Source organism: Cenococcum geophilum (genome assembly GCF_001692895.1).
Source record: "Cenococcum geophilum 1.58 unplaced genomic scaffold K441scaffold_38, whole genome shotgun sequence".
NCBI lineage: Eukaryota > Fungi > Ascomycota > Dothideomycetes > Gloniales > Gloniaceae > Cenococcum > Cenococcum geophilum.
Window position 1 is genome coordinate 789430 of NW_027137596.1, and position 144179 is coordinate 933608.

Here is a 144179-nt window from a genome sequence, read left to right on the forward strand (position 1 = left end):
CCTCTAATTACTCCTAGTCGCTAGATACTCTCTAAATAGTAAGTAATAGTATATAGCTTAGGAATATTAAAGTATGGTAGTCCTACCTTACTTAGTTAAAACGGAAGAAATATATCCTTTATTTTATCCATTCTATAAATAGCTACTACTAGGTACTAAATAGTTAATTCATTGTATAATATATATTAAGATAGTATAGTAAAGTTTATAAACGCCCGGATAAATAGCATAGCACCTTTATTCTATTTTAGTAAGGGTGCTATAGTAGGGACTAATTATCGTAATAGAGATTTATACATCTTTTTTATCTATTAGCCAACATTTACCTAGCTATCCTATACTATTATATCGGTAAATTGTTCCACCTATGCGAAGCGGGTAGTAATAAGTATATTAATATTTAATATCTTTTAGCCGTAACTATCTGTACGCGGGATATCAAGGCCCTAATATTTTCCGGCCTATATTTCACTTTATATAAGCCCCTTAATCTAGTATATAAGATATTTACTAGTAAGGCCTTTAAGCACCTAGTATAGAAAATTAGGCGCTATTATCTTATAGATATTAGATAGATTATAGCCCTATATAAAGTTATAGAACGGCCAAATATAATCTAAGTTATCCTTCTTATTAGTATCGTAACCTTCCTACTATATTTATATTTGGTCTTTTATTAATTAGTATATATAGAACGGCTATAGTTGCTAAATAGCAGTTATTAAATCATGCCGTTCATTCGTATATATATAATAAGTTAAATATTTATAGCCACTTTTAATATCTATAAGCGTAACCTATTCTTTATAATTAGCCATAAATATAGCTAAAAGTAAAAAGCAGTATTAATCCTAGCTATCCGCGCATAGGAGATATACTCCTTCTTTACTAGCTTTCTCTAACGCTATAGGCATTATTAGCATAACTATACTAGTAGTAGGGTTATCGCTAAAATATACGTTTAAGGATAGCCGCGAGGGTCTTATATTGCACCGCTAGTTATATTATTTAGTTACTAGGTATATAAACCGGGAGGTATATAAGCAGTAATAGGGCTAGTTAATTTACGGATTATTAAACGCGCAGTTTAATATTTCTAATTAAAATATAAAGTGGCCATGCTTTCTTGCCGCCGGTATATTATATTAATTAGGTTTTATTACTAGCTAATATAATTAGCACTACAGTTACGCCGAGCGGTAGCTACTCTTACATCTCCTACCACTAGTCTACTATATTAAGCTTATTATATATTCTTATTCCTACTAATAAGTACTACCTTACTAGTAAGAAAGTTATATCTCCTTAAAAAGGGCCATAACTAATAAGGAAGGACATAATTTCTAGAGCATTTCAGTAACGTACTAGTAGCTACTAGTCCCCTATGGTTATAATTATTTTAATCTACTATGGTTAATTACTCTTAGATTACATCTATTTTAAAAGTAGTTTTACTTTAATATTATTAGCACTCTAGTAAGAAAAATAGTTAGTAAATACTCCCTAAAGCCTAATATCGTTAAACTACTCGTTAATAGCGCGGTTAAAAGTCCTATAGCTTACCCACTATAAGACCTATACGTATTCTGCCTTACTACCAAACGGATAAAATAGGGAAGGTATCTTATCTAGTACACTACTAATACGCTTAATACGCGGCATAATATCATATACTACTGCAGTATTATCTATAGTTTATAAATTTCCTTAATTCCGTCCCAAAGGCTTTCCCACAGCACGGCTAGTGGCCTCTTTAAATATTTTAATCCAAAAGACGTCTATAGATATTCCAGTTAAAGTTTACCAATTAGTTTTAACTATCGCCAGGTTATATACCCTATTAAATATTACGGAATTATTATTATAGTGCATATCCGCAGCCCCATTATTTAGCTTATTAATAATATTATCGCCTAAAGCTTATACAGGTGGCCACTTATTACCTTACTCTAATTCAGCCTTATAATTAGTTATATAATACCCTTTTAAGGTTTAATAGCATAATAGTGCATCGTCGTCTATATATTATATAAGTAGCTACTTATTATATTACTTTAGCTTAGCCCTATAATAGGCTATCTAATACTCCTCTAAGCTTTAATAGCATAAGAGTGCATTATTATTTATCTCTTTAATATTAACGCCCTTATATCTACCCTTCTTCTATTTCTATTATCTTAGATAATATTATTTATAATAGGTTAGACCGCCTATACTTTTTACTTTAGTCCTATACTTTTTATATTACCGCTAGATAGAGCTTATTTATAAATTGCCGCATTAAGCTATAATTTACTATAGTTTAGTTAGAAGGGAGCCGAAAATAATATCTATATAAAACCGTATATTTAAAGTAGTATTTATAGCTTATACTATATTATAAGCCAGTTAAGATAGGAGGAGTATAGTAAGAGCATGGTAATATCTGTAGACACTAACGCGCTAAATAGCGCAACCCGTTACATTTTATGCTAATTTATATTAAATCGCGTTACGTTAAGCTAGGAGACTCTACTTATTACTAATATCGCGCCGCCTTTCTATTATACTAAGTATAGAATTCTAAACACTACTATTTCCTACTTAGGATACTAGACTATTTTTTATAATAGGACGCGATATATAATAGCGGTATACTATAAATACGGCGTAGTACAACTCTATAAGCGCTATAGACCCGCAAAAAGATATACAGCTTATTACCGGCTTAGGCATTACTATAGAGAGACTTAATACTATTAAGCGGACTTTTAAGTAGGTTATTATTAAGGACGGCATTTTATATATTTTATTTTATAAATAACTAAACAATTTGCTACGCAAGTAGGCAATCTAGAAAGTTATTTGTTAGGTAGTAGAATATAAGAAGGCACTAGCGCTATAGGTATATAAGGCTATATAGAATATACTAGCCTATATATAGTTAAATATACACAAGAAGATAAAGGTGCTAGGGCGGCCTAGTATTAACTATATAGTAGATATGGAAAGGGGGCATATAGCTGCCGCAAACTTATAGAGTTTATCCCAGCTTAACTATACGTAGAACTACGGCTATAATCTTAAATAACTTATTATACTACTTTATAAGCGGAAACTAGATAATATAAACTTAGTCCTAAGTATAAACATAGCCTTAAGTCTAGTGTCGCTATTTAATACGGCTTAAGACCTACGTATAGTTGAATATTAGCTACTAGTTAAGATGTTTTTAGAGGCCGGAGTAGATTATAACAAGGAGTAGATATAGGCCGCCTATATAAAAACTATACCTATCTAAAACAATAGGGCCTTAAGGGCTGCTCTATTAAGGGCAGTTTATTATAGGGTAGGCTAAATTATATTTACAGCTATCTATAGAGATAGTATACCGGTATCCGTTGTAATTATAATATATTACTAACGTTTATCTAGCCCTATCTCTAGTATAATATGTTTCACTAGGCGGGCTAAAAGGCATTAATTAATTACAGCTAATCTAATCTACGTAAAGATAGTAACTTTAGTTAAGTTTACCTTATAGTAAGACCTCCTATTGTACTAAAAAGCCTTAAGATTATTACCTATATATATAATCTTAGGTTATCTAAATATAGTATAGCAAATTACCTTTACTATAGGCTTTTCTATTAGGGGCAACTATATAAATATTATATTTGTCCTATGTTTTACTAGCTAGTAGCTAGTATAGTAGGATAAGTATTATTCTAAGGGCCTATAGTATTAGCGACAAGTTTCTTAAGATATAGTAACGGTATACTAATACTAGAAATAGTATACCTAATATAAGCAGGAGAGGGCGTTAGGTTACATTGCCTTAGCGGCAGCTATAATAAGAAAAGGATTAGATCCTATTTAAGGTTATTATAGTTTAGTAAAAATAGAGGCGGCCTATACTATATAGAGAGTTATTAATAATAGTTGCGGTTATTAGTGAGATATCTAGACTATAATCTAACTAGTTAAGTATTTAGGGAATGTTTGGTTATAAGTTTAAATTAGAATAAGGGCTTTAGAATAGAGTTAATCTAAAGCTCTAATCTAATTCTAAGGTAACCATTTGGTTAAATTCTAGTTTAATTTAACTTTAGCTACAAATTTTTAATATTTTAAAAAACACGCTAAAAGTTACTAAAAAGTTGGTAACTTTACTATATACAGAATCTAAACTAAGGTCTTAGCATTAGTTTAAATTAGGAGCTTAAAGCTCTTTATTTAAACTCTAGATTAAATCTAAAGGCTTTAAATTATATATATTTATATAACCCGTAGAGCTATAGATACATATTAAATTGGGAAAGAACGCGTTCTTTCTACTAGACTTTTAGTTTAGATTTAAAAGTAATAAATTATAACTAAATAACCCCTTAAAATCTGGATTACAGATTAGTATTAATTAACTACTAGCCTAAAAGGGATAAAAACTAGGATTACTAGGCTTTATAAATCGGGCTATCTTTACTATAATACGCTTATCTGTTTTAGAGATCTTATTTAGCTATAATATATAATATTATAATATGCCATATTTTACCTAATACTATAGCAAAATTGTAAATATTAAAGGCCTATAGCTATTGCCGCTCTTAACTTCTATCTAGTATCCCTATTTAAGGGTCTTGCTACTAATAAAGTCTATAACATCTATCCTTACCACCCTCCTTATGTTCTAACACCACTAACATCCTCTCTATTATTGTTATCCTTGTTATTATCACTAGCACCGCCCCAGCCGTTATTATTAGCGCCCTCTCTATTAGCCTCATTCCACGCTTTAGTATAATTACCAGTATTACTAATATTTATTACACCCGCGAAGTTAGGAATAGTAATATTAAAGTTAATATCCATACTATATAAAATAGGCGTATAATTAGCTATACGCTAGCGGTAAATATACTATATAGTTTCATTAACGTTAAACAGGGTAATAAGTTACTAGAAGTGCTTTTTCCGCTTAAAATTCTTAAGGTTAATAAATACCTTATTATCCTTATACTACTTCTTAATTTTATAATACGCAGTATTTATAAAGGTCTTATTGCTAGTATAATAATTATAAACTACCTAGAGACTACTAATAATAATAAGGCCCGCTTATAGTCTAGTAATTATAAAAAGGTTTCTTACTGTATCCTAAATAAATTTTAGCGGACTAGCAACTATTATATTATATACTAATAACTCCACCTAGCTGCCTTAGATGCCGTTAATGGTAAAGACCTTAATCTTACTAACTACTAGCGCAAATTCCCGCTACTTACTACCATCTTACTAGGCGTAGCACTATTCTTTAAGCGCATATAGCGCTGTGGAGTAGACAATAAGTTAGGCTATATATAGAACGGTAAGGCTAACCTCTAATAGCTTAAATTTAAAGTCTATTAGCGCTATAGCCACCTAAAATGCGCGTTAAGCGTGGACCAGGTTATACATTAATTAGCTAAGCTTATTTACCTATATAGTACCATTAACGGCAAGAAAGGTAACAGGGTGGTCATAGCGCAGCATATCCTTAAAAAAGCTCGCCGCTAGCTTTAACTACTCTTAGTCCTTAATTATTAGGCTTATCTAAAGCTGGCTATACGGCAGGATGGCATTTATAAGACATATAATATCTTTAATAAATTAATATTATAGCGAAAACTATACTATATCCGCACTAGCTGTAAGGAGACGCGTATAGAGGGAGATAGATTTCTAATAGTAGAACGGATTATTAAAATTAGGACTAAGGATTGGTTTTAGTTAGTATATATTACTAAGAAAAACCTAAGGCATGGGGTCGCTAGCCTAGATTTATAGACCTCCTTAGATTAAATATGGTCTGCTCTAGGTGAACCTAATAAGATTACCTAGCTTAGATACCTTCCTGGCCTTATTATAGAAAACTATATATATAGCGCTAATAGAATATATATAAGTCTATAAGACCATATTAGGTATTATAAGAATAACATTAGCCTTCTTAGCTAGGTCTATAATAACTATATTAGCTATAAGTATTAATCCCATCTTATTATCTTACGTTATATTATTACTAAGCGCAAATCAGTATAAGTATTGGCAGAATTTAGCGTATTTAGTTATATTAGGGTCTATAATAAAATATAGGTTTCTATTACTATTTAAAACACCTATAAGGTATAATAACTACTAACCTTTAGACAAATCTATAACCTATAACTACTTATTAAAGCCAGTAGCATTACTAGCCTTAAATATACGGTAGAGTAGGAATACTATATTTAGTATAGATATATCCTTATTAATTATAGCATAGTTATCCTATTCTTTAAAATGCTTAGGATAAGTATTAATACCTGCCGCTATTTACTATATAACGGCATCCTGCTTATAGGCCTTAGTTTCCGTTAAGTATATATAGCGGCGAAGGATAATAGGAAATTTAGCGGGATGGCCTTATACAATTAGTGCCTTATAGTCCTCTATAAGCGTATTATTAATTATCTTAGCTAGTATATCTAGTTAGTAATTAAGCGGTAATAGGACCTAGATTTTAGTAGGATCCTATTAGGGTAACCTAAGTTAATACTAGTATTATACTAAAACAGTTAGAAAGATTAATTTCCTAATACTACCGGGGCCTTATATTAGCAAAATACCGCCTATTATATATTTAAGCGCAGTATAGGCACCTATTTACTCTTTATTAAGTAGCGGTAAAACAGCCTTAAGGGCATTATTAACCAAGTTCTTCCTATACTTAGTAATATTATAGTTAAAGTAATTAATACGCGGGAGATCTATAAAGTTATTAGATAGCACAATTTGGCGCTTAATATAGAAACTATTACCTCCTTACTATAGGTAGTATAGAGTATTAATCTCTTAAGAGATTCCAACCTTAGGGATACGCTCAGTTATAAGACATTTAATACCCTATGCCGTAATTAGGGCCTTACTTAGGTTACTAACTATTATAAAGTTGTTGCTGCTTAGGATATACTCCAGAGCAAATACGGGGTTTAGTATAAACTTATAACCTACCTATAGTTAAAAGACAAAAGTATAGTAGTTATAGCCGGAGCTAAAGGGAGTGGTATTAATAATAACTCCTTTTTAACTAGCCTAGCTATCTATATTTTTACCTAAAAATAAGATATTAATGATAAAGTTAGTATAAAGGATAAGACCATTAACTATCTAGATAGTAGTATAGTAGACTTAGTCTGCGCTACCTAAAAAGGTAATAAAATAAATAATAGTAGGTACCTAGGGGTTCTAATTAACGGCCTTAAGGCTCGCAACTACGGCATAGAACTAGACCGTAAAATACTTAAGAACACTATTAAACTAATACCTTACGGGGATTTTATATAATAGTCGGTCCTCTACTAAAAGCTATATACTAAGCTAAATATTTATATTATAGTTCTTCTACTAGCAACCTAAAGGATTATTAACGCTCTGCTATTATAGGCTTATGTTTAGGCTTGCGATATAACTATTAAGCCATTTAGTACCTAGTGTAAAGAAATAGACAACAACTATAGGACTATTTAATAGTATATCCTAAGCTTTATAGATTTACGGCGTAAATGGGCTAAAGTCCCTATTAATAAAGAAGTACTTACTAAGCAACATACGCGTACCTAGTGTAGGTTTATTAGAGGCGACAACGAACCTAATATAGTAAAGTTATAGGGTTATAGTATCTTGTAGGAGAATGCAAGTAAGATACTTAAGTATAGTTAGATATAATAGTTATTAAGTAACTAAAGAAGTAGCATTAGTAGTGTTAACCTTAACATTGCTAGTAATATTAGCATCTATAAATTAGATAGACGCCATCTTATATAAACAATAAGTAGGCATTCCACTAGTCTTATAAGACACCTAGAATATAATACTATATACTATAATATACTCTTTAATAATTTATATAACAAACTAAACTATAAAATAGTTATTATTTAGAAGCTAGAGTACATTTAAAGGTTCGGCTATTACGGAATCACTATCCTCTATATAGGTATCTAGATTATCTACTAGGCTATCCGCTACCGGATAGAAGCCGGCTATATTAAGAGGTTTAGGCAATGAAGAGGTAGCAGCTATACTTAAAGCGGCAGCACTTAGTGCATCTATCTTACCTAGAGCGGTTATAGCATCTATCACCCAAATTAAAGTAGGTCTACTTATATAATTATTAATATTATACCCTATAACTCTATAGTTCTTATATACCTAACTATAAAAGACAGTTTAATGGTTCAGAAAGCTATAGTTTAGGCAAGTCTACTTCTTCTTACCTAATAGCTAGGAACAGTCTCGCTTTCTATAGCCTATAGCACTATATTAGTTATATATTACACTAAGATAATTACTTTTAAGATAACCGGCTTCCTTATAATTATTATATATAAGGTTAAGGCAGTTAGCTTTAAGATAACCAGCCTTATTATAGCCGTAATAAAGTTAAGAGGCTTTCTTAAGAGGATAATTGGCGCGTATATAGCCGGTAAACAGACAGAAATAGCATTTTAAAGCGTTATTAGCCAAAAGGTATAGACTACTAAGCTCTAAAAGAAGAGGCTTATTAAGCGTAGGGCCCTTACTATTACCTTACAAGACACCAAAGCCCATAGTCGCCATAGTTAAGGCAATCTTAAAAACTATAACACCCTTAGCAAACTTTTTATAGTCACAGACGTAGTTAATATCGCGAGTTATAAAATAATTAGTAGGTAGGTCTATTTTAGTAGCAGGCTATATTAAGCAGTAGTTTATATAAACGCATTAGTAAACATAGACCCTCTATTATATAGCTAAGGCCAAAAATAAGGTAGCTGACTTACTATATTATAAGGCTCTATAGCTTAAATAGATCTACAAAGGCACTAGTTATAAAGGTAAATGCTAGTAGGGTAGGAGTAAGGGTAGGTAATTAGTAGAGTTAGGTTAACTAGTAAAGGTAAGGAAATAAGGCGCGCCCTAATAAAATTATATAAGTAAGGCCTTAGCGGCAAAGTATACGGTTATATACTCTATAGGTCAAACGCGTATAAGGGTAAATCTATAGTAACAAAACCAACCTATAAAGGAAGACGCGGTATAGTATAAGTTATAGGGACTACCCTACCTAGCCTATCTCTTAATATAGGCCAGGTAATAGTCCAGTACTATTAAGCTCTTATAGTTTATAATATAAGCATATAAATATATAGAAGGGTAAGGAAAAAAAGAAGCGAGTAGTAAAGTAAAAGCACTTTACTATAGGCAGGCTAATTACGTTATAGGTAAACGGAAACTTAAACACTGTAATCTATTAAAAATATTACTAATAAGCACAGCCTATCACTGCTAGAAAGTATAAGTCTTTTCCTCCCTTAATTAGTAAGAGAAAAGGCATTATTAACTAAATAATCTCTTACTAGAGTACTAAGTGGGAAACAGGATATTATAAAACTATATATAGTTCTAAACAGATCTTAAATAAAGATATTAAATTTAAAAGACTCTAACGTAATAAATACTATAGTAGAATACTAACCTCTTATATAACACTAAATAGATAAATAGCGAGATAAGTTAACGTTGCTAAGCGGCTGGATGCTAGTATATATAACATATCTACTATCCTAAAATGCCCTAAAATGCCGCAAAATACTGCAAAATACTATTAATTATATAAACTTATAATATAAGATACAAAACCTTCTACTACCTTTTACGGTAGATATATGTTTAAATAAGCACTAGATATTTATATACAGACATAAATCCTATATACTAGATAATTATTATTCCGGATAGACTTATCTAGTAGGCCCTTAAGTACTATATAGTATAATAATAATACTAGCAATTATAAAGTAAGTATAATATATCGCTATCTACTAGAAGTACTACCTATTATATACTAAGCACTTCGCAGCAATAAAGTCCGCAGGTATAGATATAGGCTAGCCCTCTAACTCTAGTAGCGTGCATATCCACCAACTTTATATAACAATAAGAAATATAGTAACGCCTATAATAAGTGCAATACGTTACTATCTACTAGAAATACTACCTATTGTATAGCAAATACTTCGCAGTAATAAAGCCCGCATATATAGACGCAGGCTAGCCCTTTAACTCTAGCGGCGCGCATATATACCAACTCCATATAATAATAAGAAATATAGTAACGCCCACAACCTCCTATAGTCTACTATACTATAATAACTAATTACCCCTTCGCAGGCACTTAATAAATCGCTTGTATTAAAAACTATAAGAGTTTAGCGGTATTAAACCACCACCTAGCCCTAAATAGGCTAGGTAGAGTAGTCCCTATAAGTTATATAATTATACCCTTATTTAACTGCACAGTACTAAGTCTAACCATATTTACCCTAACTAGTAGCAGCAAACTATAGCTAATTTTACCTCTATGCGGGCACATACGGGCAATTACAAGATCTACCTCTTTACCTCTTCTTAATTAACTTTACTTACCCTACCTTCTATCTCTCCTATAACTAACCTCCAACTATATTTAACACTAAAGTTATACTAGTATAGCGCTAGCCAGCTACCATATAAAGCCCTCCTACTTTAATAGTTACCTTCTACTTAATATATGCCGCAATATTACATATACCTAACTAAATAAGTAACTTAATAATAACGCAACTATAGGTAAAGCCGGATGCGTGGTATAAGGCGAACCTAAAGCCGACTAAAGATATAGATATTGCCTAAGGCTTTAAAATAAGCATTAAAAACTATAATAGACTAAAAGAGAAGGTTAAAAATATTGCGATTAAAGTTAAGCCTAAGCATATAACATATCACGGCAACTCTACAATAATAAAAAAAGGGCATATTAAGGAGTTTTATAAGTAACTCCTGTAATTTACTAATACTTTACTGGATTAGAAACTACAGGTAATCCTAAAAATTATAGAAAGTACTTATTTTAATCGCGTAAAAAGGGTACTAAGTACCTCTAAAAGTGGGTATGCTCTATATAAATATATATTACCCCTAAAGACCAAAGCATAAGACGAGATAACGCCACCTTAGCTGCTGCATATAATATAGCCTATAGACGTTACTATAACCTCACTATATAGTATCCCTTCGCCTCAGCCAGTAACCCTAGTGGCGAGCAACGTAATTAATATAAGAGATATTAAGATTAAAATTTAATCTATAGGCTTAATAGGTAGGTTAATAGTTAGGGTAGTCTAAGTCTTATATCTAATAAGCGAAAACCTATATATAGCTTTAGGTAAGCTATAGGAGGAACTATAAGCCTATATAGAGCTTAACATTAACAGTCCGCCTAAAAAGAACATCTATATATCGCTGTGGAGATACAAAAACCTTACAATACGGTTAAAGGGCACACTTATTATAGCTCTTAGCGAAATAGCGCAAAATAGTACAAAGGAGGCCGTGCTTATAGCATTACTCTTACCTCCTAGCTTAAACTTCTAAGTCGCTACCACTAATAATATACCGCTAGCTATTAAATCTAAGGCGCCTAGACGCGATGGATATAGCGTAAAAGATAGCCAGCAAGTCCCAATACCGCGTAAGGCCAGCGGTAAGAGTAAACTAAGAGAAGGCAAGAAGCAGAGTTATTTAGGATTAGCAGTATATAGCTCTAATAAAGATAGTAAGGGCGAGCCTATTAGATATAAGAAATTGGATAATAGTAAAATTAAATTAGGCAAATATAATAAGTAGCCTTAACTAAAATCGGTAATAAGTGCCCTAGCGGAGAATAATAAAAGCGAGCCGGCCGCGCCTAGGAAGTTAAATAGTTATAAGGCCAACCTAAATAAAAGTAGAAAACGCCCTTAAGCAGAATTAGTAGCAGGCACTCTTATAAAAAACAGCAATAACGAGCTGGTTATACGCAGAAGGTAATTAGTAAAGGGAAAACGTAACCTATCTACCTATAAGCCCATATTAGCGAGTAACAGCGGTACTAAAGAAATTACCATAGATAACGGTAAATTGCCGCAATTTATTACTAAACCTAAAGGTATACACTAGCCTAACGATATAATAGACGACCCTACTACTATATCACTAACCGTTAATATCCCTTAAAATATTACCGTAGAGGACAGTAAATTACCACAACATGCCAGTAGATATAATAATTAGTTCCTATATTACACTAACTCTAAAGATATAAAAAGTGGAGACAAAGATAAGGATTTAGTTAATAATAGCAACCAAAACAAGGATTTAGTTAATAATAATAACTAAGACGTAGACGTAAAGGAAGAACTTAACTAGCAAACTTTCTTAGCCCAGCTCTATAAGGCTAGGAAGGATAACCTAAATAGCGCACTAGCGTATATAATAGAGGCGGATCTTCTACTTACTCTAAAGTATTTCCCACTCGTCTTATTAAAAGTACTTTCTAAAACCGCCCTAATCGAACTCCCTAATTAGGGCCTCGTATTAGGCTTTAAATTCAGCCTATACCAAGTAGTATATATTACTTAGGCATTTAAGTAAAAGAGGATAATTAAAAAAAGCAGCATCTATATAAACAAACCCGGCGCGGGCAAGACTATATAAATAATTACTTAATAGCTAATAAACTACTTTTATTATTAGAACGTAATAAAGGTTTAAGAGGCCTAAGCTACTAGGGATATAACCCGCCACCTACCTAAGATATATCCGCTAGATTTAAAATGCCTATAGATAGCAAAGCAGCCGATTATATGCTACTGCGAAGATAACTCTAAAAAGCTATACCCTATAGACCTACAGCGAGGCTACCTAGTCATTTTTACGCCGACCCTAGGCCTGCCAGGATTCCTAAAGGACGCGAGTATAATATTATAAGACGGCGCAATTATAAAGCGCCCTAACCTGCCCTAGATTACAATTCTCGCCCCTAGCTATAATAAAGTTAAGATATTTAATAAACTAAAAAAGGACAAATAGCCGCAAATCCGTAAGGCTCTTAAGTAGACTAATAAAAAATAATAAAAGAACAACAATAACATATATCTAGTTAGCAAGGCTCTCCTATTATACCCATAGGGTAAAGCCAAGTTTAAGAATAATTATAGCCCTACCCCTAATGCGACGGAACTATTAGCGCTAAAATACTTAACCTAATTCCTTCTAATTACTACGCGAAATTGTATTACCACACGACTAATATATAGGTTTATCGCTATATAAACCAATATATAGAAACACCTAAATGGCTAATCCCCTAGAACGTATCAGAAATCAAAGAGTGTAATATAGGTTAGGCGTATTCTCTAAGATAAATGCTACCTAGACGCAACCAGTAAAGTTTTAATATCGTTTATTAAGGATATAGTTAAGGAGTACCGCATTATATATAATCGCAGCCCTACTATATAGGGTACGTCTAGCACACCTAATAACGGAAACCTAATATAACCAATATGGTTTATTATAGCAGGATTAAAAAGGCTAGAGTGGGAAGAAGCTAATAAGCTAAAGGGAACAGAGTTTAAAGTACTACTTAAGCTTAAAGAAAAAAACATCTAGCTAAAGAAGAAGGAATTTAACCGTCTCTATAAGGATATAAAGACTAACCTAGCCAGAGTAATAGCAGATAGGAAATTCGGCAAACTAGCTGCATTTTTCCGTATAGTTATTCCAACGTTTTAGATATATAGAGGGGAGTTAACACTCTAGTTTAACCAGTAAAAGCTTATCCTAAAGAACAGCTATCTTAAATTAGTTATATTATAGGCCGACCCTAATAATACTAAGGCGGCTATAATTATAGCTATAAAGGACCAAGTAAGGATAGAGCAAAGGCACTAATATAAGGAACTTCTGGCTATATAGGAGGAAGATAGTAGCGATCTAAATACTAAACCTAAGATACCGAAACTCACCTAAGCCAAGTTATACACTAACGCGAAAATAGCAGTAAGCATAGCCTAGGTTGTCCAATACTAGGACTAGTATACCCCTATTATAATTAAGTCTAATAAATCCAATAAGTCCGATAATAAACGCCTAAAAACTTAAAGTTACACACTTAAGGACCTAATTATCGCTAAGTAAACTACTAACCCGCTTAGTAAGGAGTTCACCAATATACTTAACCGCTATTTTTAACAGAATGCAAAGTTCTTTTAAGCTAAAAAAATCTGTAATTACGTTTATATCAAAAAATAAACGGATAGTTCAGCGTGTAAGATTATTATTACCACTCGCTTACCTCTTATACTAGCTTATTAGTTTAATAGGCTATATAAAGAATATAGTAAAGATAAGGTGCTCTACTATGTAGCCGGCATATCTAATATTAAAAAGGCCAAGGCTAGGCAAACCTTTAACACTAATAACTCTAAGTAGATCCTACTTTACACCTTCGCATTAATTAGGCTGTCCATTAACCTATAGCGCGTAAATTACACTATTATAGTTAAGCTAAGCCATAAGCTCTTAGAGGTAAAGTAACTATTCGCTTAGATAGATTAACGAGGATAAACTAAACCTATTTACTATAGTACTATTATAGCTAATTAGAAGTCGAGTATCGAGTAGAGAATATTAAAGTTAACTAAATTTACGTCGTTACTGCATAAGTCGGTATATAAGGAGAAGGCTAATTTAAGCTTAAAAGCAGGCTAAGGTAAGAAGGAAGACACTAAGACTATTTAATGCTAGTAATAATTATAAGAGTATAATATAACTATAAATAGTTTTAAACACTATATATAGCCGCTATATGGCGAAACCTATTATAATTATATAGTGGCGTATATATAGGCCAAGGGACGTGTCTTCTAGTAACTTATAGGTAGTAGCGTAGCGTATATTATAAGGTGAGGATATGGATAGGGAGTCCAATGATAGAACAATGGGTATATTGTATAGACAGAGACGAATCCTTAAGGGAGAAGGAGGAGTCTGAGGTGCGAGGTAAGGGGTTTCCATAGGTACGTGTAGCGCACGTGCCTTACAGGCAAGTCGCCTGCGGGTCGCCTGTACCTCGCAGCTATATAACTATATGCTCAGGTTTTACCTAACAATACCCCCCCCTTTAAAAAGGGTCGTCCCCGATCCTTTACATACTTAGGCCTTAATAAAACCCCATAAAAAACCTTAATAAGGAAAAATTAAAAAGGGAAAGAGTGTCCTAATTTTGCGCACGAAAAGATAGGTATATACTTTACCGGTAAGTTATAGGTTATTTGTATATAGCTAGGCGTATAGTAGTAAGGCAGTATGCCCGTTAAATCCACCGCTAACCCTATACTTTGGCCTTATACTATACCTACGTAGTATATAGAGATTCCGCCAAGTTCTGCCAAATTCTGCTAAATTCTGCCAAATTCTAGATGCGTACTTGTATAAGCAGGTTACTAATACCTTATAGGTAAGTCGTAGGTTATTCGCATGCAGCCAGATTTATAGACGGTAAGGCTATATACCTATTAAATCCGCCGCTAACCCTACTTTAGCCTTACGCTATACCGGCATAGCGCCGTGTATACTTTGTGGGTAGGTTATAGGTTATTTGCATACAGCCAGACGTATAGTAGTAGGGCAGTATACCCATTAAATCCACCGCCGACTTTATACTTTAGCCTTACGTTATCTGCGTAGCACATGCGTAGTATATACGTAGTTACATCGGGTCGCGATGCGCCTGCGCAAGGTATACGTTTAGGGGTATGCGGTATCCAAGTCTTCTGCCTATCTAACGTCGGGTCGCGATACACCTGCGCACGATATGCGTTTAGGGGTATACGGTATCTAAGTCTGATATATAAATCGTCGGTATAGGTTACTACCAGCAGGTTATTAGCAGGTCGTAGACCCTAGTTAAAGGACCCCAGTCACGGACGGATCTGTCCTTAGAGATATAAGTTATTAGTATAGGTTACTACTAGTAGGTTACTAGCGGGTCAAAGGACCCTAGTTAAAGGACCCCAGTTATAGGCGGTATCTGTTACCAGTAGGGACTTACCCCTAAGTTAGCTAATTACGCGTAAAGCGTAAGGCGTCCCTTTTACTCTACGGATAAAATCAACTAGTAACTTATAGGGTCGTCGGGTCGCGATGCGCCTGCGTAAGGTATGCGCTTAAGGGTATACGGTATCCAAGCTTTCTTTTCTCTAACGTTGGGTCGCGATATACCTGCGCACGATGTGCGTTTAGGGTATACGGTATCCAAGTCTTCTTCCTATTTAACGTTGGGTTGCGATGCGCCTATATAAGGTATACATTTAGGGTATACGTTATCCAAGTCTTTGTAGAGTAATGTATACATTATTAGCATAGGTTACTACTAGTAGGTTACTAGCAGGTTATAGACCCCGGTTAAAGGACTCCGGTTATAGACGGGCCTATTATATAATATATACATATAGTTATTGGTGTAGGTTATTACTAGTAGGTCACTAGCGGGTTAAAGGACCCTAGTTAAAGGACCCCGGTTATAGACGGACCTACTACCTGTCGCCTAATAGCTAAGACTTATCTGCAATGGCTTACCGCTAGTATTCTTTATAGTTACTACCTACGTTCCTCTAGTAAGTCGTAGGCGTAGCGCCGGCGTCTAAGGGGTCCTTAGGGCTATCTAGCTGTTAAGTAGTCTCCCTAGAAGTTTACTTAGGAAAGCCTCGCCTTTCTTAGGTTCTGTCTTCTAAACCTAACCCTATAGAGCTTACGCTATAACCGCGCTTTAAGCGCGAGGATCTGCTACTAACCATATAATTTTTCGCAAGCTTTATGGTGTTAAGTAATTGTTCTATATAGCGGACTTTAGTAAAGAGGTCCTTAGTAGTTCTCACCCGTGCAGTAAAGTTCTGGCGGAAGAGCTCTACTTATAGGTAGGTTAGGAGATATAAGAACTAAAAGTCTACCTGCTAATTAGGATTAATAAAGGGGGTATATAATAAGAGGTCCTCTAAGCTACGTATACGGGCTAAGAAGGTGTTAAACTTCTAGTTCTTCTTTATCACAGTTATATAGTACGCAATAGCATTATTAAAGCGTCTTACTATAGGGTCCTTAATCTGGTCTTAGACCATAGTCTTAAATTTGTCCCATAGTAAAGGACCTTTATTTTTGGCGCCTAGCCGGTAATACACCAGTTAAGTAATTGTCTTTACTTTTATAAGACCTTCGATGGCCTAACGCGTACGTTACTTATAGTTATAGTTAGCGTCGTTAACCTTAAATTAGTTCTTAACTGCGGCGATCTACCGGTTAAACTTCTGTTAAGTAGTGCCACTAATATTAGGCGGTAACTTCTTAACCAGGGCGTTAAGATTCGTTTGGCGTATACGCTCGCTATGTAACTTGTATTCTTCGCTTAAGAGACAATAACAACGGGAGGGCTTTATTAAGTCAACGATGCTCCGTAAGTTGGCTATTTTCTTAGCTAGCTTATCTAGCTCCTTTAGGTTAGTAGTATTTAGTAGGACGCTAGTAACCTTACTAAGCTCCTATTAAGCCTAGGTATATAAGTTAAACTAGTCTCCAGCGTTTATAGATGTCTAATTGTCTTAAGATTCGGAAGGTAGCCCAGATGTTACTAGTGTAGAGGTTTCGTCTGCACTAGATCCTAAGGCGTTCTGCCGTTGTATCGCGGGCGTATTACCGTTAAGTGCAGGGGTCGATCTTGTCTTTGGAGGCATTATAGATTGTAAGAAAATTAAACCGGCTATCCTCCCAAAGGGATTAGTAAGGATTTAAATGTAAGGTAAGAATATGGATAGGGAGTCTAATAATAGAACAATGGGTATATTGTATAGACAGAGACGAATCCTTAAGGGAGAAGGAGGAGTCTAAGGTGCGAGGTAAGGGGTTTCCATAGGCACGTGCAGCGCACGTGCCTCACAGGCGAGTCGCCTACGGGTCGCCTGTACCTCGCAGCTATATAACTATATGCTTAGGTTTTACCTAACATATATAGTAAACTCAGTTAACCCAGTTAACCAAAATATTTCTAGTATTATTATTTCTAAAAGAGCATTAAGCTGCAGCTTACAGCACTTTTATTATTAAGGCGGCGTTTAGCCGCAAATTACAGCATTATTATTAGCAGTATAGTATATAGCCGCAAAATGCAACTAAATGCGGCTAAATACCGAAATTACTTAATTAGCATAAACCTAATTTAAGATACTAGTAAATTTTTTTATAACGCCGCCCTGCCCCCTATACTTACTAATATTAATAAAATATATATAAAATATTAAATATTAAATTTTTATTAATAATATTAAATTTATATAAATTATACATTTTTATATGCTTAGTAATATTAATAAAGCGTATATAAAATATTAAATTTATAAAAATTATACATTTATATATACTTAGTAATATTAATAAAGTGTATATAAAATATAAAAATTATAAAAATTATACTTTTATATATGCTTAGTAATCTTATAGTTAGCACTTAGTAGCTAAATACTAACACTTAATTATAAATGCNGCATTTAGCAGCTAAATGCTAACACTTAATTCTAAATACGGCATTTAGCAGCTAAATGCTAATACTTAATTCTAAATACGGCATCTAGCAGCTAAATGCTAACACTTGATTCTAAATGCGGCATTTAGCAGCTAAATACTAACACTTAATTCTAAATGCGGCATCTAGCAGCTAAATGCTAGGAAATGCTAGAAATGCTAGAAAATGCTAAAATGGTAGAAAAGTAAAATTAAATGCTAGTAAATTTTTTCCTAACGTAATTGGCGTATTTAATAGTTAACCTACATGCAACTTAATAGATTTTTTAATTTTCTAATTTTCACTTATTTTCGCTTAGGCTCTAATAAGCCCCCTAGTAACGCTATTAAAAAAATTATTATATAATAATTTTTTTATAAAACGTATACCTAGGGAAGTTATATTATACTATAGGGAACTTAAAAGACTTTAATACTTTATAAATAAAAAGGTAAATTAATAAAACTGCTAATTACGTAGTTTGTAGGTAGGCTACGCGTAGGCTACGTATTAAAAAAACACAATATAGACTAGTCGGTCAAGTTGCCAAATACCTTTAACTGCGTGCTAATTGCGCCAACGACTGCCTATTAAGGCCATTGATAGGGGACAATATTTTGCCGATATTTAACTAGTAGTGGTTACTATAAGTAGGACTACTATAAGGACTACTGCTCTTACTAATACTATTTCTCTTTTTTAATACTAACCTAGTTTAGTACTAGCTTAATATAAATAGAGGCTTAATGGTATTTATAGATAACTATAATGTATAGGTTATAGGACTATTAATAGCAGCAAACTGTAAAGGTATTTAGGCTATTATTAATAGAGTAATAAACTAGGAGAAATAAAGCGGCGTAATATTTAAAGGTAAAAAGACTATATTAGTGTATTTTATAAGAAATATAGAGTAAATTAATACTAACGTAGGTGATAGGGTTATAACGGTCGGCATAGTTATAACGGTGCCCCACTACCTTCCTAATTAGGCTTAACGTGGGTAATAGGGTTATGACAGTTTAGAACATCAAAATTCTGCTAAATACCTAATTGTAGGTAAAATACTAGCACAAAGTATCGCAGAATATCGCAATATTACTAGGTAGCATAAAGCCTTATATTTATACAAAAGAGGCTCTATATTAATATTATGGTATTATAGATACTGATTTCTCCTTAATTGACCCCACGTCGTCTATTTTAAAATCGTCCTTATCCGACACCTTATTGCTACTTAATCCGTCTAGCCCTTCCTCCTCCTTATCCTCTCCCTGTGTAGACTATATAGCCTATTAAGAATCCTTCTTTAAGGCCTTTACGGTATCTTGTAGAGCCTTAGAGCAAGCTATAGCCTCTATAGCTGTGGTAGAGGAGTCCTCCTACTGCTTCCGTAGTGTTGCTAGGGCTCCTACGGTTGATTGTGCCTCCTTTATTGCTTTGGCAGCTGCTATATAAGCTCCTAGCGTCCTTATCTTAATAGCGGCCTTGGTTACAACTGTTAACGCCATCTACGCCTTCTTTAAGCTTCTCTCTACGTCTCCTAGCTTCCTTTTATGTTAATCTGCAACCCCTTTAGCTATCTTTATAATAGTATAAGCCTCCTTCCTTTTTTAAACTTGCGCCTACGCAACTATAGCTATATCCCTTTTATTTTTTCTAAGGCGCTCCCTAGTATCTTTGACCTACTGCTTAGTCTCTACTACTGCTACCCTAGCGGCGATAAGTGCTTTAGCTAATTTAGTAGTAAAAACTGATTAAGTAGAAAGCACTATCCGCTTCTTCTTCTTCTTAGCTCTTTTTTCTATAGCGCTGTTACAAAGCTTAGTGTTTTCTTATTATAGTATTTCTATGCCTTCCTCTAACAAATCCATGTAGCTTATAAGCTTTTTAACAACTACGTTAACTGCTTTGGGTAAGGTATTTGGGTAATAAATTATATGGCTATACTAAGCTCAATTAGAGTAACTTTTAGGAGTCTTTGGATGTAGAGGTAATAATAAAATCGTTAATTTGTTTAAAAGGGGTGTAGTTGGCTATATAGAAGAAGTTCTTTTTATAAGGCGCTGAAGGACCTAACTAGGGTTAAAAGGAAGAAGCCCTGCCGCCTTAAAGGCGCTATTAATTAATTCGGGGGTGTATATATAGAGTTAAATCTTATCTAGAATTCTTAGGAAGTAGTCCCTATTAATACCCGTAATACCGCGAGCTATATATTTATTAACTTTGGCTAAATAAAGGCGCTTAAGTACTGAAAAGATAATAAGATCTAGAGGCTGTAGGAAGTGGGTTAAATAAGGTGGAAGATAAATAGGTATAATCTTATAGTTCTAGCAGAACTTTATAAAGTCGATATTAGTATAAGAAGTACATCCGTCTATAATAAGCAATTAATATCTATAGTGTTCAATTTTAGAGGCCTCCGATACTTCTATTTATTAGGTATATTATTTAAAATATTTAAGCCACTTAAGGCCCATTTCCTTATTTAACTAGCCATTCTCTATTATTCTAATTGAATAGTCTCCTATAGCTTTCTCTGTAGTTTCTTATAGAGAATCTATATGCTGCCGTCCTTTAAAAATAATAAACGGTGGAATCGTTTGCCTATATATACTAATTACGTCTACCTAGGTAACCCATTCTCTATTACCGTTAACTGTCTTAAAATTAATAATTCTTCCTTTTAAAATAATTACTTTAGCGCTAAAAGCTAAACCTATTGCAAAGCCTATCTTGTCCATATTCTATATATCAAATTCGTTAATATTATATTTAGTGACGACGTTATAGTAGTTAGAAAAGAACCTCTTAATACGGCTAGGGTTGTTATTAGTAAAAGCTCGTTCTTAATTAATTGAATATATATAGCAGCAACGAAGCTCTTCCTACCGTTTTAGGAAATTATACACCCACTTCTTGCCTAAAGGCCCGATTTAAAGGTATTAAGGAAGGTCGGTATACTCCTGTCTAAGTACTATTGTCGCAATTATTCGAAGAGTATGCTGGCGATATGGAAACCCGGCGTTAGCAAGATATATATAGTGCTTAGTAATTGCATATTCGCCAGGAACAGTAATACGATTCTGGTTTATATGGGCGACTTTATAAGGCTGTTGTTTTCCATTAAGGCGACGTCGAAATGTCTGCGGATCTACCCCATAGGCTTTTGCGTAAGCTTCCCGGCTATTATAAAAGTGAGAACGCTAGGCAGTAATAGCAATTTGTATAGTCTTATCGCGGTTAGGGTGTAGAGGCCAGCGGGGCATTATGGTGTTAATAAGAATATTTTTAATTACGATGTAAGCATTCAAAATTTCTACTAGTTTAATTTTCCTCTGTTTTGATTTTAGATTTGGCAATATACTTAATTAGGCAGGAAGTAAGCCTAATTAGGAAGGCGGTGGGGCACCGTTATAACTATGCCGACCGTCATAACCCTATCACCTACGTTACCCTATTTATAATTAAAGGAAAAATAGTCATACTAGAGTATACAGCTAAGATTTTAGGGGTAGTTATAGATATAGAATTTTGGTATAAACAATATATTATAAAAGTAGCTACTAAGGGCCTTATTATAGTTATAGTACTAAAGAGACTTTATATAGTATCCCTTTTAACTATAAGATAGCTATTTAGGGTAACAGTAGCGCCAGTAGTAGACTATACCTTAAATATCTCGATATACGCCGGTGGGGATGCTATTATAGCAATAATAAATAGGGTATAAAGAATTGGAGCGTAGGCAATTATAGAGACTTTTTATATAGTAGCTATAGTTTTTATTTATTTTTTATATCCATTGTATTATACTACGTATACAGCCTCTAGGCTATAGCGCTATAGTTTTATATATATAAATCCTTTCTAGGCAGCTTAATATATACTAGTAGCTATATCCTAGTAGTTTATAAATCCCTAAACTAGGGGTTTATAGCCTCCTAGTAAAATACTAGGTTGCTAACAACTATTAGGTAGTAAGAAAACGGTAGAAAAATAGTAGAAAAATTGAAAAATTAAAATAAAATCATAAGTAATCCTAACGCCTATCCCTGTCCTATTTATAATTAATTTCTATCCTTTTATTTTCTATAGTCTATTTACTAGAAATCTAGTAGGAGTTACCTCCTTTTAGAGATTCTTCTACTATTAGCCACTTTCTAGTAGCTATTTTAGTCCTACTTAGAAATAGAAGAAGCGCCTCTCTTCCTTTCTTTGTGCAAAAAAGCTTCTCTAAGAAGAGAGAAGAGCCTATTTGTCTTTGCATTTCTTTTCTATCTTCCTAATATAGTCTATATTCTAGTAAAAGATACGTAGGGGTTTATACTACGCTATAGTCCCTAAAGCATCTACCTTCTTTATTATTTCCTATTGTTTTAGAAAAGGATTTAAAGAACCCTTTTTTTAGTTTTAGTTAAAAGAAAGCTGACTATCCCATGCGCTGTTGACAAAGGCGTACACACAAGCGAACCAACCAGAGCCTCTAGATTGAATCGAGTCTTGGCGAAATGAAGCCGTAGATTCACCAACGAATTAAGGCTTTAAATCATTATAATAGAGCCCGAACTTGATATATAATTGACTCTATCGTGTCCTAATTAGGCTAAGGCGTTCCTGCCAACAAAGTCCTTCTTTACAGAAGGGTATATTGCATAAAGCACAGCCGAATTGGGTCCTTGGGGGTCGCTTTGGTGTTTGATGTTCGCGCACGGGCCTCTTTTGGCGTACGCCTCAACGGCGCATGGGATAGCTTTTTAGGATATTTATCCGATGGAGCTTTAAAAGAAAAGGGGTAGTTTCCCTTACAAATTCTAGTATAGTGTTTTTCTTTACTTTTATTCTGTTGCTAATTGTTTTCCACTATTCTAGTATCTTTTCTCTTGCTTGTCTCCCTAGGTAGGCTAGAGAAGTATAAAAAGACCGCATTTTTCTTCTAAAAAGGCCCTTTTTTGTTAGTTTATCTACTATTTCATTTCTATAAATTCATAGGTGGCTAGAAACCCAATAGAAGTTAATAGAGATATTTCTTCTACAATGATGTTCTTAATGCTTCACAGCTCTTTTCTCTTGGACGCAGAGAGTGCATGGAGGAAGAGTTTGCTCAGACTGAGATACGTCTTATACTTGCTCGTGTGATCTGGGAATTCGACCTCATTCCAGCTGAAACGGAAGCGGGAAGGTTGAAGCGGGAGGATCTGTGAACATATCACTTACTTGAGAAGGCGGCTTTTGATATAGACTTGAGGTCAAGGAAATGAATCTGTACGGTTTGAGTCTCGTGGTATCAATTAATGAGACCGAGAGATATTGTTGACCGCCAATTAGGTCAACTCCACCATATTAGCCCGTCCTACCAGTCGCCCAGCCGCACACAGCGAGCAAAATATCCGGCATCGACAGATAATACCATACCATTCTCCTTCTCTTATCCAAACCAGCAAAACCAGTCCATCCACCTCTCTCCCCCATCCAAACTCCCAGAAACAACCCCCCACCCCCTTGCTCCTTCCCCCAAATGTCTCCCCAACCCGGCTCAACCACATCGTCATCCTCCTCCCCCACGCCGACCTCCTCAACCCCCTGGGGGAATACTCCCCTTCTTCTGCCACGCGACGCCACCCGGCGCGCGCTGCGGGCCCAGCCGACGGCGCGGAGCGTGCGGCGTCCGTGCCTCGCGTACGGGCTCAATGATCTGGTGGTGCGGGTCCCCGAGGCGCGCGTCGCGGCGGTTGGCGCGCGCGTACGCTGCGGTTCTGGACGCGCCGAATGAGGCCGAGGCGGGAGGCGCCGGTAGGGTGGGGCGGTTCGGCGTCGGTAGTATGCATGGCGTGCCGGGGGCGGGGGGGCCTGGTCGTGGTGGTGCGGCCGCCGGATGAGGGGTGGATGGAGGAGAGGGTGGGGGAGAGGGGCTCTTGCTGGGGGATTTGCAGGTTAGTGGGGTTAATGTGTTTGCGTCGGGGTTTGTGGTGCGGATTGGTGGGAGAGATGGGAATGATATGGGCAGGATCTTCTTGGATCTTGAGTTGCCGCCGGGTTGGGCACGGGGGGATGAGGAGTGGGTTGCGGCAGAAGTCCAGGCCGGATGCGGGATTCCCTCTTGTTACGTTCGAGAATGAGCTGTTGGTTGGTGAACCGCCCTTCTCGTTCCAGGCTCCCCCGGATGCTTCTCAGTAAGGGAAGAACGTAAGAGCTTTGGCAGTCCAAAACTCGTTTCGCTGAGATTCATTTCTGGCATCAGCACAAGGGAAGTGGGAGTCTGTGCCCGTTTATGGTGCAGCTCGTTGGTATTGCACTAATATATACCTGGTTTACGCTTCACTGCTTCTACCAGATCCTCTTCGCAACCATGGCATACCTAGTCACGCCTCCTAACCCCACCTCTCCAACCCCCTTCGCCTCCTTTTCCTTTGCTTTGGCCTCTCTTTCCCTCAGCGCCCTTAGCCCTTCCGGGTCATCTGCGTAAATCCACCGGCGTTTGTCCTCCTCGACCTCCACAATACCCCAGCCGCCGACCCGCTTCCCCCCTGTATCAGCTACGATTCTCTCCCGCTCTTTCATGCCCTTGTATCGGCTCCGCGAGAAGCTAAGAAGACACATACCAAGAACAAGCTTGAAGGCGAGCAGAAATAGGTACCCGACGAGGAAGACAACAAGCATGGTCGCGAAGGCGATGAGGTCATCGACGGACCACCAATTGAAAGACGAAGTGTCTGGTCCACCGGCGCTGGCACCAAAAGACGACCTTCCCAGCGCCCGGCGGAAAATGTGGTCGATGTGAGCAAGAGCGGCTGTAGTTGCTGGGGAAGTAGTAGCTGTGGGTTCGGTGGACAAAGAGGTAGCGGTTGAAGGGAGTGGGAGCGGCATGTGGGTGGCTAGGAACATGTGGTAGGTTTGCACGACAGCACGGATAAAGAGGCACGAGAGAGGAAGGACGGGAAGACCAAGGCGTTTTGTCAGGTTTTGGTCTGCAAAGGCCTAGTTGTCGAGTCCTTCATTAGCAGTCCGCAATCTAATCATGACCAAAGTACCCAAACTCACATGGGAATAGTAATCCTTAGCTAGGACATCTAGAAAGCGACCGTAGATGGCTGGCTTGGTGTTGTTGAATTTGGTGATGTATGCATGCTTTACCCAATCCACGATCATCTCGCTGCCCAGAACAAGAAGAAAGGGCCCTAGGACTTGCCCAGTCCACTTGGGGAAGATAGTGAAGCTTAATGGAATGATACTGGTGCTCCTGACTGGAGCACTGGTGGTATTGCTACCCAAGTTATTGGAGCTGGCGCCGATGTTGCCTAGACCAATGCTCAGACCGCCAACCTCCACGATATTTCGCATGGCAATGATCATTAGCATCAGCCAAAGCTGAAAACGCTCCACCACATCCGCACAAGTGATTTGGAAGAGGTTCTCCTTTTCAAACTTTTTGAAAACGGTCCCTTTGATCTCTACAAACTGGTTCGACATAAGAAGGGTCAAGAGTGCATTAGAGTACGAATTCACGGCCACATTGAGGGTGATGACCTGGTAGAAGAGGGCGGTCGCATGGATAACATTATAGACCAGTGCAAGTATAAACATCCAGAACGGACGCGCAATCTTGCTTCGGCCGTCAGGATTCCGGTCAAGCGTCTCTCGAGAGAAGAGACATTCAAGAACATCTTGGCCAAGAGCGGAAAACAATCGGTCACAGACCTGACAAAATGTCAGTTTCATACAGAAGAGACCATATATGATGGTGCAAACCTCAAGGACATTGTAGATCACATAAAGCTTAATTGCTGCTTGCCCGCGAATTCCATGGTACATTTTGCTAGCATCGAAACGCATCAGTATGGCACAACTCGTGATCACTAGGAGACCTTTGAGTATGTCTGCCTTGTGGCTGGGGAGCAATGTCGATGGCGTAGATTTAGTCCTACGGTGCCTGAAGGCAGAGCTCCGTACATGCTTTCGCTGCTGTTCTGAAAAGCTGTGTGCACCATTTCCATTATCTTTAACCGCGGTTGCAAGGTTGGGAGATGCCACAGCTGAGATAGAAGGCCTCCGAGATCTTGCTCCCTCCTCGGATGGGGTGCCTGTCGTAGAGGTTTCACCCTTCTGCCGTCGCCTCCTCCAGACCCTGCCCATTCCAGAGTATACGAAACTTGCCAAATCGCGGATCTCCTTGACGATATTCCTAGCCCACCATTGAATAAGAACCCAAAGAGCTTTGAAGAACCGCAATGGCAAAATGGTAAAAATGTAAAGCCAGGCATCAAGACAGGCCAATGCACCAAACGCAAGGGTCTGTTCTAATTGGGGTGGTAGAAATAGAAAATTAATCAATCGCTCGAATTTTATTTTCGAGGACTCATAAGGAAAATCGCTGGTAGAGGGACGATAGATATACAGCGGAGATGGCTTGTCGGGAGAGAGCTCTAGTTGAAGATAGGTTGGTATTGACAATGGGGGTAGTGGTATGGATGATGGCATTGGGGAGGGAACGGGATCCGGCGGTGCAGGAGGTTTAAGACTAGCAGATCCGTTGGCGTTGCTTCCTTTATCATCGAGGTTCAAAGGTGCTGGTATTGGGCGCGTGGGCTTGTGTTGCCCACCCGCTTCATGGGTAAAGCTGTGGTTCCTCGTGGATGATTGTTTCCGCCGTATTACTGGCGGCGTTGATACGGCTCTTGACGAGAGCCCTGGACGTCCGAGTTTCGAGTCTGTCATGGGCGATTTGGCGGACACCCCATCTAGACCTTGTTTCGACGCTGCAGCCCTAGAGAAACTCGCTCTGCGTCGATCACTGCTCATTTCAATCACCACGTTATGTGCCATTTCCTCCTCCAGAACGCCCAAACCTCCGCGATCCTCAGTATTTTGTCCTTTCCCTTCGACTGTGGGTGATCTGGCAAGTGGTGATACATCCTCTGAGATAGGAGATGCCGCGCGAAGGGGAAGCGACGTCGGAGAAGACGTAAGTTCGTGAATTTGGGCAGGAGAAAGTTTAAAGATCTTGTCGCGATCATGTGAATCTGATGTTGGAGAGCCAACGGTTCCAGCGCTGCTCCTTCGCCTGCCGTCTGGTCTCTGGATTCGTGGAAGAGGTCTGGCATCGTTGGAGCCATCTGTTACTGCACTGCCATCGTGGAGGCTCTGGCGCCGGCTTCGGACACCATCGGGGGGGCTCAAGTTCTCCTCCCGCGCTCGGTCTTGGTGTCGAAGGTGGCTGTCCGGTGGAAAGAACAAATTTCCTGTTATTGGTGACAGGGCGGGCGTAGGGAGCTGTTCATTCTCGGGGATGGATATGGAGGCATCACCGTTGGTATGTGGTTCTCGCACCCCGTTCATAGTGTTGTTGAAACGTGGTCACTGGGAGGAGCATATTGTAATGAGGGTATCTTCGTGGTGATGGCACAGCAGAAAGGTGGTGTTGCAAAGCTCGGACTCCAGTTAACAAACGTCAAAACGTTGAACTTCGGTCTTTGTCTCCGATCGAAACACCGAAATGCCAAGAGAAGACTTCGCAGTGTCTGCAAAAGTATGGGCGGTCTTCGTCCGCTCTTTCAAATTAGATCCATTCGACTATTTCGCTTGATAAAATAATAATTTTTGTAATATAAAAGCTAGAGTTTATTCAACGTCTAATATGTTTCAATGCCATCCTTCTAACCGCATATAAAACCCGTCATGTTCAGCATGCTAAAAGCCATGAATGGTATGCCTCATTTTTATCATTCAAGCCATCGTTCCACATACGTATTGCGAGGTATAATCTATGGGTACAATTGGAAGAAGTGGAAAGGGAAAAGGAAAAGGAAATATCCTCGTTCGCTGCTCGGTTGCCCGAGACGCTAAAGAGGAAAGGTATACATGCCAAGAAATTCTACGCCCAAAGTGGGCTAATCAGTCTGGTGAAATGTTAACATTGACCCCTTACTTCGCAAATCTAATGGTTGTGGCAGCAACACGCATGTGGACCGGCTTTGATGACTTCCGTCGTCGCTTGATCTTCGTACTTCTTGAAATTCTCCATGAAGAGCTTGCCCAATTTCCGTACCTCGCCCTTGAAGTTGGTCGTGCCAGTCCACGACCTCGCTGGGTTGAGCAGCTCATCGGGAACGTTCGGGCAGCTCTTTGGCACTGAGAGATTGAAGGTTTCGTACGTCTCGAACTCGGCCTTTGCAAGCTCACCGGAGTGAATGGCGTCGAGGATGGCACGGGTGTATTTGAGTGGGCAGCGCTTGCCACCAGTGGTAGCACCAGCGCCGACCCAGCCAGTGTTGAGAAGCCAGGCGTTGGCCTTGTGCTCGGCAATCTTGTCTGCCAACATTCTGGCGTAACGCATGGGATGCAGGGCGAGGAATGGTTGCGCGAAGCAGGAAGAGAAAGTTGCTTGCGGTTCTGTGACGCCATCCTCGGTTCCGGCCATTTTAGACGTGTATCCAGAAATGAAGTGATACATGGTCTGTTCAGTATTCAGCTTCGAGATCGGTGGCAGGACACCCCGAGCATCGCAAGTCAACAGAATGATGTTTGTGGGATGGCCAGAGCTGACGCAGGGAATTTTGGTGTTCTCAATGTACTCGATAGGATAGGCACTGATGCGAATGTTAATCTCAGCTTCAATATCAAATAATCAGAGACTTACCATCGAGTGTTCTCCGTCAGCGTGAAATCGTCGTAATCGACAACACGAGTGACGGGGTCAAAAACAACATTCTCTAGGATGGCACCGAATCGGATGGCACCGAAGATATCCGGTTCCTTCTCGGCTGAAAGGCCAATGCATTTAGCGTAGCAACCTCCCTCGATGTTGAACACACCCCTATCACTCCAGCAGTGCTCGTCATCTCCGATGAGAGCGCGCTTTGGATCCGCAGAAAGAGTCGTCTTGCCAGTACCGGATAGACCGAAGAAAACAGTGACATCTCCGTTCTTCCCCTCGTTTGCGGATGAGTGTAGAGTAAGGACGTTGTGCTTAACGGGCATCTCGTAGAAGAGGACTGTGAAAATACCCTTCTTCATCTCACCGGCGTACTCAGTACCAAGAATAACCATCTCCTTCTCGGCAAAGTTGATTGCTACTGATGTCGCAGAGGTCATGCCCTTTGTATATCTATTGGCGGGGAAAGCACCGGCATTGTAGATGGTATAGTCGGGATGGAAACCCTCAAGCTCTTCTCTCGAAGGCCTGATAAGCATGTTTCGCATGAACAGGGCATGGTAGGCGCGGGCGCAGACCACTCGGACTCCAATCCTGTAGCGCTCATCCCAGCCAGCGAAGCCATCAACGACATAGATACGGTTCCTCGTGTTTAGGTAGTCAATGGCGCGTTCACGGTTGATGCGCCAGATCTGCCAAAACTGTCAGTGGATTTTGATGGGCGCACGTGATTGAGGCGGCGAGGCGGGAAAAAAAGGACAGGGAACAGATGTTACAGCCCCCTCCTCTGTATGGATTGCTAACGGCTTGGCATAGAATATATGAACATTCTCTTTCCAGACAAATTCTGCCTTGACGCTACCAATCCGTACAGGGGAGGGGTTTGTACAAGGGGGTGCTGTGCAGTATGGACGACGTTCTATGCCAAGAGGCTAGCAAGCCGCATATGCATGTACCCCCCTTGCACGCGTCAAGTAAATGCGGGGGAACGCCACATGCACACGCACGCATGCACATATTCCCTTTCGGGGATACCCTCGGTAGTGAAAAACTGAGGATGACGTCTGCCGAAAATTTATGACACAACAGCGGGCCGAGATGAGAGCTGTACAGAGGGAACTTACATCGGGGGACATTGGCTTGTTAACTGGGCCCCACCAGACATCGCTTTCTGAGTTCTCCTCTCGCACAATGCGCTTGTCTGATGGTGATCGGCCTGTTTTTGCTCCAGAGTATGCTGATAGTGCACCCGTTGATGTGATGGCTGAGCCAGTTTCATAGACGAGAGCATCTTCGTAAAGTGCAGCAACTGATGGATTGGCGACCTTGTAGAGATATCAGTAGAGTTTAGAATGAGCATTGATGGTAGTAGTGATGGTAGTAATGGTAGTAGTGGTAGTAGTGGTAGTAGTGGTAGTAGTGGTAGTAGTGGCAGTTGTGGCGTTGTAGCGTGGTAGCGTGGTGGCGTGGTGGCGTGGTGGCGTGGTAATAGTGACAAGTGAAGATTTCAACAACTTACAATTGCAACACGGTCATAGTCAATGTGTGCTTTATCGTGGAGTTCCTCTTCAATCTCAGTGTGCTCACGCTGCGGCCTAGTGGTATTATATCAGCTCAAGCACGCAAGTAGACAAAGGAAGTCGGTGTGATGCGTCAATACTCACTGGACACCGCTGGGGTGAAGAGCGGTCTTGTTTACGCTATGAGCAACCATGACTTTCGGAATGGCTGTCTTGAGGGAGCTAGAGTGGAAATTGGTTCGTTGCTGTTTGGCTACGATCTGACGGACAAAGTCTTCAGCCAAGGGAGCTGGAGAGGCAGTACGAATCGGCGGGGTCTGGGTTCCTTTAATAGCTCCAGTCATTTCCACGATGTCCGGAAGAAGTCTCAGCGACAACAGCGCTCCTTCTCGTGTTGGTTCAGGGTGGCGTGCTCCAGATGCTAGCTGATGGTGCTGATTGGACCTGAGGCTGTGCGTAAGCTTACGCCGGGAACCGTCAAGAAGTGCCCTAAATCTTCCGAAGAGTGACGAAGAGACGAAGACAAGCCGGGCTGTAGAGAGGGTCAGCTGCAACAAGTTGGAGCGTCTACTCACTTCAACTTATGTCTTTTGCAAACAGATCTGCGACGATAATTGTGAGGAACAGAATATTGCGAAGAATTCTTCCCGGAAACAGGACTTTGAGAGGCGCTGGCTGAGAGATTTTCGGTAACGAGAACAACAGCCATTCTGACGTTCTGGTGGTTTTGCGCGCCTCAAGCTGGCTGGTGCTGGGAGAAGGGGCACACGCACTGCAGAAAGCTTGGCCATCAACCGGATCGTCCTTTTGTTAGGGCGTTCCCCGCATCCCGCACTGATGTCAGGACCATTTCGTCACTGGGAGCGCGCGCTCCAAGCGACCATGNCACGCGACTACTTCAGATCGGGAGTGATGGCCCTCCTGTAATGCCTCGAGCACCCGAAAACCCATTCAGTCCGAAGATTTCAGGTGCAGGAAAGGAAAATAATAGCGCAATCTAGATTTCTCAGGGCGAAATGACTGCCCGTGACTGTCCATGAGTACCTGTCAACGCGAACATTTATCGTCACCTGCACGCCGGGGCGGGCCACGCCAAGCTCTCCGAAGCTTTCCGAAGCTTTCCGACGTCCAGGTACGCAGCGTTGCTGGCTCTGCACGGTCACGCACCAGCGCCGCGTGCACCCGTCCAGTCCCCGAATCACAAAGTTACAGTTACACAATTACTTCAATTACACACCGCCACTTGCATGCAGCCACCAGTCATGGCCAGACCATCCTCCATGAAATAATCACATTCGTTGCACTCGCCCCACTCACTTATTGCTCTTCCGGTTTCACCCACTGCTTCGTTTCCGAGATCGTACGCCACTCCCGGAAGCAAATGCGGCTCCGATACGGAGGACTGCGCGAAAAGCGATCGCTAAGCAACAAGATTTTGGGCGGTCTCTGCCCCTAAAACCCGCCCAAGACCCCGAAACGTCAATGTCCTTACGGGCAACCTTATGGAGGAAAACCGGTAGCCCCAAAAAGGAAGGGGAAATGTCCTCCGTAAGGATGACACCATTGCTACTGCCACTACCGCGGCTGACCACATCCTTGACAACTTAGCCACCTTGTTAGGGCTTTGCCCCGCGGCCGAAAATACGGCACTACGCCTTATCACCTTCATGCCTCTTCCTCATCTCCTTCCCGTTCTTCCTTGCCGTTGGGCTGAAGAATGACCTGATCTTGCGTCCTCCCTGGAGGTAAAGCCAGGAGCAGATGAATACAACAGCGAAGTTGAAGATTACGTATACCCCTATCGCAACCTATCAATCATTTATTTATCTCAAAGCAATACCATTCCACTTACAAAATATCCCAAAGTCTCTCCATATATATTTTGGATACACGTTGAAGCTCGCCGCAAACTGAGTACCGTTCGAATACTGACAAAATCCACAACTGCCGTTCGGCTGTGTCCGCACATACCCGCCTATTCGTTCAGCGTATGGCCCGGCATACGATTGACAGCTCTGTCCCGGTGGTGGGTCAAATATCGCAAGCTCCGATCTGTCGCACTGGATGGGAACTCCATCAGTGATCAAGCCAAGCATGCCCTCGAGGAGATACTTGAATGGCGTGACCCAATACATCCAGCTCCGCCAGAAATAAGGCAATGCCGCGTACGGGACAACCACACCGCAGAAACTGACAACTGCAGAAGTCAGTAAAGAACATGACGGTGCACATCCAGGCTGCGCTTACTAAACGTGAAGAATACATGACGGTGCACATCCAGGCTGCGCTTACTAAACGTGAAGAATACATGACGGTGCACATCCAGGCTGCGCTTACTAAACGTGAAGAATATAGGAACTAGCAACGAAGCCAGCAGGTCATTGGGAGAGAAGGACGCGATGGCTTGGCCAAATCCAAGATAGAACATCTCAAAGGCAATGATGAACAGCCAGACACTAGCCGACGTGTATGTATCTCTAGGAAACCACGTGGCCCAATACCAACAGCACCCTACTCGCGGTTAGCGACTACCACTCATCTCGATGCCCAAAAGTTGAAGAGATGACACATACAGTATATTGTACCGGCGACAATCCGATACGGTATTTCGCTCAGGATAGCACCACAGACAAACGCTACCCACGAGTAGATCTTGGAGTTGCCTTCTCTCGACTCGTATATTGACCGCATATTGAGATATCGCGGTTGCAGCTGTTGGATTAGAGGCGGAGCGATTGTTAAAGTCATGAAAGCCGAGAAGAGGCGGGATTGCATGTCAATCTGACTATTCCCCAAATGCCAGAAGGTGAATGTGTTGAATAGGCCCGTAAAGATGTGGAGCATGAACATTCCTCTATCCACAGTCAATATTGTGTTGCGCAAACTTTTCAAGGTCCCCTTACATGATATAGGGTGGATCCCTCCACATTGCTGTGAAACTGCGGTATATAACAGCGTATAGCTGCGTACTCAATGGCATAGCATACTCTCGTTCATCCCGTGCTTTGTCTCCTGTCGCGGCGCTACGGCGATTGGTGGTAATATCCTGTATCTCTCTGGTCAATCTCTCATTTTCAGGTGAGCTCGCCCACACGTCACCCCAATCTTTCCCATTATAATCGGGATTTCCGGCGCCGATGGCTTCTAGCATATACTCCGCGGGATTAGTCTTAGGAGGACACCTTTTTGCGCCATTCTTCTCGAGGTAGTCCAGCAAGGTTCGGCTGTCATGCCCAAGTTCTCCGAAGTACACAGTCCTGCCGCCACTCTTCAGTAATAAAAGCTGGTCAAAGTGTTCGAAGAGAACCGAAGAAGGTTGATGAATCGTGCAGAGGATTGCTTGCCCCGCATCTGCCAACTTGCGCAGAAATCTGACGACATTGAAAGCAGCCCCAGAGTCCAATCCTGACGTGGGTTCATCAAGAAACATGAGGAGCTCTGGTTTGCTTGCCAGCTCGACACCAATCGTGACCCGTTTCCTCTGTTCTTGATTTAAGCCGGACCCTACTTTCCCAATGGCAGCGCCTGCGATTTCTCGCATCTCGAGAAGGTCAATGATCTTTTCAACATAGTTGTATTTCTCCTCAAGTGGTACTTCTCTCGGCTGTCGCAGCTTGGCAGAAAATCGCAATGCTTCTCTTACAGTGGCAGTCGACTCATGTACATCCTATTGGGCACAGCAGATTAATGACCGAAGATGAATCTTTGGCATTTGATGTACTTACCATTTGTTCGGCAAAACCAGTTGACCTTTGGAAGGACCTAGAAATTAGGTCAGCGAATGCTTCTTCATATTTCTAAGTGGAAAGGCTCTTACGATGGCAACGGCCTCCCGTCAACAAGGAAATCGCCGCTGACTACACCGAACCGTATGCGCTGGGCTAGGGTATTGAGTAGCGTGGTTTTACCAGCACCAGATGCACCCATTAATGCGGTCAGCTTTCCTGGCTTCACGTAGCCTTGAACATCTTGTAGTAGCTTCCTTTCGCCCTTCTCATATGGAATTGCGTAGTTGACGTTTTGCCATGTGAAGATCGTGTCGCTCCTCGCCACGCCCTTCGATGCCTCATTGTCGCTACCACTGCTTGGCTCATCCTTAGGATCTCCCGCACCTGCAGCATGGACCTCCCCTGTTTCCTCATCCCTAGGCTGAGTGTTCTTCTCCATTGCTTTCTCGACAGCGGAAGGGACCTGACCTCTCTTATAAATGGTTACGGCACCGCCACCCTTGTTTGGCTTCTGCAGCTCCATTCCAAGTGCTGTCAGGAAGACGAAGAATATGAAAAAAGCACAGATGAAGCCGAAGTTCCGCCAAAGGTGCGATCGAGAGTAGCCGTAAGCTACCTGAATATAATTGGCGCCGCTGACAGTGAGCGAACCTGGGGTGCTTCCTTGAATAGTGCATGACTGATACCGGGGCAAAGCATTTGGGACTATTGGAACGATATACGGTGGCACACACCTGCAGTAACATCGAACATTAACGATGGGCTCTCAGAGAAGGGAAACGGGCGACAGTACTCAAGCTTGAGATTGTAAAACTCGTTTGATAGCAGAGCTTCAAAACCATACTGCACGGGGTTTATCCACCGCAGCCAAGAGAACCACGGATGCATCTTTCTCGGAGGAATGAGATAGCCTGTGTAAACAACGAGGGCCTGGATTGCCACGCCTGTGATTCTCGTGGCTGTGTCGAGCGAGCCTGCGAGAGCACCGATACTCCTGAAAAACGCATACATGGTCATGGTTAAGAGCCATAAAAACAAGACACTGATGAAGAATTGGGATGCTGTCCTTTGGAGGTTCGCCATGAAGTAAACGACCACATTGAAAATGACAACCTGGATGAATACTAAAGGGCAATCCATAACCGTCTGGGCGATTGCATAAGCGGAAGGTCGATAGAATGAGAAGCTCTTATGCTTGAGTAGGATGGGTCGACTCTCGAAAGCAGCTGTCAATTCAGCTAATGCAAGCAGAGCGTTAAATAGGAGCATGAAGAAGATGACACCACCTCTTGTAAAAACTCCAGTGGCAGTCTTCGGCAGATCGTAAAACAGACTTCCTACAATCAAAGCCTGGAATAGAATTCCGCCCCACTTCCCTACGAGTGATTGCTTGTCCCCGATCATGACTAAGTACTGTCGCTTTGTACAAGCAGTGACTTGCTTGTAGAAAGGAAGTGTATAATTTTTCTTTTTGGTGGCCTTTGTTCGTGCAGCACTGCGCTCCTCTGCCATTCTTTTGGTCTCTTCTTCGAATTCTCGAATTTCCGTTATGTTTTGTTGGTATCTCTCACTTTTGAGGAAGGCTTCTCCGAATTGGTTAGCCGAACGTGGAATGCGATCCTCCCAGCCTTCCTTGACGTGCCGTTCGTGCTCATCAGTCACTGATGTCAAAAAGTCTGCAGTAGTCCAGCGATCAGGTTGCATAAAACCAAGATCCTTAAAGTATTTGGCAGCATGATCTGTGGGTCCAAAGTAGCAACAGCGGCCTTCATCTATCAGCAGTACCTTGTCAAACAAATTAAAAAGAGATTCTCCTGCCTGATAGAGAGCAACACTAGTTGAGATGTGAGCCATGTTGGTGAGAGACCGTAAGCTTTGGACATATTCCAGAGCGGTACTAGCATCAAGACCTCTGGTACTGTTATCCCATGATTGAACGGAGGCTTTCATGATCATCGCTTCGGCAATGCTAACGCGCTTCTTTTCACCCCCTGATACACCCCTCACGAATTCATTTCCAACCTTTGTGTTCATTGTGTGTTCAATCCAGAAAAGTTTCGACACAACTCTGAGAAATTCCTGGACGTAGTCGCCTCTTGACTCCCCTTCTTTGCGTGAACTCTTGCCGGGAGTCCTGGTTTTCAGGGCGAACTTGAGCGTATCTTTTACTTTTAGTGTGGCATAGTGAAGATCCTCTTCGGGATTGTAGAGAACTTCGCTGCGGTATTTTTTAGCCATCTCTTTCGCGTCAGTCCCGCCATACGTAACATCACCCTCGATGTTTTCGTAACCAAATCTTTGGTTACCAATTACTTTCAGAAACGTCGAACAACCAGCACCAGGCCGGCCCAGTACCAGGAGCATCTCTCCGGGCTTCACACAACCCGAAAAGTCATCAATAATAGTTCGTACTGGAGGTTTGCTAGCTACCTGGCGTGGACCTTTGGTAATGAGGTTTTTTAGAAAGCGCGGCAGACCCAGGAAGGATTCCCCAACGGTTGGTTGCAGCGCGGCACCAAGACCCATGCCTTTGACTGTCAAATGTTTGAACACGACTCCAACATGCCTCGTCTTCTCTTCTTCTGAGTTCTCTTGCCGAGTGCGACCAAACATCCGGGACATCAGCTTATTAATTTCCTCTTGCTCCTCGTTATATTCAGGATCCACAGTGGAGGCAGTGCTTTGCCGGCCAAGCGCATTTGTTCTTCGCTTTGATAGTACCTGAAACAAATCGTCTTCCGTAATTGTTTTGCCCGACGCAGTCTTTGCCAGGGCAGGCTGGTTATGCGTGCTAGAGGCTGACTTGATAGGTTCAAATACTTCATTTTTCTCGCTGTACTCATCTTCGTCGGGCTCAGTGGCAATCAATCCTCTCGCGCTCGGCCTAACATAACCACCCAACCCCACTTCCTTCCTCATGCTAGAAGGTGAAACAGCAGATAATTCTCTCGCGATTGGCGCCAGCTCGGTGATCTGGTGCTCTGATCCACCATCATAGCTTAAAAGAGTGTTACTGTTTGTGATAGTCGATAGTCCTCGAGGTGTATAAGAAGGCCGTTGATTTGGGAAGGAATGTTGGCGGTTAGGCTCTGCTGGGGTCTCTATCCATCCTCCTGGTAGTTCTTCATCGTGGGGGGTAGGCTGATCGTTTGAGGTCGACATTTCAGATCAGGTGTCTCTGAATAATTAGCTGTCCTGAATAGTCCGACTCGGGAGTATTTTTTAAACCTCTGCAAAGAGGGGTACTAAAGTAAAAGACGGTTCTAAAGACAACAATAGAGTCGATATTGGCTAATGCAGGACCAAAAGTTGCCGACCCGAGACACCGATCTTAGGGACGGTAAACAAATGGTAGAATTAGCGGAGAATATGAAATCAGACGGAGGCAGTAGCGACCATGGTGGGTAGGTAGGGAAACGGTCAACCACATAGCTGCTAGGAAATGCTATCTCCATATCTTTTTTGTTCGCGCAATCTCTTGACGTTCGCTCTGTCGCATGTTTGAAAGACGCGGGTGTGGTCGGCAGTCGGTGAGTGCTTGATCCGGTCCTTATCAATCAACCCACCACTGCCCAACTAAATTACGAATATTCTCTTGCTCTAACACTGCACCACCTAATTGGGTACATGTAATTCATCTCACTAGAATTGTAGGACGAACTCGGGGTCTCGGGGCCTCGGGGATTGATATTTGCAAAAGCTCGCATAGACGAATCCTTGCCCCAGTCTGTTACTCACAGAATTTGTAACTATGGGCTTGATTTTGGAAATAGTTCGTCAATATCAAGGATGCTACTTCGCACTGAGCAGCTAGGGCGCCCTGCTACGCGCGTATATCGAGATCGCTAAGCCCTATCGGATATGAGATAGCGCTATTTTGCGGTAAGCAGGAGTTATCACACCTGTGGAGACCGAGAACATTCTACGTGGTCCACATATATCTTCAACTCTACACGCGTAGGAAGATTGGGGGAAAAAGCAACCATCATCCACGTATTCCAATTGGGAGGATCTGCTGGCACGATGCAGATCATCCAAATTTCGTCCGTATTCGACCGCTGAATAACCCGCGTTTTCGGTCGTTGCAATGCCGATGACAGGCGCCAATCAACCCCGCTCCCTTTCCATCATAAACCCTACACTGAAAAGACAGCTGTTACCTTTGTGCTTGTCTCCACACTCGGCGTACGAACTTAGGGCGTCATGCCTACACGTCGTCGCCCCGTAGGACACAAGGTCTGCGAGGCCTACCGATTCTCTTTTGACTAGCAATGTGATGGACGGAGTCTGCAGAGCTCAATGCTAAGTATACCGCAAGCAATTTTGTGGCCAGGCAGCCAACCGAACGGTACGACCATAACTTTTCGGCAGTATTCCTGCGTACAATAGGGCACCAAGAGCCATAGCTTATTCAAAGTTCTCTAGATCACCTGTACCCAATTTATTACCCTTACTTGTTTCCCGCAACCCACTAAGCATATCTCTCCCTCGAGATCTAGTTAATGATGGCCAAACTTTTCGAATCGACTGAAGCAACGCCATCGAATTTAAGGGATTCTCTTGCTGGCTCTAATTCTTGTCGAACAGAACGGTCAAGAGTGGGAACTCTGCTGCATTGAACGTGGCTCTAGAGCCTCTATACATACATTAAGAAGTCGTCGTCAGTTTCGTCAGATCTACGACGTGTTTGGTTAATCGGTTAGAACTTCAAACGTCAGTCGTTTGATCAAGGACTGATGCGACTTCTAAAGTCTCATAGGTCGACAATTCTAAAGCACGGGTGCGAATACAACCGCAACATCGCGATAAACCCCCCTCTTAGCTCGTTACCAACGGACATTCCGAAGAAATATACAAATGCAATCTGGCATAATGGACAAAAGGGTAAATAATGAAAAATGTTGAACAGGAAAACTCGTGTGTAGATTGATCTACGAAGAAAAGAGGCTACATATACATGCCAAGATACCCCTAATCTAGTAGTGATCGACACCAGGTCAACAAAAAGTCCTATCAGGGCAGTGACTAGGCTGGCATGGAATATATATGAAAGGCTCTATAAGGAAGAATGTAAGGGGCTCGATGAGAAGATATACACAAGGTGGCCCGCGCATTGTCACGTGACCTATCACGTGCACGTCGTCGAGCTCCAAGAGACTCCTACTAAAGATCCTTGGGAATTTTTGTGGAGAAGGGTGTGACGTCCTTCGAGAGATGGACCGTGCGTGGGGCACCAAACCACCAGAACCATACCAATCGTACTTCTAATAATGATATAGACCTTGTCTCACCAACTAAACATTTAATTTCACCGACTCAGGGCGCTCACCAAATAGGACTCATAAAGCTCGTAGTAGTAAGAGTTGGAAGAGGCGACGTAGAGCTCCAAGAACTCTATTTGCCACATACCGTTCTGCGGAAGAGATGAGTGTTGGCTGCTTATCTTGAGCAATTTAACTCCAAAGATTGAGTGTATATATGGAAATTAGCAGATTCTACGACGTCATATCTTTCATCACGGAGCCTTGATCTTATTGATCCTATTGATCCTATTGGTCGGATCTTATCGATAACAGCGGAAGGGGCTTGGTGTATTGGAGTACCTTTTAGCTGGGTCGTCAAAAGTATGTGCGCACCCCCTGCCAAATTACAGTGATGTGCACGACCAGCTTCCACCCCACTCCCAAATTTTAAAAATCGGTACGCGCATCTAATCCCGCCCGGTTGCCAGTTGTAGCGAAGCCGTATGCTTGGCTGCAAGAACCTTGCTTCTGCAGTGTCGTGATCTTCGTCAATGTCGTGAGGTTTCCACCCGTACGATATTGCCAAATTTCATCGGCAATTGCAGAGACAGCGTTGTATTCGCGTTTTGGCAGAGGCATAAGCAAAAGAGAGAGAAAGAGGAAGCGTCAAGCAAGTTCTGAATTTGGCAACCGAAATGGTCCTTGCGTGTAGCCACAGTCGTTCGCTACAATTGCTATGTACAAGGGGTAACATGAACGGGTCAGACGCCCCCTGTCAAAAACCGTGCGCAATAGGGTATATGCACCCGATGCAGCTCCATACGATTTCTATGTACAATTACCAGGGCTGTGTTTCTTTCTGGTTTGGTCCACACATACTTTTGACGCGTCTTCCCCAATAACAATAGTACGAAATTGGAAATTTTGGCCTTTTCTAGACGGTATTTGGGTTTCCAGCTGAAACACCAAAGGATACTGACGTTAATGTAAAGTACAATACAATGTCATAAGGTGTTGCCACCAGGGTGAGGTTTGTGAGTTTGGTTGAGGCAACAAGGCAGAAATTGCCAATCAGGCCTGTATCATTAAAACATGTCAGACGCTGAGCAGGCTGATGGAATGATACATATGATACTCTATGAGGAAGAATCTCAGGGGCACGATGACCCGAGAGGATATCTACAAGATGGCCCGCGCGCTGTCACGTGACACGTCGCCGAGCTCAAAGAGACTGCCCCCCCTACCAACAAAACACAATCAAAATTATTAAGAAAAGTCGTGAATATAATAGCAGAGACTTTACTTTAGCCCTCTATATAGATTACAATAAAAAAAGTCTTCATTGTGGATATACGGATGGAAATTTAGGTTTAATGGGTCACAAGAGTGTTGCCGCTTGCTTGATTTCAAAAAGTGGGGAATTCCACGATTTAAAGTTTCCCGAGACTGCGCCAGGCACACCAGACTGATTCATGTATAATTGGCGCTGTCGGACGTGCCAATTGGCGTCCATTTCCTAGGAAATCTTCAGATGGACAGTTCTGCTTCGTCACCTTGACCGACTTTCTCATGCGTGCATGCCGACCGCATGCATCACACTGCCTCTCACAAACCTTGCATGGCCATTGTTAACCCTTTCTGTGCCTTAAGCTGTGGGACAAACTTCGCTATACCGCCCCCCAGATCCCCGGATGCCTCTTAAGGTTTATGCGCTGTAAGAGCAAGTCGTTTTATCGCACGCCAACCAAAGCCACATTCCTCCGCCTGTAAGGCTGACCGCTCTGCGTCTCATTTACATATCCGTCGTGCCCAGGCCTCTGTTCCAGGCTGGTTTTGCCCTTCCTTGACGTTGCCTTCGTAACTAACTCGAATTTTTGAAGTGAAGTTCTCAGCGATATGGTTGCAACAGGCCAAGTACGCCCCCACCCCTGCAGGCAGAGCCTGGAGACGCACTCTGCTTCGTGCTTATTTGTTGACGTCGTGTCTCGCTGTCACAGGTATTGATCGGTCTTTGTTGCCTCATTTCTTTCGCAGTATGCGCTTTGCGCTTCTACATGCGTGTCGTCGTCTCGCGACAGTTCGCCCTGTTAGAGTTTACTCTAATATTTGCTCTGGTCAGTCTAATGTTTCTCTTGGCATCTTAATTGGGTCTCCATCCGCTCCTGTACTTGGTTGAATAATTTGCTTAGTACTCGTGCATGTCCTGGGATGCTCGAAATACTTTTAACACTTTCTAACACCCCTGAACACTTTAGATTATGCAGATAACTCTTGGGTCATTACAAATAAAAATGTTTGAAATACTTGCAGCTATCAAAACGCCGGAAGATGCTGTACGATTGAACGTAGTCCGTCTCCTACGCTGCCCTTCTCAATTACCGAGAACTAACCATTTAAATCTGGGCAGTATTTCTTTGCCGGTACTTTCTTCTACTTAACGGCTCTTTGGAGCGTCAAGATTTCTGTCAATCTGCTTCATATCCGACTTTCAACCAAGATACCTGAGACCCACGTCTGGGCTATCCGCTCCCTGTATTTCATGGTCATTTCCTTGATTGGAGCATATATAACATTTCTTCTTGGATGCGTACCAATTCATCGGAGGTGGGATGCACCGCTGGGACGCGCAAAATCATGTCCACCGATCATGAGAGAATGGGATTTTGTAAGGAAAGCACATCTGTGTTCTCCGGAGCATGCTGACTGAATCAGTGGCTGCATACCGCACTCAATATAGGCACAGATATTTGGCGTGAGTCTCTACTTTCAAACCACATCGCAGAGAGCGCAAACCCAGAAGGCCGACTTTCCGATCTATCCTATGATCTCTCTGAACCAAGAAACCCACTAATATTGAAGTCTAGTGTGTATCCTTCCATACCCAGCCCTCCTGCAACTTCGGGAACGTCGTCTCCGCATCGCTGTCTGTATGGTTTATGGCCTAGCCGTTGTTGTTATCGCTGTCAGCATCATCCGAGCCGTTCTACTTGGTAACAACGCACAAGCCAATGTTAGATACATCATGGTTCTCACAATGGTTGAGGTGGCCACTTCAGTGGTTGTCGGGTCACTACCGGGCGTCTCGTCTTTCTTCATTCGTAAGTATGTATATGGTGGCACGGATGTTAAGTATTTTTCCAGTCGCGGTGTAGCCAGCTATTATAAGCGCACCACCTTTTCCCAGCTCGGAGAACCTTCAGAAGGAGGCGCTAAGAGCTCCATCGAACTCTCTACACCTCAGCACCAGGCGGTTATTACAGCGGGACATTCTGAGGAGTATCCGAGCCGAACAGGCTCAACAGAGCATATTGTCATCCCAGAGCAGATTCAGAAAGTGACGAGGATTAGTGTGAGTGTAGCATGATCTTACATTCAAATTAGTTATATATATAATGCACACTGTTCTTTATGAGTTAAATGTACATTTGTGTGTCAATCTTTCCATATCACATTTGTAGGCTTTAAATGCATACTCTGCAACATATTGATGCATTACGAGACCTAGTCAATGGACAAGACGAGCATTTGTATGCTCCAACTGCTCCATGTTAATTCCCATTGTTGCCCTTGCCTTTTCCCATGGATAGCCCTGTTAACGGATAGTCCGTGGGCTGTTGGCGTACACGAGCTATCGCTTATGGGTTCGTTCGGTTGCAAATTGCCTCAGTTACAGAGTCTATTCGATCTGTGCGTATTTTACAGCTCTGGGCACGACCAGCTTCACCCCCCCCTCTGGCAAAAATATTATTTCGCTACGGTACGCGGGCTCGCCAAATCGCCACCAACTGTACATAGTAATTGTAGCGAACGCATGTGTCTGCACGCAAGGACCTTTTTAGTTGCCCTGGAGAATCACCTTGGTTGGCCGGGAGAACCAAATTGAAGACGTACGCTTCCTCTTCTCCCCCTTAATAACGCCTCTGTTGCGGCCGCCAAAACGCGAATACAACGCTGTCTCTGCAATTGTCGATGAAATTTGGCAATATCGTACGGGTGGAAGCCTTACGATATTTGACAAAGATCACGACACTACGGAGGAAGTTCGATCACAAGTCCCCCAGAAGCAAAGTTCTTGCAGCGAAGCATACGGCTTCGCTACAATTACTATGTACAGTTGGTGGCGATTTGGCGAGCCCGCGTACCGTAGCGAAATAATATTTTTGCCAGAGGGGGGGTGAAGCTGGTCGTGCCCAGAGCTGTACAGTGATGTGCATGACCAGCTTCACCCCCCCTCCTTTGGCGAGCGCTGCGAGATCTCAAATTCGGTACGCGCATCCAATCTCGCGAGAAATTGTAGCGAACGGCTGTGGCTACAGCGATGTTCACGACCAGCTTCACCCCCCCCCTTTAGCGAGCGCTGCGAGATTTCAAATTCGCTACGCGCATCCAATCTCGCTTGATTGCCGCCAGCTGTACATAGTAATTGTAGCGAAGCCGTACGCTTGGCTGCAAGAACGTCGCGATCCCGCAGTGTCGTGACCTTCATCAGATATCATGAGGTTTCCACCCGTATGATATTGCCAAATTTCATCGACCTCTCTGCAGAGACAGCGTTGTATTCGCGTTTTNGCGGCCACAAGGGAGGCGTAGTTANGGNGGAGAAGGGGGAGAAGAGGAAGCGTACGTCTTCAATTTGATTCCCCTGGCCAACCAAGGCGTTTCTCCAGGGCAACCAAAAAGGTCCTTGCGTGTGGCCACAGCCGTTCGCTACAGGTACTACGTACAGCTAGTGGCAATCAAGCGAGGTTGGATGCGCGTACAGTAAAAACTGGTTAGTACGATACGGGTTGTACGGCCGAGCGCATCGTTATAACAATGGTATTGTTATATAAAGAGTCACGTGTTGGGTTAATAAGCAATAAAAGGGGGGGCCCCATACTTAAAAAGGCTTAAGGCGTCCACCTTACCGGCTAAATTAGGCTCCCTCCCATACAAAATCTCTACTGGTTATACCGATTTTGGTGGGGGAGACTTAACGATATCATCAAAAGTCAGAATATCGTAATATTACACCAAAAACACTTTGATTAAGGGGTGTAGATCGTAATATAGAGTATATCGTTGTAATCAGATATCGTACTAACCAGTTTTTACTGTAGCGAATTTGAAATCTCGCAGCGCTCGCTAAAGGGGGTGAAGCTGGTCGTGAACATCACTGTACACGCAAGGACCTTTTTGGTTGCCATGGAGAATCGCCTTGGTTGGCCAGGAGAACCAAATTGAAGACGTACGCTTCTTCCTCTCCCCCTTAACCACCCCTCCCGTTGTGGCCGCCAAAACGCGAGTACAACGCTGTCTCTGCAGAGAGGTCGATGGAATTTGGCAATATCGTACGGGTGGAAACCTCACGATATTTGACAAAGATAGCGACACTGCGGAGAAAGGCCGATCGCTGTCAGCATGTTCTTGCAGCCAAGCATACAGCTTCGCTACAATTACTATGTACAGTTGGTGGCGGTTTAGCGGGCCCGCGTACTGCAGCGAAATATTTTTTTTTCAAGGGGGTGAAGCTGGTCATGCACATCACTGTACACTGCATCGCACGACCAGCTTCACCCCCCCTTTGGCGAGTTGCAGATTCGGTACGGGCATCCAATTTCGCTTGATTGCCACTAATTGTACATAGTAATTGAAGCGAAGCCAAGTGCCTGGTTGCTGGGGGCAATCAAATTAAAGCTATATATTTAGAACTTGCCTAGCTTACCAAAGTCTTAATGTTAATCCAAAATCGTGTTATAAAATCGTCAATTTACCTTTAATATATTGACTCTTGTTTAACGTCTGATGCGGTCCTCCAGCTGAGCCTACGCAGACAAATACCGATAAGTTAGGTACAAAAAACCTCTAAGGGAGTAGGCTTGCAAATCATTCAACGAGGCTTCAATATTGAATTGAATTGAATGCCAAGACTCAATCAATTCAATCAACTGAGAGCTCGCGGGCTTGGCAACGCATTCAATCTGGAGGTCCTGATTGGATTGAGTTGATCGAAAAATATTGAAGCTTTTAATATTATATGGAAATAGGACAGAGGGACACCCCCTGATTGATACTCGGACACCCCCCCTGATTGAGTTTAATTCCTTCCCGATTAAATTAGAATATCACGTGGATTTGAGTTGTTTGCATTATCAGTGCGCAGCGACGGCCAAGGCATTCGTGTTTCTATTGGCCCAACGTACATTTGTCTTGGCATGCGGTAGAACCTAATTTGAAGGATACGACAAACTAGGAAAGGTCGGCTTGGCACGAGTTAGATAACACGCCCTCAACATCGAGTCCTCAGCCTCGCCCCTCACACATCCAAAATTCCCTCAAAGAACGGATAGGTCCAGGATGTCACTCTCAAATACTAAATCCTCACCATCTTCATCCGGGCTCCACCCCCGACTATGGAGCGACCCAGTCTTGAACAAACAGCCTCCAACCGGGTTGAAAGCGAAGAGTACCATCCTCGCAATTCACGTGATCACCAACTCCAGCCAAATTATCACAGCTTCCACCCTTCTCCCACCGAGTCATTGCTTGAAGGTCTCTGGCCTAATCTGAACAGGAAATGCGGCGCCATTTTTGGTCTTACTAATCCTTCTACAACAGAGCACATCACACCGGGAAAGGCTGACTTTCCTCAGTCCATTACGGGTGGACCCTGTCCGGGAACGGGCAAGATATCACCTTTGCACAATGAATTCATTTTTCGAACCCAGAGCAATGACTTCCCTAGCGACGGTCAGCATTATCAACGCCCTTTCGCTAGCCTTGTAGGCAATCATGNAACTCCAACAATATTCACCGACAGCTACGATGTTACAGTGTTGCTCTCGTCCAATAATCATACGCTACTAGAGCATGATACTTTGGAATCATGGGAGCTTTCAGGGAATGCAGACATGGATCTCGTATATCCTCGAGCAGATCAGGATTATCCGGAGGAAGATGTTACGATGACTTGCTCCGAGCTTGAAATCAACCAACGGGATCCACTTTGGACATCTTGGGTTGATAATTATCTAGGAGACACTGTTCCTGGATCACCAAGTCAGCAATTCACGCTATCCTCAGCTTTAGCTCGCGGTGAGAAGCCTTCAGCAGCTCTGTACTCCGGGTCCAAGCCATCTGTGCAGCTAAAAGTCGTTAGCTCGAATGTCATTAAGCCCAAAAAGTCAAAGTCTCAACGGAAGGCCCCTGGCTTATCTAGAATTCCTGTGGAAAGTCGGCGAATACTTGAAGAGCATTTCCAGAAGAACCCGTACCCGCCTAAAAATGAAATTGCAGAATTGGCTCAGCTTGCTGCGCTGAAACCCAACACAGTCAAAAATTGGTTCAATAATACTAGAGCTCGTAGCTGCTTTCCCGGTGCGCCTACGAACTTAGTCTTTATCATTATTAGAATTTAACTGACCTCGCTTATTAGACAATAGACAACCATCTGTTGTCGACACAGGTAAAACCCCAAGGCTGTCATCCGAGCAACCAACAGCGCGGCACATGGCTCATATAAATACTCCAGAGGCTGAAGCAACGTCTATCGCATCTCAATCTTCAAGTATATATTCTCTTAAGAGATATCTAGCAACATCTATCGAGAACGAAGCTGCCTCAGCATTGGCTATCGAGGATGCAGTTTGTTTAAGTAGATCAAGTAGCGGCGCTTGGAACCCGAAAGACAATTGGTGGGATACTGAACAGATGGCTGATACACCTCCCGAAGATTCGGTCGACAATTTCTCTGACTCTCTCGTCCCGAGAGTTTCAAGTTGGAACAGTTCTATCTCAATAGGCTCTTCCGATGCTGGTTCGGTTTCCTCTTATAACTCAGAACGAGCTCGTCGTCGCGGACGGAGGCGCTACCTACGTGATTCATACGACGCTCTGAAAGAAGCTAATAAAAGACAAAAGTATATCCAGTCCCAGAAGCCTCCTTTCTTCTGCACCTTCTGTGGGAGTTCATACCCCACCAAATATGACTGGAAACGGCATGAAGAGTCTGTGCATGCGAGTCCGATCACTTGGATCTGTCTTCCATCTGGGTGGTCCCAGTCTCTTCAAAAATGCCCTTTTTGCAGCGAAATCTCGCCTCCTTTAGGACACATGTCATCCCACGATCACTGTGATTGTTTGAATAAACAGGAGTCGGAACGAACCTTTAATCGGAAAGATCATCTTCAGCAGCATATTCGTCGCGTTCATTGGAAAAGATGTAGCGGACAGCTTGCAGACCTAGTCGATACGTTGAAGGCTTGGCAACGCCCGGCTCCACCCTTGCCACCAGGCGACCCAGCACTGCACTGCGGTTTTTGTGGCTGGTGCTTTGAATCTTGGAAAGATCGCGTCGAGCATGTCGCTGATCATTTCCGCGAACGAGTAGACCTGTCTATGTGGTGGCCAGATCGAAAGGACAACACCCGACATTCCCCTACACCATCATTAACAGTTCCTGCAGACACAGCTCCCATATGGTCTTGCAGCATCCTACCAGGGGTCAAATCCTTGTTTGACCGCGCAGAGCAAGACCCTCAGGAATGGAGATGTCGGCTCTGCTATGAGAATGTTCGTGACACCCACAACGACTGGACAAATCGATCTGAACATGCCGAGAAACATCGATACAGAGGATGTAACCAGCTGGCATTCAAGAAATCGGATGGTTTCGTAGGACACTTGAAGAGATTCCACGGGCTGGAGAGACACAATCCACAGTACATCCTGGACGCTTGCTACCATAATCCGGACGTGCCGAAGCCATCCCAGCAGTAACGCAAATGTTTCTTGCTTTCTCGTCTACATCAAACACGATGATACCCTGAGAGAGATACAACTTTCAGATCGATTAAGCTTATAGTTGCTCCGTCCAATGGCTTCATACGAGTCGGTGACAGTGGGCACTGGGCCCCGACCTAACTCAAAATTCACAGAAATGCTAAAACTCGCTACAGCGCCGTCGCATGCTCCTGAATACCGACAGGGTTCACATACACGCTTAAGAGCGGATCCGGCACCATCTGGACAGTAGAAGTCTTTAGAGATTGATTGCTTAGTGGGGATGTTAACGACATTTTGCGGCATTTCGACATAGGGTATGTACTCATTATAATCTATGAATGCAGCTGAGGAGTTAACTCGAAAATTAGTACGCCTGTTCAGGCAATAATGTAGATGACTACACAATACGGTCAATCATCAGCACATCTCCAAATATTGTAGCAGTTGGCTGCACGAATGGAACGATCCATGTTCTAGATATCAAGACTGGCGTTTGTCTTAGAAAGTTCACTGGCCGTCAAAGGGCTGTGATTTAGCTAAAAACAATGAACGACATACTACTTTCATTATCTTATGATGGCACCTATCGGGCGTGGGACATCTCCGCTGGTAGGTGCATATACGTCTTAGAAGGCCATTCTGGTCCTTTCTACGCTATCACACTCACCAACGACAAATTCCTTACAGGATGCTTAGACTAGATTGTCAGGGTATAGTCCTTGTCGGACGGGTAGGTATGACTTACTTTCTCAAAGAAATCAGGCTGACTCAAGGCCTTTCCTAGTTCCGCAGTTACCACCCTAGACGGATGCAACAGTTGCGTAAACAACATATCAATTTGCCAACACGTGATTATTGTAGGGTGTACCGGTGGAAACATCCAAGCTTGGTCACTGGATTCCTGTGAACAGATCGGTCGCTGCGACCAGAAATGAACCATAGCGTGGTCACGTTTAACGTACTCTCTGATGGTCTTCTTGTCACCGCTGGTAAGAGTGGCGTTACACCTCAATACTGCGGGCTAGAGTCTGCGATAAGAATCATACCCTGGGATGATGCAGGTAGGCCGATCAGCGATGGAAGAGTTTGGAGATAGGTGGAGAGCTAATCGAAAGGTTCTGGGCGTTGGTTCTAGAATTGCTGCCGCGGGTAGTAAGCAAGATAAGCCCACTATCGAGATTAGGAAACGTCCCTAAAATGATGAACCTCGCTATCTAGTTGGCTGTAACGTAGTTTTGACCGATTTGAACACCAAAATGCCACCAAATTGACATTTGGTGGCAAAACTCTGGTAGAACCATTAAAAATCATCGCATCATTTCTAGGGAGTCTGAAAGCCATAAATATATATAATAGAGCCTATATTAAGTTAGCCCTTGGTGTTCTAGAGCTTAATTGGCCAGTCGATCGACCCCTAAAGGTCGCTAATTGACTCGACGTCCTTATCCGAGGACCCCCCGTCGCCTATATTACTTGTATTGTCGTCCTCCTGCCTTTGCCGAGTGTCCTCCGGTAAAGCGGCTCCCTTATTGGCTGTATCTTGAAGTTGCTTGACGAGAGCCGTAGCAACGGTAGTAGCGATAGAGTCCTTCGCCCGTTTCTAGAGCTCTTCCGTAGTTAACTGTTTTAATAACGCATAATTAGCTGCCATTTAAGCCGCTAGTTAAGCTTCTTTAGAATTCTTTTTACGAACTATATTAGCGGCAGTAAGGGAGTTCTTTTACACTTTACTGTCGATTCAGGTTGGATTTAGCCTATTACCCTATCCTTGTTCCTATCCCGGTTGTACTACTACCCCCATTTTAGTTACATACCCCCCCACCCTTTCCTATTTCCGACACCTACCTCATGTATAAATAGTTTCTTTTCTTTATAGTTTGAATAGACAGAGTCCTCATTCTTTACTTACTTATCGGTGCACGGACTACCGATCGACATTTACCTACTACCTTTCCTACCTTTCCTCTAGCTAGTATTCCTTAGTTAGCTTCCTTATATTAGTAGCCTTCTTTTTAGCTACTTTTCTAATATTAATTTATTTCTTAGTAAGTACTACTACTACCTAACAATGTCTTTTAAGCTATTCCTTAGTAAACCTAGTATAACGAAGCTGTAATGGAACCTTGTAGCAGGAACTACGATAGGCTCGTTATTGGGCTAGGTGTATAGGAAATGCAAGTACAAAAGTCAACAACGTAATAATAACTGGTGGAGTAGTTGCCTAATAGATTAACTCCAATTGTATTTTAAGAATCACTATAAGAAAGGAACTATCTAGGTAGGGATTAAGGGTCCTTAAATACACGACCGTACTCCTATAAAATCCTTCTTATATATAATATGCGTATACTCTATCTACTCTATTATAGATTATATAGATCTTATAGATTATATAGATTACGTCACGTAACCTTAGTTACTATTCCTCGTTATATAGTTCTATTGGCTCTATTCTAGACCGTGCTTATATTAACCAACTAGCTTCTTTTAACTCTTCCCTAAGTAGTTATAATATTATACTTAAAGCGTCCGTAACACTATCTCCCTTCTCTTTATCTTCGTTCTTAAAGATCCCTAATATCTCTAAGTTATTTACTAGAGGTATAATGTCCGTCTAATTAATTTAGTTAATATTGTTACTTATTATACCTAAAGCAATTTCTTCTTCCTTAACTGCTTGTCGCACTCGCACTATTGCTGCAATATTATCTCTTAGTAAGATTATACCGTCCCTATATTCTCGCTGTTTAAAAAAGGGGTTAGTTTATATTATATTAGTAAACCCATCTTTATAATAACTATCCTCTTATTTAGAGTGCACTAAAGCGAATATTTATTTGTCCTATAATGTTTACTCTATCTCTAATACTAAATATACGTAACCTATTACTCTTAATAGTTATCTAGTTCCCTAATTAATTTATCTTAGGGTTTTATATTTAATCTATTACTACGCGGCTAAATAATAAACTATCTATTACTCTGGCGGAGTTACGCTATTCCTATAACGCAGAATAGAAGGCTGCTAATACTTAGTAACGGGCCCTTAAGTCTCGTCTTGCGGCGTCTACTTAGTTAATCCATCTTAAGAAGGTTTATAAAAAGGTCTATTTTAAGGAGTAGAAGCTTATAGAATAGGGTCTATAGAAACTTAATAATAAAAGAACGGATTCTCTTCTAATAAAGAAGGAAATAGATCTAAGTAGTTTAGTAACTACTCTTCTTAGGTCCCCCTTAGGTAACTTATTCTTTAGCGATTCTTCTTTATTAATACTACCTAACCTAATTTCTTTTAATACTCCTATACCTTTCCTATAGCGTTCTTTAAATTTTTTAGTGGTTCTTAGGTAGTCTTAGTATAGCCTATCCACTTAACCTTATACTATATTTTATTATTAATATCCTTATAATTAACGATCTTTAAAACTTACTATTTATCTTCTTCCTATCCTTTATACGTGTCTACTTTATAAACTAATAGCTTAACATTTCCGTACACTAGCTCTAGCATTATAATATACTATATAAGGTAGATCTTTATTTTAGCTAGTAGGTTTAACTTAAACGTAACCGGTAAAATCCTTTATATAATTTTAAAAGGTCCTAGTCTAACGTAGTTTAACTTCTTACTTAGTTATTAACTCTTAAAATTTTATATAGTAGCTATACTTTATCTCCCTCCTTAAGATCTAGTCCCTTAAATCTCTTAACATTATAGTACTTTTTTATTCTCTCTTATACTTTCTTTACTAATTTTATAAGGTTTATATAAAGATTTATTAATATCTTTATTCTCTCTTTAGCTATACTACTTATTTTCTTTACTTACTATAGTAATAATAATGTTTTTAGCTTATATCCGTAATTCGCCTTAAATAGTAATATACCTATACCTTCCTATGGCGTTACATTATATATAAACTATATAATTAGTAATAGCGATACCTAATTATTCTATACGTAATTAATATAATATCTTAGATACTGCTCTAGTATCTAATTTAGTCTTTTTATTTAACTGTCTGTCTACGGATAATATACGGTAGAAGTTGCTACTCTAACTCCTTATTCCACTAAGAATACCTCCTAAAATACTCTATAAATCTTAAATCTCTATCCAATATAATCTTGCTTAGTGCTCTATATCTTATAAATACTTCCTTAATATAGATTCTAGCGACATCTTCTGCTAATATTTCCTCTGTGCATACTATAAAGTATCCCCACTTTATAAGCTTATCTACTATTACTAAAATTATATTATAATCTTATCCGGTAATAGGGTCTCTTAACTTTAGCAACTTAATAATAAAGTCCTATAATATAACCTCCTATAGTCTCTCTAGTATTTTAATAGGTTAAAAATTTACGCGCTAGATTCTATTAATAATATACTCCTCTTAGAGTCTTAATACTAAGCCCATGGCTTTATTATGTCCTTAAGTTAATCCCTTATAGAATTCTTCTATAAATTACTCTGCTATACTTCTTAGGATATACTTTACTTCTTAATTCTCGTATATATCCGTTTATAGATCTTCTAGCTATATTTCTAGAATTCTTTATACCTAAAAGCTTCCTAGTATATTATAAACTCTATTTAACCCGTTATTTTCTTAAGTTACTATAATCTTCGGATGATTATACCTAATTAATCCGTCTATATCTTTTTATAGTAAAGCCCCTAATGGCTTCTTATTATTTTATAGTTTAGCTTTTTAACTTAGAGCGTCTGCTCGCGTGTTATTTATACCTTTAGTATACTAAATCTTAAAATGGTATTCTATAAGTATCTCTACCCATTTAACCTATCTTTAATTAAGTTCCTTTATTATTAGGAATCCTATTAGGTTCTTATAGTCCATCTTAACTATAAATAGTTTCTCTATGCCTTATAAGAATGCTCTCTATTTCTTTAATACTATAACTATACCTAACAACTCTTTGTTGTAAATGTTATAGTTTAACTCTAGTAGTGTTATCTTCCGACTATAATATACCACTAGGTGCCATCTATCTTAGTATTTCTATATAAAGTACGCCCCTAGTATATAGTCTAATACATCTATCTTTATAACCGTCTTTAGTCCTAGTTAATAGATCTTAAGAACTAGCTCTTAGGTAAACAACTCTTTAACTTTCTTAAAGAGTTCTTGCTATTTCTCTCCCTATACCCATAGTTTTTCTTTCTTCGTTAACTGCGTAAGTGGCTTAATATCCTTTAACTACTATATTATAAACCGTCTACAGTAATTATAAAACCCTAGAAATAATCTTAACTGCGTAATATTCTCTAGTTTTTGCTAATTTACTATAGCCTTAATCTTCTTTAGATTTATGCTAAGTTAGCCTAGTTTAATAATAAATTTAACGAAATCGGTCTTCCTAGTAAAGAACTCGCATTTTTTAATTACTACTAGTATCTATTCTTCCTATAGTCTCCTTAAGACCTATTTAATATATTCTCTATATTCTTCCTTAGTTATTAAGTAGATAATAATATTGTTAAGATATACTATAATAAATTCATCTAAGTATTCTCTTAATATATTATTAATACGCTTTTAGAACGTTACTAGTGCGTTTATAAGCCTAAATTATATAACTAATAGNTTATATAGTCCTTNCTTTAACCTAAAGGCTGCCTTCTATTTATTGCCTTCCTTAATCCTAATCTAATAGTACGCCCATCTTAGATCTATCTTCTTAAAGATTTACGCGTTACCTATCCTGTCTTAGATTTCGCTAATTAAGGGTAAAGGATACCTATCCTTTCTAGTAATACTGTTTAACTATCTATAGTCGATATACAGCCTTAGTTTGCCATTCTTCTTTAGTACGAATAGTACTAGATAACCTACTAATAACTGTAATAGTCTAATATATCCCTTTTGTAAGTTTTCCTAGATAAACTCTTTTAACGCTCTACCTTCTTCTTTAGTAAGCTTATAAATTAGAAAGAACTTTAAACTTATTCCTAGTTCTAACTTTATTTTATAGTCCTATGCTATATAATCTAATAGCCTTTTACTTTCCAGTAACTATAGTTTCTTACTATACTTATAGTATCTCTTTAGTACGTAACTTAAGCCTCGCTCAGTCTCTTTATATATCGCCCCGACTTAGTACTATACTAACTTAGCTTATTATCGTATTTTATAGCATTAAGTATCTCTAATATTAACCTGACCTATAATCTAATCAATCTTTAGATTATATTTCTGTAACTAAGGCATTCCTAGTACTGCCTTATTATTTCCCAACGGTAATATATTAAAAGATATCTTAATTTATCTCCCTTTAATAGTTAACTAAATAGGTCCTATTTTAAGATTAATAATACTTCCTCCGTAGGCTATTAGATCTTCTAAAATAGTAACTAATAGGTAAAGTTGTTCCTTCTATCTATAAGGTAGCCCTATTCTCTTAACTACAGTAAGATATAGTTCCGCGTTACTTTACTATTTACTAGCGCTTCAAACTGCTAATCTTACTATTTAACCTATAAATTTAGGTGTTGTCCTTAAATTCCTTTAAGGGTCTAAGGCTCTATTACTGACTCCCTCTAGTCCTATAGGCCTCTACTTTTCCTAACTATTAGCTACTTAATTCCTATACACTTAGCTCACTCTTTAGCCAATACTTAATTCGTTTTTTATCTTTAATATGCTATAGACACGTGTTCTCTAGGCATTCCCACTACTATTATCCGTCTAAGCATTCTTCCGTAAGGAATCTTTCTAGTTAAAGTATTAAGTCTTCTAACTCCTAAACTTCTACTAGATACCAGCTATGTATATACTTAGCATTCCTATATTATTACTTATCTATTATCTAATACATCCTTATAGGGTATTTTCGATTCTTTTTCTTTAGATTCTTATATATGTTATATATGTCGTCCACGCATACAATTTATAATAGCGTATAGTGTGCTAAGTGCTTTAGGTTAACTCTTAGTTTATCTTTATCCTTAAGTTTAAACCTTTTTTATATTAATCTAAACGTTATAACTTTATTCGCAGGTACTAAGATACGCCTCTTACTTCTCTAGTCCTCTAATTATTTCTCTAGATCCTTTAACATTATAATTAAGGCTCCTTTAATATAAGTTATAGCCTTCTTTATAATCGGGTGGTCCTAAATAACTTTTTCATCTAACTATATATAGAAATCTTCCTACTTATCGTTATGCCTTTATCTATACTACTTTTAGTATAGCTGCTAGAGTGTATACGGCTTATCCGTAAGGAAGTATCTTTTTATTACTATATTATAATAGCCCTTTATATATTATTCCTTAAACCTAGTTAAAATCCCTAGATCCTCTTCTTATTCCAGTTTAATAAGCCACTTAGCTCTTAATATGCCTACTCTAGGCCTATTAGTGATTCTTCGCACTAGCGCTCTATCCCTTATACGTCCTAATATGCTAGATCTCTTATCTAGTTTCTGCTCTTGCTATACAATAATTCTTTACTTAAATTCCTCTATAGTTTCTTTTAATTTACGTCTTATAGATAGATCCTTAAAGTCTTCTTACTTCTTAATCTTAATATTAACTCTTTAATCTTTAGGCTAAACACTATATTTTCCTAGTAAGTCCTCTAGGTCTATATGTCTGTCTCCTAGTCTAGTTACTATTTATACTATAAATTCTCTAATCTATAAAGAAGCTCCTTACCTCTTACCTATAGGTGCCCTAATTTATACTCCGAATTTTTAGTCCCTTAGATTCTTTAATCCTAAGCTTACTTCTAACTTAAGCTTTACTCCCGCCTTAGTTTAACTAGGCTTACTTAGTGTTCTTATCTCTTCTTAAGAATCTTAAATCTTACTTATCTTGTCTTACTTATCTTGTGCCTATAGGAAACTCTGTCCTAAGCTTATTCTTATATTATTAAACTAAGCTACTGCTCTACTCTATTAGTTATCGTCTATTATAGGTTCTTAAGCTTGCCTTATTTTATCTTAAAAATCTTAGTTATCTCTTATCTTATCTTAAGAATCTTAAGCCTTTAGCCTTTTGCCTTTATTAAGTGCTAAAGTGGTTTGCTATCCTACTTCTCTTATATCTTACGAAGTAATAGACATTATATCTAGTGGGGTCTTAATCTCTACTAATGTTCCCTATTCTATAGTAGAATTATCCTCTACCTCTAGTATAACATCTCTAAGGTCTACTCGCTCCTAGTAAGCGGCTTCCGTTGCCTTATTGTTATAAAATATTTCGCCTATATTAAAGTTATCGTCCTTAATATCCGATCTGCGAACTGGTTTATTAGTTCCTTTATATTCCGCTAAATATAGCTCTTATAGCTAATAGCTTGCGCTATACTTAGCGTCCTTATAAATTTGGTATACGTTATTATAGTAAAACACAAAACTTTTAATTAAATACTCTTTTGTTCCTCGTAGTATATTATTATCCCTCTATACGTATATATTGTCTACTATTAGTTTAGTTCTCTTTATTACATAGTATCTCTAACTATCTTTATAATCCCTTGCGAAATAACCTTATTTCCTATAATTTATATAAGCTCCTTCTTTAAACCATCTTTCTTACTATAGAGTCTGCCTGAATGTCTTCTACTACTAAAATCCCTAATTTGGCCTTTACTCCTTAGACCTTTAATTACTTAATCCTTATCCTTTGGGTTTCTATAGTCGCTTACTTTATCTTTTATAGGCTTCTTTAGTACTGCTTAGGTCTATTAGCTCTGCGCTATACTATAGTTTTTAACTTAGCTTTAGTTATTGCGTGCTCTACGCCTTATATAACTATAGAACTCTATCCTAGCCTCTCTTAGCCTGTTCCCTTTAGTAGATCCAATTATTAATCTTAATTACTTAATCTATTAGTTCCTATAGAGTGTCTGCATCTTCTATTAAAATAATCGCGTCCTAGACTTTAGCCTTAAGTCCTTACTTATACTGTACTATAAGCACCCTATTATTCCACTCTACTTATATTACTAACGTTTAGAACTATATTATATACTTAATTACTAAGGTTCGTTGCGTAATATTTTAGATTTTTTTTTTTACTGTGGTTACTGCCTCCGGGTCTCCGAATATTTGTATAAGTTATTCTATAAATCTATTCTAGCTTAAAAATATAAACCGTACCTCTTAGTTTATAGTTATCATTCCGTTTACCTAGATTTCCGTAAGGTAAGGCTTAAACTATTTAAGTGCCCTTTCTATTAGGAACAATCCTGCGTACGCTATTTAATCTATAGGTGTTGCTAGCTTAGCTCCCTCTTATATAACCTTAAAGTGCATTTACGTAAGGAATCCTTTAAGCTTTAATCTCTCTTCTAAGTATCTTTTAATTAATAGTAACTTAACCTTTACTACGCCTATCCCGTTAATCCTATTTTCCAATATTATATTATTTTCTATTAGTTAGTTAACTATCTCTTATAATTATCTAACCGTTACAGGTTGCTGTAAGTTAGTGTCTGCTATATAAGTGTCGTTACCTAACCTTAAAGTAGTTGCCGCCGTTAATAGCGTTATGGCTAGTGCTTTTGGTGGCATATTATTCGACTTTTTATATTAATACTATAACTAGGTAGTGATTATATAACGGAACCTTGTAGTAGGAACTACAATAGGCTCGTTATTAGGCTAGGTGTGTAGGAAATGCAAGTATAAAAGTCAACAATATAATAATAACTGGTGGAGTAGTTGCCTAATAGATTAACTCTAATTATATTCTAAGAATTACTATAAGGAAGGAACTATCTAGGTAGGGATTAAGGGTCCTTAAATACACAACCGTACTCCTATAAAATCCTTCTTATACATAATATACGTATACTCTATCTACTCTATTACAGATTATATAGATTTTACAGATTATACAAATTACGTCACGTGACCTTAGTTACCATTCCTTGTTATATAGTTCTATTGGCTCCATTCTAGACCGTGCTTATATTAACTAACTAGCTTCTTCTAACTCTTCCCTAAGTAGTCGTAATATTGTACTTAAAGCGTCCGTAATAGAAGCCTTGTAGGAAATACTACAGTAGACCTATTAATAGGCTAGGTATATAGGTAAATAAGAAGTTAATAATATAAACATAACTAGTAGAGTAGGTTACCTAATAAATTAACTCTAATTATATTCTAAGATTTATCCGTTTAAGTTAATTTCTTTAGGAGTAATAAGGATATTATTTAAGGCAGGTGTGCGGATAGGGAAGAATCGTTCTATATTAGTTAGTAAGGAACAATACTAAAAGGATAAGTAGTAATACTAAGGGAGGGAGGTAAAAAGGGCAACGGCAAGGACAATAGTAGCGGTAAGGGCTAAGGTATAACTAGAAGTTTTAGATTTAGTGGCTAGTACCAGTTATTAAAAACACTAGGCTATTACGCAAACCCCCAATTAGCTAATCCTACGCACTAATAATATAATGTCCTTTCCTCCCTCCTAATTAGGTATAGGGTTTGGAGCTCTAAGAGTTCCACCACCTTAGATCCACTCCATCCACCAATTAAATCACCTAGATCCACTTTATTGGCTCCAGTCCAAAAAGGTTACTAAGCGTCACGAATGAAGCTATTCTACTAACAAAAGCAATAGAGTTTAATGGGCAAACTTACATCTATTATTTGTAATAGTTCTAAACTGAACGCAAGACCAGTTATATGGACTAGAATGCAGGCCTTGTACACGTAAAAAACTATACATTAGACTCTGTTCACCTAGAAATGACATTCATGATCTTCCTGAACTGGATGCAATGGGGCCTTCCCACCATCCTCATTTGAAGGTCCTACGCCAGAAACACTCCCTTTCCTGCTTTTCCCTCCAAAACTCTCTTGTCTGCTTAGCGCACTCATAATACTCCTCCCCCCAGAGACCTCATCCGCCCCTGCTGTCCTCAGCCTCAGTGCCTCTTCACCACGCTCTTTCACACTCCCTGCAAATGCATCAACTGGCGGATTCCTCCTCAAATATCTCACCAGAGACTCGACTAAACGATCAAGTAAAAATTCACTCTCACTCTGCTGAGCCATCATAGGTGAGTCCTCTCCAATCCAATCCCACTCCACCAACCCCTCTTCTTCTTCCTCCCTCAGTGCCTCCGCTACACCACTTACAGCAGAGAAACGAATTAGCCGTGTGAATTCGACCCACTCTTCAAACTTATACTGGCGCGGTTTGTCCATGCTTAGGTCGTGCGCCGTGCGGCGAATTGCGAGAGCAAGCTGTCGTGCTAAGGTAGCCGCATCGGGTTGTCTTGCCTCGACGTCATTTTCATTCTGGGCTGTAAGGCCGGCAATATCAGGGCTGAATGAACTAGTAACATTCTGCACGTCCTTGGACCCATCCTTTGAACTATCTGGTATCGATCCACCGCCGTCAGATCCTTTTTCCTTTGCAATTACGATGCCTTCTAATGTCTCCACGCGATTTTTGGGGTCTATATGCTTAGTCTGCCAATTGGCTTTCCATTTCTCAAGGCCCAAAGATAGCCAGGGATGTTTCTGCACAAGGTTGCTCCAGACGCCGTACTGCGGGAGGATTGTAAAATCTGCAAGCCTAGTAGACCAATGATTGAAGGCTGAGACAATTGTGGCTGTGAGGTCGCTGGCCAGAATCGTGATAGTGGGCACGGCTATGAGAGACCAAATTACAAAGAAACACCGTCCAGCGCCAGACTTGGGCGCGAAGTCACCGTAGCCGATAGAAAGAAGAGCAACCCAACAGAAATAAACGGTTTGCCAGTAGGTCATGTTCGTCGTGGATTTTTCAGCTTGCCAAAAGGCCACGGCGCCGACACACCAGAAAATGGCGAATATGGTTAGAGTCAGGCTTAGCCGGCACCAGTTCTTCCAAATTTGTGACTTCTTTTGGAGTTTCCTCATTGCCTCGAAGCGTTCCTTCTCGTCACGAAGTAACTGTATCCTGGAACTTTTCTTGACCCTGTCTCTCAACGTGCTCTGCCGAGATAGGCCAGATCTTGGGAAGCTCGCTTGAGCACTACTTGCTATACTTCCACGTCGGCTGTCCATAGAGCGATCCAGGGTATATTGATATTGGAGAGCTGTGGCTGGTGATCGTGAACTTGGACGGGCGGCCTGCTTTGCCATCACCCGCTCTAGTGCCATCTCAGCTTCAACCTCGCGACGTTGGAGCTCAAGACTTGTTGCCACGGTCCGTCCCATTGCTCGCTCATGCTCATGCTCCAAGTGGCCTCTAGTTATTTTCTTCTCCCCAAGCTCCTGGGCTGACTTGTAGATACTTGAAACGACGAGACCCAGCATTATGATGCCACCTAAGGAGAATGGGATTATTAGTGCACGTCCCACATTCTCCGTAGGGTAAAGGTCTCCAAATCCCACTGTCAATATGGTCACATCACAGTAGTATAACTAAGAATATGTCAATAGACTATATGAATTTCAAAGATAAGGGAGACATACTGCATCTATAAAATGCCATCCTTCAAGGCGTGCGTAGACACCAGCGCCACCAGCAAGCCAAATGAAAAAGAGAATCGTCTGGACGATTAGTGTTCGTTGATCCTCGGTCAGGTCAAAGTGCTGCGGATAATGGCCTCGGATGTAGCCGATTAAATTAACCATTAACAGTATGGAGAGTAGCAAATAGACAGAAGCCGCCGCTATGCCATACCAAAATCCTCCCGAATAAGCCTCGTATGTAGATATTGGTGGCGTGCGTGTGTGCATTCCCACTAGATCTCCGACGAGCTAAATATGAAGTCAGCAGAGTTTGGTGCTAATCAAAGGAATTTGAGACGACTGAATTCGAGAGACAGCGGCACTAGTCATTCCGCTATTTAAGTAGGTTGGTAACTTACAAGTCCACAAGCGACGAACCATAGAAGAATTGTCATTGGCAGTGATATTATATATCGAATACGATTCGTGAAGTTTAGCAGAAGAAGGAAATTACCGATGAAGCCTAGAATGAGAGACACCATATTCATCAAGTAGCACCTACTGTGATTAGCATTAATTTGAACGGGATACTGGATATGATCGCGGGAATGTCTTTGCAGAATTAATAAAGCAGATCTGCACCAAAGGCGAAGAGGAATATTAGCCGGCTCTTACCAGCGCGGGTCAGGTATTAGCAGCCCCTGTAACAGCGGGAGAAGCGTGCTTGCGTCTGTTGGGTCTCTGAGATCGACCCTCCAATATGTGACAAGAGCTCCAATTGACAAAACATTGGCCATAGGTCCTAGTGTGGCTGCCAAGATTCTGATTGAGTAAGCTTTTGCAAGATCCAAGGAGGTTGGTTGACAAACGGTATCCCCGTCGACGCAAACCACCAATCACTATGAATATCAAAGTCAGTAGGTTACTCCACTGGGTGCCTCAATGCTCGATATTGGTGATTGGGGCTTATGCTGTGTGCATGGTCTAAGGAGAAATTTATTATCACACGCATACGTGATTGAAAGCAGCAATCTAGATTCCCTTTTTGGGGTGATCGTTTAAGGTACAGCTTGTTAGAGAAGGAAATAGAGCTCGCACTCACACAGGTTCATTATCATCTTTGTCCCTCATACGAACCTTCCATAACCTGAACTTTTTCTTTTCCTGGCCCTCTCCAGACTCTAAGTCAAGGACGGCTGGTTTTGCTTGGAAGGTGGCATTTTTTAAGGCTTTCCCAAATGGCTGACCAGCTTGCCTTTGGTCCGTAAACTCGTCAATAAGGCTCTGTGGCATAATGCTAACGAATTAACTTTGCCCGTCAAGGAGTTAAAGAGAAATTAGGAAGTCTCAAAAGTGTTCGCCGAGGGTTTCTTAGGGCATGACAGGGCAGGCAGCCGCGGTCTAGAACGTTGTCAAGGAATGCGGGCACAGAGAGTATTTCAGTGGCTGGCATGTAGGCCTGCAGCCCGTTACTTTTGATCAATGCAGATTGCAAAGATCGGTGGGTAGGGTGATGGGGTATGCCCTCACAGCGCCTGATTGGGCGAAATGTTGTGGGGAGTATGCAATGCTATCGCGGTTGGCAAGATAGGCGTAAGCCACCACGATAAGCGTCTCGGACGTTGTAATGACTGTATTTGCTTTTCGCTTCATTGGGAGTCGATTGTTGGTTTGTTGAAAGACACCGAGGATTATTGCGAGTTCGCTTCGGAGCACTACGTTATCGATAAGGAATGGCCCGTGCATATAACACCAAGGAATCGTACTCAATCTATGCCTCCTGATTGGGTACGATTCCTTGGTGTTATATGCACGGGCCATTCCTTATCGATAACGTAGTGCTCTGACGGGGATCGGATAGCCTGCATAGATTTGATCAATACATTACCATAAACCATGCCTTCTAATCGTACTTCCAATGATGCAGATCCTATTCAGCCAACTTAATATAACGTTCAACAAAATTAGGTTGCTAAAAACCCACCACCAGAGCCGTGGCCGCTGCCCGATTTTACACCCTTTCAGGGGCCTCCACGAGCGCCGGGGACGCATTTTAGGTGTAAAATATATTAGATTATATTCTGTAGAAAGGACGAGTGTTAGCAACCTCATACTCAGTAACTTAACCCTAAGAAATAGGCTATATAGATTGTTTTATATAATATTTAAAGGATATCACCGATCTTATATTCCTGAGCACGGCGATTTGATCCTATTGATATGATTGACTAAATCCTTATCGATAACAGATGGACTCAACTTGGCGAGTTAAGGGATAACCCCCTAGAGTTAAGATTATTTTCGCTAGGAAAAATCCGTTAATAAGAATTGCGGAAATAGCTGTAGTATTATAACAGGTATATATATAAAGCAAAAAAATCTAGGGCAGATGATGGACACCCCTAATTGATACACGGACACTGTAAAGCATATTGCCCAGGTGTACGGTAGGGAGCAGGCAAGCCGAGCATGAGTCACAAGGAGAGTCGATGGAAGAAGACGATATGGTAAAGAGTATGGCAATAGCCTCGTACGGAGACAAACCGATGAGGAGGGAAAGGGCTGCAAGCCCGAGGTGCTTATAAGGAGGTGCCAAGCCTAGCCTTCGGCTAGGCCTTGGCTACCCCTAAGCGGCCCTCGGGCGATGCACCCGAGTAAGGGTCAAAATAACCCTTACAGACAATTGATACGCAAACACCCCACTGATTGAGTTTAGTTCCTTCCTAATCAAGTTTAAATATCACGTGAATTTAAGTTATTTATATTTACATCACGAAAGTTAAATTATTAAATTATAACTCTTATAACTATAATACCTTACTTGCATAGTACTCTGTAAGGCGCCGCGTGAACTTATTTAGGTGCTACTACCTCTGCTTAATATCTATAAACTGCCTCTGCGAGCACGCCCGCGCACGCGGCCGACGCTTCGGCCCAAATGCTAATAGCTTGCGACGAGTCGATATATTAACGCGAATATAGCCAGCCAGGCGGTCGCGGCGACGCTTAACAGTTAGAGGCTAGGGTGGGGATCGGTAAGGCAAATGCGAGGTAATGGGCGCGCGACGGTCGCGCACTAATGCAGATACGCACAACGTAAATTCACGTGATATTCTAACTTGATTGGGAAGGAACTAAACTTAATCAGTTGGGGGGTGTCCATCTACCTAACATATATTCTTAATTCTTAACTAAATTTTGGTAAGGACTAGCTAAAGTACCTATTTACTCTTAAATCCTCTGTAGAAAATCCATAAAGTAGATAAGGAACAGTTTCTTTGGGGTGCCTGGTTTATGAGATAAAGTTGGATTGCATTCTTGGATTAGAAGTGCCTGGGTTTAATTTTAGTAATTATAATCAATGTGTTAGCACATGAATGGAATACATCACTATAAAACATAAGTTTAGTACCCGGCTTCTTACTCTATCCTATACAGTCGCACCCTTAAAGCTAAGTTCTCCACACTCACCACCATACCTTTTGAATCAAGTTGGAACACGAACCGGTCTAGCGGCAGTGACCCGTACGCAACCCCCTTGATGTCCACCCACGACCCACAGTCCGTCGAGAACACCTTTCCTTCAAGCGCCGGGAGCCCCACATCCTCGAACACGGCCTTGAACGCCTCCTGCTTACTACCATCTACCGCAAAGGTCCCAAGTCCCGTGTAATATAGCCTCGTCGTCGGATTGATTCCCCTCGTGCTCGGAAACGACTGCAGGCGTAGCGCCATGTCCACAATATCTGTGCCATTGCTCATCCAGGGCCCCACGCCGAGCTCCGGCCTGTCCAGATCGGTAGTGATTGTCAGCGAGGAGCTGAGCTTGCTCGTGTCGTTGCTCGCGTAATGGCCTCCATACACCGTCGTCGCCTCTTCCCCGTGCCGCGGCGTCGAGGGCCGGGAGCAAAGCCCCACCCAACAGGTCCGCGATAAGAACCGTGAAGCCGATGTCGATGTCCTGGAGCACTATGGAGAGTGACGTATAGCTGCCTATGCTACCGGCCTTGTTGTAGGCGGTAGGGGTTAGCGCCGGATACGCCGGACACCCCAGGGCACGCCAATGGCGGCCTCCATGATGGAGGTGTAGGCAACGGGGTTTAGCTAGCGGCGGGTTAGGGTAGGGTTGATGATGGTGGAAGTGAGGATTGCGCGGCCGAGAGTGGCCATGTCTGCGGTGGAGGAGAACATGTTTCCGGAGCTGTGGGGTTGGGTATGTGAGATGGATCTTCTTTTTTGGAGCTGGGAGGCTGGGTAAAAGCAGACTTACGGGGATGCATCGCCTGGATAGACCTTCCAAGACGTGCTGCTGGCCGTTCCAGGAACGATGCCGAGCGATTCGTTCGCCACCCAGTAGTACGTATTCGTTAAGTTCAAGGTCGTGGGAATCCTCTTGTAGAGGATCATAGGGAACGATTTGCCTGTGATGTTCTCTAACGCGTAAGCCAGAAGCTGATAGGCTATGCTGGAGGAGGCCGGGGTTTCCCAGGCTGGTTAAGAGGGATAGAGACTAGTTATACCGTTGAAGATTTCTGAAAAGACAGTCAGAGCCCTCATCCCTTTATGCCTTTTCTATACACATGAGGAAAGGGAACGCTGACCGTCGCGTCCACTAATCTTATCCCGATATATCCTATTTGGCGTTAATATAACGACCGTTTGGGGGAGGGAGGCCAATGGTGGTTCGGCTCTACTACGCATTCTGTTCAAGTTATCTAGCCAAAGAAGATGAGATTCATGGTATGCAGTGTTACATACAGCGAACTCTGCCTTTCAAGAAAAGTTGCTGGGAGGCTTGGCAGGGACACCCGAGGCGCCTCTAAAACGAGATTAGGAATCGCCTACATTTATCGATAAAGAGTAGCCAATCAGATCACCTGAATTCGGTGCCCGTACTCAGGAATATAAGGCTGGTAATATTCGTAATATTTTATATAAAATCCTTGGAAGACGCGCAAGCATTGAATTGAAAACGGTGTTCCCGCACGGACCACTTACTCTGAGGACCCTGACGTGTTAAGGGATAATATTGCAGCTTTATATAAACTAACAAGAAGCGCCCATATCTTTAAGTACCTGATTTTAACCTATATACACTAGTCTAGGGCTAAGGTTCACTTAATTAAATGCTGGAATCACTTCACGAGTTGTTCCCCACCATGGAATGCTTGCTGCTTCGAATATATTGCTCGTAGCCTACTGGAGAGAGCTGCGATGGCTCATTTATGTGAGACACGTGACTGGTTGTAAATCCGTCTATATGGCCTGATCGATTTGATATGGTAATTAAATAAAACGCATGATAAAAATCACAGGAACGCGTGTTCTTTGGTTGATAATTGATTATCTAGTCCATGGCCATTCCCTTGAAGATGCTGTTTAGAGCTGCTTTCAATGCCCGATACGCGTAGGATCCACCGGTTGAATTATCTCCGATACTGCCGACTCGGCTTGACATGACTCCAATGCGAGGCCTGTTCGATTTCAGTAGATTTGGGAGGAGGGTTTGGGTGAGAAGTGTTGAGAGTCGACCTTCTGGTGGAGGAGGCTGGTTGCCAGCCTCCCTATTATTGTATTATATATAGCCACAAACCTCCCTAGATAGGGAAATCAAGTCAAGCATTACTTTCCAACAAGTAAGGAACCGAACGTATTCACAGAGAAAGTATTCGTGAGGACCTTCTCATCAACGGTTTCGAGGCTGTCTTGCTCCTTCGGTGACATGGCTCCTGCTAGGTTGAACACGTTAGTGGCATAATGAAACTTCGCTAAATTACTAACTCACAATGTTGAGGAGAAGGCCTAGAGGATGATCCTTGAATCCGTGCTTGAAGGCTTGAATGGAAGCCTGGGAGGGAACAGCAAGCTGGGCTGTGTCACAAGCCGGTCCTTTTAATTTATCTCCGATGGTAAGGTCAGTAGCAAGGACTTTGTATCATTATGAGGAACACTGATTAGGTGAGAGCGACGAAAGACCGGAAAATTTATCGCAGACGTTAAACAAGATCACGAAGCGACCAGGTTGCCTGGAATAGTTGAGAAGGAAGTAGCTAAACTCGTTCTTAGTGATGACGATATTGAGGATTAGTAGGTATGTTTGCTATGAATTCATTCATTCTGGCGTCGAGACAGCGGAAATGACGCCTCATGAAACATGCGAAGATGGTATCGATTGCCCACCACATATGACATGTTATTATTATAAAGAGTTACGGTTGAGGGCATTGGGCTGGTGGCCAATAACAGTGATCTTATTGGACTGGACTGGAGTGGATTTGACCCCCAAATCCACTCCATACGCTAAGGAGGCGGTGGAGCTCCAGGACTCCAATATGGCTCCAGATCAAATATATACTATAAATAGTAAGTCTTGGCAGAAGGTAAGGAAAAAGGTAAGGAAGGAAGAACGTACCAGATTAACCCTAAATCACAAGGCCTCTATATAAGAAGCTTCGTAATCTTCTACCTTAATCGCCTCCTCAAGGGCGGCATGTGCGCCCTCATCGTGGCTCTTACTCTCGTCATCATCTGACTCTATAACCACAGGCTTACCGGCCCACCTGGCTCCCCCGGAGGTAACTCTACTACCGCATTTACTACTGCATTTTAAATATAATAGTACTGATATGTAATCGAGTCGTCGCCTTCCTTTAGCTATAGATCCTCACTCTAAAGTTATATAGGTAACGTGCGTTGCTTTATATGCTTCGGTTTCTTCGTTAAGGCGTTATATCGAGTTCTTGCCCTACAGCTTAAACTCAGCCACCTCCTTTATGTCGTCGGCTTTTAAATTAATCAATTTCGGGGTAAGGATAACGTTGTCAGATGGTAGAGGTAGGCGTACTAAGAGAAATCGTTCTATTGCGGAGGTAGGAAAGTCAAATATAACACAACAGCAGGTGTAGATCAGAGCCGCAACAGCATAGCGATGGCAGTAGGGGCAGGTAACCAAGTGTCCTACACTACTTATTGGACGTGAGTTAGTGGTAGGGTTTTAAGAGTTGCCGATTGGCTTCCTCTTATGCACTGACTCCCTAGCGCTCTATTCCTCCTCAGCCGCAGTTCGAATTGGGTATAGATTTGGAGCTCTAGGAGTTAAATCAACCAAGATCTACTCCAATCTACCAATTAGAAGGCCCAATCCAAATCCACGTCGACTTTGAATCCACACTGGAGCTCTAAATAGACCCCAGTCCAATAAGATCACTGGCCGGTAATTAAGGCCTGGTAAAAAAAACTGCTTCTGGATCTGTTTAATAGATTAGAACATTATAATTATATCGCGGTAGTGGCAATGTATACAAATGTAAAGACCTCTTTTCGTACAGAACTTGCATTCGAGAACACGCATGGAAGCCTTCCTGCACTTGACATAACTTCATTTTGAAATGAATGTAGTACCTCGGAACACTGTAGAGCTGTTCACAACTTAGTCTATTTTGAGAAAACTAACAAAAGTACGGGTCTCACAGAAACCCAGAGTAGGCACGGCGTATAAGGTATTGCGCCGTTACATGAGTTTGAACTATATTAAAAGTGGTACTCCTAATTGGGAGAAGCGGGAGAAGCGGTGCAGAGCGGATACCTCTTTGATTATCTGCGCAAAGGCATGGCCAATGCCAGAATTAGCGCCCGTGATGATTGCGGAAGGTATGTCAAGTTGAAGGCAGAAAGTTGAATATTAGTGTGAGTATGAGTATGAGTATCAAAGTCGTAATATGCTGCATTGAATGTCTAGGTGGGGATCAGCCATGTCGGATGGCTAAGCACGGCGTCTACGCTGACAAGAGAGTGCAGCAACGATCAAGCAGCGTGCCAGATGAGATTCGAAGCAGAAGCTGGCGACCAATTGAGACGTTTTATGCCGGATTGTGCGGGGGTAAGTTGCGAGGGGCACGGGGATTGAGATTGCGATTCCCTGTCTGCGATCCAAGCGTCATCCGGGTAACGGCACCACAATTCTTCCCTTTTCTCTCCCTTGTCTCTCCCTTGACGCTCCACCCAAACCAACCCCTATCTGGGCATTCAAATGAAGGTTTAGATGGACTCCAAATCGACATCTACATGGACATCTACGCCTGGGGTTTCAACGCATTTCGGCAGTTGGCTCAGCACACCGAGGAAGATATACTCAGTCCTCTGAGAATAGCTTCGGCTGACAACGCCCAGATTTTGTTTGTTTCCTGGTCCGAAACCCTTGTTCTCCTGAATAAAAGCTATCGACTCTTGGGCGGCGCTTCAAGCTGCCTGTCTTCCACAATCGGATTGTCGGAGACGTCTTGTCCTGATGTGATCCCGGCATCCTTCTTCGGTGCACATGAAGGCGTTCAAGGTTGCATTTCCGGAACCGGACAGCTTTTCTTCCTTGATACGCACCCTTTCAAGCGTTCAATGATTGATCACACGTCTAGCACCACATCTTCAAAAGCATTCCAGCGCTTTGGCATGAACCTTGACCCAATCAAGCTCACCCACATTTCCATCGCTGGAAATTCTCGTGTTGCGGTAACATTCTGTGAGAAGTCTGAAGGAACTCCGCCTCGAACATACATTCTCCAATTCGGCACTGTAGAAGAATTCAGAACATGGTATAAGAGCCATCCTTTCTTCGATACATCTGGTAAGGCTGATCCGCTACCACCTACCTCTTCTTCAGGAATTCGGCATAGCTTCTATGTCATTCCTGGACTTTCCTCACAGCTCGTTAGCGGCGCCACAAGCTTTGGTCTCCTCACAAGCACCGGCTGCATCTACACCTGGGGAGACTCTCGTTATGTTCGTTGTCTTGGAAGGCCAATTGCAGACCTATCCTCTGCTTCAATTCCCACGCAAATTCCTTATCTTTCTGAAACACGCGTGGAAAAAATAGCTTCCGGAAGTTGGATGAGTGGCGCATTGAGCAATGAAGGCGAATTGTTCATCTGGGGCCAGGGTAACCCTAGTTCGAATGGAGAGATTGCCGCATTGAGAACAGTTCGTGAAGAGACCGACAACGAAGATGAAGAAGATGAATTTGTGAAGGAAGTCTGTGTTACCATCGATAACTTGCGAGCATGCGTATACGATTTCGGCATTGGATCAGGCCATTTGGTCGTTGCTGCTGAAGTGAATAATTTAGAAAAGGTCTTGAAAAGGGCACTGTTCTGTGCCGGGCAAGGTGAGATTGGGCAGCTTGGGCTTGGTCAGAAACTACAATTTCTAGCAAACTTGGCCGAGGTACAGGAACTGAGCATGAAGCGAGTCAGAAGTGTGGCTTGTGGAGGCAATAACAGTTTTGTAGTTGTAGATAGCCTGTCCACAGTTGAAGCTTAGTCACATTGCCTAGTAGTAATCTTTATCAAGAAACCTAGCAGTAGTTTACGCTTTTATGTAGACTACCGAGCTCTTAACGCTATTACTATTAAGAACTAGTACTTAATCCTATTAATATAAGAGATATTAAACTAATTAAGTAAGGCTCACTTCTATATAAAGCTTAATATTATCTTTATATTTAACCGCCTCCATACTATATAAGGAGATAAATAGTTCACTATATTTCATGCCTAGTACGGATTATTTAACTACTTAGTAATGCTATTTGGCTTCGTAAACGCCCTAAGCTTATTCTAATACTATATAAATAATACCCTACGCCCCTACTTGACGTCTTCTATCCCTTAAACCGTTAATTTTTCGTCCTACGTTATCGATAAGTATTTAGCCAATTACGACGCATAGATTCTTAGCCGTGATTAGAAATATAAAGCTATTAATATTTGACTATTTCTTAGCAAAAGCTCTACCTAGGTTCAATCCTTGGTGTTAAGTCAATTAATATAAGGCTTTTAGCAACTAGACATTGTTAAAGGTACAGTTATAGATAAATAGAACTTTAAGTATGGTTCTTTTGGTATTATAGATATAGGCTATATCTTTATCAATAATATAGTACCCTAACGGTTTAAGGGATGCTGCTTATACTAATAATATCCTTTTATATAGCAATAATATATTTAAATACTAAAAATACGTTAAACTTATTTTATAAGCTCTAAGCGAAGCTAGTATATAGTAAGATATAGATAATTACAAGTTCTACTAAGTGGAAATTCTATATCTTAGACTTATTATTTCTATAAATAGCTTATAAATACATTTAATAAAAGTTAAAGTAATTACAAACTAGTAAAAACTTAAGAACGTTAAGGATATAAAGGCTTTTCTAAGATTTACCAATTTCTCCGTCTTAGTTTTATCCTTAATAGTTTTGACCTAAAAGGGTAAGGCCTTTATTTGTCTAAAGGTTATATTTACTACTATATCTATACTCTAACGCTTTAATTTAAACTAGATAAGTATTATAGAAGCTAACCTATCTAATTATATTATTAGAACCATTCTATTTTAATATAATAAAGAATAATAATTTTCCTATTAATAGTTAATTATCGTCCTATATTATCGATAAGAATTAGGCAATTAAAAGGTATAGATTAAGTAAAGTTCCTTCGTATTATATATACGGTCTATACCTTTATTAATAACGTGGTACCCTAATGGGTATAGGATAATCTAAAGTATACTTCTTAAAACAACTAAGCTTAGCTAAATATAATTATAAAATCTATAATAAAAAATTATTGGCTATTATTTTATATAAGAGTAACTAGAGCTAGAAGGTATTAGATTTTTAATTAATGTCCTTAGTAATTATAAGAATCCTATAATACTTTATAACCCTAAAATAGCTAAGCTAATATTAGGCCCACTAGTTAGAATATCTACTCCATTTCTAATCCTTAATTACGTAATACCTAGGCGCTTAACGCTAGAAGCCTAATACTCTAACCCAATATATATAAGATATACTAGCAGTTAAAAAAGCGCTCTTCTATAGCAATTAGACCCTACTTTGCCTTAAATTATTTAATCCCCTATTAAAGATCTTATGGTATATATATTTAAAATAGCCAATTAATTAATTAAATAGGCTATAATTAATAAATACCTAAATAATAGGCTTATCTAAAAGACATTTAGGCTAACATAAGATAGTATTAAACGCTTAAGAAAGATCTTTTTAAGTAAGGGTAAGGTTTATAGTAATTACTTAATTATACCTAATTATAAAAGGGATATAGCACCGTTGCGCGTAAGGACTTGGCGTCTTAACGTATATATAATATATATCTGCCTCCTATATATACCCCTTCTTCTTTATTTAAGCTTAGTGTCTTTATAATATAGTATTCGTTTAAGCTTTACCTTAGAGGCATTTATTTAAGCCATTATAGATATTGTAACGGCTTGTATAAATACTTCTAAAGTAAAGCTTATAGATTGCTATCTTATAAATATACTAAGCTAAGGAGAAGAGGAATACCGCTAAAGCGCTATTAGTAAACGAGCTAGTAGTAGGATAGTAGAATACGACAGAATACTGTAACGGCGCTACCGCACGTTACCTGCCAAATTTTGCCATATTCTGCCGACCTGCGATTGGCCCGCCCAAAGCTAGCGCCTTAGCGACTCACCCTATATATTTATTTACATCGGTCCTAGCGACCCCTTTTCCTTCTCTTTAGCTTAGTATCTTCGTAATACAGCATTCTACAAGCTTTGGTTTAGAGGCATTTGTATAAGCCGTAATATTATACTAAGCTTACTTTACCCTGCCTAGGAAGGGCTTAATAATATCCCACCCTAAAAAAAACTTCGTCTATAATAACGCATTAATGCGCTATACTTAGACACTAAAAAATAACTCTATACTACCTAGGAAGGCCTAGATAATATCCTACCTTATAAACTAGATAGGACTAAACCTATACTCCTAGAATTAAAACTAAAGCGTATAATACTAACGAACCCTAGGAAGCTAATAATGGCACCTAAAGCTAGCTTATTTAAGAGAGCTGCCTTTACCTAAGAGGAACCTAAGATCTAATTGGGATCAGAAATTAAAGATAATAATAACGTTATAGACGTATACGAGCAGATCCGCGCCCTTGCAACTAACTAGGAAGCTAATTATTTAGAGGTAAAGAATATATAAGAGACCTTATAAGAAATCCTAGAAAGCCTCGCGGCCCTATAAAATAGCTTAGCTTCCCCTTTTTAAAGCCCTAGCTAACCTGTTTACTTTACTAAATATAATAATAAAGTAATTAAAGTCTGTTAAGCTCTTTAACCCCCTATTACTATCTAATAGGATAGACCCTACCTTTAAGAATTAAAGGATTTAAGTATAAGGAAAGCTCCGCGTTAACTATAACTATTTTTTTCTAAAGAAGCTAAAATACTCTACCTCTTTAGCCAAACTACTGGGGACGCCTAGCGGCACCTTTAAGCTAAGTTTAAGGACGATTCCCCTGTTCGATTTATATCTATTAATAAGATAATACAGCACTTAGCGGCTATTTATATTAACCTAAATAAAGTACGGGATACCCGTTATAACTATAATTGCCTAATAATAAAACTAAACTAACCCTTTGCTAAATTTTAGACTTAATTCCTATACCTTACAGAAAAAGGCCAGGTTCCCCTTAAAAACTACCGATTAGACCTATATAATAAGCTAATAATCCAGCTATAAGAAAAGATTACTGTAACCTTAGATAACCTACTAACCTATAAAAAACTTACAGCTTATTGCCTATTATTAGACTTAGAACTAAAGCGGATTAACGCTTACCCTAATTAGCAAAAGCAACTCCGTAATAATTAGAACTCGCTAGCTATACCTATAAGAGCTAGAGCAGGAAGATAAGTTATAACTACTCTTATACTAAAGGCGGTTATAACTACGCACTAGTAAGCCTCGCCCGACTAGTTATATACTACGCCATTAACTAGTATTCGCCGCAATACTTTAGTCGACTCTGCCTTGGCTATATGCTATAACTATAATAAGTAGGGTTACTTTACCTCGTTCTACCTAGAGCTAAAGGATATAGGCGATATTAAGGAGATAAAGGAAGGAGAAACGTCTAATAAATCGGGAAAAGAAGAACCCTAGGGAAAGACTCCCCCCTAGGGTACCCTATTAATCTTAAAGAGATTAATCTTAGTTAGTTAATGGGTGGAAAGTATTTTATAGTTCTATATATAGTATCTTAAAATAGATATAGAGTTAATATAACCGCCCTTATTAATACTAGAGCAAATAGCTTCGCCTTTATAAATACTACCTATATAAATAATATTGCCAAGTTTTTAAATGCAGAAGCTATCTAACTAGAGAAGCCTATCTAGGTAAAAGGCTATAACGGCTAAGCTGGTTAGCCCGTTACCTATATCTTAAAGTTATATATCGCTTTTAACGGACGACGCTAATATAATATCCCCTTTTATATCCTAGACCTAGGGTCCTATAATATAATCCTTAAATAAAAATAGATATCCTATTTTAATATTTAGTTAAATGTATAATAAAGATAGTTTATCTAGCTAGAGGATAGACTAAGGTTGCCCTCCTTTATTAGGGAGATCCGAACTAACCGTAAGATACTAGCTATAAGGGCTAACCCTACCTACTAGTAGGATATCTGGGCCTATAACCTAGCCTTTACCTAAGAAGACGCCCACTATAAAGCTAGAAAGAACTCCATACTAATAAAGATACTCTCCTAAAGTGCTATATTTAAAGAGGACTCTATATATAGAAGCAGGACAAATAGTAATATAAATAACGTCTAAATCGCATAGATTTAACCAGTATAGAAAAGAACGTATTAATAGGATATAAGGGATAACCTCTAAAAGATATAATAAGAGCTAAAAGGAGTAATAATAACGCTAGTACCCTAGAAGTCCCTAAAGTCACATACGCCCCTATTATTAAGTAACCCCCCTACCGTAGATATTACCATAATTAGCGCTATAGCATTCTACTTTAATATATACTAGAAGGATAATAAGGTCTTTATAACAAGCCTATATAAGATTAACTAAATTATTAATAATAAAGAGGAAAGGCTAGCTAAGGAAACTAATAAGGAACTAGTTAAACGCCTCCTTTTTACCATTTATATAAATTATAAGGATATATTTTTAAAGGCAGCCTTAAATAAGTTACCCCCTTACCAAATATATAATTATAAAATTTAATTAAAAGCTAATAACTTGCTGGGCTATAGCCCCCTCTACTATTAATTAATAGATAAGCTAAAAGTAATAAAGTAGTACTTAATTAATAACCTAGATAAAGGGTTTATCGAGCTAAGTTAAGCCCCTTTTACTTCCCCTATCCTATTTATAAAAAAGCCTAATAGAGGCCTTTATTTTTATATTAACTATTAAAAGCTAAATACTATTACTTAAAAGGACTGGTATTCTATTTCTTTAATTAACGAAACCCTTATACGTCTAAGCTAGGTAAAGATCTTTACTAAACTTAATATCCGCTAAGCTTTCTACTAAATTAGGATAGACCCTATATCCGAAGATTTAACAACGTTCTATACCCGTTATAGTTCCTATAAATATAAAGTTTTTCCTTTTAGACTAATAAACGGACTAGCTATATACTAAAGGTATATAAATAACGTTCTTTTTAATCATTTTAATAAATTCTATACGGTATACCTAGACGATATTCTTATATACTCTGACAATAAACTTAAGCATTAGGTTTATGTTAAGAAGGTCTTAAAGAAACTATAAAACGCGGGCTTATAAGTTAATATTAAGAAATGTAAGTTTAGGGTAATAATAATAATAATAATAATAATAATAATAATAATTCATTACTTAACGTCCGATTTAGATCCCTATTAGGCCCACGCGGACTACTCCTTATATATATATAGGGAGAAAACTCTATTTAAGAAAACCCCATAATCTATCTCCCTGCCTTTAGGACTCGCCTATAAGGCGCCTGCGAGTCACCTATAGTGCTTTTACTACCTTACTTTTTAACCTCCTTAGGGACTATTGCTGCCGTAATAAGCCTACGGATGCGCTAGTATTGTATATTTTACTCTACTACTATAGAGTTATTAGGGGGCGCCCGTTATTCGCCCCCCCGCCCTCTATTACTATTTCCCTTATAACTTAGAACTAGTTTAGTATATTTTAGCTAATAAGCCACTAGGTAACCGCCTTAAGGCCTTTTTATATTAAGAGTAGTGTATTATAGTTCTCTATGCTAGCTACTAAGAGCATTACTTCTTAGTTAGTGCGTAAGGGGCATAACAGTATTACGTGTTTTGGTGTCTGTCTTAGCCAGCTATATTTATATCTTAGGCTACCTACTAGAATACCCACCCAGTAGAGCCAGTCTTTTAGTCCTATTATTCCTATTCTTAAGAGTATTACTATTATATTTTCTGCCTTTATTAGGCCTTNTTAGAGNNCTANAGTNTTTACNCCCTATAGCGTTAACTATNCTACGGCTTAGGTTCCTCTTACCTTAGTTAGCCTCTATACCTTTAACTCCTATATACCTCTCTAGCGTTGGTCTAACCAGTATTATATTATGGTAAATAGTTTCCTAGCGTTCTTTTATACTCTACTTTAGCTCCTTTTTCTCTCTTACTATTATCTTTACTGGCCTCTTATACGTCTCCCTTCCTCCTCTATATAGGCTTAGGCCCTAAAGCAGCACCATTCTTCTTCTACTTTCTTTACTTATTTCTCTAATATATCTTCCCTACTTTAGGGTTATTAGTTTATTCTCCTATAGGGCGCCCTAAGGTCTCTCTATAGTTTATTTAGGCGTATCTTAATATACTTTATAACATTAAAGTTACGTTTATTTTACGCCCTTTATATTATAGTGGCTTTAATATATAGTTATAGGGGGGGCTTCCTTCTTAAGTAGTACTATAGCCGTTCGCTTATATACGCCTATTATACTCTAGAGGCAGGCTATTTAGACCTTTTAGAGTGGTTTAAGGAGTAACTTAGGGGGGCCTTTCTTAGATTCTCTAATGGCCCAAATACTGGACCTATATATTATAGTTGGCCGGACAACTACTATATATAGTAGGCGTAACCTCTAGAAGTATGGACCCTATATAGAATTAACGATCCTAAATAATGCGATATACTATACTTAGCCCTTATAGGCCGCTTACGCCGTATATACGCTCTACCAAAGCTTACTATCTACCTATACTCCTAATACCCTTAGGCCCTAAACTAGTTAACCCCTAAAGCCTTAAATGTAAATTATATACTAGAGATCTATAGATTAGTTGCGTTTTCTTATAAAGTAAATTAGCTAGTATTTCTCTGGTAAAAATTGGACTCTATATCGTCTTGCCCATTCTATATAGGTATTATAAGCTTTCTCTAGTATTCTACAATTCTCTGCGGCTGTTGGCCTATATATAATTAGGTTTATATCGTTAATAAAGCCTATCCCCTAGGTCGCCCCTTCCTTAAAGGAGTTAAACAGGTTGCTTATAAAGAAAAGAAAGAGTATAGGTAAGAGGGGTAATCCTTATAGTATTCCTGTTGTAACTATAATAAGGGGGCTCTAGTATCCGCTAAAGACTAGTAATATTTCTTTCTAACCTATAAACCCTTAAATAAATTATATAATTCATTCTGGGAAGCCTTTTGCCCTAAAAATATATAGGAGACGCTTATGGGGTACATTATTGTAGGCGCTACTAATATTTAGACTGAGCATTAATACTATAAAGTCCCTTTATATCACCTATGCGGATTTAATAGTGGCAGCAAGCAGCGTAAGTGCTGATAGTATTAAGCGGTTCTTTCTTGCCCCTATTTAGCTCTATAGTAGTAAGGCGTGTTCCTTAGCCATATCTACTATATGGTCCGCTATTACCTTTTCTAAGATCTTACTAAGGGTGTTTTCTAAGGCAATAGGGCGGTAGCTTCCTAGGATTAAGTAATCTGCTTTACCTTCTTTTTATAAGATAACCGTCGTTATAGATCTTCTAAATCGTAGGTAGTAGCCTATAGTAAAGTATGCTCTAGCTATATCTATAAGCTAAGGTGCTATAAGTAGTCCATAAGTCTTTAGGGCCTTATTTAGAATCCTATCTAGTCCTAATATTATATTATTTAAAAGGCGGCTAATAGTTCTGGCTATTTCCTCTGTTATTATATCGCTGTTAACCCATAGGCAAGTCGCTGGTGTTTTACCTATGATATTACTAAGGTCTACTAGAGCCGGTTAGGGGAAGAACCTTTTTATAAGGATCTTTACCTTCTTATTATTATTGTTAGCGGCCTATAATTCCCCTGCTCTTTATAGGGGTAGTAAATATAAGTCTTTTGCTAGTTACCCTACCTTTTTCTTTACCTATTTTACTATAGCCTACAGGCCCTTATTATAGGGGAGGCTTAGGTTAAAAGTATACTTATTTATAAATTATCTCCAATTATTCCTTACTTCTTTTTTTAGGGTATTCTTTAACTGGTTTCTTATGTCTTTATATTGTCTCTTATCTTTAGGGTTATAGCTACTTAAGTATTTCCTTCTTACTTATTGTTAGCTAGCTATAAGAACCGCGCATTATACGGACTATACGTATCGCGTATAGGGGCCCGGTCTTAAGACCGGGTAGTACTCTTTTAACCCGTTTTTAATTGCTGCCTAAATCCTTTTTAGTCTTTAGTTAATTTCCTTAGGGGTGGCTAATAAGCCTCGCTTATTTAGTATTAGGTGGATTTCTTCTAGGTCTTAGAGTTGTTATTTAACTATATTAAGGAAGCTGTCTGCCTTAAGTATCCTTATTACATATTATTGCTATTTAGTTACGCCTTAATATCCAAATCTAGCTATATCTAGATAGGGATATAGTCTAAAGTAAGTACCTATTCTTCTTTAGGGTTATACCTTTTAAGTCTCTAGTATAGGCCTTCGTCTATAAATATAAGGTTAATTATACTTTTAGCGGATCCTTATTACTATATAATTGCTCTAGAGGGGGTAGCCAGCTTAAGGCCCTAAGTATCTATAGCTTTTAGTAGGCACTCTGCCTATTATTTAGCAGCAATATAGATACTCCCCTACCGCGGGTGGTAGAGGTTTATGTCTCCTAATAGAATAAACTCTATACCTTTAGTTTTAAGTAAGCTTATTACTAATATAATATTCTCTATTTATAGGACCCCTTTAACCCTAGGGTTATATATATTAATAATTTATACCGGTCCTCTATATATCTAGATTATTATAACTGTAATATCTAGATTAACTGCCTACTATAACTATAAGAATAGGCTAATAGTCTTGCTAATTATAAAGCACACGTATATAGCTGCTTTTAGTTTATATAGGAGCTGAAATCCTTAGGGGCAGTATATTAATTATATATAGGTATTATAGTACGGCTCTTATATAGTAAGGATATAGTATTTCTCTAAGTCTAGACTGTCTAGTAAGGGCCTTATAAGATAGTGGTTTATATTACTATAGTTATACTATATAATAGATAGGTAGCAGACCCCTAGTAAGGGTCCTTTACCTTTCTATTATTCCTTACTTCTTCTGTTTTTACTTTCTCTAGAATATTTAGAACTTCTATCTCTTATATCTATACCCTAGTTACTACTTATTTTATATAGAGCTTTCTATTTCTATATCTTATATTTCTACTAGCGCTTTTATATCTAAGTTTATTATTATCTCTAGTTCTTCCCCTACTCTTACTAGTTAGCTATACACCCTTTAAAAGATGGCTATAAATATTATATTTACCGCGTTAAGTCTAATTCTTAATTGTCCTAATTTTAAGCTTACTATAGCTGTCTATAAGGGTCTTCCTATAGGGCGTCCTCTCCCTTATATCCCCTATAACCCTTATATCCCTATATAGTCTAGTAATATTACGCGGCGTCGCTTTTAGCCCGTTAAGGCTTGGGATGGCTAGCCTAGCCCCCCAATATTAAAGGTAGGAAACGCTAGAAAGGCACCTACGCCCCCCTAGCTTATTACCTATTGTTTCCATTTATATAACCTCGCGTGTAGTTATTCCCGCAGCTATTAAGCCCTTACCTTCCGTCTCCTATATTTAATACAGTCTTCTCTCTCCCACGCCTTATATATGCTTTAGTAGCAGTTTACGCATTTTATTTAGTCTTAATTTAAGCAGTATCTTATATTATAGGGGCCTATATAGTGGCCGCAGCACACCTATACTGCGCATGTGGATTAGGTGTGTCCCTATTATATATAGTAATAGTATTATTCTAGGCGTAGTCTGTAGTTATAGAGCCTCATATTATATATAAGGCCGTTTATAATTATTCCTTTTTAGATAAGGAGTTTTGCATTTTTAGTATATATATGCTAACAATAAGGAAACTATACGTTCGTCCGGCGTCTCCCTAGCGAGTCTCTAGCAACCCTTATATCCTCTTATTATTTTTATTATTTACTTAGTTTACATTTTCCTATTAAAGCCATTAAATTTGGGTGATCTTAAGTCCTAGTATAAGGCGTTCCGTTTATCTTACTATTTTCTATATAATTACTATATTGTCCGCCTAGCGTCCCTTTTTTACCCTAAGGCTTATAGGGACCGCTAGGACTTTAACTAGGTAATCCTTATAGAGTACTTTTATATTAATACGTTCTCCTAGCCTATCCCCTACCCTTACAGCTCGTTCCTTTACCTATTAGTCCTTTAGGGTGACTCTAATATCTCTACTCCTAAGGTATTAGACCATAATAGCGTTATAAACCTCTTTATAGATTTTTATAAGGACTTCTATTTCTAATTATCCCCTAAGCCCCTTTGCTTTTTCTATATTTAGTTATATTATAATTATATACCTAGTTATTGTCTTAACGGGGGTAAGTTCCCTATACTATAGAAGCGCAGCTACGGCGGCCTAGGTGCGGTTTACTAGTAAGGGGGGATTTTATTTATTTTTAATTTTGCTTAGCTATTAGAGGATTTAATTAAGGGTTTACTAGAGGGGCGCTTAAGGTTTACTAAACTAGCGAAGCTATTCTACTAGCTACGTTAGATTGTTATAGCTAACGGTTACTCCCCTATAATTCTAGGTACTAAACACGTCTAATAGGCTTTATATTTTATTAGATGCCTTCTTAATAAAGGTATTTCCGCTTTATAGTATGGCATTTGCCCGTCTTTATTGTGGAGGGCTATTGCTAGGCGTGGTTCTGGCGGTCGCGCGCGAGTACGAACCACCGTCGTTTGACGTATGCCTCCCCTGCGATGTATGCATCTTAGGGGGATTCTCTAGGTGTTTTATAGGGTTCTTTTAGTTGGTTTTAGTCTTTTTAGGCTAGGTGCAGCAAGAGCTCCTCCTTAAATAAGTATTAGATATATATAATAGTATTTTAGGGTAAAACGTATAAAATACCTTAGGTTTATTATAACTACGGAAGGAATTAAAGTTAACCTTAAGAAGGTAAAGGTAATCTGTAACTGGAAGCCCCCTTATATAGTAAAAGAAATCTAATCCTTCCTTAGCTTTTATAACTTCTATTATTAGTTTATCCGTAACTACGGAATTATAGTAAAACCTCTTATATAACTAACTAGGAAGAACACGCCTTTTATTTTTAATAATAGCTATATAAAAGCCTTTAAAGAGATAAAGGATTAGATTATCTCTTTTCTAATTTATTATTACTATAACCTAGACCTTAAATTAATGCTAAAAATAGATGCCTCTAATAGGGTTATAGCGGGAATCCTATTACAGTTATATTTAAACGGCGAATAGTACCTTATAGCTTTCTTCTTAAAGATAATAAACCCGGCTAAGTATAACTATAAAGTACACAATAAAGAAATACTAGCTATTATTTAATTACTCTCTTAATAGCGCGTAGAGCTTAAAGGTATAAACTTCTAGATTAAGATATATATAGATTATAAAGCCCTAAAGTACTTTATAACTATAAAGCAGCTTACTAAATAATAAGCCTAGTAGGCTAAAATACTCTCCTAATTCTTCTTTATAATTATATATCGTTTTAGTAAGTAAAACTTTAAGGCTAATACCCTAACCTAAAGAGAATAAGATATAGGACCCTAAGATAAGCTAAAGACCTAATATTGGATACGCGCCCTCCTCTATCTAGAATAGCTTAACCTACAAATTCTTAAAGAGCTAAACTCTTAGTAAAATAAGCTAGTACTAATAGAGGAGTCCTTAGATAAGCTAATAGGGCTAATTAACCGCCTCCTAACTATAAACCGCACGGCTAATACCCTAAGGGCCCTCCGTAAATAAGCTATAAAAGAAAACCCTAATTTTAAGATAGAGGAAGGTGTAAGAGTATATATATTAGGTCCCGCCGCGCTTGCGACAAGCAAATTGTAAGAGTATATATATTAGGTCCCGCAGCGCTTGCGAACTTGTCGCAAGCGCGGCGGGACCTAATATATATACTCTTACAGAAGGATTGCTCCTATACTAAGAGCGGCTTATAGTCCCTAACGTTAATAATCTATAGACTAAATTAATCTGCGAAGCTTATTACTAAGTCTCTATAGTCTACCCTAATAAGAATAAAACCTATAAAATTATTAACTACTACTATTAGCTAAGAATGGTTATAGATATTAATTAATATATATAGAACTGTAAAGATTGCTAGAGAGCTATAATCCTACGGGATAAGACCCTAGGACTACTTAAGCCACTCTTAATACTAGAGCGCCCTTAGTAGTATATCTCTATAGACTTTTATAAACTACTTAGGGACTATAACGGATATAATATAGTTATAGTTATAGTTAACCGCTTTAGTAAACGCCCGTTCTTAATTCCCTATTATAAGAATATTAATGCTAAAGAGGTAGCCTAGCTATATATCTATTACGTCTACTAAATCTATAGATTACTAGATACTATTATATCTAATTATAGGCTATAGTTTATATTAGCCTTTTAGAATAAGTTTACCCGGATCCTAGGTATTAAGCTAAAGCTTTTTACGGCTTATTACCCCTAGATAGACAGTTAGACGGAGATTATAAATTAGTACCTAGACTAAAGGCTTAGGCCTTTTATTAACTATTTCTAGAACAACTGGTTAGAACTATTACCCTTAATAAACTACGCGCAAGCAACCCTACCCTATAACTCTATAGGGTTTACCCTAATTTAGCTAGAAATAGGATACTTACCCTATATAAGCTTTAACTAAAAGAGGCTAAAAGAACCCTAGACTATATAAGAGAAGCTATTTTATACTAAGGCCTAATAGTACGCTAAATGATTAAAGGAAGCTTAGATGGTAGCCCGCGAGAACCTAGAAAAAGCTTAAAGGTTAATAAAATAGTAGGCAAATAAACACCGTTAAGAGCTTAACTTTGCCCCTGGTAATATAGTCTAGGTTATAATAAAAAATTAAAAGACTAAATAACCTAGCTATAAGCTAAACTACTAGATAGTAGGACCGTATAAGGTTCTTAAGAAGGTAGGCAACTTATATAAGATAAAGCTCCTAGATTTAATTAGGATTTACCTTATTTTTTTACTAGATAAGTTACAGAAAGCTATAAATAACCTATTGCCTAGATAAAAGAATAAGCCTTTCCTACTAGTTTAAGTAAACGGTGACGATAAATAGGAGGTTAATAAAATACTAGCCTATAAAATAGTATGGGGAACGCTAAAATACCGTATCTAATAAAAGGGCTATAATTTTAACCTAATCTAGTACCCTATATAGAACTTTATAGGCTACCTCTAGAAGCTTAAAGAGTTTTATAACTAATACCCTAATATACCTAAACCCCTAGAATACCTAGATAAATAAATAAAATACTAGTAAAATAAAGATAATAAGTTACCGGAAGAATATAGGGACAAAAACGCCCCAAAGCCCTAATATAGCTGTCTGCCGTTTTCTACCGGTTTCTTATTATGGACGCTTTAAGTACGATGTTACGACTACTAGGAGAGGAGTCGGAAGAAGCTAGTTAGTTAATTTAAGCACGGTCTAGGATAGAGCCAATAAAACTATGTGACGAGGAATAGTAACCGAGGTTACGTAAGGTAATCTGTATAATCTGTAGGATCTATATAATCCGCGACAGAGCAGATAGAGCGCAAGTATATTACGTATAAGAAGGATTTCTTAGGAGTACGGTTATATATTTAAGGACCCTTAGTCCCTACCTAGATAGTTCCTTCCTTATAGTGATTCTTAGAATATAATTAGAGTTAATCTATTAGGCAACCACTCCACCAGTTATTATTCATTGTTGACTTTTATACTTGCATTTCCTACACACCTAGCCTAATAACGAGCCTATTGTAGTTCTTGCTATAAGGTTCCGTTATATAATTACTACTTAGTTACGGTATTAAATATAGAAAGTCAGACAATATGCCACCAAAAGCAGCCACTATAACGCCATTAACGGCGGCAACTACTTCAAGGTTAGGTGACACTAGTATGGCAGATACTAACTTATAGTAACCTATAACGGTCAGACAATTATAAGAGGTAATTAACTAGTTAATAGCTAATAATATAGCGTTAGAAGAAAGGGTTAACGGGATTAAAGCAGTAAAGGTTAAGTTACTATCTATTAAGAGATTCTCAGGAGAAAGATTAAAGCTTAAGGGATTTCTTACGTAAATGCACTTTAAGGTTTTATAAAAAGGGGCAAAGCTACTAACACCTATGGATCGAATAGCCTATGTAGGACTATTCTTATTAGGAAGAGTACTAGAGTGGTTTAAACCTTATTTTACGGAGATATAGTTAAACGGAATAATAACCACTAATTAGGACGTGTAACTTATGTTCTTAAGCTAGGAAGGATTTGCAGAGCGACTTATATAGATATTTGGAGACTTAGAATTAATAACTATAGCGGAAAGAAAACTCTAAGATATTACGTAATAAACTTTAGCAATTAAGTATATAATATAATTTTAAATATTAGCAATATAAGTAGAGTAGAACAATAGGGCGCTTATAGTATAGTATAAGTAAGGACTTAAGGCTAAAGTCTAGGACGTGATTATCCTAATGGAAGATGCGGATACCCTAAGGGAACTAATAGATTAAGTAATTAAGATCAATAATTAGATCTACTAAAGGGAATAGACTAAAAGAGGTTAGGATAGAGTTCTATAGTTATATAAGGCGTAGAGTACGTAATAACTAAAGCTAAGTTAGAAACTATGGTATAGCATAGAGCTAATAGACCTAAGTAGTACTAAAGAAGCCTATAAGAGATAGAGCAAAAAACCGTAAAAACCTAGAGGTTAAGGATCTAGTAATTATAGGACTAAGGAGTAGAGGCTAAACTAGGGATCTTAGCAGTAGAAGATGTTTAGGCGGACTCTATAGTAAAGTTAATAGTTTAGAGATAGAGCTTATATAAATTATGGAAAACAAAGTCACTTCGTAAGGGATTATAAAGATAGTTAGAGTTACTATGTAATAAAGGGAACTAGACTAATAGTAGAAGATATATACGTATAGAGGGATAATAGTATACTGCGAGGAACAAAGGAATATTTAATTAGAAGTTTTGCATTTTGTTATAATAATGTATGCCGAATTTATAAGGACGCTAAGTATGGCGTAAGCTATTGGCTATAGGAGCTAAAATCTATAGAGTGTAGAGGAACTAATAAACTAGTTCGCAGATCGGATATTAAGGATAATAATTTTAATGTAGGCGAAACATTTTATAATAATAAGGTAATAAGAGCAGCTTATTAGGAGTATACGGACCTCTAAGATGTTATAATAGAGGCAGAGGATGATTCTACTATAGAATAAGGAACATTAGTAGGGATTAAGACCCCACTAGACACGATATTTATCGCTTTGCGAGATGTAAGAGAAGTAGGATAGCGAACTACTTCGGCATTTAATAAAGGCAAGAAGCTAAAGGCTTAAGATTCTTATAGTGAGATAAGAGACGACCAAGATTCTTAAGATAAGATGAGGTAAGCTTAAGGACCTATAATAGACAAAAACCGATAGAGTAGAGCAGTAGCTTAGTTTAAAGATATACGAATAAGCTTGGGATAGAGTTTTCTATAGGCATAAGACTCTTAAGATAAGATAAGAACACTAAGTAAGCCTAGTTAGACTAAGGTAGGAGTAAAGCTTAAGTTAGAAGCAAGCTTAGGATTAAGAATCCTATGGAACTAAGACTTTGAGATATAAATAAGGACCCTTAAATAGATTAGAGAATCTACGGCATAAATAGCAACTAGACTAGGAGATAGGTATATAGACCTAAAGGACTTACTAGGGGAATATAGTATTCAGCCTAAAGATCGGAAGACCGATACTAAGATTAAGAAGTAAGATAACTTTAAAGATCTAAGCGTAAGACGCAAACTAAAAGAAACCATAGAAGAATTTAGATGAAGAATTATTGTATAGTAAGAATAGAAACTAGATAAGAGATCTAGCACATTGGGACGTATAAGGGATAGAGCGCTAGTATAAAGAATTACTAATAGGCCTAGGGTAGGCATATTAAGAGCTAAGTGGCTTACTAAACTAGAAAATAAAGAGGATTTAGGGATTCTAACTAGGTTCAAGGAACGATATATAAAGGGCTGTTATAACGCAGTAATAAGAAGATACTTCCTTATAGACAAGCTGTATATACTCCAGCAGCTATACTAAAAGTAATATAGGCAAAGGCACAATGATGAGTGGGAAGATTTCTATATATAGTTAGACGAGAAAGTTATTTAGGACCACCTAATTACGGAAAAAGCAATAAGTTATATTAAGGGAGCCTTAATTATAATATTAAAGGATTTAGAGGAACGTTTAGAGGACTAAAGAAGTAAGTAATATATCTTAGTACCTGCGAATAAAGTCGTAACGTTTAGATTAATAAGAGAAAGGTTTAAACTTAAGGACGAAGATGAGCTAAGAGTTAACCTAAAGCACCTAGCATATTATATATTGACGTGGATTGCATGCGTAGACGATATATATAACATATACAGAGCACTAAAGGATAAGCATTGGAAATACCCTATAAGAATATATTAGTTAGCAGAAGAATAGAGGTATTAAAACGCTAAATATATATATAGCTGGTATCTAGTAGAAGTTTAGGAGTTAGGAGACTTAATACTTTAACTAGGAAGATTTCTTACGGAAGAATGCCTAAATAGATAATAGTAGTGGGAATGCCCAGAGAATATATATCTATAGTATATTAAAAATAAAAAGCGAACTAAGTATTGGCCTAAGTTGGACTAAGTATAGGCAGGATTAAGCAGCTAATAGTTAGGAAAAGTAGAGGCCTACGGGACTAGAGGGAACTAGTAGTAGAGCCTTAGACCCTTAAAGGAATTTAAAAATAACACCTAAATTTACGAGTTAAGTGGCAAGATTAACAGTTTAAGGCATTAATAGATAGTGGAGTAATAAGGAACTATATCTCGCTAGTAGCAGTTAAAAGGATAGGATTACCTTACAGACAAAAGGAGGAACTTTACCTATTAGTAACGATTTTAGGAGATCTAATAGCCTATAGAGGAGGTATTATTAATCTTAAAATAGGACCTATTTAGTTAACTATTAAAGGGAGATAAATTGAGATGTCTTTCGACATATTACTATTAGGAAATAATAAGGTAGTACTAGGAATACCTTAGTTATAGGAATATAATCTAAAGATTAATTAGGTTATAGGTTAGGTTAATATTAGGAATACTTAACGCCGTAAGATACAATAATAAACTAAGTTAGTATGGTACTAAGTCGGAGCGATATATAAGGAGACTAAGTAAGGCTTAAGTCATATACTAAAGAGATACTATAAGTATGGTAAAAAACTATAGTTACTAGAAAGTGAAAAGCTGTCGGAGTATATAGTATAGGATTATAAGATAGAATTGGAACTAGGAATAAGTCTAAAGTTCTTTTTAATCTATAAGCTTACCGAAGAAGAAGGTAGAGTATTAAAAGAGTTTGTCTAGGAAAACCTATAAAAGGGATATATTAGACCATCGTAGTTATTAGCGGGTTATCTAGTACTATTTATACTAAAGAAGAACGGCAAATTAAGGCTATATATCAACTATAGATAGTTAAACAGCATTACTAGGAAGGATAGGTATCCTTTACCCTTAATTAGCGAAATCTAAGATAGGATAGGCAACGTATAAATCTTTACAAGGATGGATTTAAGATGGGCGTACTATTAGATTAGAATTAAGGAAGGCAACGAATAGAAGGCAGCCTTTAGGTTAAAGGAAGGACTATATAAACTATTAGTTATACAATTTAGGCTTATAAACACACTAGTAATATTCTAGAAGCGTATTAACAATATATTAGAAGAATACTTAGATAAATTTATTATAGTATACCTTAACGATATTATTATCTACTTAATAAGTAAAGAGGAACACGGAGAATATATTAAATAGGTTTTAAAGAGACTATAGGAAGAACAGATGCTAGTAGCAATTAAAAAATACGAGTTCTTTACTAGGAAGACCGATTTTATTAAATTTATTATTAAACTAGGCCAACTTAACATAGATCTAAAGAAGATTGAGGCTATAGTAAATTAGCAGGAACTAGAAAATATTATATAGTTAAGATCGTTTCTAGGGTTTTGCAATTACTATAGAAGGTTTATAGCGCAGTGGTTAAAGGATATTAAACTATTTACGCAATTAATAAATAAAGAAGAACTATAGGTATAGGGAGAGGAATAAAGGGAACTCTTTAAGAAAGTTAAAGAGTTATTTACCTAGGAGCCAGTTCTTAAGATCTATTAACTAGGACTAGAGACGGTTATAGAGATAGATATATTAAACTATATACTAGGAGTATACTTTATATAAAAGCATCTAGATAGATAGCATCCAGTAGTATATTATAGTCGGAAAATAACACTACTAGAGTTAAACTATAACATTTACAATAAGGAGTTATTAGGTATAGTTATAGCATTAAAGGAATAGAGAGCATTCTTACAAGGTATAGAGAAACTATTTATAGTTAAGATAGATTATAAGAACCTAACAGGATTCCTAATAATAAAGGAACTTAACTAAAGATAGGTTAGATGGGCAGAAATACTTATAGAATACCATTTTAAGATTTAGTATACTAAGGGTACAGATAATATAAGGGTAAACGCTCTAAGTTAAAAAGCTAAACTATAAAATAACGAGAAGCCATTAGGGGCTTTACTACGAAAAGATATAGACGGATTAATTAGATATAATTATCCGAAAATTATAGCAACTTAAGAAGAACTAGACAGAGTCTACGAGATACTAGGAAGCTTTTAGGTATAGAAAATTCTAAAAGCATAGCTAGAAGATCTATAGACGGATATATATAAAAATCGAGAAGTAAAGTATATCCTAAGAAGCATAGTAGAGCAATTTATAGAAGATTTCTATAAGGGATTAACTTAAGGATATAATAGAGCCAGAGGCTTAGTATTAAGACTCTAAAAGGAGTATATTATTAATAGAATCTAGGAACTAGCGTAAAAAGTTATAAAAGAATATCTAGATTGCTAAAGGAATAAACTAATAAGGTATAAGCTATATAGAGGGCTATAACCTGTTAAAATACTAGGGAGACTATAGGAGGTCATATTATGGGACTTTATTATTAAGTTACTAAAGTTAAGAGATCCTATTACTAGATAAGATTATAACGCGATCTTAGTAATAGTAGATAAGCTTATAAAGTAGGGATACTTTATAGCGTGTATAGAAGAAATATTAGCAGAAAATATCGCTAGAATTTATATTAAGGAAGTGTTTATAAAATATAGAGCACTAAGTAAGATTATATTGGATAGAGATCTAAGATTTATAGCAGCATTCTAGGAGGTATTCTTAGCGGAGTAAGGAGTTAGAGTAGCAACTTCTACCGTATATTATCCGCAGACAGATAGTTAAATAGAAAGATTAAATTAGATACTAGAGCAGTATCTAAAACACTATATTAATCACGCATAGAATAATTGGGTATTATTATTACTAGTTATATAGTTTGTATATAATGCAATACCTTAAGAAGGAATAGGTATATTACTATTTAAGGCAAATTATAGATATAAGCTAAGAACATTGTTGTTACTACGGCAAGTAAAAAAAACGAGTAGTATAGCTAAAGAAAGAATAAAGACGTTGATAAATCTTTATATAGACCTTATAGAATTAATAAGGAAAGTATAAGAGAGAATAAAAAGGTACTATAACGCTAAAAGATCTAAGGGACTAGATCTTAAGGAAGGAGATAAAGTATAGCTACTATACAAAAATTTCAAGAGTTAATGACTAAGTAAGAAGTTAGACTATGTTAGACTAGGACCTTTTAAAATTATATAAAGGATTTTACCAGTTACGTTTAAGTTAAACCTACTAGCTAAAATAAAGATCTACCCTATATAGTATATTATAATGCTAGAGCTAGTATACAGGAATATTAAGCTACTAGTTTATAAAGCAGATATGTATAGAGGATAAAAAGAAGACAAATAGCAAGTTTTAAAGATCGTTAGTTATAAGGACATTAACAATAAAATATGGTATAAGGTTAAGTGGATAGGCTACACTAAGACTACCTAGGAGCTACTAGAAAATTTAAAGAACGCTATAGGAAAGGTATAGGAGTATTAGAAGAGATTAGGTTAGGTAGTATTAATAAAAAAGGATCGCTAAAGAATGAGTCACCTAAGAGGGACCTAAGAAGAGTAGTTGCCGAACTACTTAGATCTGTTTCCTTTTCTATTAAAAGAGAATCTGTTCTTTTATTACTAAGTTCCTATAGACCCTATTCTATAAGTTTCTACTCCTTAAAATAAACCTTCTTATAAACCTTTTTAAGACGGATTAACTAAGCGGACGCCGCAAGACGGGAGTTAAGGGCTTTTTGCTAAGCTTTAGCAGCCTCTTATTCCGCGTTACGAGAACGGCGTAACTTCGCTAGAGTAACAGATAGTTTATTATCTAGCTGCGTAGCAGCAGATTAAATATAAGACCCTAAGACAAATTAATTAGGGAACTAGACGACTATTAAAAGTAATAGGTTATGTATATTTAGCATTAGAGATAGAGCAAACGTCGCAGAATAAATAAATATTTGCTTTAGTGCACTTTAAGTAAGAGAATAGTTATTATAAAGATGGGTTCGCTAACGTAATATAAACTAACCCCTCTTTTAAATAATAAGAATATAGAGACAGCATAATCTCACTAAGGGATAATATTATAGTAATAGTGCGAATATAACGAGTAGTTAAGGAAGAAGAAATTGCTTTAGGTATAATAAGTAATAATATTAACCAAATTAATTAGACGGATATTATACCTCTAGTAAACAACTTAGAGATATTAAAAATCTTTAAGGATAAAGATAGAGAGGAGGGAGATGGTATTACGGACGCTTTAAGTACGATGTTATAACTACTAGGAAAGGAGTCGGAAGAAGCTAGTTAGTTAATTTAAGCACGGTCTAGGATGGAGCCGATAGAACTATATAATAAGGAATAGTAACTAAGGTTATATAAGGTAATCTATATAATTTATAGGATCTACATAATCCGCGATAGAGTAGATAAAGCGCACGTATATTACGTATAAAAAGGATTTCTTAGAAGTACGGTTATGTATTTAAGGACCCTTAGTCCCTACCTAGATAGTTCCTTCCTTATAGTAATTCTTAGAATATAATTGGAGTTAATCTGTTAGGCAACCACTCCACCAGTTATTATTTGTTATCGACTTTTATACTTGCATTTCCTATATACCTAGCCTAATAATAAGCCTATTGTAGTTCTTGCTATAAGGTTCCGTTACATTTCTACCGTTTTCTGCTAGTACTATAAAATTTCAGATATCTAGGAACTTTAACCGCCGGTTAAAGTTATCTAATTAGTTAAATCCGTGCTAAGACTTTTAGTAGCTACTCTTTCTAGCCTAGTGCTTCTACTTAGCCTATAATTACCCTTTATACTTAATCTAAAGGCCGTTAAAATCGGACTCTGCACCTATATATGGTGACGGCTATAAACCTAGTCTTTAAAGTTTAGATCTAGAGCTAATGTAGAGACGTTATATAGCGTGCGGACAGGACCTGGTGGTGGTTGTAAGCGTTAAAGGCGGTGGTAAAAAATTTTCGGATGGTGAGATCTTAAAAACCATTACTATTAGCCCTCTACAATACGATAACTACTACACTATTCTATCTAGGGCACCTGTACAATCCAACATAGATAAGTAGTTTTTAATAACATCCCTAAAAACCCTAATGGAAAGCATTAACGACCTTATATTAATAAATAGATAAGTGTAAATAAACGAATAAGTAAATATACGGCCCCTTCTAACCCTTAGGGCGATCGCCCGCGGAGCATACGGTCACTTACCGTACTACCGTAATACTACTAAAAGGCAGCTGGATAACCCCGTACGGTTTTCCCTATCTCCTCTTAACGGAGTGGTGCCCTTAGAGAGGGCCTAGTGACTAGGGCCTAGGTATAAAAGATACCCAGATATATATACACACATATCCCGCTTTTGTCTTTTAGTATTAGGATAGTAGAATAGATAAATCCCCCTTACGCCTTTAATAGGCCTTAGGGGGGGGGAGGTAAGGCGTATATAGTAATGGTTAATAAGAGATAGTATATAGGGGGTGGTTAAGATACGGGATATAACTATATACAGCAATTAATCGGCAAGGCCTAGCTAGGACGTAGTGAACCCTAGCTCTAAATAAGCTAGAGAAGGAAGTAGTGGTTCCTAAGGAGTTTAAAACATCTAAGGAGGAGGACGTAGCTGTAGGCCTATAGGGCCGCTGCTATATGCAGGCATAGCAAAACGGGGTTTTTTATCCTACTAAGGTGGCTCATAGGGTTTTTTCCCGTTAATATTACTTTTCCCTTATATATGGAGTAGTCTATATAGGCCTAGATAGGATCTGTATTAGACATTAATTAAAGAATCTACTACTACTTAATCTAAATATACTTATATCCCCTTTATCTCCTTATCTTATATTTTATAATCCTATATTTATAAGCCTAGTACTACCCTATTTCTAACTAAGCCTAAGGGTAGGCTTTCTTTTAAAGAAGGGTAATATAACGGCGCTACCGCATATTACCTGCTAAATTCTACTATATTCTGCCGACCTATAATTAGCCCGCCTAAAGCTAGCGCCTTAGCGGCTTACCCTATATATTTGTTTACATCGGTTCTAGTAACCCCTTTTCCTTTTCTTTAGCTTAGTACCTTCGTAATATAGCATTCTATAAGCTTTGGTTTAAAGGCATTTATATAAGCTATAACAAATACGGCAATATGCGGTAATATACCTTAGCGCCGTTATATTACCCCTTCCTTCTAAAAAAGCCTATCTTTAGGCGTTTTCTAAGCTCTTTATTATTATCTTAATTATTATAATTATCTATCGCCTCTTTCTAGTATTTAATCTAGTTTTCTAACTTATATAGTAATTTAAAAAGGTTTAGGTAGGCTAAATAGAAACCTTATAGCTTATAGGGAAAGTATTTAAAGTTAGATATAGAATATTATTCTAGGTCTTTATTATAGCCTACCTAGCTTATACGGTACTTTAAAGTATTATAGTCCTTTTTAACTACTAGGACTTCTTTAATTTCCTATTCCCCGTCTTTTATAATATAGATTAGTAGTAGGGAGTCGTTATACTGCCTAGGTAATAGGTTATCTATGGCTTTATATAGTCGATCTAAGGAGAAAATAGGGTAGATCTTTATTAATTCTAGTAGCTTAATCCTAAGAGAGTATTTTATCTCTTAGAGAATCTTATATAGGCTGACTATTTAGTAGTTTAGCTTATAGCTTGACCCTTAAGTTTTCTAGTTCTTTATTAATACCTATATCTTACCTCTTACTTTAAAGTCTACTTTATATTGGATTCTTTATTATTTAAGTAGTCTCCTAGGCTTTATATATTCTCTTAATAATTATTTAGGCCTCTTTAAAGCTAAGGCGTTTAAGTGCTATAATGGATTTAGTAGGCCTATCCTAATTAAAGGGCGTTTATAGTAGGTATTTATAGAGTAGTTTAAATATTAATATCCCTATACTATTATAGAGAAATATAAGCTACGCGTAGTCTATTATAGGTAGTAATTCTAATTAATTATTCTAATAGTAGTCTATAATCTTAGTTTAGCCGTTAGTGTAAAGGTAGAATCTAGTAGAGAGTTTAATCTTAATCCTAAGGATACGGTAGAGTTTATTTTAGAAATTTGATATAAACTAAGGTCTATAGTCGGAGATAATTAATTTAGGAGCTCCGTAGCTTTAGTAACTATTATTAACGTATATATAGGCTATATCCTTTATAGTTATAGTTTTAAAATAAGGAGGTAATATTTATTTACTTAGTCGGTTAACTACTATAAAGGCTATATTATAGCCGTGGATATCCTTTAAAAACGACTTAAAAATTATTATAATATATTACTAAGGGCGTTCTAGGACTAGTAGTTGTTATAACTACTTAGGTGTTTAATCCCTATGGGTATTTACACGCCTATAAGCGTAATAGTTTTTAATAAATAGTTTTATATTAGATAAAAGTCCTTAATAATAGTAACGGGGCGCTAGCTTATCTTAGGGTCCTATATCTTATTCCCTTCGGGCTAACGCATTAGCCTTAGAGTCTTACTTACTAGAATAATATATAATCGTAAAGAAGAACTAATTAATTATTTATTTATTGCTTAACGTCCGATTTAGATCCCTATTGGGCCCACGCGGACTACTCCTTATATATATGTGGGGAGAAAACTCTATTTGAGAAAACCCCGTAATCTATCTCCCTGCCTTTTAGGACTCGCCTATAAGGCGCCTGCGGGGCGCCTATAAGTCACCTGTGGTGCTCCTACTACCTTACTTTTTAACCTCCTTAGGAACTACTGCTGCCGTAACAAGCCTACGGACGCGCTAGTATCGCATACTTTACTCTACTACTGTAGAGTTATTAGGGGGCGCCCGTTGCTCGCCCCCCCTACCCTCTATTACTATTTCCCTAGCAACCTAGAACTAGTTTAGTATATTTTAGCTAATAAGCCACTAGGTAACCGCCTTAAGGCCTTTTTATATTAAGAGCAGTGTATTATAGTTCTCTGTGCTAGCTACTAAGAGTATTACTTCTTAGTTAGTACGTAAGGGGCATAATAGTATTACGTGTTTTAGTGTCTGTCTTAGCCAGCCATATTCGCATCTTAGGTTACCTACTAGGACACCCACCTAGTAGAGCCAGTCTTTTAGTCCTATTATTCCTATTCTTAAGAGTATTGCTATTATATTTTCTGCCTTTATTAGGCCTTCTTGGAGCCCTAGAGTATTTACCCCCTATAGCGTTAACTATACTACGGCTTGGGTTCCTCTTGCTTTAGTTAGCCTCTATACCTTTAACTCCTATATACCTCTCTAGCGTTAGTCCAACCAGTATTATATTACAGTAGATGGTTTCCTGGCATTCTTTTGTGCTTTGCTTTAGCTTCTTTCTCTCTTTTACTATTATCTTTACTGGCCTCTTGTGCGTCTCCCTTCCTCCTCTATATAGGCCTAGGCCCTAAAGCAGCACTATTCTTCTTCTGCTTTCTTTACTTGTTTCTCTAATATATCTTCCCTACTTTAGGGTTATTAGTTTATTCTCCTATAGGGCGCCCTAGGGTCCCTCCATAGTTTATTTAGGCGTGTCTTAATATACTTTATAACATTAGAGTTATATTTATTTTGCGCCCTTTATATTACAGCGGCTTTAATATATAGTTGTAGGGGGGGAATATTGGCTTCCTTCTCGAGCAGTGCTGTGGCCGTTCGCTTATATGCGCCTATTATACTCCGGAAGCAGGCTGTTTAGACCTTTTAGAGTGGTTTAAGGAGCGACTTAGGGGGGCCTTTCTTAGATTCTCTAATGGCCCAAATACTGGACCTATACGTTATAGTTGGCTAGACAACTGCTGTATATAGTAGGCGTGACCTCTAGAAGCATGGACCCTATATAGAATTAACNATCCTANATAANGCNATGNACTNTGCTTNGCCNTTATNGGCCGCTTANGCCGNATNTNCGCTCTACTAGAGCTTNCTGTCTACCTATACTCCTAATACCCTTAGGCCCTAAACTAGTTGACCCCTAAAGCCTTAGATGCGAATTATATACTAGAGATCTGCAGATTGGTTGCGTTTTCTTATAAAATAGATTAGCTGGTATTTCTCTGGTGAGAATTAGACTTTATGTCGTCTTGCCTATTTTATATAGGTGTTATAAGCTTTCTTTAGTATTCTGCAATTCTCTGCGGCTGTTAGCCCGTATATAATTAGGTTTATATTATTAACGAAGCCTATCCCCTAGGTTACCCCTTTTTTAAAGGAGTTAAGTAGGTTGCTTATAAAGAAAAGGAAGAGTATAGGCGAGAGGGGTGATCCTTGTGGTATTCCTATTATAACTATAATAGGGGGGCTCTAGTATCCGCTAAAAACTAGTAATATTTCTTTCTAACCTGTAAACCCTTAAATAAATTATATAATCTATTCTGGGAAGCCTTTTGCCCTAAGGATATATAGGAGACGCTTGTGGGGTACGTTGTTATAGGCGCCACTGATATTTAGGCTAAGCATTAATACTATAAAGTCCCTTCGTATCGCCTATGCGGATTTGATAGTGGTAGCGAGTAGCGTAAGTGCTAATAGTGTTGAGCGGTTCTTTCTTGCCCCTATTTAGCTCTATGGTAGTAGGGCGTGTTCCTTAGCCGTATCTACTATACGGTCCGCTATTACCTTTTCTAAGATCTTGCTTAGGGTGTTTTCTAAGGCAATAGGGCGGTAGCTTCCTAGGATTAAGTAATCTGCTTTACCTTCTTTTTATAAGATAACTATCGTTATAGATCTTCTAAGTTGTGGGTAGTAGCCTATAGTAAAGTATGCTCTAGCTATATCTGTAAGCTAGGGTGCTATAAGTGGTCTATAGGTCTTTAGGGCCTTATTTAGAATCCTATTTAGTCCTAGTACTATATTATTTAAAAGGCGGCTAATAGTTCTGGCTATTTCCTCTGTTGTTATGTCGCTGTTAACCCGCAGGCGAGTTACTGGTGTTTTACCTGTGATGTTACTAAGGTCTGCTAAAGCCGGTTAGGGGAAGAACCTTTCTATAAGGATCTTTGCCTTCTTATTATTATTGTTAGTAGCCTATAATTCCCCTGCTCTTCGTAGGGGTAGTAGGTATAGGTCTTCTGCTAGTTGCCCTGCCTTTTTCTTTACCTATTTTGCTATAGCCTATAGGCCCTTGTTATAGGGGAGGCTTAGGTTAAAAGTATACTTATTTATAAATTGTCTCTAGTTGTTTCTTGCTTCTTTTTTTAGGGTATTCTTTAACTGGTTTCTTGTGTCTTTGTATCGTCTCTTATTTTTAGGGTTGTAGCTACTTAAGTATTTCCTTTTTGCTTATTGTTAGCTAGCTATAAAAACCGCGCATTATGCGGACTATACGTGTTGCGTATAGGGGCCCGGTTTTAAGACCGGGCAGTACTCTTCTAACCCGTTTTTAATCGCTGCCTAGATCCTTTCTAGTCTTTAGTCGATTTCCTTAGGGGTAGCTAATAAGCCTCGCTTGTTTAGTATCGGGTAGATTTCTTCTAGGTCTTAGAGTTGTTGTTTAACTGTATTAAGGAAGCTGTCTACCTTAAGCATCCTTATTGCATATCTTTTGCTATTTAGTTACGCCTTAATATCCAAATCTAGCTGTATCTGGATGGGGATATAGTCTAAAGTAAGTGCCCATTTTTCTTTAGGGTTGCACCTTTTAAGTCTCTAGTATAGGCCTTCGTCTATAAATATAAGGTTAATTGTACTTTTGGCGGATCCTTATTGCTATATAATTGCTCTAGGGGGGGTGGCTAGCTTAAGGCCCCAGGTGTCTATAGCTTTTAGTAGGCACTCTGCCTGTCGTTTAGCAGCGATATAAATACCCCCTTACCGCGGGTGGTGGAGGTTTATGTCTCCTAATAGGATAGACTTTATGCCTTTGGTTTTGAGTAAGCTTATTACTAATATAATATTCTCTGTTTATAGGACCCCTTTAACCCTAGGGTTATATATATTAATAATTTATACCGGTCCTCTATATGTCTAGATTGTTATAACTATAATATCTAGATTAACTGCCTGCTATGACTATAAGGATAGGCTGATAGTCTTACTAATTATAAAGCATACGCGTGTGGCTGCTTTTGGTTTATATAGGAGCTAGAATCTTTAGGGGCAGTATGTCGATTGTGTGTAGGTGTTATAGTATGGCTCTTATATAGCAAGGATATAGTATTTCTCTGGGTCTAGGCTGTCTAGTAGGGGCCTTATAAGACGGTGGTTTGTGTTGCTATAGTTATACTGTATAATAAATAGGTGGCGGACCCCTAGTAAGGGTCCTTCGCCTCTCTATTATTCCTCACTTCTTCTATTTCTACTTTCTCTAGGATATTTAGAACTTCTATCTCTTATGTCTACACCCTAGTTACTACTTATTTTGTATAGAGCTTTCTATTCCCGTGTCTTATATTTCTACTAGCGCTTTTATATCTAAATCTGTTATTATCTCCGGTTCTTCCCCTATTCTTACTAGTTAGCTATACGCCCTTTAAGAGTTAGCTACGAATGTTATATTTACCGCGTTAAGTCTAATTCTTAATTATCCTAGTTTTAAGCTTACTATAGCTGTCTATAAGGGTCTTCCTATAGGGCGTCCTCTCCCTTGTATCCCCTGTAATCCTTATATCCCTATACGGTCTAGTGATATTACGCGGCGTTGCTTCTGGCCCGTTAAGGCTTGGGATGGCTGGCCTAGCCCCCCAGTGTTAAAGGTAGGAAACGATAGAAAGGCACCTGCGCTCCCCTAGCTTATCGCCTGTTGTTTTTATTTATATAACCTCGCGTATAGTTATTCCCGTAGCTGTTAAGCCCTTACCTTCTATCTCCTGTATTTAATGCAGTCTTCTCTCTCCTACGCCTTATATATGCTTTGGTGGCAGTTTACGTATTTTATTTAGTCTTAATTTAAGTAGTGTCTTATATTGTAGGGGCCTACACAGTAGCCGCAGCACACCTGTGCTGCGTATGTGGATTAGGTATGTCCCCATTATACGTAGCGATAGCATCGTTTTAGGCATAGTCTGTAGTTGTAGAGCCTTATGTTGTATATAAGGCCGTTTATAATTATTCCTTTTTAGATAAGGAGTTTTTGCATTCCTGGTGTATATATGCTAACGATAAGGGAGCCATGTGTTCGTTTAGCGTCTCCCTAGCGGGTCTTTAGCGACCCTTATATCCTCTTATTATTCTCGTTATTTACTTAATTTACATTTTCCTATTAAAGCTATTAGATTCGGGTGATCTTAAGTCCTAATATAAGGCGTTCCGTTTATCTTACTATCTCCTATATAATTGCTATATTATCCGCCTAGCGTCCCTTTTCTACCCTAAGGCTTATGGGGACCGCTAGGACTTTGACTGGGTAATTCTCTGTAAGAGTATATATATTAGGTCCCGCCGCGCTTGCGACAAGTTCGTAAGCACTCTTAGTCTTTTTGGCTGTATGGCGACGTGGAGGCGGGCCACGTTACAATTGTGCTTGCGAACTTACTAGGGCCAGGTATTGTGGGTTTAATCCCTATTAGTTACTTCGCTCTAGTACAGTTTAACGCATATCCGTGCGATAAGGCGTCGGTAAAGATTTTAATCGCTTATGTTACTAGGGACTAACTAATATGGTGATACTCTTGGCGTTTAATCCCTGTGGCGCGAACGGGCGTATAGAGGAATCCCTGCGAGCGCTTGAGGACGAGCGCGTAGAGGAGAGGGCAATTGTAAGAGTATATATATTAGGTCCCGCCGCGCTTGCGACAAGTTCGCAAGCACTCTTAGTCTTTTTGGCCGTATGGCGACGTGGAGGCGGGCCACGTTACATTCTCGCGGAGTACTTTTATACCAATACGTTCTCCTAGCCTATCCCCTACCCTTACGGCTCGTTCCTTTACCTATTGGTTCTTTAGGGTGACTCTAATGTCTCCGCTCCTAAGGTGTTAGACTATAACAGCGTTATAAACCTCTTTGCGGATTTCTATAAGGATTTCTATTTCTAATTATTCCCTAAGCCCCTCTGCTTTTTCTATATTTAATCGTATTATAATTATATACCTAGTTATTATTTTAAGGGGGGTAAGTTCCCTATGCTATGGAAGCGCAGCTACGGCGGCCTAAGTGCGGTTCGCCAGTAAGGGGGGGTTTTATTTATTTTTAATTTTACTTAGCCATTAGAGGATTTAATTAAGGGTTTACTAAAGGGGCGCCTAAGGTTCGCTAGACTGGCGGAGCCATTCTGCTAGCTGCGTTAGATCGTTATAGCTAATGGTTACTTCCCCGCAATTCTGGGTACTAAACGCGTCTAATAGGCTTTATATTTTATTAGATGCCTTCTTAATAAAGGTATTTCCGCTTTATAGTGTGGCATTTGCCCGTCTTTGTTATAGAGGGCTATTATTAGGCGTAGTTCTGGCGGTCGCGCGCGAGTGCGAACTACCGTCGTTTAACGTATGCCTTCCCTGCGATGCATGCATCTTAGGGGGATTCTCTGGGTGTTTTGCAGGGTTTTTTTGGTTAGTTTTAGTCTTTTTGGGCCGGGTGCAGCAAGAGCTCCTTTTGTTACTCTTAGGGGGTATCCGTAAAGAAGAACTAAGAGAGTACTTTAGCCTACTAGGCCTATTATTTAGTAAGTTATTTTATTATTACAAAATACTTTAGGGCCTTATAATTAGTATAGATTTTAATTTAAAATTTTACACTTTTAAGCTTAATTCGCTATTAAGATAACGGTTATATAATCGCTAGTATTTTTATTATTATATACCTTATCCCTTCGCCCAGTAAAATGTGCCCTATGGTTATCGATAAGAGCTCGCTAATAGAAGCAATCGAATTAAGCTCTGTGATATTAAAAAAAATACGTACTTATAATTTTAGTGTTTTAGTATTCTGCATATAGTCCAATTTTCGTAAAACGCTGCTAGGGGAAGGGATAGTTATACTTAATTAGGCCGATTTTTAAAATAAATAAATAATAAAGGTAATAGAGTACTATTTACTATCTAGGTATAGCTATAAGAGGATTCCCACTATAACTCTGTTAGAGGTATTGGTCTCTAGTACTAATTTAAGGTTTAGGTCATAGTAGTGGAGAAAAGGAAGAAGATAAGCCGTTTTTTAACTTCTTAACCCCTTTTATATAGTTATTATTAAAAATAAAATATATATAATTTTAGGTAAATCGTATAGAAGGCTTTACTATAACTTTATAGTTACGAATAAGATAATAGTAGAAGTTATAAAAACTAAGAAAAAACTAGATTTCTTTTACTATATAAGGGGGCTTCTAGTTACAAATTACTTTAACCTTAATTCTCTTTATACTAATAATATATTAGTATTTATAAGGTATTAAGACCCTAAAGGCCTTCTAAAGGCCTCCTAGTGGTCCTAGTAGGATTTTAATTTTCCTAATTATTTTAATCGCTTTAATAGGCTTTTAGTAGGAACTTACTATCCTAATAATATATAAGCTATATAATAGAGTTAAGACATTATATAAGAAGGGAAAGTAGAAATAGGAGAAAGGGATATATATTATTTACTTAATTACTAGGTTAATAGATATTATACTATATAGAGAGGGCAGAATAGGATTTAGGTAGCAGTCTTAATAAAACTTAGTAGAACTTAGTGGAAATAGTAGATTGCGGTAGAGGACGGTAGATTATAGTCTTATTATTAGTCTTTAATTACTAAGTTAGTAGAAATAGGTAGACGCATATAAGATATTATAGGAGTATCTATTAGTAGGAGGTGGCTAGGGTATCTATATAAGCCTCCTAAGATTATCTAATTATTATTTGTTACATACTCTTATCCTTTATAACTACTCCACCTTATAGAGTCCTTACACTACTATATACCTACGTCCCTATATAACGGTACCCTATAATAAGTAAGCTAATTATTAGGGTGCCGTGTATTTTAACCCTTTAGAGCTCTAGTAATTCTTCTATATATATTATATATTTCTTATAAAGCTATATAACTCTAGTTTTTTTTTAATAACCTTTATAATCTTCTAGATAAGCTATATATTTATAGCGCCTTCCCTACTTTCTACTTATATATTAAGGGGTACTTTAATTACTTAGACTAGGTAGTTTTAGCAGAGGATCTTATACTTAGGAGTTTCTCTCTAAATAATAGCCTAGTCCTCTACCTATTAGTTAGAGAGTATAACTTTATATTACTGCTATATAGGACCTTTACTACTACTACCTTTAGCATATATGCTTTAATTAATATAAGGATCTATTCTGGCTCTATACCTACTATCTTTAGTATTTAAACCTTAACTATAGTCCTAACTAGTACTACGCTAAGTATATACTAGGGGGATACTAATTAGGCGCTAGCCGTAATATTAACCTATAATAGTTTTAGTATATATATTGTTAGTATTCCTTATATTTTATAGTATCTTTAATATAACTAAGTCTATTATCTACTGCGTTTTAGTTCCTATTATACTTTATCTAAAGCTTTTAGGCGATTTAGCTTACTTATTATACTATATACACTACCTCTATATATAGGTATTTGTCTTCCTCCTTTCCTAAATCTTCCTTAATATCTTTTAGGAGGTCTATATTACGAGACACCCCCATAATACCTTATATACATTTATCTATTTCCACTAACTTAGTAACTAGAGACCGACCATAAGACGGTAACCTAATAGCAATCTACGGCAATCTGACGGCAATCTACCGCATTCTGCTATATTCTACTAAGCTCTACTAAGTTTTACTAGGACTAATACCTAAATCCTATTCTACTCCGTATACGTATTAACTAAGTAACTAAGTCTATAATATATACCCTTTCTTCCTATTTTCCTACCTTCTTTTCTTACGTAATATCTTAATCTTATTATATGGTTTATATATATAGCTTAATAATATCTACTCTACTATATATTATTATCGCTTATACTTACTTCGTAATACTATATAACGTTAAACCTATACCCTATACCGCCTTAACTAGCATATAGAACAACCTAGAAGCCCCTATATTTATAAAAGATCTATATAGTATATTTACTAAATAAATAGAGACTCTATAATAGGCTTTAAGAAGCCCGATATTATAAGTTAATTAAATCTCTAAAAAAAAAAGAAATTAAAGAGATCTGCTAGAACCTACTATCTGCTATACCGTTACCCCTACTTGCCCCTACTAGTATTAACCTATAAACACTAAGTAAAGAGAACGTATCTAAAACTGACTCCTTAACCCTAAATTCGCCGACTAGGACCCCTATGAAAAAAGTTAACTAAATATCTCTCTAATCCTCCCGCCTATTTAGGTAAAAGGAGTAAACTATACTTTTTTTAACTAACTTAAGAATAAGCTAAACGGCAATATTAATCGCTACCTTACCCCTAATAGCTAACTATATTACGCTATAAGTTGTTTAATAGAAGATGCCGCAGAAACTATATACCTATTTTAGCCGAGCACTATAGAAAAACTAGTTACTATACTAAAAGCATCTTATAGCGACCCTAACTAAATTACTATAATATAAAGAAAACTAAATAAGATAACATAAAGCTCTAAGAGCTTTTTATTATACTTTACTAAATTCCACCGCTACGCTAAAAAGACTAGATAGAACGAACCCGCCTTAATTAATCGCCTAGTAAAATCCTTAAACTCTAGACTAAAGGCCTCCCTTATAGGAGTTAAGCTTACAGATATCCTTACTACCTACGCTAATATTATTAACGGCCTATATAATGATATACTACGCCTTATCTTAAAATATATACCCTAATACTTTACCCCCTAGCCGCCTAAGACTTATAAAGACCTAGACGCTATAGACATTAATACTAGAATACTAGAGTATACTCTACTAAGGTCTTTTAAATAAGAATAACGCATTAAGCTAGGTTTTTGCTTTAAATATAAAAGTAAAGACTATATCTTAAGAAACTATTTTATCCCTTTACCTATACCCTAAAACAATTTATAAATGGCTAATTTTAGTAACTACCTACCGCGCCTAACTTTAAGTTATTACTTATAGCCTTTTTATCTAGTTCTAGCCCTATACCTAATAAGTACTACTTATAAGGATAAAGTTATAACTAATACGCTATAAAAACCCCGCCCTAATTGCCTCTAAAAGGAAGATCTTAGAGCTAAGTTACTCTCTAAAACGGCTCTGCCTTAGGATCTCGTTAAACGCTTTAAATATTACAAACTCTAACTTTTAGGATTATAGCATAACTATTAACTGCCGTCTCTAGCAGAATAATTAATAGGTTAATACTTAAGTCTTAATTAATATAGAAGCTAGTAGTATAGAATTTATTAATAAGATCTTTATATAAAATAATAGTTTTACCCTAACACCCTTTAACCAGCATATTAATATATTTATATTTAATAGCAAACGCACTATTTTAGGTTATATTACCCACGTAGTATTCCTAAAACTCTAATACCTAAACTATAAAGAATTAATTAAACTTTTTGTTACTACTCTAAGTTACTTAATAATTTTTAAATAACCCTAAATAAAGCTATATAAGGTAACTATTAATTAAAACAACCTTAAACTTCTATTTACCGCCTTTTACTATAAGTAGAGGTGCCTTATAACTTACTACTTAGACCTAAAACTGAAATCTAAAAAATCTACTAAAATCTACCCTATACCTAAGAAGTCCACCTAATTTTACTAGCCTAGGAATTTTACCGAATTCTACTAATATAAGACCTCTACTAATATCTATTAAGGATTTAAAAATTCCACTAAACCCTATAAACTAATTCCGACTATTACACCGCCCTAAGCTAAGTAGAAGCTTAAGCTTAATATATAAAAATATTAGAAGGACTAGTATTCTACTATAAAAAGGATTCTTAAAGAACCTAAACCTAAATCTAACACTAACTCCGTACCTAATACTAAACCTAAACCTAAATAAGAAACTATAGACAATCTAAGCAAGCTTAGCACCCTAGATATCTATATAATTAGAGCTACTTCATTAGCATAATTTGCTAAGAACCTGTAAGGCACATTTCCAGGGTGTATAGTAGGGAGTAGGTAAGCCGAGCATAAGTCATAAGGAGAGTTGATAGAAGAAGACGATATGGTAATAAGGGTAGGCAATAGCCTAGTACAGAGACGAACCAATGAGGAGGGAAGGGCTGTAAGCCCGAGGTGCTTATAAGGAGGTGCCAAGGGCTAGCCGAAGGCTAGCCTTGGCGACCCCTAAGAGCCCCTAGGCGATGCAGCCGAGTAAGGGCCAAAATAACCCTTACAGAACCCTAAATCTACAATCTTCGCCGTTATAATAGCCGATATTAAGAAAGCCTTAATACTAAAGAAGTACACTAACCCTACTATAAAGGTACTAGTAAAATACTATAATTGTCTAAAAGTATTCTTATAAAAGGAAGCCGATAAGCTACTAAAATACTAATTATACGACTATAAAATCGTACTTAAAAAAGGAAAGCAGCCTAGATTTAAACCCCTATATAGGATATTCTAAAATAAACTCTAAGTGCTATAAAAGTATTTAGATAATAACCTAAGTAAAGAATTTATTAGAGTAAGCTCTTTGCCTATAGCCGTATTATTAATATTTATTAAGAAACCTAGTGGCAGTTTGCACTTCTGCGTAGACTACTAAGCTTTTAATACCGTTACTATTAAGAACTAATATTTAAACCCACTAATATAAGAGACGCTAAACTAATTAAGTAAGGCTCGCTTATATATAAAGCTTAATATTATCTCCATATTTAACCGCCTCTATATTATAAAAGGAGATAAATAGCTTACTACTTTTTATACCTAATATAGATTATTTAAGTACTTAGTAATACCCTTTAGCCTTATAAACGCTCTAAGCTTATTTTAATATTACGTAAATAATACCTTATGTCCTTACCTGGATATCTTCTATACTGCTTATATTAATGATATCCTAATATATAGTAATAACCTAACCAAATACTAGAAATACGTTTATTTTATTTTATAAGCCCTATAAGGAGCTAGTCTATAATTAGATATAGATAAATACAAATTCTATAAAATAGAAGTCCTATACCTTAGGCTTCTTATTTCTATAAACGGCATATAAATAGACCTAAAGAAAGTTAAAGTAATTATAAATTAGTAAGAACCTAAAAACGTTAAGGATATAAAAGCCTTTATAAGATTTACCAATTTCTACTAATAGTTTATTAATAACTTCTCTACCCTAGTTTTACCCCTTATAGCTTTAACCTAAAAGGATAAAGCCTTTATCTTTAATAAGGAATATAAGAAGGCCTTTACTTATCTAAAGGTTATATTTACTACTGCGCCTATACTCTAATACTTTAACCTAAACCGAATAAGTATTATAAAAGCTAATTTATCTAACTATGTTACTAGAAGCATTCTATCTTAATATAATAAGGATAGAGTATTATATTCTCTAGTATACTTCTTAAAATAACTAAGCCTAGCTAAATATAACTATAAGATTTATAATAAAGAATTGCTAGCTGTTATTAAATATTTTAAATAATAGTAACCTAAACTAGAAGGCGCTAGATTTATAATTAAGGTCCTTAGCAACTATGAGAATTTAGAGTACTTTATAACTATAAAACAACTAAGCTACTGTTAGGCCAGCTAATTAGAATACTTATCTTATTTCTAATTCTTAATTATATACCGCCTAGGCGTTTAAGGTTAAAAGCCTAATACCTTAACCTAACGCTTGTAAGATGCGCTAGCACTAAAAAAAGCGCGCTCTTACTAAAATTAAACCCTACTCCGCCCTAAACTATTTAATCCTTTTACTAAAGACCTTATAGTGTACGTCCTTAAAATAACTAATTAATTAATTAAATAGATTATAATTAACGAATATTTAATTAACGAGTTTATCTAAGAGACGCTTAAGCTAATTTAAGATAGCGTTAGACGCTTTAAAGGGATTTCTTTAAGTAAATACGAAGCCTATGGAAACCGCTTATATTATTAGAACTACCTAGTTATCTCTAACCATAACGAACTTTAGCTTAAGCTCCTTAAATATATATATAACCTACCTACCGCCAGCTACCTAGGCTAAGGAAAAACCCTAGAGCTACTCTAATAGGAGTATTATTAGCTAAATATATATAATATAATACGAAGGTATATCTCTAGCTGCTATATTTGCTAATAAGCTAAAGCTTTATATAAGATATATAACGGCCTCCTAAAGCTACTACCTATTCTAGACTAAAGATAGAAAGACATCTTAATTAACTTTATTATTAACCTCTCTATAAGTAAAGGCTATATAAATATTATAGTAGTTATAGACTAACTATCTAAGATAAGGTACTTAATTGCTTACCCTAATATATTAATGCCTATTATTGCCTAACCATTTCTAGATTATGTATAGAAACTCTATAGACTCCTTAAAATAATTATCTCTAATAGAGGTAGCTAGTTTATCTCTATATTTTAGAAAAAACTAACTACCTAACTTTATATTAAAGCACTACTATTTACTATATATTACCTAGAAATAGATATATTATATTACAATATTTAATTACGCTATTGCGGCTCCCGTTAGGGTCTATATAGCGGGTCTATATAGGTATATATATATATATATATATATATATAAGAGGGGAACCGTACCGCTAGGGCCGGATGAAACCTCTCCTTCTCTTGTTATACGGCCTATATGGCTTATTATGCGGCCTATATAGCCTCTCTTCTAATTAGTAACTGCCAAGCACAAGTAGATGTCTCTTTAAGGCGCTATAGAAAAGCTATCTTAATGCGTACTCCTAGGTTTATCCGGTGGGGTGTATAGCTAAGGCCTAGGTTCTATTCCTGGCTGCTTTAGTTGTCTAAGTAAGGCGTAGGCTAGTAGCCTATAAGGCTAGTAGTAGTGTAAAAGGTTCCGTCATTTATATCTGCGTTAACGTACGTAGCTCTATACCTTACTAAGTTTTATTAAGTTTTATTAGGATATTAACCTCTGCCAAATTCTGCTAGGTTACTAAATTCTGTTAAATTCTATTAAATTCTACTAGGTTGCCAAAGTTCTGCCAACTTCTATTAGGTTATTAGATTCTGCTAAGTTGCCGAAATTCTACTAAATTTTATTAGGTTGCTAAAACTCTGCTAAATTCTATTAGGTTGTTAAAATTCTACTAACTTCTATTAGGTTACTAAATTCTGCCAAATTCTGCTAGGTTAATAAGTTCTGCCAAATTCTACTAGGTTGCTAGAGTTCTGCTAACTTCTACTAGGTTACTATCTGCAAAATTCTACTATATTCTACTATCCCTACAGTATTTATCCTCCGCCTCTTAAAGCACTTTCTAGCCTCCTCTTTTTACCCTAGCTAGCTCTCTAGCAAATAAAAGGTATAGTAAGAGGTTTGTCTATATAAACCAGTCTATAACTACCTTAGTAGCCTTTAGCTTAGTTAGGAGCTCTTTATATAAGGATATTCTAGTATAGTAATATATTTCCGCCCGGCTAGTAGCATGTCTAGGGTAGAATACCACTATATATATTATTAATTGTTGGCTATAGCCGTATAGGCAGGCCGGGGTTGGGTGCCCTAGTACTTTTTAGTAGTAGAGGTATCTGTTAAGCCCTATATACTTAGTTCTAAGTAGCGTATTAATTATACTCTCTACCTTTATAAGCCTCGCGTGGCGTTTAAAGACTTCCTTGTTCTATGGCTCGGCCTAGGCCGTCGTATAGTAGGTAAGCGTGCTCTAATACTTTTCCTATTCCCTTTTCCACCGCTCCTCGAATGCCTCTTATACCCTAGCCCTTCTACTTCTCTTATACTGTGCTTTAGATAAGTCCATTAGCCGTATATCTGTCCCTAAGATAGCGGCCGCTATCCTCTTAAGCTTATCCCATCTAGTGGGCCGCATTGGTAGCTTTATTCTAGGCCGGAGTTAGTGGGCTATTGTGGCCCGTATGTTGTTGCACTCCCTCTTAATATGCTCTCTTGCCGGTCCTTCCCGTGTCCTCTCCGCGTAGGCTATAGCTAGCTCTTTAAGGTGCATCTGAAGTGGCGGAAACCCCATTTCGTACTCCAGTACTGCTGTTGGCGTTAATTTATATGCCTTCGCAATGGCTAGAAATAGATAGTTAAATGGAATATATAAACGCTATAATAGAATAGTATATCCGGATATACACGTTATATTTATAAGATAACTAGATTAACTAGCTTATATTTACTAAGTTTACTATAAATAATTCTGTCTCAGAAACTATAAAGGCCTTCCCGTTTTTAGCTAATTATGGCTAGCATCTATAAATAGGTTTTAAACCCCTTAGTAATATTCCTTACCCCACTTATTACGCTTTATAAGTTATAAAAGCAAATAAATTTATAAAGAAGATAGAGGAACTATAATAGTTTTTTACTAATAAAATAATATAGGCCTAATCTATTTATTAAGCCATAGTAAATAAAAAACGAACCCTAGCACTAGCCTACTAAATTAGTAACTTTATTTAGCTAAATATAAGAAATCTAAATATAAAATAACTTACTAAGAAACTTAATTAAAAGAATACTAGCCCTTATAAGGTTAAGAAGGTTATTTCCTTTTACACCTACTAACTAAAGCTCCCTAATATAGTTAAAACCCACACTATATTTTATATATTAGTCCTCTACCCTACTACCCCTATATTAGACGCCTTACCTAAATAAATATAAGACCATCTCCTATTAGTTAAAGTAGATAGTAAAAATAAGTACTTTATTAAAAGAATTAATAATATTAAGTATAATAAACGGAAACGCTAATATATATATCTTATAAAATAGAGAGGCTTTACTAAGTCCTTATAGGAACCCGTTAACTCTATAAGACTTTTATAAACTCTACCTAAAACTACTATAGCCCTATCTTATAGGAGCTTAAGTTTAAAGAGGAGTACTATTATAGGATACCCCTATAATACCTTATATATATCTACCTATTTCTACTAACTTAGTAACTAGAGACTAACTATAAGATAGTAACCTAATAGTAATCTACGGCAATCTAATGGTAATCTGTCGCATTCTGCTATATTCCATTAAGTTCTACTAAGTTTTACTAAATCCTGCTAAGTTCTGCCAGGACTACTATCTAAATCCTATTCTACTTTATATACGTATTAACTAAGCAACTAAGTCTATAATATGTACCCTTTCTTCCTATTTTCCTACCTTCTTTTCTTATATAACGTCTTAATCTTATTACACAGTTTATATACATAGCTTAATAATATCTACTCTGCTATATATTATCGTCGCTTATACTTACTCCGTGATAGTTTATAAGTATCTACTATCTCTAGCCGACATCCTTTAGTTATTATAATTAGGTCGCCTCCTATTAGGTTTATTATAGTATCGCGATTTTCTATATAGCGACTATCCTTTAAATCTACTACGACCCCCCTAGTAGGGTGGTTAAAAATAAAATCTTATTAGATAAGATCCGATAAATAATCGTTATTTATTATTATCTTATTTATTCACTTAATTTAAATAATCTCTTAGCGTCTCCTACCAAAATCTCTAACCCTAGGATAACTATACTATAATTCTCTATTCTAAATTAGGTATTATATAAGTAATGGTTTTAGAAGTAGACTCTTCTCTTATTATAAGCACCGTTAGCTTAATTAATACTAAAACTACTGACCGTGGTAGGAAAACAGCGCCAATCTATAAGTATACCCACGAACCGTACGCTAGAGAAGCAACACATAATAAAAAGGGTAGCTTACTTATCTACTGTCTATAATGCTCATACGCTAGAACGTTAACTACTAATATACGTTATTACTTAAAGTCGAGTTATAGAATTATTAATATTCCATAGGAAAGTTATATAAAAGTAATAGTAAATACGAAGCTATAGGAACTATATAATAAAGTATTAGCTTAAACGGGGATAGACAATATTAATTCCCACGTACTTAAGAAGGTTTTTAATAAGGAAGTTATTAACAAGGCCCTTATAGACTTAATTATTGTACAAAATCTTCCTTTTTAGGCTGTTAAGTAGAGAGAATTCTATATTTTTTCTAAGGCTCTTAACCCACATTTAGGGAGCGTTATTACTTTAAGTTATACGGTTATTACAAGAATAATTAATAATTTATTCTAATTAAAAATAGATATTATATAAAAGAAACTCTAGTCTGCGTTAATAAGAATTTATCTCTTTATTAATATCTAGACCTCTCTAAATAACTACCTCCTTCTTATAGTCTGCGCTTACTTTATTAATAGTAAAAAGAGGCTATAAAAGGCTCTTCTTAGTCTTTATACGGTTTTAAGTTATAGCGGAGAAGATTAATAGGACGTAGCACTTCTAGTACTATAGGAATACGAGATTACGCGAAAAATTGGAGCTCTTATTACCAATAACTCTGGTATAAATAATACGCTCTATTATATAATAAGTTAATATCTTCTAAAGAAAGAGGACGTTAGATAGAATCCTACGTACTAGTAGGTCCATTATCTGGGTTATATTATTAATCTTACTATTTAGGCTTTTCTCTTTTATAGTGTAATTAATATTTAGTAAATTAAGTTATATAAAGATTAAGAAGAAAATAGAAAAGAGCTAAGTAAAAAGGAGAAGAAGAAGAAGAAGGAGCTGTTTTAGGGAATAGGCGTCCTTGGGAAGCTTTATAATATAGTTATATATACCCGCTCCTTAGCTAGTTATATAAAGTAGTTCGTAAATCTTATAGGACAAAGGATTCTACTTAATAATTATATAAGATGGAATAGCTGGTATTAGATATTAACTATTGCGATTAATAAGAAGACGGAGGTTAATGCGTATATGGACGTAAACTTAAATACACTTAAAAAGGACTCTCTTACTCTATAAGACTGGCAACTCCTTTATACGATAAAGAATTTTCTCTACCTTTTTTACTAAGCAACTTTAGAAACGTAAGGAGATAAAGTAATACTTAACCGCGTGCTTTATATAATAGATATACTAATTAAGTATATAATTTTATCTCTTATACGTTGTCTTCTTCCCTTTTTTTTTTTAATTAAAACTAATACTGTATAACAGCAGCAGTATAGGTTAGGTAATAAAGTTTTTAAAACTTAAATTTAGCATTACTGGGCTAAGTTTAACGAGTATTATTAGTAAACTAATAATTTACCTTTATATGCTGCAGCACTTATTCTCCACCTATTTCGCCGTATGGTATATACTAGAAAAGTTTAGAAGAAGAAGTGGTAAAAAGCTGCACTGTTAAGGGTAAAGGAGCTCTAGACGAGGTACTAAGATAAGAACTCTTCTATTCCTTTATTATATAAGTAAGAGTCTATAACTAAGTCTAAGGAAAATCTTAATAAGTTTAATAAGAAGATTACTTAACTAGCAAGCCAGGATAAGTATAAGAGTTACTGTGCTAAAGCACCGTACGATATAGGAGTTTCTCTACTTAAATGGTAGATGTAGGTATAGCAATAAAAGCGCTAACCGCGGCTTTTAAAGTTTGCAATTAAAATTCTATTAATTCTAGTAATAAGCGATAAACCAGAAAAAGTCTTTTTAGGAAGGCGTTATATAATATTATAGGAGAGAATAAATCTTAGAATAAAAAGCGTTAAGTAAACGGAATGCTTAAAGAGCTAGAATAAGACTAGGGTCTTAAAGGAAGAGGTTTCTAAAGAGGAATAGGAAAGGTTTAGGGGTGTAATTCTACTGGGGGGTTTTTTTCCGATCCGGGAGGCTCTATTTATTGGAACTAATAAATAAAATAAAATCAGATAAGATAACGCATTATTTATTTGTTCCTTATTCGCTTATTTTTTACCACCCTGCCCCCTAGGTTACGTAGGCCTTCTGGCTGTACTATATATATTAGCTCTAGGGTATAATATGCCGTAGAGTTAGCCAAGGGTGATGCCTTAATGAGGTTGGATGGGCCAAGAGCAATTGCAGAAGTCACTTGTCCATAACTGTAAACTTTGCAGTGTATGGGAATTAAACGAGCAACTTAATTGTAAATATAGCTCTAAAGTCTATATATACACGAGGTAGGCAGTAAGAAGATGACGACGATGATCCATAATTGCCACTGTAGACAACGTCACTCAGTCGGTAATAGGTAATGGAAATAGGTAATGGAAATAAGTAGTGAGACATATGATGTCAAGAAATAGGGTGGTGAGTCATAAGGTGGTGCACGCTTTGGTACCGGTAGTCGGCTACAATAGCTAATATGCCCAAATTGCCTTACGGTCTTTTTTCCAAGGGGGATCAGAGCTCATTGGGGACCTGAGTTTACTGAGGTTCGATTATGGTCTAAATGATGTGTTATAGGTTCCTACAATTCCTTCTTCAGAGATAGTGACCCAGTCTTCTGAACTAACTGTGTTTTGGCATAATATAATGAAATCACTGTCAGAAAGTCATGTTTGATTACTAACTCTTCTGTTAAACAAGAGAAAATGCCTGCTTGCACTTCACTGACATTGAGTTTCACGCACATAATACTTAGAAGCCCAAAACTCCGAAAGAACTGCGCCCCAACTGCGCCTGAGTGTCAAAAGCTTCCCCCATGAGCTGATAAAATGCTAGATTACCGCGACCAGATCGTAGTCAATCTAAGGCTAAAAGTCTAAATATGAAGACCGCTCAGTCTCAATAAACTTCACGTGGGTGCTATTCTTGAGAGCATCTACCCGCTAGGTTGGTGAAGAAAGCTCCTTCTTCCCTTACGATCTAGGCGATGGCAACTTAGTCGATTTCCATTGCATCCTGATCTCTATCCTTAGGTAGAATGCTAGAATCTTCCGTAGCAGTGATGTGGTCATGTTGGTTGTAGCTTAGGCTCTCATCTTCGACGATGGATTCGTTTCGCACAATGTTAACATCAACCCCGGCTTTTGTATCATCAATCCTTTCGATCGTGGTAGTTCGACCATCACCTTCCCTTTGATTCCCTTCGTTGCCCTGCTCCACTTCAACTCTACTACTTCCTTGCTCTTTGTCGTCATCTCCTTCTCCGCCGTCTTCCCGATCCTCCTCCCGGTCCTCTCTCTCGTCGTCTTCTTCTTCATCGTCTTCGTCATCCTCCTCATCATCTTCTCCATCCTCTTCACTTCCTTCGTCATCTGTTGGTGGTGACCACCCAGTCTCAGCATCCTGAATTTGTTGCAGAATCCTCGCCATCTCCCTATCGTCATCGTTCATTCTTGGCATCCCTTCCCTATCAAGGCGCTCAGCATCATACCCTTGCCTGTCATACCCATCTTCACCAAACCCCTGCCGATCGTAACCTTCTTCATTCCGACCGTCCTGATCGAATCCATCCCTGTCGAATCCTTCATCATCGAAACCGTCCTCGTCGAACCGACCGTTCCCTTCGCGATTTAGCCCCGTCTCGCGATGGAACCCATCTTGGTTATACCCGTCCTTGTCATAGACCGGCTGACAGTAATACGGACACCCATGGGGACCTTCCCATTCTCTGCCGCAGATGTAACAGAATTCGGTGCCGCAGTCACAGCTGTTTCATGAGTCAGCAGGCCGTCAGGACGAATTCCTCCCTCTCATGCCTCTAAATTAGGTGGCGTCTACAGAAATATGGAAAGCCTTCGTACCTGATATGGTTACAAGCATCGGAAAGCTCGATGGTGGCTCCGCAATTAAAGCAGCGTTGGTAGTTCTTCTCACGGACGACAAGCTCGAATTTAATATCTGCTTCTGGTACTATGCATTCATGTGCGGCGGCATCGGAGTCAATGAGCGCCTTGCAGCTCACACATGTCAAGGAGACGCAGGAGTCACAGGGAGCCGTGATCGGCGGGCCACTTTGGTAGTTGTTTGGGTGGATGAAGCTGGCGCATGAGGGATTGCCGCAGTAGATGCGGAACCTATAGAGCATTTGGATCAGCAATCATCGTCTCTTAATATGCTCGTCAATGGCCGAGGTACAGTGCATGTACTAACTTGTTATGGGTGCTGTATTCCATTTCCTTTATCTGATAATCCCAAACCAAACTACCAGGCAGGTATTCCATGTAATCATCCACCAAAAGTATGGCGGTCTCATCGCCGCAGCATCGAGGGGGGTAATGCGACTCATCGCGCAAGGCAAGAGAAAATGTCTGCTCGAGACAGGAATCACACATATAGTGGTCTCTACAAGCTGTTTGTCGTAATGGAGCATTCTCCTTCTCATCATCGCCGCAGATCACACAGGTTGTCATCTTGGCGGAAGAATATCGAAAGCTACTGGAAAGAAGGCGTAAAGAGGATGTCACCAGTCAAAGCAGGGTGGAAGTGGATGGTAGGCAGAATATGCAGTGGGGCTGGATTTAAGTCAGCTACCATTTACAAGGAATATTCGCAGTGAATGTGGTCATGGGGATGAAGTATAAATTAAGGTTAACTTTTTTTTTCCACCCTAAACTTACGTTATTACTGCCCGCTTTTGCCCGCCCGGACCCCTCGATGTTCTACCAAATGAATAAACGGAAGACGACGTATGCTTAGATGTCCGGATATGAGACAGTTTCTTGAGTCGAATCGGGGCGGTTGAAGGCACTCGGCATCGTAGTAGCAGAAGAGAAATGAAAGAAACACGAAATAGCAACGACTGCGCCAAAAATACAGGAGTGAATGTTCTTAGATTCATACGAAGTCTGCAGGCAGAATTGGTGAAACAGGCAGCACCGCCTTTCGAAGGTCATTGCGCCGGGGCTAAGACTTGCGGTGGCCTTAGGAATGGCATTCTCGACCGTATGCAGCAGCGGGTCCGAAGTGTGTACCTCAAGGTGGGGCTACCCCGCCGCGTGCCTGGGAGGTGTGCTGTGCTGCAGGTCCCAGGCCTGCACTGTGAGATGGGTCCGAGCTTCATTACAGTAACAAAAAGCTTACACCACCCTGGCGCATCTGGTTGAAAGCGCGTGTGATCACGCTAATCAAAATGCGTAGATTATACTTAAAAAAAAGGTAAAAATATGTTTAAATGGCCGTGCGCATTACTTTAAAGGTATAAACTCTGCCGTTTGATCACCAAGATCAACACGCGCTTTCAACCGGATGCGCCAAGGTGGTGTACACCCTCTTATCAATTCCGGTGGTTAGCGCAGCCACGTCTGCACGGCCTTTTTGTAGGGGAAGTTTTGGTATTTTTGCTGTTTAAGGGAAAGTTAAATAAAACACGTTAACCACCGGAGTTGACGAGAGGGTGTACAGTACATTGCACATTGAGATGGGCAGGGTGTGGCAGGCGCGCAGCATGGCCGCTCCACGGTCATAGATTTTATGACTTCATTACCCTTCCCTAATAAATGCTCCACCACCACGCGCTGAAATCATGTTCCCTTGCGCACCCGCCGCTTCCTCCCATCCCAGCTTTCTCCAACGACATGTCCTATTCCAGAGTCGGCGTTGTTGCCGGGGCAAATAAACGCATTGGCTTGGCCATAGGTACCTCTTGTCCACTCGCCATGAGATTCATCGCATTCTCCCTAACATCTCTAATCTCTAATCTCTCACAGTGCGGAATCTCGCTCTTCAGTACCCAAAGTCACCACCCAATGACGGCTGTCCGTTGATATACCTTACCGCTCGCGACAGAGGCAGGGGCGAAGCAGCATTGCAAAACCTAGAAAAAGATGTTCAGCTCCAGAAGGCCAAGGCCCTTGTCCATCATGGTGGATTGGCCGGGATCAGGTTCTATGAGCAGAGTTGCTAATAAGCAAGCAATCAATCTTAAGGTCTTGAAATTGATTAATTATATAAATCAATACTCACGACTTAATTAAGGATTAATTGGTTAGCTTTTTTAGAGGCTTAATTAAAGATTGATTAATTAATATATAGACTTATCAAATTTTTGGCAGCGCTTCGCCGCAGCGTTAAAATTTGCCTTCCAATAGCCTCGAATTCGCCCAAAATCCTTCACTCCTTCACTGTTTATCCATTATATCCTTCAACGTAATGCTAACCGTCCTCCTAACCGTCCGTTTTACCCGGAAGATTATAGTGTTACCGGTATAATTCGTGATAATCCTCGCAATAAGGCTTATAAGGAGTTTTATAATACAGCTTAAAAGCTATAAGAGGAAGCCTGCGATGCAGCTCGCGATAAAGCACGAGCTTATAATATAGTACGAGCTCATAAGGCGCAAGTAGCCTATAAAGCGGCTTCTATAGTTACCTATGCGCTAGCTTATATATTAGTAGTAGCCTATAGAGCTTATATATTCGGATCTTGGCGTAATATTAAGCCTCCAGGTATAGTAGGAACAGCTACAGCCTTCTTAAAGCCTATCTTCTTCCAAGATCAATTGCATGAAAGAGCAGCAATTATTGCAGGCAGTAACCTAGATCAACGCTTTTCTAATAAATCGCCACACTCACTAAATCCTCGCTCGCAGTCAGTGCTTACCGCTAGAATAGTTAGTATATTAAAAGCCATGCGGCTAAGTCGTAGATACTCAGTTTAAAGCTACCACCAATACTTAATAGGATCCTACGCTAGAGGGTAGTCTTTATTAAGTGGCTTAATCTTCTTTTAAGTCTTATATTCATTATCGTCGCTAGCTCGGCCCTCTGCTATACTAGTATTAGCTTTAACGTATAAGTCACGGGCTATATAAAGACGTGGCCTCTTTATGGCGGCTTAACAGCTAATAACGTAGGCTTATCTAAAGCTTCGCCTAAAGCCTTATTTAAAAGAGCTTTATATTTTACCTACAGAGCTTAAAAATTAGCGTCGTTCGTTTTAAGCCAATTTAGCCTATCCTTTTAAGCGTTCTCGTAGAAGAGCTTAGTATAAGGATGTAGAATTACTACCGCGTAGTAGATAGGCGTCTTGTTAAGCTTTTTAAAATACTTATTTAACTTTAACCAGGCCGCGTTAATGTTAATCTTAATATAATCTTCTATAGCCTCCTAATCGGGATAGTCCTCCTCTATAGCTTTAGCAACTCAATCCTTCTATTCTTTAAGAACTATAAGTAGCCAATTAAATGTAGAAATAACCTCCCAAATAGCACTATTTAAGCCTACCTTCCCTTTACCCTTAAGCATACTTATAGCCTTATAAAAAGGGCGAAGAATATTAAGGTAGTTATTTACGACTTGCTAATTATATATAGTAATTCCGCCAACTTTAATATAGAGGCGTGCCTTTATTTCCGGTAGCTCTTAACCTCGGCTTCTTATAAAGGATTAAAACGCTACCTTCTTCTTCTTAAACTTATTAATCTTAAAGGTTTAATATACATTAAGGGCAGGCTATAGTTCTATAGCTCTCTTAAAGGCGTTAAAGTAACTATTCTAACGCGTCTTAACGGGCTTAACTAGTTACTTAACCTTAAAGTTTAAATTAGGAGGAATATTTTGTGTAATTTAGAAGGACTTAAAAAGCTTAATCTATTAAGCTATATTAATAAAAATAATAAGATTATAGAGGGCTCCAAGAGCACCTTCCTTTCGCCACTCTATAAGAAACTTCTCTTCTTCCTAGCCTAAATTAGTAGCAGTAAAAGAATAGGCTAAGGCTACTTACAGGAATATTCTTATTATTCTTAAATAAGTCCTTATCCTTTAACCACATAATTTACTAGGCTATAAGATTAAGTATATAATAGGCGTACTGGCCGTAATAGTAAGCCGTAATAAAGTTAAACTTAATAGCCAAGCCTTCTACTACGGTATTATTATTAGATTTATTATCCATAACAAAATAGCCTAGCCGCTCTTTTATAATATTAAATATATTAAGAACGCTTCTAATAACCTCCATATAATTCTCTCTAAAGTAATGGCCAAGTTGGGCTAGTAGGGCTATTATATAGTCGCGAATCTTGCCTTTATAGTTAAGGTAATAAACCTATATACCCGTAAGAGCGTATCTACTATTTAGTATTAACCAGCCATTAAAAGATACGTGGATTTGTAACTATATAGTAGAGAGGAACTCCTTTACGGATGGAATATAGGCTTTAAACTCTATTGTAACGAAATCTATAACGGCTTAATAGTTCTTCCATAGAACCCGCTCAGCCTCAGGATTCGTAAGTTATAACATCTTACGGAAGGCAGGCGTCTTAAATTCGCGTAAAGGGTAATTATTCTCTATAATCCAATTAACAGCCAACTATTTAAAAGCTTCTATATTAAAGCCACCAATTAAAGCGTTAGTAACTACTTAAAAGATATAGTAGCCACTCCTTATAACTTACTCTAAAAGAGTACTCTGCCCAGCCTCTATAGCTAGTATAATCTTACCGTACTTATTAACTCCATAGCCCTTCTTATTCTGCCTAAGATGGGCAGTAGCAGCACTAGTTGCTTATATAATATTATACCGGCCTTAGCCTCCGCAGTCAATAATTTTATAAATATAGCAGTACTTACAAATAAAGATAATTTGCTTATTGTTAACCCTACTTTATAACTAATATCTATACTTATATATCTAGCTAGGCGTCTATAGTAGGCTATAATAAGGCTTTATAAGGTTAGGTAGTCGTTTCTAGTTAATACTATTATATCAATTAATCCCGTTATCTTTAGAGTCGCTGTTAATCTTAATAAAGGTTTCAGTGGGAGCAACAGCTTCGGAGAGGGTAAGGTCAGCGTTAATCCTATTTCCTGCATTTAGCGCGTTAATATTAGCCTATAACAGTTCCTCTGCCATTATAGTAGTATCAAATAATAATTATTTAACGCTAGTGTTAAGGTTTAAATTAGGAATAGTGCAAATTCGAGGACCCTAGTATACAATTTCGGCCCAGAAAAATAATTCAATTAGGCCTAGCAACTGCTATATCAGGCTTAGCGCCTATACACTCAAACCTCCGACCAAAAGCCTATTACCAAGATCTTATATAATTTATATATAAAATATACAATTAATCAATTAATCTAAGCCTTCCTTAATAGATTGATTGCCCAAATTAAACCCTCCAGATTGAATTAAAGATTGATTGTATAATACAATCAAGCAAGCAATCCGAATAATCTGAATTGCTTATCAGCAACTCTGTCCATGAGCTAGACATTGCTGATACGAGGAGCATCAAGGACTTCGCCGAGTATCTGAAGAGGTCGCATGAGGAGGGGATCGATTTTGACATCAACAACGCTGGCATCGCTATTCAAGGCTTCGATGAGAGCGATCGCCTTTCATACCCTTAGACTTTGGTCAATCTGAGAAATACCTAGGCAGCTGCTAATCCCCTTGCACTTGATAGACTCCAATGTTGTAAAAATAACTCTTCGTTGCAATTACTACGAACCCTCGAAGCGACTGAGCATTTTCTCCCACTGATGAAGAACAAAGGCCGCGTCATCAATTTCGCGAGTATGAGTGGGAAGCTTAATAAATATTCAGACACGATACGAGACCAGTTCCTTGCCTTTAAGACCGTCCTGGATATCACAAAGTCGGTGGAACGATTCCAGTCCGCCGTCGATGCGGCGGGGAAAAAAAAAGCAGGGCTGGCCCAGTGCTGGTTATGCTGTCTCCAAAGCAGGAGTTGTTGGCATGACAAAAGCTATTGGGACAGCTGAGAAGGAAAAAGGTAGTAAGGTTCCAATTAATTCCTGCTGTCCGGGATATGTAAAGACAGATGTGACCAGGTGGTGGATCAAAAACACCAGATCAAGGAACCTAGACACCGGTTACGCTTGCATTAGAAGATCTCAACGATCGTAGTGGTTTGTTCTAGCAGGACAAAAAGCCAATCCAATGGTAAGTTCCAGCATGTATGGCGAGATACCCATGGGGAGTTCAACCTGGAATGAGAAAGAGAACCCGAAGATATGAAACGGACCTCCTTTCTGCGCAAAAGAGGTGGTCTTGTTCTTACCAACGTATGACTATTCAACTGGAGGCCTTGAATCTATAGGAAAAGCAAAATATTCCAAGAATAGAATTTTGATAAATACTCTTTGCTAAATTCAACTTCTCCATGTCAGATCCCATTAGACAGGTTTCTATTTACATTCCTGTACCTGTTATATCTAGCCAAACCCTAAATCCTAATTTTCTTTCGTTATACAACCAAATTTATTGTGCATTAGCCTTCTTCAGGGCATCACTAAGAAGAGGACATCTCTTTCCTACCTTATAAAGGTCTCCAACTCTCTCCAGTCCAATGCTTTTCGCAATAGAACTATTTCCACAATGGTCAGACTGAAGAATTCGTGTGCTTCGCTCTTTTTCCCCGTTTACTCTTGTGTTAAAGTGTTCAAATAAATCCCACTCCGCCCGAATGTTTGATTTATCTCTTCAACCGCCCGTGGTAGGTTTTGCCATGGTTATACTTCATTTTCCTTTCTGGTCATTGCCCTAAGTGGTCAGGGGATCTTCTCACGACCTATACTATCGAAGTCCTTATAAATCTAAAACCCATGTCAGCATCGGTCTAAATTTAGCTTCAACTTCAGTTTCATATCAGAGCATACCTTCCGTGTCTCAACGGAATGGCGTCCACATGTCCATCACTCCGGTTTTCGTGCATCCCGACTTTTCGATCCGGGCGTCGAGCCCCGATCCACCAGAAGATGATGATACACGGACCTCTATATACATTCTTTTGCGGACTCTGACGGGTAGCGGTGGCTTTTAGGCAACGTTGTCTGAAGGGCGGGTCGTCTCTCTTGGCCGTCTGGCTTGAGGTGGGTACAGTTCGGTCTAGGATGTGCTTCGATTTGCCTTAGCAGAGGGGACGAAATGGTAGCTTATTCAATGATTGCCGGGCAATATTCACCTTGGAAGAGTCTCTAGGTCCCCTTCAAGGACGCTCACTAGCTCGATGCATAACTCCGAACCGGCTGTGTCCAGAAACTCTTCGACGGCAACGGTTATGGGAGAGGGTGGGTAATAGAAACATCATTACTAAAAACTTCTTTGGTGGTTTATTCGAAAATTCGACATCTCATCTGAACCTTGGCGAGGGTGCCCCAGAGTTTTTCGTATGTTTTTGTGTGGCCAACAATCGGGTCCTCGGTGTTGTTGGCCTGCGTATATTGCACACACCAATTTGCTGATTGGTGGATACCTTCTACAGTAGCGTAGTTCGGCTCCGCGCATCGTACGAAGGGGCGGGGCGGCACCCTAGACGATTACTTTTCGAATGTAATCAGGGCCTTTAATCGGGCCGAGGCCCGGTGGAAAAAGTCGTTGCCTCGCCAAAATCAAAACAATACACTCCTTTTTTAAAACCACATACAATGCATAGCCAAATAAGATATTCTACACCTACTAATGATCCAAATAAAGAAATTTATGCCCCCGGAAAAGAATACAGTACTCCTGAACGTGCGCGCATATATGGCTTGGCGCAAATACGCGATCGCAACAGGTAACCTTTTGGTCAACGATTTATTTAAGTTTAACTCTGTTCTCCCTTGAATTATGCGCCATATTCTTGCCTTTAGTTTAGATAGACGTATAGGTAAAAGTTATATAGGCTAAAAGCCTTTATTATTATAAGAGAAGATTAAAGAAAAACTATAATTAAGCTCGGGCCCCCGGAACTCAGTCGCCTCCTGAACTCGGTCACCACACCAAAATCAACTCACCGATTTATCAACCTATTTTCTCCACAACGAGTCGATCAATATGGACCAAAATAAGCAGAACTTACAAATGGCTATTGTAGATTCCGAATCTGGTGTTCATATGTCTGCGCGAAAAGCTGTGCTTGTATATGGTGTCCTTTTGTCGATTTTAAGCGATTAATTAAATAGCAAGCTATTAAACCAATTTATACACCAACACAAGCTGTAATTGACTCCTGTATAGGAGGTCTTGCTTATTAATTGGGTACTTAAACAGGACCTATAAAGATTTACTCCTTTATATTTATAATTGTTACAAAATAGTAGCTCAAATATTTAGTTAAAATGGCAAAACTGAGCCCTTTAGTATAATATAGGTAATTAGCTATTTTTACCAAAATTTTAATATTAAATATTAAATTATATACTTAATAGAAACTAGATAGACTAATAGGGTATAATTAAAGCAAATTTAAACGTTTTAAAATCTTTATAAAAGGGGTAGAAAGGAGGGTTAATATATAGGCCAAAAATACCTAGAATATAGATAAATTTAGAGTAATATTATATATATATATATATAAACTTAATAACTATAAGAGGTCCCTATAAAAAGGAGACTTTTATATAGTTACTAAATAGATATAAATATATATCTATTATAAGGGTAATATTTGCCCCTAGTTAATTAATTAATTATTTATTATTAATGTAGTTATACTAAGCCTAAATGCCTTATTAAATATATATAGGCTTAAGAAAAAAAAATGAAATAACCGATTATATTATTATTATTTTTAACTTAAAACCGAATTATTTAGTAATAAAGCCTTTTTTTTAACTTAATAGCTATATAAGCTATTATATAATTAAGTTTTTATTAAAATATTAATTAATTAATATATAACTTATTTTTTTACTACTTTATTTAATATAGTAACCTTTAAATCTATTATATTTCTCCTTTATTAAATTAAAATATTAGAAGTAGATTATAAAGCCTATATTTCTTAATAATATAGCTTTAATTAAGAAGTACTACTTTACTAAGTATTACTGCAAGACCTAAGGGCAAAGTCTTATAGCAAAAATAATTAAATTTAGGTAGTATATCTTTAGTAATTATCTATAAAATCCATATAATGGCTTAAATTTTTTATAGGTTAAAAATAAAGCTTTAAACAGGCTAATAATAATTAGGTTAACATTATAGTTACCCTAAAGATGCCCTATAATATATATTATATAGATTAAGGCCTTTATAGTAGATATGCACTAAATTAAAGATTTAGTTACTTTTATAAAAAGTAAGTTAATAACTTTAGCAGCTTATTATAAAGGCTATATATATAGACCTTTAAATATATATCCTGCAATTATAACTTAAAGACCTTAAAAGCCAAAAAATTTATAGGTAAGTACCTGTAGATCTAAATATAGACTTTAAATATAAAGATAGAATTAAGGAAGCTATAGAGGAGGTAGAGGAGAAAAGGACTAAAATAAGGGCAAAGGAGCTAAAATTAAAGCCTTAAATAGAGTTAGCTAGAAAGAGCGAAGTCAATATATTAAATAGCATATAGGGGTAAATAGTCAATTTAATTTGGTTGGGTGTAGATAGCTTCTAAAGTGTTGCAATTAATTTTGGTGGGGTAATCAAGTTCTAGGGGTAACCGAGTTCCGGGGGTCCGAGCTTGCTTTAAAAATGATATAATAATTAAATAGATTAGTATTAAGTTAAATTTAAATTATTTTATAGTACTAATATTATAAAGTTTTACTTAATATAGTAGGCTATTATAAGTATAAAGTCTATTAAAAAAACCTGTTTATAAAAGGTTAATTTTAGTTTAAAGCTAATTAAAAGTAAATATATTTTACTAATAAAGTATATTTCTATTTTAATAGGTAATTAAAAATAATAAGAAATACTATTATTTAAATATTATATAATATAGGTATTATTGGTTACATAAGGGGATATTACGTAGCTACGGTTCGTAGATAGTATAATAATTATTATTCTTTATTCTTTAGGGGGGGGGGGCGAGGAGCTTAAAGCTCCTCGCCACACTAGTGCCGCGGCGACACGTGACGGCAACTTACCGCACGTAACGGCAACTTGCCGTATGTAATAGCAACTTGCCTATATTCCTAACACTAGCAACTCTTCTTTTACGGTTGCCATCTATATATATATACCGCTCGACTAGCATAATAAATATTAATCCTTTTTACTTACTATTGCTATTATAATATAAGTCTTGCTATTTTAAAAGTTTGCCTCTTAGCACGTGGTGCTTTCTTACTTAGGAGTTATAGGTAAATATCTTATTTAGAGGGCCGCTAAGGCGCTAGTAGTAAGCGAGCTAATAACAATTTTCTATTCTAGGGATAGAAAATCCTAATTAGCTAAATTAAGTTAGGGTCTACAGAATCTAACTAATTAGATAACTTTAACCGGTAGTTAAAGTTCCTAAATATCTTAAGACCTTATATAACTAAGAAATTTCTAGGGACTCCCTTTTAACCTAACCTTTAACTTATATATATAGAGTATTTATATTAATAAACGTCTCTAGTACCTTATTTAGGTTCGCCTTTATTATTATATCTACTAGGTTATCTTAGCCATTAATTTATTAAATCTTAAAGAGTTCTTAACACTTATAGAATTGCTAAAGTGCTATAATATTAATTATAAGGCGCTTCTCCTTTATAGTACTAAGCTTAACTAAATACTTATAAAAGGAATATAAGTCGGTGTATACAATTATAGGGATAATAAGAAGTTTAAGTTAATCTATAATTATCTTTAGGGTAGTTCTAATTACAATTGCTATATTAACTCCGCTAACTATTCTATATATCTCTAACGCTAAAACACTTTAGGTAATGCGCTTACTTTTAATTAAGCTCTAATAGATAAGATTGCTATAAATTATAAAGTTATTCTCTCTAGTAAATTCATTTGTAATAATAATCTTATATCCTAACTAGGAGCTAAAATCTTTATTATTTATAAACGATCTATTAATAAATATAAAGAGCTTAGTGGTAGGAAGATTAATAAGCACATAGAGTAGTCCCCGATTAAGATGGTTTATTTACTAAAAAAGACGTTTATTTAAGGCAAGAATATTATCCTTAGTTAGTTTTTAGTATTAGGTGGTAATAGAGAGATTAAATAAAGCCTTAGGTTAATAGATAAAAGTAATATAAGCTCTATAAGCGCGTTACTCCACATATTCTTACTTTAGGGAATTAACATTAATAACGTTAATCTTTTTACCTTAACCCTTCTGGCGCAAAGCAATGGAATCCTTATTTAGGGAAAGGATATATTTATTAAAGAGTAATAGTATTATTAAATTAAGCTTTTTCTTTAGCTTTGCTATAAGATTTGCCTTTACTAGCTTATCCTCTTTAAGAGCTAAGAATTGGTATAACGGAACCTTGTAGCAAGAACTACGGTGGGCTTGTTATTGGGCTAGGTATATAGGAAATACAAGTACAAAAGTCAACAACGTAATAACAACTGGTGGAGTAGTTGCCTAATAAATTAACTCTAATTATATTCTAAGAATCACTATAAGGAAGGAACTATCTAGGTAGGGACTAAGGGTCCTTAAATACACAACCGTACTCCTAAGAAAGTTATTGCTCTATCTGCTCTGTCTACTCTATTCGCTCTATAATAGATCTTATAGATTATATAGATTATACAGATTATACTACGTGACTCTACTTACTATTCCTCGTCATATAGTTCTACGGGTTCCATCCTAGACCGTGCTTATATTAACTAACTAGCTTCTTCTAACTCCTCTCTAAGTAGTTATAACATTATACTTAAAGCGTCCGTAATACTATCTCCCTCCTCTCTATCTTTGTCCTTAAAGATACCTAGTATCTCTAGGTTGTTTACTAGAGGTATAATATCCATCTAATTAATTTAGTTAATATTATTACTTATAATGCCTAAAGTACCTTCTTCTTCCTTTATAGCCCGTCGGTCTCGTACTATTACTATAATATTATCTCTTAGCGAGATAATACCTTTTCTATATTCTTATTGTGTAAAAGAGGGACTAGTTTATATTACATTGGCGAGTCCTTTGTCCTAGCAACCTTCCTCTTATTTAGAGTGCACTAAAGCGAATATTTAGTTATCCTATAATATTCGCTCTATCTCTAATATTAAATATACGCGACTTATTACTCTTAATAGTCGTCTAGTTCCCTAATTAATTTATCTTAGGGTTTTATATTTAATCTAAGGCAGAAAAACTTAAGGGTAATCTTGCCGCAGCGCTGGCGGAAGCTTATCGTCGATCTAAAGAATCTGCTTATGCCCTTAAGGCTTAGCAATCTGCTTTTATACAAGTTTAGCGTCTTTAACGCGTTTATAAGAAGGTTTGCTCTAAGGAGTAGAAACTTATAGAGTAAGGTCTGTAGGAACTAGGTAATAAAAGAACGGATTCTCTTCTAATAGAGAAGGAAATAGATCCGAGTAGTTCAGCAACTGCTTTTCTTAGGTCCCCCTTAGGTAACTCATTCTTTAGCAATCCTTCTTTATTAATACTGCCTAACCTAATCTCTTCTAATACTCCTGTACCTTTCCTATAGCGTTCTTTAAATTCTTTAGTAGCTTCTAGGTAGTCTTAGTATAGCCTATCTACTTAACCTTGTACCATATTTTGTCGTTAATATCCTTATAATTAATAATCTTCAATACTTACCATTTGTCTTCTTCTTATCCTCTATACATATCTGCTTTATAAACCGGTGGCTTAACATTCCTATATACTAGCTCTAGCATTACAATATACTATATAGGGTAAATCTTTATTTTAGCTAGTAGGTTTAACTTAAACATAACCGGTAAAATCCTTTATATAATTTTGAAAGGTCCTAGTCTAATATAGTCTAACTTCTTACTTAGTCGTCAACTCTTGAAATTTTTGTATAGTAGCTATACTTTATCTCCCTCCTTAAGATCTGGTCCCTTAGATCTCTTAGCATTATAGTACTTTTTTATTTTCTCTTATACTTTCTTTGCTAATTCCGTAAGATCTATATAAAGATTTATTAATATCTTCATTCTCTCTTTAGCTGTATTACTCGTTTTCTTCGCTTACTATAGTAATAACGATGTTTTCGGCTTATATCCGTAATTTGCCTTAAATAGTAATATGCCTATTCCTTTTTAAGGTGTTATATTATATGCAAACTATATAACTAGTAACAGTAATACCTAATTATTCTATACATAATTAACATAATGCCTTAGGTACTGCTCTAGCGTCTAATTTAATCTTTCCGTTTAACCGTCTGTCTATAAATAATATACGGTGGAAGTTGCTACTTAAACTCCTTACTCCGCTAAGAACACTTCCCAGAATACTGTTACGAATCTTAAATCTCTATCTAATATAATCTTGCTTAGTGCTCTATATCTTATAAACACTTCTTTAACGTAAATTCTAGCGACATCTTTCGCTAAGATTTCTTCTATATATGCTATAAAGTATCCCCACTTCGTAAGCTTATTTACTATCACTAAGATCGCATTATAATCTTGTCCGGTAATAGGATCTCTTAATTTTAGCAACTTAATAATAAAGTCCCATAATATAACCTCCTATAGTCTCTCTAGTATTTTAATAGGTTGTAGCCCTCTATATAGCTTATACCTCGTTAGTTTATTCCTTTAGCAATCTAGACATTCCTTTATAACCCTTTTAGCTATCCTTTAGATTCTATTAATAATATACTCCTCCTAGAGTCTTAACACTAAGCCTATAGCTCTATTGTGTCCTTAGGTTAGTCCCTTATAGAAGTCCTTTATAAACTGCTCTACTATACTTCTTAGGATATACTTTACTTCTCAATTTTTATATATATCCGTCTATAAATCTTCTAGCTATGCTTCTAGAATTCTTTATGCTTAAAAGCTTTCTGGTGTCTTATAGACTTTCTCTAGTTTATTATCTTCTTAAGTTGCTACAATTTTCGGATAATTGTACCTAATTAATCCGTCTATATCTTTTCGCAATAAAGCCCCTAATGGCTTTTCCTCATTTTATAGTTTAGCTTTACGGCTTAGAGTATCTGCCCGCGTATTATCTGTACCTTTAGTATACTAAATTTTAAAATAGTATTCCGTAAGCATCTCTACCCATCTAACCTATCTTTAGTTAAGTTTCTTCGTTATTAGGAATCCTATTAGGTTTTTATAATCCGTCTTAACTATAAATAGTTTCTCTATACCTTACAAGAATACTCTCTATTCCTTTAATACTATAACTATACCTAATAACTCCTTGTTATAGATGTTATAGTTTAACTCCGGTAGTATTATCTTCCAACTATAGTATACCACTAGGTGCTATCTATCTTAATGCCTTTATATAAAGCATGCCCCTAGTATATAGTTTAATGTATCTATTTCTATAACCGTCTCTAGTCCTAGTTAATAGATCTTAAGAACTGGCTCCTAGGTAAATAACTCTTTAACTTTTTTAAAGAGTTCTCTTTACTCCTCTCCCTATACCTATAGTTCTTCTTTCTTTATTAACTACGTAAATAGCTTAATATCCTTTAACTACTGCGCTATAAACCTTCTATAGTAATTGCAAAACCCTAGAAACAATCTTAACTATATAATGTTCTCTAGTTCCTACTAATTTACTATAGCCTTAATCTTTTTTAGATCTATACTAAGTTAGCCTAATTTAATAATAAATCTAATAAAATCGGTCTTCCTAGTAAAGAACTCGCATTTTTTAATTACTACTGGCATCTGTTCTTCTTATAGTCTCTTTAAGACCTATTTAACGTGTTCCCCATATTCTTCCTTAGTCATTAAATAGATAATAATATTATCAAAATATACCATAATAAATTCATCCAAGTATTCCCCTAATACGTTATTAATACGCTTCTAGAACGTTACTAGTGCGTTTATAAGCCTAAATTGTATAACTAATAGTTTATATAGTCCTTCCTTTAACCTAAAGGCTGCCTTCCATTTATTGCCTTCCTTAATCCTAATCTAATAGTACGCCTATCTTAGATCTATCTTTATAAAGATTTNCGNATTNCCNATCCTATCTTAGATTTCGCTAATTAAGGGTAAAGGATACCTATCCTTCCTAGTAATGCTATTTAACTGTCTATAGTTAATACACAGCCTTAGTTTACCATTTTTCTTTAGTACGAATAGTACTGGATAACCTGCTGATAACTACGATAGTCTAATATATCCCTTTTATAGATTTTCCTAGATAAACTCTTTTAACGCTCTACCTTCTTCTTTAATAAGCTTATAAATTAGAAAAAACTTTAGACTTGTTTCTAGTTCCAACTCTATCTTATAGTCCTATACTATATACTTTAACAGCTTTTCACTTTCTAGTGACTATAGTTTCTTGCCGTACTTATAGTATCTCTTTAGTATATAACTTAGTCCTTTTTCTATTTCTTCGTAGGTTACTCCTACTTAGTACTATACCAACTTAGCTTATTATTATATCTTGCGGCGTTAAGTATTTCTAATATTAACTTAACCTATAATCTAATTAATTCTTAAATTATATTCCTATAACTAAGGCATGCCTAATACTGCCTTATCCCGTCCTAATAGTAGGATATTAAAAGACATCTTAATTTATCTCCCTTTAATAGTTATCTAAATAGGTCCTGTTTTAAGATTAATAATCCCTCCTCTATAGGTTATTAGATCTCCTAAAATTGTAACTAATAGGTAAAATTGCTCCTTTTATCTATAAGGTAGCCCTATTCTCTTAACTACTACTAATAAGATATAGTTTCGCGTTGCTTTACTATCTATTAGCGCTTTAAACTGCTAATCTTACCAATTAATCCATAAATTTAGGTGTTATCCTTAAATTCCTTTAAGGGTCTAAGGCTCTACTACTAGCTCCCTTTAGTCCTATAGGCCTCTACTTTTCCTAACTATTAGCTGCTTAATCCTAGTATACTTAGCTCGCTCTTTAGCTAATGCCTAGTTCACTTTTTATCTTTAATATACCATAGACACGTGTTTTCTAGGCATTTCTACTACTATTGTCCGTCTAAGCATTCTTCTATAAGGAATCTTCCTAGTTAAAGTACTAAACTCCCTTCCTCTTAGACCTCTGCTAGATGCCATCTATATATATATTTAGCATTCCTGTACTATTGCTTATCCATTATCTAGTATATCCTTATAGGGTATTTCCGATTCTTTTCCTTTAGATTCTTATGTATTTCGTATATATCGTCTACGCACGTAATCTATAATAACGTGTAATATGCTAGGTGCTTTAGGTTAACTCTTAGCTTGTCTTCATCCTTAAGTTTAAACCTTTATTATACTAATCTAAACATTATAACTTTATTTGCAGGTACTAAGATATATCTCTTACTTCTTTAGTCCTCTAAACGTTCCTCTAGATCCTTTAACGTTATAATTAAGGCTCCTTTAATATATGTTATGGCCTTCTCTATAATTAGGTAGTCCTAAATAACTTTTTCATCCAACTATATATAGAAATCTTCCCACTTATTATTGTGCCTTTACCTATACCACTTTTAGTACAGCTGCTAGAGTATATACAGTTTATCCGTAAGGAAGTATTTTCTTATTACTGCATTGTGACAACCCTTTATATATCATTCCTCAAACCTAGTTAGAATCCCTAGATCCTCTTTATCTTCCAGTTTAATAAGCTACTTAGCTCTTAGTGTGCCTACTCTCAGCCTATTAGTGATTCTTTATACTAGTGCTCTGTCCTTTATATGTCCTAATATGCTAGATCTTTTATCTAGTTTCTGCTCTTACTATAAGGTAATTCTTGCCCTAAACTCCTCTATAGTTTCTTTTATATTACGTCTTATAAGTAGATCCTTAAAGTCTTTATACTTCTTAATCTTGGTATTAACTTTTCAATCTTTAGGCTAAACACTATATTCCCTTAGTAAGTCTTCTAGGTCTATATATCTGTCTCCCAGTCTAATCGCTATTTATATCGCAGATTCTCTAATTTATAAAGAAGCTCCTTGCCTCTTGTCTGTGGGTGTCCTAATTTATACTCTAAATTCTTAACCTCTTAGATTCTTTAATCCTAAGCTTGCTTCTAACTTAAGCTTAGCTCCTACCTTAGTCTAACTAGGCTTACTTAGTGTTCTTATCTCATCTTAAGAGTTTTAAATCTCACTCATCTTGTCTTAAGAATCTTATGCCTATAGGAACTTCTATTCTAAGCTCATTTATATAGTTTTAAACTAAGCTACTGCTCTACTCCATTGGTTATTATCCGTTATAGGTCCTTAAGCTTACCTTATCTCGTCTTAAGAATCTTAGTTATCTCTTATCTTATCTTAAGAATCTTAAGCCTTTAGCCTTTTACCTTTATTAAGTGCCGAAGTGGTTTGCTGTCCTACTTCTCTTACATCTCGTAAAGCGATAGACATTATATCTAGTGGGGTTTCGATCCCTACTAATGTTCCCTATTCTATAGTGAAATTATCCTCTACCTCTAGTATAATATCTCTAAGGTCTACTTACTCCCAGTAAGCGGCCCTTATTACCTTATCGTCACGGAATATTTCGCCTAGGTTGAATTTATTGTCCTTAATGTCCAATTTGCGAACTAGTTTGTTAGTTCTTCTACATCCTACAGGTGCTGGCTCTTATAGCCAGTAGCTTACGCCGTACTTAGCGTCCTTATGAATTCGGTATACGTTATTATAATAAAACGCAAAACTTTTAATTAAACATTCTTTTATTCCTCGCAGTATATTATTATCCCTTTATATGTATATATCGTCTACTAGTCTTATACCTTTTACTATATAGTAACTCTACCTACTTCTACAGTCTCTAACGTAATAACCCTATTTTCCGCAATTTATATAAGCTCCTTCTTTAAACTATTTCTCTTGTTATAGAGTCCGCCTAAATGTCTTCTACTATTAAGATCCCTAATTTGGCCTCTGCTCCTTAGACTTTTAATTACTTAATCCTTATCCTCTAGGTTTTTATAGTTTGCTCCATCTCTTATAGGCTTCTTTAGTACCACTTAGGTCCATTAGCTCTGCGCCATACCATATTTTCTAACTTAGCTTTTATTATTACGTACTCTACACCTTATATAACTATAGAACTCTATCCTAGCCTCTCTTAACCTATTCCCTTTAGTAGATCTAATTGTTAATCTTAATCGCCTAATCTATTAGATCCCTTAGGGTGTCCGTATCTTCTATTAAGATAATTACGTCCTAGACTTTAGCCTTAAGTCCCTGTTTATACTATACTATAAGCGCCCTATTATTCTACTTTACTTATATTGCTAGTGTCTGGAACTATATTATATACTTAATTACTAAAGTTCGTTGCACGAGGTTCTAGAGTTTTCTTTCCGCTATAGTTATTTCTTCTAGGTCTCTAAATATCTGCGTGAGTTGCTCTGCGAATTCTTCCTAACTTAAGAATATAAATCGCACGTTTTAGTTAGTGGTTGTTATTCCGTTTACCTATATCTTTATAAGGTAAGGTTTAAACCACTTAAGTGCTTTTCCTAATAAGAATAGTCCTATATAGGCTATCCGATCCACGGGTATAGGTAACTTTACTCCCTCCTATAAGACCTTAAAGTGCATCTATATAAGGAATCCTTTAAGCTTTAACCTCTCTCCTGTAAATCTCTCAATTAATAGTAGCTTAATCTTTACTGCTCCTATCCCGTTAAGTCTTTCTTCTAATACTATATTATTAGCTGTTAACTAGTTAACTATTTCCTATAGCTATCCGACCGTTATAGGTTGCTGTAAGTTAGTATCCGCTATACTAGTATCACCTCCTATCCCTAAAGTAGTTGCTGCCATCGATGGTATTATAGTGGCTGCTTTTAGTAGTATGTTATTTAACTTCTTATATTAATACTATAACTAGATAGTGATTATATAACGGAACCTTATAGCAAGAACTACGGTGGGCTCGTTATTAGGCTAGGTGTATAGGAAATGTAAGTACAAAAGTTAACAACGTAATAATAACTAGTGGAGTGGTTGCCTAACAGATTAACTCTAATTATATTCTAAGAATTACTACAAGGAAGGAACTATCTAGGTAGGGATTAAGGGTCCTTAAATACACAACCGTACTTCTAAGAAAGTTATTACTCTATCTACTCTGTCTACTCTGTTCGCTCTATAACAGATCTTATAGATTATATAGATTATATAGATCATACCACATGACTCTGCTTACCATTCCTCGTCACATAGTTCTATGGGTTCCATCCTAGACCGTGCTTATATTAACCAACTAGCTTCTTCCGACTCCTCTCCAAGTAGTCGTAATATTGTACTTAAAGCGTCCGTAACAATTGGTCGTCTTCTAAGATAATTATATTATTAGTTTATATACCAACAATTTTAAATAGGGTTCCTATAGTTATAATAAGGAAGCAGGAATCAAATATAGAAGTAGTTATTAAAAGCTTCTCTTTATAGTGCTTACTATAGGTAACCCACCAATAAGTTTTTACCTCTGCGATTCTATATAATGGCTTAAGTATAACTATAATTGTATCTTTAGAATACTAGTGGCGAATTTGCTCTAAAAGGTATGCTAATATTAAGCGCTAAAGGTGCGTCTCTAATTGGGTATAGGCTTAAGTAATATNTTATAAATAAACNGCTATTNNATTNTTTATTAANGAGGGAGCTAATATAATAATNACNCGCTAACTAGCTNNTTAAATTATAGGAGATTATATAAGAATTATCTCTTTGCTATTATTATTATAACCTTAGATAATAAGCCTTAATTTCTTAAATAGGGCGTTAGTAGTCTTGTCCTTAATCTTATTAACTATCCTTAACTTAAAGATGCGAACTTTATTAAACTTAGTAAGGTTATACTTTTTAAATTTAAAGACTCCTCTTATAATAAGACCGTTGATCTCCTACTTGTCGGATGCTTAGAAAGGAGCTCCTGGGGTTATAATATAATCTTCCTTTTAGAGCTATTTTGCGAGCTTAAAGTTAGCCTTTTCTTTAGCTGTTATAAAGGCCATTAATAACTTAACTNTATTCTTAATNGCGGCAATAAATTNTTCTTTAAAATTANTAAGATATTAGCNATTTNNTAATCCCTTTAGGCGACCTCTANCGCGTTATAGTTATAGCGCATCTACTATAATTATATTAGAATTATAGTCGCCTTCTAGAGCATATTAATTATAGTTCTCTTTTAGGGCATCTTTTAGGGCATCCTATAAAGGCTCGGAATTGTTATCTTTATAGTAAGGCTTAATAATAGTTAAATAGAATTAAGTAGGTCTGTAAGGCATCTAAATAGTATAAGTTTAACTATTAATTATAATAAGTTAATATGGGCCTAACTATCCTCCCTTTTTACGCTATACGCGTACCTTAGACTAAAGTGGCAGATTAATTATAGTTGAGGTATTTAGGCCATTTCTTATTCCTAGTGCGTTATTAACCTAGCGTATAGTATAAAGGCGTTATACCTCCTTTATTACCTTATAAATCGCCTTAGCTCATTATATAATAGAGGGAGATAGTAAAGAATTATTAGTTATTTATAGGTAGGCGCTAAAGACTAGTAATATAGGTATAAGTCTATCTAGGCTAGCAGAATCGTTAATAGCTTTAACAGCTATTTATAAGGTAAGTTCTTTACTAGCGTCCTTTAGTTCTAAAGAGATAATCTTATATACGCGGCGTAATAGCGCGTAATATTACTTTACTTTTTTAATACTATTATATGCCTTAATAGGGACTTTCTTAACCTTAATTGCTATTGCCTTTATTTATTATCGGAACTCTATAGATAAGAAGTTCTTTCCTACGTTATAGACGATTTAATTAGGGGGTTTTAGGTAGACATTAATCTAGTATAACTAAAGGGTATCCTATGCGTTCCTAGCTAATATATCCTTTAAAAATTATATGGCTTAGAAGGAGGTTAAGAAGTTAATAACTTAGAGTACTAGCTTGCCGCTAAGATATATAACGTTAACAATAATATAGAAGTTAAAGTTATAGTTATCTTTAAGGGTGAACTTAAATCGGCTAGGGGACCTCTAGTTTATTTAGTAGTAGTAATAGTATTTTATAAGATGCTTAATTGCCTTAACCTTAACTTTATAGCCTACTTATTAAAGAACCCTAAGTAATTAGTAAACTAATAGGTGACTAAAACAACGGTGTAGTTGGCGTAACTCTAACTTAGTTAAATAGCTCTAAGCAACACTCTTTTCTAGTTATTAAAGGAGTAGCTAAAGGTAATCCTACTTGCGTACAATAGGCACCCGATTATCTCCCTGTATAAGTATATTCTTAAGGTTATTAAGCTTAACGCCTAATTTGTTTATATCTCTAATATAAAATAAAAATAGGGTATTTATGGGAATAATATAGAAAGTAATACACCCTAAGGGGGTTTGGACCCTAATTATACTAAGAGAAATTATAGTACCCTTGCTAAAACGAATTGTATATTAGCCTGCCGTTAAATAGTTAATCTAAATAAAGCTATTAAGCTACTAAAGGGCTCGCACTTAAGGTTCTCCTACTATAGATACTCCTATAGCTTTAGTATCCGGTATAATACTATAGAAGACATTTACTAAGTATCTATTATTAAAGGAAAACGCGAAGCTCTCCTTTGGCTTATTAAAGATATTTAACTTTGTAATAGAATGGAGCGTAGATTAGTTATTAAGAATAGCAACGGTTTGTATACTATTTATCTTACCATACTTAGTAAAGTATTAGTTAGGTAAGTAGTTCTCAATTTCTATATCTATAAGGAGCTATTTAGTTTTATTAACCTTACCCTTAAGATCTTCTACGCCTTTATATTAAACTAGAAAGCTTTAAAAGTAGGCTATAGTAACCTTATAATTTCTAACGTTTTTTATACTCTAACGGAACTTATTATATACCTCTTTTCGCTTATTAAGGGAGTGTCTAATTAATTAGTAATTTGGCTTCTTACAAACGTAGCACTTTTTCTAGCAATTACTTTGAAATAAACCTCCATAAGGACCTCTATAATTACCTTATAGTTAACGTTAATTATACCCTCTTTTGTATTCCCTACTACGGCCGCTATATATTTAATTAGTCTAGTTATAATTATGTTAGTTAGGAATACTTAGTTAAGTAGAGTTTTTGGTATAGAACTGTTAAGATTCTTATATTTATATCGCAGTACCTATAGCAGAGCGTAGCTTAGTATATACTCCTTTAAACGTATCTATAGGTTTATATAGCGCTAAGTTATACTTAGGAACGCCACGGCATACTAAGATAACCTAATCCCTTAGACTATTCTTATTTTGGTAAGTTTTAGTAAGGCCATATTAGATTTTCTAGAGTTTATTAAAGAGTAGTTAAAGGTACTCTAAACAAGTCTTTATTAGGTTAGAAGTAATAACTCTCTAAAATATAGTCTCCCGCCATTTAGATATATAAAGTTAGCGATTCTTATTAGTTTTAAAGTAGGCTCTAGTAAGCTAAAGCATTATATTAAAGTTATAGTTTTTACCCATAATATAGTTATAATAGAATATTACGGCCTATCCTTTTAATATAATAGAGAAAGCGTAATAGTACTAGTGGCGTTAAATTCTAACCTTATTATAACAGTTATAAAAGACCTATAGTTTTACTCCGAGCATATTATATAGTTCTCCTCTAAACTTCTTCTCTTCGTCTAAATATACCTTTATTAGATTCGTAACTTCTTATAATAAAGGCTTACTAGTTAGCTAAAGTAGAGGAGGTAAAGGCGGAGCAACTCTAAGTAGGAGAGCACCTTTAGGTGGGAGAGCAGCTTTAGGTAGGGGGTTAGCGTTCTAGGGGTTTTAATATAAATTAAAGTTACCTTCTAAAGAATATAGGTTGTTTTTAGGTTTCTATAGTTAATATATAATTTTAGCTTCCGTCCATATTAGTTCTTCTATACTAGTAATAACGGCCTAAATATTACTAGCAATTAGGTTACTATTTTTAGTAATATATACCCTATTTCTACAGAGGAAGTCTTAAAAATCCCGAATAATATTAACGTTGCTAAGTGCCTAGGTATTAGCAGTCTATTCTATAAAATCCTCTCTAAAATACTCCCATAGTTATAAATTGGTATAGCATCTATTTTAGTAGAATATAATATAGTGTAGGAGAAAGCCGTTAACTTATTTTGCGGTATAAGTTGTTATATTAAAGGCGAATTTATCCCAATCTTTATTAATAAGTTTCGCGTACTTAGCTACCCCTAGTAGTAAGGAGTCTTTCTAGTTATTTAAAGTAGGCGTAGCCATGTTTTTGGAGGGAGGGAAGTATTATTAGTGTAGGGATTATTGTTTAGTACGCGTTTGTAATATATATTTATTATTTAGTACGCGTTTATTATTTAGTACGCGTTTATTATTTAGTACGCGTTTATTGTTTAGTACGCGTTTATTGTTTAGTACGCGTTTATAACGTATATTTGCGGTTATAGGGCTTAGGACCAGTTCTGGCCTTAAATCGCGAAGACTTATAAAGTATATTATTCTGCGTAATAGACGCAAGAATCCATAATTTTAAAAAGGCTTAGGACTAGTTCTAGCCTTTAGATCCTTAGATTTGTGGAAGAGTTCTATTTAAGGTTTAGGACCAGTTCTAACCTTAAAAGATAGCTTCCTTTAGCACAAGTAGCACTAGTATAGTAGCTTGTCTCTTCTTGGTAATACCTAGCTGTTCTATAGTATAACTATAAAGTTAACTACTAATTAGTGTTGGTTACACAAGGGGATATTACGTAGCTACGGTTCGTAGATAGTATGATAATTGTTGTTCTTTATTCTTTAGGGGGGGGCGAGGAGCTTAAGGCTCCTCGCCACACTAGTGCCGCGGCGACACGTGACGGCAACTTGCCGCACGTAATGGCAACTTGCCTATATTCCCAATAGGTATAAAGGTGTCGTAGCTTTCTAATATATATAGAGTATAGTATTATAGTAGAATTATAAAAGCTTCCTTATATTTTATAATATAGAGGATATTCCTATAAAACTAAAGGATAAAGGGAAGTATCCTACTATACCCTTAAAGGAGTGCCTAATATAAAAGGCTATTTAAATCTATTAAAAAGAATAGAGATATATTAAAAAGAATAGAGATATATTAATAAGCTTAATTCTTTTATAATTTCAAACGATAAAAAGAGGAAATAAGGCTCTTAAGACTTTTAAAAAAGGTAGGGGCAACTATAAAAGCGTCGCCGTAAAAGTAGTAGCAAAAACCTTATATAATAGGCCTAGTTTAATAAATATAAAAAAAAAAAAAAAGGCTATATTAGAGGGAGTATTAAAGGTAAAATATACTATTTCTTTTAAGAATAGTAATAATAAGTTGTATAAAATACAAACCGAGTATAAAGAGAGATTAAAATCCCTTATTATATTTAGTTACTTTAGTTTCTAATTTCTCTATTATAGAGAATCTTTGGTATATAATTAAATAGAGGACTAAATAGAATTAGATTTATAATATACCTTAAGAACTACAGTATTCAATTAAGGTAGAATATGATTATATTACTTTTAATATATTAAAGCAAATATAGTAATATAGAAGTAGAGAGGGCCTTTTAAGTGCAGTAGTAAGAGCTAAAATAACATTAATTTATACCTAAAATTAATTTATACATATCGTTAAAGCTTTATTTTTATAACCGTAATTAATTATATTTATATAGTGATGGCTAAACCTACCTCTTATATAAATTTGTATTGGGACTGGGTTTTGCGACATTTTTGCGAGGCAACGACATTTTTCCGCTAGGCCTCGGGTCCGATGCAAAATGCAAGGCATTGCATCGAAGAGGAGCCCCTCCACCTTCCGTCTATTACTAAGATCCTATAGCGTTACAAAGTTATTCTGTCAGCACTCCTCTCGTGCGTATTAATAATTTCCGTTTCAATCTACTGGTTGCGGTAGTCTGGTAATATCACTGCATGCGCAACAACAAACCTCTCGCTGGTCACCAAGATATTGTCTTCAGGGTCAATACCTGTCGTGGTGCCGAATGTGGTGATCGTATACTCATCATTGGGTTCCACCCTAGCATTGCACTCTATAACCCTTGAATTATTTTGAGGGCCATGGGGCAAACCTGCAGGCGATACCACTATGACATAATCCCGCCATATCCGTTACGAGGCAGGGCAGATGGATCAATCGATGGTATAAATGCTTCAAATTCTCCTCGCAACTTCAGTGTTATCATTCTCACCCTACGACCTCTTCCCAAACCATCTATCGCAAGTTGATCAACGACACTCTACCGCACCATCTATCCATAATGGCCTGCCCTTACAACCCCAAGGCCACTCCCGCTCTCACTGCAAGCCAGCCTCAGAGCACAGAAGAAGAGAAGATTCCGCAGCCCCCGAGCCACTATTTCATCGGCAATCTTGCCGATATTGACCCTACCTCAAACACTCAATCTTTCTGGCAATTGACCGATATATACGGTGAGATCTACCAGCTAGACCTCCCAGGTCGGAAAGCGATTATTTGCTCGTCCTATGAACTAGTCAACGAACTATGCGACCCGGATCGCTTTGAAAAGGCGGTTATGGGGCCACTGGAGGAGACTAGAGCGCTGTTGAAGGATGGCTTATTTACAGCTTACCCCGGGGAACATGTGAGTTTTTCTAATGCTTTTGAAGAATTGCCCTCATCACCGCAGCCACCAGAAAGATATTAGCTGTGTATATCTGAGAATCTACTGAGTCACCTCACACCTGGCACAAGGTGCCTAAGGGCCTACAGGGCACACCATTAAGATCTCTCTAGAGTAGTATGGAAGCCATTGAAGTTGCAAGATGATGCTGCGCGGACGGTCAATTTGAACGATTTCTTCTTTCTTTTTCTATGCGTTAATATGCTAACATATTCATCATTCGCTTAGAATTGGTATGTGGCACACAGAACGCTGATGCCGGCTTTCGGGCCCATGGCTATCCGCAAGGTTGTACCCTGACCCATGTGAATCAATGCTTTCTTCACTCACACACGACAGATGTTCCCCGAAATGATGGACATTGCCTCGCAAATGATTCTAAAATGGGATCGGTTTGGGCCAGACAATGAGATACTTTGTTCTGACGACTTCACTATAAGTCTTCCATTGAATAAATTTTATAAACTTATAACAGAGCCTAACACTTCTTGCACAGATTGGCGTTCGATACGATCGCACTTTGCGCCTTCGGCTATAGATTCAATGAGTTTTACTCTAAGGACCCACACCCTTTCGCAAGTCAGATGGCGGAAGTGCTCATCGAAAGTGGAAAGAGAGCAAGCAGGCTCTCAGTCGAAAATCACCTTCGAATTTGGTCAGCTGCTCATAACCGGGAAAATGTGGCAGCAATGCATAAGCTTTGTGACGAACTCGTGGCCGAGCGGAAGGCAAACCCCAATCCTGAAGTGAATGATCTCTTGAATACTATGTTGAATTCTTCCGATCCCGTGACTGGAGAGAAGATGACGGACGAGTCTATCAGGTACAACATGGTCACATTTCTGGTATGTTGTCCAAAAGGTCACAATCGGCAGGTGAAATACTAACAGCTTAAAGGTTGCTGGACATGAAACAACGAGTGGTACATTGGCCTTCCTATTCCACCACTTCCTCCGCAACCCCGAGAAGCTTATTGCTGCGCAAAAAGAAGTCGATGACGTAGTCGGGGACTCTGCGCTTGAGCTGGAACACCTTCCTAAACTCAAATATATCAAGGCTAGCATATACGAGGCGCTTCGATATATGGGCCCGATCGGCTTAATTGTTAAGCGGGCAAAGCAAGATACCACCCTTGCCGGAAAATACAAAGTTGACAGCAAGGCCCAGCTTATCTGCAACCTGAAACCGTTCCACCATGACCCCAAAGTCTGGGGCGATGACGCAGATGTCTTCAGGCCAGAGAGAATGTTGAACGGTGGATATGAGAGCCTCCCCCCTAACGCATTCAAGCCCTTCGGTGACGGAGAAAGGGCTTGCATTGGACGAGCATTCACTGAACAGGAGATGATTATAGCTGTTACATTGATCTTACAACGATTTCAGGTAGAGATGGCTGATCCCAGTTATTCCTTCCGTGAGTCTCGGTCCCTTATTGTGTATACATCTGCTGACATGGTTACCAGACATCAAGACTACACTCACTCTAAAGCCCGGCGACTTCAAAATCAAAGTAAGAAGGAGGCCTGGGAAGAGTCTAATGGTTGGGATACCAGGCGCTGTTAGTTCAACAAAAAGCACCATGCACACTACTTCTGACAAAAGCGGTCCTCAAACCTCAACCGGAAATAGGCTTACAGTACTTTATGCGTCACAATCAGGAACATGCAAAGCATATGCCGAGGACCTCCAGACCAACGCTTCAAATTACGGGTTTTCAGCCACAGTTAAAACCCTCGATAACGCGACAGAAAGAGTCCCAAAAGATCATCCGGTGATCATCATTACACCTTCATATGAAGGAAGACCTGCAGATAACGCAAAAAAATTTGTTTCCTGGCTTGAGGCAAACTCCAGTTCCAAGATACTAGAGAATGTCAGTTATGCAGTCTTCGGCGTTGGAAACAGCGACTGGGTTTCGACTTATCATCGCATCCCGAAACTCGTCGACCAACTCTTCGAAAAGATGGGGGCAACTAGGTTCACGGCCACTGGGTTTGTTGATGTCAAGTATGATATTGTTGGTCCTTGGGAGGACTGGGTCGCAAAGATGTGGCAAGACCTCCGTGAAAGAAGTGGGACGACGCACGAGATTCAGTCCAGCGAGCTCCAGATAACCATGGAAAAGCCAAATACTTCAACGAATACGGGAGATGAGGGACCTGACTATATTGTTGTGAAAAAGAATATTAATCTAGGTGGCGGTGATGTTGGTCTTGTAAAGAAACATATGGAAGTCGAACTTCCAGAAGGCGTCTTTTATCGCACTGGTAGGCCCTGTTAAAGATAATGGTAATGCATGGGAAGCTAATATCATCGTAGGTGATTACTTGGTCGTCTTGCCGTCCAATAGCGCTGAGACAATCAAGCGTGTAGCTAAGAGATTCAATATCTCAGCGGACGACGTCATCAAAATATCAGGCACTAATAAAGCATTTTTAGTAAGTTTGTATGCGCGAATAATGATTGGTTCGCTGTTAATCACCTTCCAGTCGCCTGGGAGTTCCATGTCCGTCTTCGATCTTCTAGCGACTCGCGTGGAACTCGCTACCCCAGCATCGCAGAGGCAGATTGAAGCTTTGGCAAAAGCGACTCCAGAAGATCAAAGGACAGAGCTCTCACGTATCGCCTCTGAAGGCGTTTATCAGTCCGAGATTTTACCAAAGCGATACTCTATCCTCGACCTACTCGAGGATCACCCCGCTTGTGAGCTCAGCTTTGCTGCATATATTGACATGCTCAAACCACTCTCTCCACGGCAATACTCCATCTCCTCATCTCCTCTCGCTTCTGCGCAATTTAACACTGCAAAATCCCACGCCCAGCAAACTACTCTCGCCTCCATAACCTATGATGTCCACGATACACCTGCTTGGAGCGGCAATGGTCGCATATTCAAGGGTGTTGCATCTACCTATCTTTCGGCCTGCGAGCCGGGAGCGAGAATCCGCTGCTTTGTGCGTCCAACAAATGCCGCCTTCCATCTACCACCGGACCCCGAAACTCCAATCATCATGATTGCAGCTGGCACTGGTATAGCACCCATGCGTGGCTTCATACAAGAACGTGCGGTCATTGCTTCAGGGGGGCAGCAAAAGTTTGGGCCGGCGATTCTGTATTTCGGCTGTCGCCACCACGAGAAAGACTTCATCTATGCGGAAGAGTTGAAGCAGTGGGAGAAAGACAAAGTGGTGAGTGTTCGACCAGCCTTCTCGAAGACCGGGCCACCTGGGAGCGCCAAGTACGTGCCAGAGCGTATATGGGATGAGAGGGAAGAAATTGCGAAACTGTTCCTTGACGGGGCGAAGATTTTCGTGTGTGGGAGCGCTAGTAAACTTGCAAAGAGCACGGCAGAAATTTGTAAGAAGATTTGGTTGGAAAAGAACCCAGGAAAGAGTGATGAAGATGCGAATGAGTGGTTGGATAAACAAAAGGAAGATCGTTATGTGAGTGATGTCTTTGAGTGATGAGAGAAGACCTGATGAATGACTAAAACTCTTTCATTTCTTATTCGATATCCCGTGCTTTTCTATTCTTCTATACGATCCAGAAATGTGTTCCATTTCAAGGGGGCCTATAAGAATGTGGCTACCACGACACTCTTTGTTTTCAAAGCGTATGCTCATGAACATCAATGTATTTTAATAGTTGATACGTTGTTCATAAGGTCGAAGAAAATCTAATGGTTCACTGTTCATTGCTTTGTCATAACAACCCTGTAGCCCGCTTCTAATGGCCTCACTCCTTTGGTTGCCTCTGTGCTTCCAGATCTCCAGAATTATTTGTACTATGCCTCAACTAATTTCAGTGACTGCACCGCCGCTCTTGAGATCGCTAATAGATCGCAATGGATATTCCTTATCTAGTTGTTAGAAGTTTAAGGACCAGGGTGAGCGAAATCCTAATCAATAACAATTGATACGATACGCGAGATTATATCATATTATATTATATCAATTGATTTTTTT

The 144179-nt window shown here is 37.9% G+C and overlaps 14 protein-coding genes across 14 annotated transcripts; 6 read left to right on the forward strand and 8 right to left on the reverse strand.

Annotated features, from left to right (window-relative positions):
- Positions 1 to 20625: 20625 nt before the first annotated feature.
- Positions 20626 to 20775, reverse strand: K441DRAFT_455319 (uncharacterized protein; the record flags this gene model as incomplete). Its single annotated transcript, XM_067641733.1, has 1 exon — positions 20626 to 20775. A coding segment is annotated over one exon (150 nt), but the record flags the coding sequence as incomplete, so codon positions are not given.
- A 2752-nt stretch (positions 20776 to 23527) lies between these two features.
- On the forward strand, positions 23528 to 24673 carry K441DRAFT_203698 (uncharacterized protein). Its single transcript, XM_067640499.1, has one exon. The coding sequence runs from the start codon at positions 23749 to 23751 to the stop codon at positions 24331 to 24333; it is 585 nt and encodes a 194-aa protein (XP_067501065.1). The 5' UTR covers positions 23528 to 23748; the 3' UTR covers positions 24334 to 24673.
- Positions 24396 to 27861, reverse strand: K441DRAFT_641374 (DUF747-domain-containing protein). The gene is made up of 3 exons (XM_067646647.1): positions 26204 to 27861; positions 25496 to 26152; positions 24396 to 25432 (listed from the first exon to the last, which is right to left on the reverse strand). Exons 1-3 carry the CDS (start codon positions 27788 to 27790, stop codon positions 24782 to 24784), a joined length of 2895 nt encoding a protein of 964 aa, XP_067501066.1. The 5' UTR covers positions 27791 to 27861; the 3' UTR covers positions 24396 to 24781.
- A 527-nt stretch (positions 27862 to 28388) lies between these two features.
- K441DRAFT_574455 (phosphoenolpyruvate carboxykinase AcuF) lies at positions 28389 to 30969 on the reverse strand (the record flags this gene model as incomplete). The annotated part of the gene is made up of 5 exons (XM_067644100.1): positions 28389 to 29040; positions 29091 to 29797; positions 30230 to 30430; positions 30625 to 30700; positions 30770 to 30969. 5 exons carry the CDS (start codon positions 30967 to 30969, stop codon positions 28389 to 28391), a joined length of 1836 nt encoding a protein of 611 aa, XP_067501067.1.
- A 1208-nt stretch (positions 30970 to 32177) lies between these two features.
- K441DRAFT_728855 (uncharacterized protein) lies at positions 32178 to 37515 on the reverse strand (the record flags this gene model as incomplete). The annotated part of the gene is made up of 8 exons (XM_067654181.1): positions 32178 to 32423; positions 32478 to 32822; positions 32963 to 33136; positions 33199 to 33479; positions 33529 to 34292; positions 34351 to 34387; positions 34443 to 35087; positions 35147 to 37515. The coding sequence occupies 8 exons, from the start codon at positions 37513 to 37515 to the stop codon at positions 32275 to 32277; spliced, it is 4764 nt and encodes a 1587-aa protein (XP_067501068.1). The 3' UTR covers positions 32178 to 32274.
- A 3555-nt stretch (positions 37516 to 41070) lies between these two features.
- K441DRAFT_204101 (uncharacterized protein) lies at positions 41071 to 42741 on the forward strand. The gene is made up of 6 exons (XM_067640500.1): positions 41071 to 41310; positions 41477 to 41510; positions 41594 to 41710; positions 41861 to 41944; positions 42004 to 42261; positions 42309 to 42741. The coding sequence occupies exons 1-6, from the start codon at positions 41288 to 41290 to the stop codon at positions 42588 to 42590; spliced, it is 798 nt and encodes a 265-aa protein (XP_067501069.1). The 5' UTR covers positions 41071 to 41287; the 3' UTR covers positions 42591 to 42741.
- Positions 42742 to 45988: 3247 nt separating this feature from the next.
- Positions 45989 to 48353, forward strand: K441DRAFT_679551 (uncharacterized protein; the record flags this gene model as incomplete). Its single annotated transcript, XM_067651274.1, has 3 exons — positions 45989 to 46952; positions 47011 to 47040; positions 47170 to 48353. 3 exons carry the CDS (start codon positions 45989 to 45991, stop codon positions 48351 to 48353), a joined length of 2178 nt encoding a protein of 725 aa, XP_067501070.1.
- Positions 48354 to 59027: 10674 nt separating this feature from the next.
- Positions 59028 to 62486, reverse strand: K441DRAFT_641384 (voltage-gated potassium channel). The gene is made up of 6 exons (XM_067646648.1): positions 61888 to 62486; positions 61655 to 61684; positions 61461 to 61607; positions 61205 to 61343; positions 60807 to 61094; positions 59028 to 60755 (listed from the first exon to the last, which is right to left on the reverse strand). Exons 1-6 carry the CDS (start codon positions 62076 to 62078, stop codon positions 59082 to 59084), a joined length of 2469 nt encoding a protein of 822 aa, XP_067501071.1. The 5' UTR covers positions 62079 to 62486; the 3' UTR covers positions 59028 to 59081.
- Positions 62487 to 64172: 1686 nt separating this feature from the next.
- K441DRAFT_679553 (uncharacterized protein) lies at positions 64173 to 65192 on the reverse strand (the record flags this gene model as incomplete). The annotated part of the gene is made up of 3 exons (XM_067651275.1): positions 64173 to 64175; positions 64257 to 64746; positions 65056 to 65192. The coding sequence occupies 3 exons, from the start codon at positions 65190 to 65192 to the stop codon at positions 64173 to 64175; spliced, it is 630 nt and encodes a 209-aa protein (XP_067501072.1).
- A 940-nt stretch (positions 65193 to 66132) lies between these two features.
- On the reverse strand, positions 66133 to 68439 carry K441DRAFT_574584 (uncharacterized protein; the record flags this gene model as incomplete). Its single annotated transcript, XM_067644103.1, has 5 exons — positions 66133 to 66320; positions 66431 to 66517; positions 66567 to 66713; positions 68131 to 68146; positions 68371 to 68439. Coding segments are annotated over 5 exons (507 nt in total), but the record flags the coding sequence as incomplete, so codon positions are not given.
- Positions 68440 to 68741: 302 nt separating this feature from the next.
- Positions 68742 to 70175, forward strand: K441DRAFT_664526 (RCC1/BLIP-II protein). Its single transcript, XM_067649365.1, has one exon. It carries the CDS (start codon positions 68850 to 68852, stop codon positions 70095 to 70097), a length of 1248 nt encoding a protein of 415 aa, XP_067501074.1. The 5' UTR covers positions 68742 to 68849; the 3' UTR covers positions 70098 to 70175.
- Positions 70176 to 113521: 43346 nt separating this feature from the next.
- On the reverse strand, positions 113522 to 115354 carry K441DRAFT_204250 (uncharacterized protein). The gene is made up of 4 exons (XM_067640501.1): positions 115328 to 115354; positions 114861 to 115222; positions 114512 to 114784; positions 113522 to 114417 (listed from the first exon to the last, which is right to left on the reverse strand). The coding sequence occupies exons 2-4, from the start codon at positions 115118 to 115120 to the stop codon at positions 113646 to 113648; spliced, it is 1305 nt and encodes a 434-aa protein (XP_067501075.1). The 5' UTR covers positions 115121 to 115222; positions 115328 to 115354; the 3' UTR covers positions 113522 to 113645.
- An 840-nt stretch (positions 115355 to 116194) lies between these two features.
- On the forward strand, positions 116195 to 120601 carry K441DRAFT_707148 (NAD(P)-binding protein; the record flags this gene model as incomplete). The annotated part of the gene is made up of 6 exons (XM_067653709.1): positions 116195 to 116345; positions 116417 to 116591; positions 119909 to 119977; positions 120125 to 120334; positions 120381 to 120492; positions 120548 to 120601. The coding sequence occupies exons 1-6, from the start codon at positions 116207 to 116209 to the stop codon at positions 120599 to 120601; spliced, it is 759 nt and encodes a 252-aa protein (XP_067501076.1). The 5' UTR covers positions 116195 to 116206.
- An 18945-nt stretch (positions 120602 to 139546) lies between these two features.
- K441DRAFT_707149 (bifunctional P-450/NADPH-P450 reductase) lies at positions 139547 to 143904 on the forward strand. The gene is made up of 8 exons (XM_067653710.1): positions 139547 to 140175; positions 140443 to 140502; positions 140554 to 140649; positions 140709 to 141059; positions 141112 to 141628; positions 141678 to 142481; positions 142534 to 142652; positions 142704 to 143904. The coding sequence occupies exons 1-8, from the start codon at positions 139831 to 139833 to the stop codon at positions 143676 to 143678; spliced, it is 3267 nt and encodes a 1088-aa protein (XP_067501077.1). The 5' UTR covers positions 139547 to 139830; the 3' UTR covers positions 143679 to 143904.
- Positions 143905 to 144179: the final 275 nt, after the last annotated feature.

Excerpts from the sequence above, each read along its gene's own strand:
- K441DRAFT_203698 (XM_067640499.1), top strand. The coding sequence starts at position 23,749 with ATGAGACCGAGAGATATTGTTGACCGCCAATTAGGTCAACTCCACCAT.
- K441DRAFT_641374 (XM_067646647.1), bottom strand. The coding sequence starts at position 27,790 with ATGAACGGGGTGCGAGAACCACATACCAACGGTGATGCCTCCATATCC. Across the intron at positions 26,153-26,203 it reads TGATCTACAATGTCCTTGAG|GTCTGTGACCGATTGTTTTC; the intron begins GTTTGCACCATC and ends ACATTTTGTCAG. Across the intron at positions 25,433-25,495 it reads CTAAGGATTACTATTCCCAT|GCCTTTGCAGACCAAAACCT; the intron begins GTGAGTTTGGGT and ends CTCGACAACTAG.
- K441DRAFT_204101 (XM_067640500.1), top strand. The coding sequence starts at position 41,288 with ATGCCTCTTAAGGTTTATGCGCT. Across the intron at positions 41,711-41,860 it reads TTACTCTAATATTTGCTCTG|ATAACTCTTGGGTCATTACA; the intron begins GTCAGTCTAATG and ends TAGATTATGCAG. Across the intron at positions 42,262-42,308 it reads TCATGAGAGAATGGGATTTT|TGGCTGCATACCGCACTCAA; the intron begins GTAAGGAAAGCA and ends TGACTGAATCAG.
- K441DRAFT_641384 (XM_067646648.1), bottom strand. The coding sequence starts at position 62,078 with ATGCCACAGAGCCTTATTGACGAGTTTACGGACCAAAGGCAAGCTGGT. Across the intron at positions 61,344-61,460 it reads CTAATACCTGACCCGCGCTG|GTGCTACTTGATGAATATGG; the intron begins GTAAGAGCCGGC and ends TAATCACAGTAG. Across the intron at positions 61,095-61,204 it reads GGTTCGTCGCTTGTGGACTT|CTCGTCGGAGATCTAGTGGG; the intron begins GTAAGTTACCAA and ends CTTCATATTTAG.
- K441DRAFT_664526 (XM_067649365.1), top strand. The coding sequence starts at position 68,850 with ATGGACATCTACGCCTGGGGTTTCAACGCATTTCGGCAGTTGGCTCAG.
- K441DRAFT_204250 (XM_067640501.1), bottom strand. The coding sequence starts at position 115,120 with ATGACAACCTGTGTGATCTGCGGCGATGATGAGAAGGAGAATGCTCCA. Across the intron at positions 114,785-114,860 it reads GAATACAGCACCCATAACAA|GTTCCGCATCTACTGCGGCA; the intron begins GTTAGTACATGC and ends AATGCTCTATAG. Across the intron at positions 114,418-114,511 it reads GATGCTTGTAACCATATCAG|CTGTGACTGCGGCACCGAAT; the intron begins GTACGAAGGCTT and ends CTCATGAAACAG.
- K441DRAFT_707149 (XM_067653710.1), top strand. The coding sequence starts at position 139,831 with ATGGCCTGCCCTTACAACCCCAAGGCCACTCCCGCTCTCACTGCAAGC. Across the intron at positions 140,503-140,553 it reads GGCCCATGGCTATCCGCAAG|ATGTTCCCCGAAATGATGGA; the intron begins GTTGTACCCTGA and ends CACACACGACAG. Across the intron at positions 142,653-142,703 it reads GCACTAATAAAGCATTTTTA|TCGCCTGGGAGTTCCATGTC; the intron begins GTAAGTTTGTAT and ends ATCACCTTCCAG.